Below are 144,179 nucleotides of genomic sequence, written 5' to 3'. Positions count from 1 at the left end.
GTAATGTCTCATCCACTGTGGCAAGTAACGTCCTCAATGCCAGACCCACATCCTGGAACAAGCACACAAAAAAATATTATATATATATAAATATTATTTTTTTTAGAACAGGACAAAATTATAGGTAATATAAAGAAAATATGACCATTAATTCACATGGAAATACATTTAAGCTTATAAAAACATGTGAAAGGCTCCTGTGAAGACATAAAAAAATACAATGAAATAATATCTAACATGTACGTAAGCCAAGAGGACCAACAAGGAGAATTCAATTACTAAATCCCCACAATTCAAAGCAACATCTAGTGAGGTTAAAAGGCCAGATCTGCAGAGTCTGGTTAACAGATGATTCACAAATGATTCATCTGGAAGCAGGAGTATCAGAATTCAGTTGTCTGAAGAGCTGAACAACGTCAGTAAATTAAAACATGGTTTGAGAGTAGCCAAGGAAAGACAACATAAAACTGTATTAACAGAACTGCTTTGATCTTTGTAAAACTTTCAAGTTTTAAACCCAAGAGGCACAGTGACGATTCAGTGGAACCTGCTAAGGAGAATACACTTTAAATGCTTCTGTTACCTTGACCATGGGAACATATTCCTCAGGAGGAGCTGGCTGAATCTTGCTTGACATCTCGATCACAGCTTTGACCAATCCTGTCACGTTCTCGTACACCTTGTCGTTAGAGCGGTCCAGATTGGCGGTGGGGGGTGGGCTTATCTCTTGGGGCTGCAGCTTGAGCCATGAGAGAAAAGAAACATCAGTGACAGGGTTAGTGAATGAAGAACTAAAGAGCTGCGTGGGGTGACTGATGGTGAGATCAACAATACACAGAAAAACAAGCTGAGATAATGCAGATGAAATGATGAGCTTCCTGAGGTTTATTACCAGAGCTGCTGGTACAAATCCTGCATGATTACAGAGATGTAAATCGTGCACTGTCTAACCTAACTTTTACATATTTGAAATAGGTGGAGAGGAAAAGCCACAGCTGCAGAGCACTGTGGCCTTAAAAATAACAAACTATATCACAGAAGTAAATGAGTAGATTAATGAGCAGGTAATTGAAGGGATGAATGACTGAGTGAATGAATATGTACGTAGGTTATGTGGATCTACGACTTTGACTTTAAATAACTAAATAGTCTGTCTAGACACAGACGTTATTAAAGTAATTCTCCATTCTGGCCACTAGATGGTAGTGTCACACAATTTAATTATGAAAATCCAAAAACTGACAAGGCAGGGGTCGCATCTTAAGACAGATTCATCATAAATTGATTGGGTTAAATATTGTTAATATAAGAAAACAAGCAAAACCATTTGGATATGGATGTTAGTTCGGAGAGGAAAAAGACAATAGAAACAAGAAACCTGGCTACACAACAACTGAAGGAATGACATACATTTGTTTTATATATTATCAGAATTTGATTTGTTGGACTGATGGACCGAATGAGTCGATGTGTGATCAACTAGGAGACAAGACGCACAGTAAACACACACAGACAGTGTGCTGCTTACCCGCCAGGGCTACGGTCAACATTAAGGCAGAGTGCAGGAGGAAGAGGAGGAAGAGGAGGGAGAGGGAGGGGAGAGAGAGGGAGCAGTCAAGGGAAAAGAAGATAAAGGAAAATATTAATGCTAAGCATAAAAAACATGCAATGTGTGCCTCTGTGTGAAAATGTTGCATTATTTCTTTATATCTGTGTGGTTTTATCATGTCTGCGTATAGTTGTGTGCAAGTATTTTTGCTTTGACTTTGAGTCCTAAAAGTCATATATGCTTCATTTTTGATTTAGTGTATCTATATGTTTCCATATCTTTTTGTCACTATCTACACATGTGCATGCGTGTGTGTGTGTGTGTGTGTGTGTGTGTGTGTGTACCTTGACTCCATCGTTGTAACTGTCTCCAGTATTTAGACAGGCCAGACTGCCCACTTGGCTCTGAGCCCCAGGTCGAGGGGGTTTCTTTGGGGGAGCCGCATGCTCTGCAGGAAACAACATATAGAAGGTGAAAATAATGTTTCCTCGCAGCTTCATTGTCTCATACACGTTCTGGACAGATTGGAGTACGATCCCACAGCAGCTCTCACTTTACAGTCTGTACTCTTAGTGGTAGTTCACATCATAAAATCAACATCAGTCTAGGGCTGTAACTACAGATTATTTTCATTATCGTTTTTTCTTTCTTTTCTTTTTTTTTTGATTAATCGGTTCTCAATCTTCAAATGTCTTGTTTTGTCTGACCAACAGTTCAAAAAAAGGAATAAATTAATAAATAAAGAGAATATTTTACATTTTTCGCTTGATTTATCTATAATCAATGATCAAAACTTAGGGAAAAAATTGGTTTTGAGTACAGGGAAAAATGTAGTTCCTCATACAAAGAAGGAAATTATCCTGCAGAGTCTCCCCACTGTAAAACTATTTACAGCTGAATGTTTTTCTATTCCCTCTGCACTAGCTGCCTGCAGGGCAGATATATTAACACAACATATTGAGTCCATATAAACAGTGGTTGATTTGCTCACTTGCAGGCCAACAGGCTGCCGAGTTCACAATCTGATCTGTCGTATTGTGGCAACAGACTGTAAACTCTGCAGACAAGACACTGACACACTATCTGCTGTGCATCAGACAGAAAGGCTGGAGATACAGAGTCTGTAAACAGAGTGAATAAGAGCTGGACACACACATGTAAGGCTACATGTGTGAATTATGTATGTTAGGAGATTAAGACAGAAAGAGAGGAAAGAACAAAACAATAGCAGTTGTTTACTTATAGAAGGTTAGATGCATGGCTATTACCTGCTTTGCCAACGGGCTGGTATATGTGCTGGTTTCCTGTCTGCACAAACAAACACAACAACAAAACACTGGGTTAGTGGCAGCACAGTCACACAGTCACAAACATAATCAGAAGCTTGAAAGGAAATGAGGACCTCACAGGCAAAAACCAACGGCTGGCTCTGAAAAATGTAGGGAATCCAATTTCATTTTTATGTCACATAAAACCAATCCTCAATTTGTTCTTGTTCAAGTTCCAGTTGAGGAGCCGTTTCTGTTTTCAGTGGTGTGCAGTGGAGCGCTGTGTTGCAACACATGAAGAGTGTTTCCTTTGTTGTGCAAACCTTTTAAAACCAGAAAAAAAATCCCACAGCATGTTTTTATGATTTGATGGTTGTGGCTCTATAGGGGCACCAGGCATGTTACATATTGACTTTGTTGCATTATTACAGCATCTTTGTTGTTTTCTCTGTGTGAGAAAACAGTACAGAGGGCTTCGAAAGCCCTGGTGCCATCAGAGTGTCATGGTCTGACAACCACCAACACCCAAAAATACTCTACTACAGCATTACACACACACACACACACACACACACACACACACACACACACGGGAGATTTTCCCACCACAAACCACAGCCATTCAAAGGGAGGAGGACAAGCAGCGAGATGAATTACAGAGACAGAAATATCTGTCTTGCCCATGGCAACTTCAGACCGCTACAACAACCTCTGCTGGCATCAGGGCCGTAACAGACATCAACATACAACTCAGAGTTCGGCTCCTCAGACTCTGGCTACACAGAAGTTCAGATCAACAACATCATTCAGAGTCGGAACGAAGATTAATCACTCAAAAGCTTCAAGAAAAACACGAAGACTTCAGCTTCAAGTCCACACAAAAAATATTACAAGAGGGGAAATGTGATGAAATTACCTTTCAATACAACCTGTGTAAAAAGATGATCTCAGCACCAGTAGGTTTGAAATGAAAAAGTCCATCTGTCAATGTTCAAATCATTTCAGTCACCTCACAGTGCTGATTTACAAAATGATGCGGTTAGCCCTCTGAAGTGATCAGAAATCCACATTCATGTGAATATGGCTGCATCTGATGATTTTATTATTATTATTTGGCATTTTGCTAAAAAAATTACTTAATCAAAAATCAAAATAGTTGCTTCTTCCAACTGACTTTTAAATGATCATTCAATCAATTATTTCAGCTCTACACATGACATATTGACTTTTAGGGCAAATCATCATCAAACTTTAAGGCTGCCTGTTGAAAAAAACATGTTGAAAAGCCAAAGCCCTTGACTTTCTATGAGACCAGATCCACCATATTTTCCTCTCTCTCTCTCTCTGTGTGTGTGTGTGTGTGTGTGTTTGTGTGTGTGTGTGTGTGTGTGTGTGATTCCTGGTGCAGAGTTTCTGTGGGCAGCACTGGGACAGACAGATGAGTAAAAACATGGCTACTTTGTCTTCTATAAATAAGCGGTGATGTTGTGGGAATCCACTGACCCCTCATTGATGACCCCACCCCCAACAGGTCACTTCCTGTCCCTGGATCAATCCCCTCAGCTCTATTCAAAACAAACACATACTTCAGCCAACTGCAGTGAGTCCAACCAGAACGTGGACTTCCGTCAACATTTGTCTTTATCAGACATCCTCCTCGCTTAAAAACACAAACAGCCAAGAAAAACAACTTCCCTCTATTTCTAAGATGTGTATGTTGAGGTAGGGGACATGGGATGAATGTCATGATTTTGACAGTGAAAACAGCTTGTGGGTGAAACACAGTTCATTCAGAAAAGAAAAAAGAAAAAAAGAAAACACCCTCCAGGTCATATTAACTCCCTGTCGCCAAAAAAAACTTTCTTACTCAACCTGTGTAGCATGAATAACACCAACTAACTAGAAAGTAACTTACCGGTGGTTGAAGTCCACCTTCTTCTCTGTCCAGACTCCCTCTAGAACTTCGAGTGTCTGGTTTCTAAACACATGCAAATAAAAAAAATAAAAAAAAATCACAAATCTCCACATAGCAACAGTGTGTAAGTTCAGGGCTGCTTTCATTGCAAATTGCTATCAATAAACAAAACAAAAGTTCTATATTTACAGTTTTTGAAAATGACTGTGACTGTTCAATGAATTAAGTCACATTGCTTTTCTGTATATAACTATACAAGCAGTACTGGATTTTGATTCCCGGGATTTCTCTGAGGCAAATACGCCTTAATGGCATGCTGTTAGATCAGTATCTCATGCTGTTGTCAGACTGATGCATTATATGGTGCGAACTCAGTCACTTTACTGATTCATTAAAAATCTTTAACCATCAGGCTATTTTAAGGATACATGACAATAAGTAACCCTGTCATCATCAACATCATGAGTTTACACAGTGATCTGAATGAGGTGAAAGTGAGCAGACTCTCCAATTCTCCAAATCAAAGTTTAATCTGAAGTCTTAATGATTAAGTGAATGAGGAAATGAATGAGTGGGTCGCAGCAGTGAAGTTAAAAAAAGTCTTAAAATATGCATCCAAACACACTTCCCCTGCATGAAACCTCCAATAAAAACAAGAACACACTGTACAAAGCTGCAGGATCCAAATGTCCAGGAATTTCACTCAACACACAAACATTTTCCAGCTTAAGAACAACTTTTCAGATTGACACTTAGCCCCCCAAAAATAAAACTACACACACACACACATACACACACACACACACACACACACACAATCCATCCTCGCCTACCAGTTTTCCAAGACAGGACTTGAAGACCAGCATTGCCACTGAATTCATCAAAGTTGCCTGATGAATGGTTTGTGTCCTGGTTGTTTCAGGTGTTGTGTCTGTGTTGTTATCTTCTGATCTTATTATATCTCTCTGTAGCGTTGTTTGCCTGTGTATATCTGAGTGTTTTCGTCCGTGTGCTAGCCTGCACCCTCGTCTGTGTCAGCAGTTTCATCAAGACAAGAATTCAGATTCAACTGCGGCTTCCTGCCTCCAGCGCACTTATATCTGACGCACGGAGAAAGGGACGGAGAGGAGAAAAGGGGGGGAGGAGGGATAGAGCATGTGTCAGTGTGTGAGCTCGTCTACCCTTCTTTCCCAAAACCTTCCTTTCTCCTCCCTTTCTCTCGCCCCTCCCTGAAGTGACAGTGTTACAAAAACCAGCCAGCCTATAACACACACTTTACACACACACACACACACACACACATATATGTATATGCCTCCCAAGCTTTTCAGTAATCTTGTCTGTTGTCAGTTAGTGGTTGTGGGTCAAAGACAGACTGTTGACTGGGCTGTCAGATTCTGTAAACCTATCATTAGCCTGGAATTCACACAGGCCACACCTGCCTACAAACTTTCTCTCACACACACACACACACACACACACACACACACACACACACACACACACACACACACACACACACACACACACACAATAAAATTCTTGAGCAAAAACCCCAGACATCCTTCAATCAGTGTTCACGGAAATATGCATCCTACAAGAAACGTTTCCTCCCTTTTGGCCCCATCATCCATGTCGAGGGTCCCTCCATCAAAACATTTCACATTTTTCACGCTTTATCTAAGACACAGCAACAAACTCTGCATTCATTGATCTCTATGTGAGTTTGAGAAGAAGCTGTAGTTGCTAGCAGGTTGTGATAACGAACATTGAGAAACTAACAACCAGGTTCCACTGCTAACATAAACAGGGGAGATGGTAATTAATATTCTGAATTGAAAGTAGGTGATCGTCGGTCAGTGATTATAGAGTATGGCACACTTTTCTTCAGCACAACATGGTCTATGGTAGTGTGAATGGAAATATATGCAGGTACTGGAAGTGTAGAAAAGTCACAGAGGATTGTCAGTTGTCAGTGTTGTAACTAACAGCACAACCAACTGTTGAGTTGTTGAGGCTCTAGTAGGAACTTAATGCCCTAATTTATGAGGAATTTAAATGTGGTAATGTAGCGAGAAACTATGTGAGCTTATGAGGATTAGATACTGTGCATAACAGTACTTAAGTGTAGGTGCCTGAGGCAATTGATCAAATGAAGAAAAAAAAAAAACCAAAAGCTAATTTCAACTTTAATGGATATAGTAGTAACATTTTCCATCCCATGGTAAGCCTCCAAATATTGTGGTTCTTAAGTGATCCCAGAAAATCCTCCTTTTACTTTCACTTATCCTAGAAAATCAGCAGCACCACTATGTCAGTGGCGCTTAGAAAAGGGTGAAGATTCAATGTCTTGCTCAAGGACAATGCAGCAGGTTTAAACACACGTTCAAAACTTTTAGTTAACCAATTATATTATCACTGCGACTGCAGCTGAGAACTTTCACTACTATAGGTACAAATGTAATTTTTATCAGGACTGAAGTATCATTTTATTTGGAAATTTAAGTGATCACAGCTTTCAGTCTTATTTTAGCTTTTATATCTAATTGAATTGACATCAAAAGGACAATTAAAGGACCCTAATGAACATATGAATATGTTTGTCTTTGATAAGGAGTTTCAGAGAGTCCATTAACACATATACAAAAACACAACAACATGCATCTTGGAACTTAAAAAAAAAAAACCCTCAACAACACAACCAACAAGTCAATGATGGCAACTAAGCAAGAAAGCTGTGCATTGCAGGTAACGACATCACACTGTACCATGCACAACAACACGCCAGCAGAGACTCGAGAGTCTTATGATGTAGCTGTTTCTCTATGAACCTCCCTGCAGTGACACTTTCCCGGTTGTGCAGATATATATTTGTAGTTAATGTAGCTCTTACATTTGAAGTTAAATGTTCTCTCACATTCTTAGTATTGTGTACGTATTAACTGTGTGTGTATGTATTTTCCACTGTGTGTGCCGTGTGTGTTACCAGCAGCCTTTCCTCCTGTTCCAGCCACCTCTGATCCTCCTCCATCTGCTGTTGTTGTATCATCAGCTGTTCCTCCATTAACAGGCACTGCTGGCCTACACACTGCTGCATGTCTACTGCCCTGTCCTACACACACACACACACAAACACACAAACAAACATGCAACAAAAGACAAGGCGTAGCAACAGACATGCACACCACCACAGGGACACACACACAAAGTCACAGATGACGAGAGACATGCACATACACACAAACATAAACACAAACACAGGACATGGAGACAGGCAGACACATACACCAGACTGATGAGAGGCTGAACTGAGGTGATAGACACACACACACACTAAAAATAATGGGTGTCAATGGGCCACTGATTTGTACTATTTTAATATTTGGATAATTAATTAAATTTGTTTGAGTTATGCAAGTGTTCAATCACAATACCTCCTCGCAGAATGATCAGTCTCTTTTACAGAAAGTAAAAAGGATCTTAATATTTAACCACTCAGAGCTGGACTTGCAGATTAAAGTCTTGAAAATTAAAAACATAACAACATACATATAAAACATATATAAAAAGAGAGCTTTTTGAAAAGCTATTCACTATTTTGATCAGCTGTCAACATGACATGAGTATGAACGGCTGTGAGTTAGACTGGGTAAGGATCAGCTTGCTATGTGTTTTACTTGACAATCCTGTCATGACATATTTGTGTGTATGCGTGTGTGTGTGTGTGTGTGTGTGTGTGTGTGTGTGTGTGTGTGTGTGTGTGTGTGTGTGTGTGTGTGTGTATGCGTGTGTGTGTGTGTGTGTGTACGGGTATGAAATTGGTCTCCTACCTCCATCGCAGAGCCCCATAGTGCCATGTCCTGTCCATGAGGCTGGGGAAGGTGCTGCATGTGCGAGTGTGTGTGGACGTGGTGGCGGGGGTGTGTGTGGGCGTGGTGTGTGTCCAGCATTGCTGCCTGTGGGGGGTACAGGGCGCTGGGCACAGAGGGGAGGGTGTGAGGGCCGGGGTACCCTGCCATCTGACACAGGGAGGGAGGACAGAGACAAATGTTAGTCTTTCATCAGTCATCTTTGAGTTCTTCTAGTCTTGATTACTCTGAACACTTTGTATGAAATTATATCACAATTTAAATTCTGCCATTATATACAAAATGCTACAGGAGCAGAAGAGTCTACATACCTGGTAGTGTCCCGGATGCTGGGGACTGGGGTAAAATCCATCACTTGAGCGAGGACTGGGATAGCCTGGTCTACTCGGCTATAGACAGAGACAGAAAGAAAAGAGAAAAGAGAGAGAGAGAGAGAGAGAGAAAGAAGGAGAGAAGGATAGACAGATGGATGAAGCAAAAGAGAGGGAGAGATTGAGGAATAGAAAGACAGAGAGGGAAAAACAAAAGATTAAATATTGTTCATTTTTTTCTCCAAACTGAACGTTAGAAGACGAGACACCGGGTCATTCAGACAATCAACACACAAACCTCCGGGAGCTGTTTGTGTGGCTGGGTTAGCTGTCAATCAAAAAAGGGACCACCCACTGGGCTGCAAGTCCAGCAAGCTGTTAGTTGAACTGGCATGAACTACTGTCCCTGTGTTACAAACATCAACATCCATGGATGACCGGTATACACTATGTTAAATTCCTGGACTAGCGATCACTGGGAAATCTGGTTAGATGTGATGCAGGTGTGTAAACAGTGTGTTATGGTTGCATGTTCACCAAAGACCCCTATTTCAAGAACAAATTCTTTTCTAATTTGGATGAATGGATGTACTGTTGCTGATGAGGCTGAATGACAGAAGTGTAAAATATTTCTAAACAGCATAAGAAATGGGATTTTTCCAACTGTGAGGCATTTGTAATGCAAGCTGCTGCTGCTGCTGCTGAATGCTGTTGGCCAAAGAACAGGGTTTAGTAGACTGATACTGGAGTATATATATATCCTATTCTTTTCTATTCCTTTGGTTAGCACTTGTAGCTAAAAACAGAAGTCCTTGGTGAACCCACAGCCTTGTTTCCTCTGTTGGTTTCTGGTGAATTTTTGAGATGAAGTCGTTAAAAGCTGATGAACAGTTTCCCCTCTAAGAATGACTGGAGACATTTTTCTGAATGATTTGAAGTCTAACACAGAGCTGGTGTCTAGCACAATATTACTGTAACTTCTACCTTCCACAGTCTCTCATAGTAGCTTTCTCTGGACCACACCTCCGACAGCAAGACAGACACAAAGACACACAGGGAGGGTGGGAGACAGACAGCAAAGAAAGACAGGAAAGGTTGACAGGGAGGGAGACAAGGAAAGGAAAAAAAGTAGGAAGGGAAGGACAAAGAGAAGCAGACAAAACAAAGAAACTGAAGACGAGACAAAAGGGAGCTTCAAACTTTCAGACACAGAGTCATACCAACAGACAGAAACATACAGCATGTTTGTGGACATGCACACTCATGGAAGGACACAAGTTTCCTACTCAAGAAGAAAATTATATCTTTAAAGTCTCAATCTGCCCCAGATTCACAGCCCTGTCTCAGTCAGTCCATGTGAAGGGAGGTTTCCCTGGGAATACCCAGTTTAAAAATAGAAAGATAAACACAGGGACAACAGACAGAAAGACTGGAGGTTAATCAGACAGGACTGTCACACCAGTAGAAAACAGAAATCTGTCTGTCTCTATCTGGAGACGTGTGGATGAATATCTGAATGTAAGGATTAACGACCAAAATCGTAGAACTGCAGTGCCAGGAGATTCAGGTCCAGCTCGTCACTTACAGGAAAAACAAGTAACAGCAGCAGAAGTTTACACCTGCAGATGTGCCAATGCACACCATCTACTGGCAAGGACAATAAGCTGATACAGTGTTGGGACTTGTGGTACCCTGTTTGCTACAAACCAGTTCCCTGTCTGATAGAAATGTATGGCTTTGTGTGTGTTAACCAGAAATCCTCAAGCCACAGCTATGAGGGCAGAACACACCACTGTATTTTAAATGTGTCACTACCTTCAGCATTTCAACTGACTGCATAAATTAAAAATGCAGCGATTTCAGGGCAGCCAACACAGTGATTGAGATTCTTTTCTAAAATGAACCTGCTGCTGTGAGGCACTTACCCTCACATTCCCTATATGTTACCAGCATGTATCATAACTCCATGAAACATTTTAGGAATGTTGTGTAGCACAGTGTAATTAAGATTTTTTTTTTTCGCTTCATGTATCACTTTGAGGCACAATTCATCGACTCCCACACAGACACATCTATCACCATAATAAGGGTCACAGTGCTGTGCAAACATACAGCAACATGGTTCTGTAACAGCGACGTCTCAGTGATAACAGGAATGGATCTTGGCTGTTGCAGGGATTTAACTTGTGACCTGTCCTCCTGCTGCCTTATACAACTAAACTGTATTTTTGCTTTCAATCACTCATCTCTGATTGTAACAGTATTTCTTGCTTTTCTTTTTCTTATTTACTCTTGAGCTAGGGTGCTGTTACAGCTCCGAGAGAAGGCTGAACGTTCACCCTAAAACGGAGTCACCTACAAAAACAAGCTCATGTGTGGCACCACTGGCCAGCACCCAACAGCTAGGTCAAGGTGACAGAGAGCTTGCTCTGTATAAACAGGCTTAAGTAGAGAGAGACCTTTTAGCTAGGTCTTCATGTATTTATAGCAACTGTCTCAAACACAGGCTTAACACTTATGAGCTTCAGTTGTATATGCAGTAAATCCATGTGGCAGAATGCAGATCCATAGCATTATAGTGAATTGTATTGTATGTTTCAGTAGTTGAAAGTTTCCTCTTGGACACATATGAGACCTGCAGCTGGAGAGAGGAAAAGTTGCTGCGTTACAGCATTAGTTCTGGACTTTAGGTTCCACCTAGTGTAAAAAATGGTTTGAACATGCTTACTGAGCTCATTCCTCGTCATTTAAATTCCAGTGAAATTTAAAAGCTGACCACAAGATTTTTTTTTGTGAATTCTGCGACTGTTTGCTTTTTCTGGCTTATCCATGAAATACTGTATCTAAGCTCCATGTTTGTGAGGCGAGTCGGACACTTAGTCCAGTGGAATTAGGATTTTACACAGGCATCCGGAGCAGGCTTGAAATAGGGCGCAATAATCCGAGGACACGTCAACACAATGCCTGACACAGACAAACACAAACGTATGTAACTACATTCAATCATGACGGAGGACATTTAAACAGCGTGTCCCTCAGGTCCTAAAGCATGCTACCAGTCTAGGCACAAACATGCTGATTGCACTGTCACTGGCATCAAAATCACTGCACTCGGTTATAATCGATGATTCAAAGTTTAGAGTGAGTTTAGTCATAGATGATGACTATGAAAGCCATAAATCAAAAAATGTTGCAACATTTTTTTTGACAGTGGACTTCTTTTCCGTTTCCTTGTGTTCAGCCAAAACAAATTTGACTAATGTGTTCTTATTTCAGTATGTTTTTCTTTTTCAAGCAGCTAATTAAACCAAACTGTACTTATTTTTAACTTTGGCTGTCATGTGGTGGATAGAGAGAGAAAAGAAACCTGGGAATGAACCAGTGTCCTGAACCCAGTAACCGGCCAACTGTTAAATAAGCACCAATGTCAAAGAAAATCAAATGTTTAAGGTCCTGAAAACATATACATATCACAATGAAACAGATAATACCTAAGGATGTGTTTTTCCAATCTTTATCTTTGATTCTTGCTTATTTAGTTATGAATATTTAATATTATACAGAAAGATTTAGATGTGAAACCAAGTTATCAGGGGCTGTAAGAAAAGATCTCTGCGAGTGATGTTTCTGTCAAATTCTGCCAAATTACTGGATGGCATTTTTTATCTTAGCACCACGAGTGGCCAAATGCAGACAACATGTGGACAGAATTAAAATATTCAAAGTGGAAATCTTCTTATTTCAAAAGACAAAACTCAGCTTTGGTGATTTCAATCACAATCATATAAGAAATGTATCTACCTCCAGGAGCCTTAATAGATCAAATTTCGATATGATGTTTTTTTGTACCTGGACCTGCAAATCTTTGAATCAGGATTATTTTTAAATCCCTCTGGACATTTATCAAAGGCTCCACAACCAAGACTGTTGCAACCTTCTTTGATACAGACAAACAGGTTTGTTTTAATGATTAAAAACAGCTTTAGAGCAGTGTAGCAGTACACCACCTGCCTTCAAGGGTCTGGACATGGGTCTTTGAGAGCAGGGGATGGGAAATGGCGTGTGAGTAGTTACAGGGAAGCTTGGTATTTGACTGGGTGGATGAGGGTTACTGGAGGGCAGAGTATAGGGAGTGAGAGGAGTAGGACAGACCAGCGGGGGCCTCCCACATGACTGCACCGCACGGTGTTGGGTCTGGGGGTCAGGGTCAGGTTGGAGTGGGGTACTGGGATTAGTTTGGCAGCCAGGATGAAAGCTGGGCAACAGTGGGATTTTAAGATTAGAATTTGACTCCTGCTGGATGTTTTGGAGGGTGAGGGGACAAACGTTTGACATCCTGCTGGGCAGAGAGTTAAGGTTAGGACTGGATTGGGAAAGGAGAGGAGAGCGGTGCCTGGGGCGGCAGTGGGAGTCGTTTGACGTTGGCTGCGATGAACAGAGCAGGCGGCTGTTAGTAGGGGAATTTATCTTGTGGGGGCAGCTGCCACTGGACGTGCTGTCTGAATCTGTGTGAGGTGGAGAACAGAGGTTAGTTTGAAACTGTAGGGACTCGGGATTCAACCTAGTGTGGTGTGGAGAGAATGAACGATTGTAGTAAGTGGCGTTTTGAAGAGGAAGTGATTGAGGCTGAGCATTGGGAGAAAAGGAAAAGCGATGGGGAAATTGCAGAGGTGATGAGCAGAGTGGAGGAGTGGGTAGGTGAGAGGAGGTGCAGGGAGATGAAGGATGAGGGTTTCCGAGGCAAAGGGAAAGCTGGGAGGCAAAGTGCTGGTTTTCATGGCAATGGTGGTGAGAAGAAGGAGTGGAAAGGCAATCTTGACTGAAGGTGGTCTGCAGGGAGGGACGACGGCTGGGCTGCAAACAGAAAGACAAAGGTAGAGGGGGGACAAATGGAAATAAAAAAGGTATCATAGAAGACACAGACATGTAGTGGACAGGTGAGAAAGACGGGGATGAGATGGAGTACAGACCAAAATATGCACGACTGTAACCAAAGCCACACAGAGATTGAGCCTCGAAAGAGCAATGTGCAATGAGCAATGTTTCTGAACCGTCAGCAAAGCTTTCAATTCCCTTAACAACATTTTTTTTTTTGACATTTTTGTTGTCAAATTAAACAAATGCAACATTCATTTACATTGGAAACCAAGTTTAATTTCAAGCATGGGCAACTACATTACTGAAGTTATAAAAGAAAAAAAACAAACCATCTCAATCTCATTAACTACTGTTGAAGACATATGGCTTTAACTGTGACCAAAAGAAGCAGGTAACAGATGCTAACAGCAGGGGCATCGGGGCAGTGAGTGAGGGTGAAGCAGCCAGCAGCTGGGGCAACAAGCTGTGAGCTGTGGGATGGTACTAGTGGAGGAGGGGGTGGGGTGGAGTTTATGGTCTTACAAAGAGAACAATCTAAGAACTAATGTCATATTTGTAAAAGGTAATTATTCAAGAAATCAACCTTGTTCACACATTTGAAGGGAGCTAGTTAGAAAAATACATCTTGTTCCAGTTTTGGATAATTTTCCACAGCATGTGCTGAGAGTTTGTGGTCAGGGGCTTGAATATGCATATTACAAAAAGCATCAATATATATCGTTCGTTCGAATCTACTGAACTGAAATACTAACCTCAACCCGCCCACCTCAGGGTGATTATACGGTGACATACAGTATAAGACAAAAAAATGCCTGCACAGCGGCTTTTCACAAACAAACAATAATACATTTATAATATCTAAAAGCTGCCAAATGTGTGAAAATGTGACATAAAAGTCACATGATCAGTGGTATTATGACCAAAACATTCACTTTCCTGTCACATTTAATTCACCTGAAGAGTCTCTTCTTTTTTGTGTGAGGGAATTTTTCCCATGCTATGGGACTTAGCTACACCCATCTGACACTCCTCCATGAAAAGCCTGGATTCAAGAGCTCAAACCCTTTTAGATTTGTTTTTCTTAACTTGATTATCATTGCGAGAAAAAACCCCTCTTGACAACTGACCTCAGCAAGATCCTGCAGAATTAGCTGAGCGTCTAAATATTTATGGTGGCCACTTATAATCATGTGTAATGCAGCAAAGTCAACAAAAAAATATATCAGCAACTCCACATGAAACCAAATTAGATAGGCTGGGACTATGTGTGGTTACCGCACTCAGACACAAACAGACTCGGAGACACAGACCCATTTGATGTATGTCTTACCTTTGGCGGGGCTTCATCAGACCCTCCTGAGTCCCAAGAAACAGTGACCTGCCTCCTCATCTCCATCCTGCTCCTCTCCTTCTGCTGGAGCTTCTCCTCCTCTAAGATAGTGCTGGAAACAAGGAAAAAGACCATGTAACACAAAAATGCTGCTTGTGTCTTTGTTTGTTTCTGCTGAACTATCACCTCTTAAAATCCAGCGGAAGAGGCAAAAAGAAAGCTTATAGGTGATAAATAGATAGGGCTGTCTCTGTTGCAATCTCTAGAAGAAATAAAAAAAACAAAAAAAACCCAAAACACATTAATCACTTATAACAGGTGCCGCTAATATCCATTTCTAAACGTGAAGAACGTCAGAGGAGACTACAAGATAATGCCACTTCCATCTTGCCCACCATTTTCTGTCAGGTCTCATCTTGACAGGTACTTCATGAAATATTCAGACACAACAACCACATGACCTGGAAAATATGAGGTACCAACACTTCCTCAACAGAGACTGGTTTTTAAGAAGCAAACTGTCAGCTTACGTGTTTTTCTACCTCTCGCTGTAAAGATGAAAACTCCCAGACAAGCCCATAAGCACACACACATCGTTCTATGTGTCAAAGTGTCACTACCACACAAACTCGTGCATACAGAGTGCTCCTCACACACTGTTTGTACAGAGCGTCAAAACACAAACTACTAGAGTCAGAAGAAAAACAAATTCCATTTGGTTATGAAATGTCTTATTGCTCAGTCTCTTACTACCACTACAGTTCATCCCTGAACGCTCGTAACTCCCAACACTGCTCCGTGTGCCAATACTGACAGCTACACTAATAAAAACTATTTGGCGTCAGATGCTTGAATAACTCAATTTTGATTCTCGCCATCTACTCAACGTCAGTGCTGGAATGGTCAGCTGTTATGTTGCAACGTATAATTTAATTTCAATATTTACGTCTTAAAAAGAGTTTGTAAATGTTTCAACTTTTACCCTTCATTGTGTAGTCACAGTAACTACTGATACCATCTCTTTGCTGTGCCAGACAAAACTGAAACTAGAACTAAATCAGTAAATCTTTGAGTAACGTCGCTTAAGAAATGAACAAATGAACAAACTGAATCACTTGGAAACTCAGTAATGTCCCACGCCCCAAACCAAGCTTTTTATAAAGGACTAATGTAGCCAAAGATACCACACTGAATTTACCCCTAAAATTACTTACACTGACCCGTTCCTGGGAAAACTGCTGCTAAACCAAACGCAGATTCCCAGAGAGAGGAGCTGCTGCTGAAGAGCTGATGGTCCCACAAAAGTGAATGGTTCAACAATCCAACACACGCGCACACACACACACACACACACACACACACACACACACACACACACACAAACACACTCTTTCTGCCCTCCTTCCCTCAACAAGGGTATGAGAGCTATTTCTAGTAACATCATTACCCTCCTGTTCTGTTGTCTCCTGCTGTGTGTGTGTCTGTGTGTGTCTGTGTGTGTATGTGTGTGTATCCTTGCACCTGTCTAAATCCGTCTACTGACAGGTTTAGTCACACACATTTGTACAAGAATCATCACTAAAATATTTAACAAGCAAAGCATTTACTAACAGATCCATCAATGAATCTGCAAACCCCGCCTCACAGTTTAACAGTAAATGACGTCATATATCCGTACGATGATAACTGATGATAACTTCAGCACCTGGCAACATCAACACTAACTGTCTCCTCCCCCACCTACACAACGCCACCACCTGGAATAACAAGGCCTGGTTTATTTACTCAGGCTGGGCCGACTGCACAATCTTGGACTTTTCAGCAACGCCCTGCCTCATTTTCACGTAGCTCTCACCTGTTAGCTGCCCAGTAATGACTGCTACTGATGACCACTGAGCAGCACACTGAGCTGTAAACAGCTGCTAATAAAGAACATAAAGACGACGTGCAACAATGTTAACATGAGATGTTATACTCCGAAGACAACGGCTCAGCTGATTGGACTGAGGGTAATCAATAGTCCGTTCCCTGATTTCATCATGGGGGACAACAAAAAAGAAAAATCGTTTTAATTCATTCATTTTAATTATTCATTAGCTGATGTAAATTTAATTATGAATAATTGCATGCATGTCATATAGCAGTCTCTACAATGTGTTTAAATGATGGAACTGAAATACAGACTTCACATTTTATGTTTAAATCAGGCTGAAACTAATGGCAGCAAGCATCCACCCTACTGAAGTGCTCTTGAGCAAGACAATAAAATCCTTTTGTTCTTGTTAAAGGATAAATGTGTTACTATGCCACTGCTGCAGCAAGGACACTTTTTACAAACCAGTACGGACATGAGGGATAACTACAGAAACCATTTCAATGTACATATGTGTATGTGAATGTTATTTTAAGACAGACTTGATAAAATAATAACCCATCCTTTAAGTAGGACATGCGAAAAGACACATTTCTTCTTGAGGATCAGAAGAAGAGAGGCAAACAATCAGCTATGAATTATGTTTAAGAGACATACAAAATGGCTGCTCAAAAACAGCTTTTGACTTAACCCACAGATACTACAGCATCCACTGAAGGCAGCACACTTGTACACATAAACACAGGCTGATAACACTACATTTAGAAAAGCGTAATGAGACAGAAGAGCCCATACTTTACCTATCGAAAAGGCCTATCCGACAGCACTGGAGTATTTCAAGTGAAGCCCTTTTAGGAGAATATCGTAGCCTCTAAAGTGATGATGGGCCAGCAGCACTCAGCACTGATACGCTACTGAAGGTCAACATGAATAACTCCAAAGGATCCCAGCAACACGCAGCAGATAAAAACCTACTGTTCCCTGCAGCTGAACAAAACCCCACTAGACCTCACTAGCTACAGTGCATCACCACACATAGACTTCACTATTAGGATAATAAGGCCTGAAAATTAGGAGCCTTGATCCGCTAGCTTTGACCATGGGAGCACCGAGCTACAGTGGTGCTTGCTTGCCTTTTTCCTTGCTTCTTTCATTCTCTCTCTATTCATTTTCTCTCTCTCTCTCTCTCTCTCTCTCTCTCTCTCTCTCTCTCTCTCTCTGTTGGAAAGCTGTAGCTCCTGGCAGCTGCCCACTGTGTAAACACACACACACACACACATACACACACACACACATTGGTCTGCAGTCTAGGAAAACTGTAGTAGTAGCTGAGAGCTGCATATTTGGCAGGAGAGACCTATAATTGATATTATGATATAAAAGCCAGCCAGACTGAAAGTAAACCAAACTGCATAACCTTATATGGCATGAGTTTCTCCTATTAATAGTCAGTGACCACAGTGAACATGGTCAATATTGACTTGGTTTCCAGGACACTGGATGAGGCACATTAAGGGTCCTCACTATTTCTTCATGCCAAGGCATCATAGTCAATTAGAGTAAATGTTCTTAATTTTGTCAGCTTAGCACCCAAATGCAGATCACATGTACTTTTCCACACTGGGTTTTCAGCCCATTAAAACATACAACCGCAAACATACTGTACATGTGTCAAGTGAGCGGGACCTCCGTGATGTTCAAGGCCTGTAACTCATTCGGAACCAAAAAAAGAAAGTGAGCTCAGGAGGACACAATGAAAAGGTGAAAGAGTTCAGGAGGAGAGGATGAAAAAAAAGAGAGCAGAAAAGGTAGAGTTTGGAAAGACTGTAAGAGGAGTAGAATTAGGGGGTGAGAGAGGAAAGCTGACATGGAGAAAAATTGGAAGAGGAATCATGGAGGAATTTAAGGTGTGAGTCATGCTGGTTTTAAGCAAACTCATAAAACCACAGGAGTTAAATATGCACTCTTATTTTCCTGTTTCTGTGTATGTTAGACAGAGAGAGAGGGAGAGGGAGAGAGAGAGAGAGGGAGAGAGAGAGAGAGAGAGAGAGAGAGAGAGAGAGAGAACAACACAGAGTGAGAATGTGCATGTTGAAGGAAACAATGATGGCATCTTGCTGTGCTCCTGAAACTTGCGTTGCTTTACTTAGGTCTATGAGTACAAAAATGTGTTTCAAGCTGCAACATTACCAATGTGAGGTACAACGTAAAAAAAGACACAAGTTACACACATTATACCAAGTTTTTTTCTTTTGAGGTAAATGCACAAACTAAAAATAAACATCGGCTCAGAATTAAATCAAACCTACTTGCATGTACATGTTACACAGAGGAAGGTGTTAGTATTTAAGGGGGAGATATCTTCAGAATAATATGTTGCTAAGATGGAGTAGTGATTCATTTTTGATCAGTGCTGTAAAAGCATCCTTGTTCTGGAGAATCTGGCCACAGGGCCATTTTGTTTAAATTCATATAGGGCGATCCTTCCTTGGTCCAATGGTACCACCACTACTAGTATGATCTATCTTTCCATGAGAGGCGATGCTGAAACATAACTTCCCAAAACCTACAGGTCCGTTCATGTCTGAGTGATTAAGAATTGTTATGTCACAGTGTCTGGGAAAAGCTCTACTCATACGGTACCGCTCCTGTATACCGGAAAATGTCAGTGAGCCTTGATGTAAAAGAAATAGTGTGAACTCTTGTTCAACCCTGTCTTCAGGCTTTTTAAAATATTATTTAATCTACTTAAGTTTTGCTGGTTAGCAGGGTTTAAGTGAATACTATCTCTCTGTCCCAACAGGAATCCTGATACTGTTACACAAAGCAGAAGAAAAGATCTTATCAGGCATGAACATATCTTAAAGAGCTTAACTTAACTTGTTGGTCTACCTGCATTTGTGCAAGTGTGTTGGGGAAAATTATGATCTGAGTGCTGGTTATGTCACTTTGGCTGTTGGCATCCTGTGATTAACATTAATTATAATCACATAGTGTAACCTTACACTGGCAGACATAAACCATAAAACATGTCAGGTTCTTTCTTTACTTGCTTTTCCTCTGCTGCCACCTGACTGATGCCTGACACCACACCCCACTGTTCTTGGAATTAAAATGAGAAGATTTTGTGTAGTTTTTTCTCGGTCTTGTGAGCACAACTCTTTGTCTCTTTGATTAAACTTTTCATAAACGGTTAACTGTCTTGCCCAGTTAGTAATATGACATTACATGACTAATGAATAGGTTCTCCCCTTCCTGTTCAAAGGGAAATATCACAATGACGCATTACTCTACTAAGCAAGTTTTCAAATTACTAGCAGTGTTGTCTAGCTCTGCCTTATCTGATCACAACATGCCCAGGATATTGTCTCTTGGTAGATAAGGTCTCCCTACTTGGAAATCTGTCTCCAGGCAAAGCTGGTAACAAAGAAGTGATGTATCATTTAACAAGGAGGCAAGGCATGACCAAGATGTCTAATCTATCTCTGTCATCACTGCATCTCTGTTACTATGCCAACTGTAATGTCCTCAGCCAAAACAGGAGGTAAAATGCAGTCTGTTAAGTATTTAAAGTTTTGATAGGCTCCGTATTCCTGCACATTAGATTTTAGTAAAATCAATACTTAGGTTAAGAAGTGTTAACTCTCTGGTTTAATTTGAGAGACAAAAACGGTGTTTGTTTTACAAACTGTATTTCCCAAGAGGAAATAGTCCTACACTGTTCACCAAATATGGCAGTCAACATCATCGATAACCCTTATAGCAGAAACTCTTAGTCATTATTTCGTTGTTCCAGGCTGCTGGAGTAAAGCCAAAACAATGAAAAAGATATTACTGTCCAAATATTTATGGACCATACTGTATACAACACTGCTGCAGAGAGGGTATGGGCACAATTTCATACTTGACATACAGTAACTGTTGTCATAGTCACAAGTCTACAGCATGTTTGGGATATGAACATTAGGATATATATATTGTTAGCCACAGAATTGTTTTGGAGTGACATTAATAAAATGTCCAGAGCAGGTATACTCTCACCATACAGGAAATTATTTCACCACTGCCTCCATGTCTCTTACTAAAAATGAAACATTCATGTAGTATTTTAAACTAGATTAAATCTGAGCAGACAAGAAGCAATGAAATGATCCACTCTGCCATCTCAATGAAAATAAGAATACATGACCTTAGCTGAAATAAAAAAAAAAAAAAAAAATCACTGTCCCTTTTCTTATCCAGCTGTATTTGACAGTCTATGGAAATTTAATCTGCTGCTCTGACCATCCATCTTTAATGGGTCACTCTGGTCTGATGTTAAACCAGCTGTCAAAGACAAAGGCAGTATGTTTCTTAATTTTAAAGGTATAATATCTGCTGTAGCTCTTTTTCGGCTCTATTTATCATGTCACATTGATACAGACAGACAGTGACACCTGCTGTTGGGAAGGTGTAACAAAACTGTTCACCTGCAAAACATCATTTAGTGTGGAATAGTCCTTTATCTAAACTACTAACCTGAAAACAGCAAGAAAAACACGGAGAGAGATTCAAAGTGATCCAAATCTCACGTCTACACCTATAAAAGACAGACTGAGAAAAATTTGACGGATCAAACTACATAATGCATTTTGTGTTAATTTAATTTGTGCATTGGAGCTATAGCCGACTATGAAGAACAAAAAATGTCTTGGCTCAAATGGACACAACCACATCAAGAGATCTCAACCCTGGAAACATAAATTGTACTTCTTCAGCTGAGTTAAAGCATATATAAGATTATTATCTGACCTTCTCTGTCCCAGGAATCATTCAAATGTTCAAAAGACAAGACAAAGACACACACACATACTAGAACCACATGATTTAGTACCTCAGTTGTGTTTTGAGTTCATTGAATCGCGGCCTCTTGCTGGGATCATAAGACCAACACTTTGTCATCAAGCTGTAGAGAGTAGGAGGGCACTGAGGGGGCATCGCCAGCCGCTCGCCGTTCTCTATCCTCCCAATGACGTCGTTGTTCTTCACACCCTGGAAAGGCTTGATGCCGAACATAAGGATCTCCCACATACAGACGCCTATGGAAAGACAGAAAAACAGCATAAACTCTGTCACTATGCGACAACCACCTATTGGCTTTTACCATGCTGCAAAAACAAGAGACTGAGAGGTAAAAGAGAAACAGGCTTGAAGTAAAAACCTATTTCTACAGCATGAAACATCAGGACACAACTTACACAGAAATGAAAGAAGGAAGAAAACAACATGGACTTAAACTCACCAAACATCCAGACATCACTGGCTGTGGTAAATCGTCTGAAGTTGATGGATTCTGGAGCCATCCATTTAATAGGTAGTTTACCTTTCGATGCTGAAACACAGGGATCAGGAGAACTGAGTTACACGGATCAGTTCAGCTCATACGAGCTCATGAGAACAATAGTGCCTCTTTTTCCACATGTTGTGATAGAAAAACTTAAGATGAGGTGGGGGAGTGGGTTTTATTACCAACTTGTGTGCATGGAGGTATGACTGTTACCTTTGTAATAAGAGCTATCCTCCATGTATCGCGACAGACCAAAGTCCCCCAGTTTCACACAGTCGACTGTCGACACCAACACGTTCCGCGCTGCAATGTCCCTAAAGACGACAAAACCAGAGTAAGAAATCTTACACACTATGACATTTATTCTTTTAATCTACTTGACTGGACATTTGTCACATGAGGTAATAATTCATATTTCTCATGTAACCACCAAAAAAAAAAAAGCATGATAAGATGGTTAATATTCCTAATTCAGCCAGATCAGTTCGCATTTTTATGAGACTTGGCCTTCATATACTAGAAGTTTGTGAAAATATTTTCCTGTATCAGGACATGCCTTCGATTTTACCAACACCTGGCTCTGACTATCTGCCATTAAATAAAATACTTTCACATCCAACTGCCCGTTGTTATTGCAAACAATGACAGAGGAAACAGGAATAATTATTTTATTAATTAATTTTATTTTATCATTTCATTAAGCAACCACTCTGTGAAAGATCTATATAATGTTATGGTGCTCTGGCCAGTTAGCAACACACACCTCAAAAAAACCTCAAACTAATACTTGTTAATGGAACATTAATTTTAAAATGTAAGAATATTCTTGTATACTGTGGTTTCAGGATACCCTCCTTCATACCTGTGTACAAAGCGTTTGCTCTCCAGATAGGCCAGTGCTGTGCTGAGCTGGTAGGAGTATAGGATGAGAGTGGCCAGGTCTAGACTGTACTTCCTCACCTGGAGAAACGACCGTAACTATGGAGAACAGGGAGAAAACACAGACAGAGGGATGTTAGAGGAAGCAGGCAACAGCCATTAAAAACACACAAAGAGACAGAGAGAGAGAAAGCAGGAGAAGCAGAAGTAGTAAATGGAGATTTAAAATGAGTGAGATGGAGAGAAACAGAGGGAGAAACTATGATAGAGTGGAAGGAGAGAGAGGTACACAGTGTGAAAACTAGAGACCGTCTTGTTTTGGCATCACACCAGCTGTGACGGCCGTTCCGACCGATGAGTACTCTGTAGTTTTTCTTACATTATTACATGAGCACTCAATACTCATGGGTCGGACCACACATCTAGGAACTTGGCCTTCATTTTGATCTCAGCTACACACCTGTAAAGTTTGATGACTGCATCTTGCATGGTTGTGATGCTGTCGTGTTGACAAAATCTGTCCACAGACAGACATATGAACACCTGCCACAGTTCTCAGAACTGTTCCCGCTATAGTAGGTGTCCCCAGGAAAACATGTTCACATGATGACACACACACACACACACACACACACACACACACACACACACACACACACACACACACACACCCTAACAGCCCTGCTGTTACAGCTGGTAATAATAATAGCCACAGTTCCATGAAACAAGCTGTGCCATGGTTAGAAAGAACAGGAACTATCTAAGGAGAAATTAGTGGAGATATTATCCTTCTTATTTAACTTGAGCAGTGTACTGCCTGCTGCTGCCCACAGTGGCTTCACAGAGAGTATTCAAACTCCTTCACTTTTTGCACACTTTGTGTTGTGAATTTAATTGTAAATGGATAAAATTGCCATTTTAGCCCATCAGTCTACACTCAGTATTCTATAATGACAAAGTGAAAACGTGTTTTAGAAACTTTTGAAAATTAATTAAATAATCAAAACCCTTAATTCAGTGCTTTGTAGAAGCCCCTTTGGCAGCAGTTGGCAGCTTTGAGTCTTCTTGGGTAAGTCTCTACCAGCTTTGCATGCCTGGATTTGGGCAGTTTATCCCATTCTTCCATAAGCCTGTATGATTGAGTTCAAGTAGATGGTGCAGACCCAGAAGTCACTCTGAAGGAAAGCATTAGTGACTCTAATTTGATTTGGACAGCCTCCTGTCCAGTGTAGGTCAATGAGCAGCACAGTGACATGTGCCTGATCGAAGACCAGACGGGCTGCTGCATTCTGCACCATCTGTAAGGGTTTCACTGTAGTCCTGGTGAGAGATAACCATGGCATGGACAGAGAACTTGGTTGTGGTAAGAGGTGAAGAGGTGATTTTAATATTCTGGAGACATCTCAAGGATAACTTAAGCAGACAGGATGCACCTTACCACAGTTTGGAGCAAAAGGCAAAAACTTCTAAAAGCATGTTTTCATTTTGTCAATATAGGTTATTGGCGTTGATTGATGGGCAAACATGGCAATTTACAACACAATAAAGTGTGGTTTTGAGTATTCTCTGAAGCCACTGTTCATATGAGAAGTGCTGCACTCAGTTGAGATTTGCCTTAAAAATAAATGTGCTTATTAAGAAAACTAATGTCACCAAACAATGCAAACAGAAATAGAACATGATTATTTATAAATATGTTTTCTCAAACCAATTTAAATGTAATTTATTACTTAATACGGAACTCTATGAAAATGTTCAATTTTTATTGAAAAATCCCAATTCAGATTTTCCCCTGGATTTTTGAAACCAAAAATGAGCCAGAGACATTTACATAATTTTAAAATCACACAGTTAAAGTGTATATGGTATTTTTATAATTTGATTTACATACAGATGTCTGAATTAATAATATTTAAAATCCAGTTTTTACCCCATAAAAAACTATTGAATAAAAAAAATAACAGTACACCCTTATACAAATCATATCAGTCTCCTACCTCTCCGAGTGTGCAGAGCTCCATGATGATCCAGACTGGATTTTCTGTGATAACTCCCATCAGCTTCACAATGTGAGGATGGTCAAACTGACGCATGGTCACTGCAGGGAAAGAAGAGGGGAGCAAGATCAGTCCACAAACAGCTTGTGGGTTTTTTCTTTATTATAGGGGCCATTCTTCTGCAAACTGATGAGAATGAGTAATTATTGTCAGGTGGCGTGACAAATGCACACACACACCACACACACACACACACACACACACACACACACACACACAAGGAACTCACAAGCTTCTTGGAGAAACTTTTCCCTGACGCTGTCTGATGTTGAGTTCTTACAAGTCTTCACTGCCACAGACAGAGCTGGGTTCTCCTGCAAGAAACATAAACACCACCACTATTGCAATAGAAGCATCTACATTCAGCATATTCACTGTCTAATAAAGTAATTTATATTCAAGGTAACCAACAAATTTACGTACAGCTTTCTATATAGGCTTATTAAAATATACTTTAGCATATGGTTGATTTCACCTATTGAAATTAAATTATCAGAGTTTTAAGTTTACCATGGTTATTGAATGGAAAGTCCATCGCATCATTTATTCTGAGACAACTATGCTGTATACGTGCAGTTATAGTTCATGTTTGGTTTACTCTTTTTGGTGAGTGTGACAGAGAATAAAGACAAAAGGGGTCAGTAGCAGTTTTTGCCTTTACACAGCAACGATCTCCTGATGTTGATGTTCTCCCCTTTAAACATGGAAGTGTTCAGTTTTCCTCACATACAATATCAGACCCTGTCGCACACTTGCCAAAGAGGGCCAGTGGTGGTAAGTAAGAAAAATAGTTTTACAGTGTGCGAGTGTGAGAAAAAGAGAATGAGAGGCTACGTACCGGGCTGATGTAGACTCCTTGGTGGACGTCGCCAAACTGACCCTCACCTATGCAGCGTCCCAGCTCAATGCGATCCCGCTGAATCTCATAGTCCCGGGCTAGATACATAATAAACACGGACATGAATGCACACAGATACAGACGCACAAATGAGGACAAACAGAGCAGACCTTCAGATCAAACACACATCAATGCCCACACATACACTTTTTAGTCAAGCCTTACATTTACCAAGCTTGTCAGAGTGCTTCACAAGTTTTAAAACAAGTTTTCCAGAAAATGTATTTGATTGTGACACAGTTACTGTTTTTAAGGAGATGCACCTTTGGAAACATTTCAGATCTGAGCACACAGTGTAGCAAAAACTTAATTTCAAGTGTGCAACATTTTGTGTTGCCATCTTTTCTAGAGACAACAAATAATTTATCCTAAATTTCTGGATGAATAAAGTTGAATCCACCTTCCTTCTCTGACAAGCTTGGAGTCATAGCAACAAGCATAGCTCAATGTCAACAGCATGCAACAACAGCATCAGCAAACCACAGCCAGACATGCCATGTAACACAGACAGACAACAGCCAGTAATACTCAATGTATAACATGAATTTCTATGTTAATTCAAATCTAATATGGATAAAGTCAGGTTTGTTGTATAATAGTGAAACATAACCGGCAGGGATTCAAAGCTCACAGGCTGATAAAAGACCGGTTTAACAATATCTTGGTCCAAAAGGAATTTGTACGTGTTACTATGGCGAGTCAAATTTTCATTTGTACTTTCGCCATTTTTTATATTTAGAACAGGAATTTAAAACAGGAATAAAAAGGTCTGTGAAATGTTGGCTGTTGAGAGGCTGGTGGTTTGCTCTGCCCGAAAAGTATGACACTGTTGACCTGACTTTGTCCATGTAATCAGCACATGGATATAACATACATGAAGCTATACATGTCAGTTTACATTTGACAAATCTCACACTTCTCTTTTGTGATGATCACTGTAGTAAAATGTCCGGTACATGTGCGAGTTTTAGAGACAATGATGTCAGGCAACGAGATGCCTGGGGCTAAATGTGGAAATGGGCTACAGCAGACAGTAACAAAAATGTACAGTAGGCCATAATTAATGACTTTGTGCTGTGCCTCTAAATGTCGCTCATGTAACCTGTTATTTAAAAACTCAAGCGTTATAGTTAAACAATGGAGTGGGACTACGCTGTTTGTAAGTGGTTTACGTTTAAAATGATACAGTGTATATATATATATATATATATATATATATGTGTGTCTATTTAAACCGTTTGGTCTCACTGCACTTCCTCTTCTAAGCCAAAGTTATACATAGGAACATGCACTGAGTCAATGTGCCTGGTTAAATGTTATCTAAAAAAATGTTTTTGAATTCTTGCCATGTTCTTATTACCCTGAGCAGTAACTGGGTTTCAACGGCTGTAGGTTGCTTGTGTCATTATAGATTTTTTTTTTTTTGAAAAATGTATCTGGAAACAGTTTGTACCACCTTGTTTTTCCCCTTAAACATTTAATATACACAACAAGATCGATGTCCAACAACTGGAACTCAGTTCTGAAGTTACCACCAGTTTAGCCGAAAACTGACAGCACATCAAACATCAACAGAGGGGGGTCAAATCAACAGGGTACAGAAATAAATTCCGAATTTTTATTTTACAGTCGCAGGCAAAAGTAAAAAGAAAAGGATCACAACAACCACCAAATCAAAGAGCCATCACAATACAACCAAACTAATGGTACGTTCCAATCTTTACCTTGATCTAGTCCATAGTATTCTGGGAAAATGGGTTAGTGATAGGAGACAGAAATAACTAGCTGTGAGTACAGAGAGCCAAACTTTATTGGTTATGAAATATTGTTACTTTAAAAATTGCCATGATTGTGGTTGTGACTGTGATGTAGTGATGCTAAGTTAGGGGTGCTGTTTGCCAGTTTAGATAAAGTGTCCCTGAACATATAAAATAACTCTATATACTCTAACTCTATAATATTTAAAGCCTTTTGGTCTGTTTGGTCTGAAGACGGTTAATTTTTGTTGTGTAGAGCAAACGAAGCAACAAAGACACACACACACACACACCACTGGTGGCCACTTGCTAGTGTAAACAGTTCATAAAAGGAGTGTTTTAAAATGCAAACACAACTTCAACACTAAATTCACCCATCTTATTGCTTGGCAACCGGCTAGTTCACCAAACCAAAACAGACACTCAGGAAAACTGCTCAGACTAGACATGAGTAGATGAATGTGACCTTTGCTGTCTTAAGTACCGTCTGTCAGTGTATTGATCTGACTGGATCATTTCTTACCAAATCATTTACACATCTGTCATGTTTAACAGACTAGTAAATAGCATGTAATAATTTTTGTTTTTGCTCATTTACAGCGTGAACTGTCTGTCTGCTGTTAGCACTCACTTGTTCTCTCTGTATGTGTTTGTGTGTTTATGCCTGTGACTCCACAGGAATAAAGCGAAAGCTATAATTTATGAATGGTCAAAAAGCAAAACCATGTTGGAATTTGGTTGCATGGACCAACATGTGCTTATGATACCCAGGTAGCATTGTGGGGCAGTTTAAATGGGTGTAGTTCTTTTTTTTTTCTTTCAATATCCCAACAGCCCCGCTATGTTATTCACCTTTACTTTGTCCCAGCTGTATTTACCATCCTTGGTGAAGGTGATATCACCCATCTTCACTGCCTCTAAATGTTGCCTATGGGGCATCATTCACTTAGCGTTATTGTCCAAAACCTGGTGAACAGGCAATACTCAGCAGCAACAGCAGCACAGCAGGCCCTCAGATTTACTCAAATCTCCTTTTTAAAGGTGATAATGCAGAGTGAAGTTTATCAGAAACAGCTGAAAGATATTCTAAGGCCAGAGAAGGCTCTGCACTGATGCCTAAAAACAACACAACAACACACTGTCGAACTGAACACTCATGATATAGCAGTGATGCGTGGGACGAGGAGTCTTTTGAAAACTGGTCACTGTAACGTATACATTGTGGCAAGATGACGTGTCAATGCAGCCTTACGAACGAATCTTGTGACAACTCACAAAGACAAATATAGCTTGCTGGCCTAATAATACACAAATAGTAGTATGTGGTTAACGTGGCTTCCCCATTTCTATATTATTGCAACATGTGACCACGGAAAATGTAGATTCATTCAAACATCAGCCATCCTGTTATCCACCCATCTAAAAAGAGTTCAATTCAAAGCTGAAGTCTGAGAGGATTTATAATAACACCTGATATATCATTAAATCCACCCGCACAGTGGAGAGTGGTGAAATGTTAAGAAACTGTCCTTTCCTTGCTCTGCAATTCAATAATGTTGATCTGGATTTCTGTGTTCCACCTGTGCAGTTCAATTAAATAATATAATGGTGTCGAGCATGGTACTTGGTAAGTGAATGATATTTTCACTTCGTATCTAAAAACAGGAGGTGAAACATTTTCACATGCAGCAATAAATGCTCCATTTGACTTTGTGAACGAGTGAACTTCTTCAGCTTTAAATTGATGTCAGAAGGAAAACAGTGATAAAATGTTTTTGCAAAGGGGAACCGGGTTTCTCATGTGACTTTAATGTAGTGTAACAAGATCATCTATTGTCTGGTTTTGAGACAGAATTAAAAAAGCCCCACACAAAAATATTGAAGATAAAATCAAGACAAATTTGATCAGTCAAATACTTTCAAGTAGTGGAATTGACTTGTAATACAGAACATGTGTCCTCACACTGATCTAAACCCAACTTAACTTCAAGTGCCAAAATAGAGACACATGGATCATGTCTCCTTCAATCCTCGCTCTATCAACCAGCCAGCCTTCACACCTAAACACACACTAACAAATTGTCACACACGCACACAGTATGCTATACGATCACAAACTAAGGACTGAACACCTGTCACTTTGTTTCTCCACTTGTCACATAAGCAGCCTACAATGTTTGTGTGCATGTGTGTGCCAACTTACTTGAAGGCATTGTGTAGGTGTCCTCCTCATCTATGATCTCAGCATAGTCGTCAGTTTCTGCAGAGCCAGAGCGAGGTGAGGAGGGAAGAAAAGTTACAAAGAAACATTAAGTCTCGGTTTGTGACACAAAAAAAGAGGCTAATCTAAAACTCCACTTTGACATGACAAGCAGAGACCCCTGGGCAGCGTTCACATTACGACATGGAGGCTATCTTCCTTGACGCCATAAAAAGCAAATGTTCTGTTATCAATACAAAAAGATTTGTATTACCAAGCTTTATATCTGCAATGATATCCCTTGTCTCTACATCCACCACCACAAGCATCGCAACTCATTAAGTTCAGTGAACACAACGTCACAGTCAAAAAAAAAGAAGAAGTGAAAGTGCCAACAGTAACAGAAACACATCCTCAGACAGAAGTACCTTTCCAAAAGACTGTCACCATACCTGACTCCAAACACATGCACAACAATTAAAATGTTAATGTACCACTGAACAGCTTCACACAGGCAATGAGACAGCACAGCAGAATAGAGAGGGAAAGAGAGAGAGAGAGACACAGACGCAAGGAAAGGGGAGGGATGGAAAGTTCATTCTTTCCACAGAAACAAGTTGAAGCAAAACAGGTTGAGTCATGGATAAGGCAGAAACGGACACAGGAAGATACAAGGGGAGATACTTTACACACATACAGTACACTAAATGTGGACACAGAGCAGGAATTCCATTGTGTTACTCATTTAGGAGGGTTAATAGAAAGAATGTTGTTTACCATCGCCACTAGTGTGACCTGCAGAAGCCACATGCAGCAAGAGGGAGAAATGGGAGAGATGCATTAGTTTTACTGTAATAAGCCAGAAAAATAAAGCCAAAGATATTATCTAATGACTTCAAGGTCATTTTCATTTAATTCTGTGTAACTGTGAGTTTGTCAGAGGTCAGCAGACAGTCAGGGCAGAGGCAGTGTGACAGTGACTAAAGCTCTCCGTGGGGACATCTGGCGAGACAAGGACTCTTCACTGGACACACAGATGAGGCTTTATATGGGAAACAGGGTATGCACACATATCTATGAACCCTTTATCTAACTCTTAGCAGTTACTGTCATTCATGACATTTAGCGCAGCAGACAGAGAGGCAAACTGACAGGGGATAAAGAGACCAACAGGCAAGGAGACAGCCAGACAGGGGTTCATACCTGAGACACAAACAGCTCTGGTCCGTACTCCGTCCATCCGTTTTTCCATCCGCTTCTCATGATTTGAAACTCTGCACCAGATATGAGAAAATGATTTTTGTGATTTGGTTCACATCTAAGCCAATGTATTCTGAATGAGCTGCCAGTTGCAGCTATGAAGATATGCGTGGAACCAGAGTAATGAAGGATCCTCCCACATCCTGTTATGTGTGCTGCCTTTTTTGTTTTTAATATAATGAACATAATATTCACTATACGGGCAACTGTATAAACTTGTATCATAAAAGCTACCAAGCTGCAGGTTGGCAGCTTTTAGCTTCAAGATTCCCATTCAATAACAAAACAAATTCTGAAGTGTAAAACAAATCGAGTGAAGGCACTCAATAAAAAACACAAAAGATAACAAACAAGGTTGCCCTGGATAAAGGGAGGAACTGGATGAAGTTTTCTTATGCATCACTAGAACTTTGACTGCACCCCTTTAACCCAGTCACCCCAATTTTGGTGCACCAGCCCGAAAATAATGTACCCCAAATAAAAAGATCACTGTTCTTCATGATCATAACCCTGGTCTTCTGTAAGAGGTAAGCTTTACAACCAAAAAGTCAGAATGAGTATAAGACAAGCTCAACCGATGTCACAGAGGCACAAACATGAGAGAGATTTAAGTCCTTTTTACTGCGCCTATTTTTGGCATAAAAAGGCAATATTAGGTAGTAGTAGTAGTACATTATGTGTGGAAAACTTCAAAGCCATGGCAACAAGAATGAACCAATTCTGTGTCAACATCTGCTGCAGTGATATAGGTCCTGTCTATGCAAAGTAAAATGCTTTGCATAGACAGAATCAGGAGACTTAGAGCTTTCAGAAATGTATAATTTGTCAAGGTTGTGTGAACATCAACTCCAGTACAAACCAAAACACACATTAAGTAGTGCTGCAAAGGCCAAAGTGTCCCATGGGTGGGACAGTGTATTTTAAAATGTTTTAATCTCTGACAGGAAAATGACACCTTGTTTTTACTTGATAGAGGGCACAGTTAGTGTAAAAAGACTCAGCTGACTTACTTGGGTATAGAAGGCAGAGCTCTGTCCCCCTCTGCAAAGACAGAATGAACACGAGTTACAGAATAGGACAGACTGGCTTCATGTTCGAGCAACAACATCACTGTAACCATTTCTATACTGCCATAGTTATTTTTAGAAAAGGCTAACCAAACACCGACAGGTGATTCAAAGTGACAAGTATAAAGCCTCACCAATCACAATCAGACTTGACTACTGTTTGAAAGATGGCTGACTGCAATTTCAGCCCTGTGTACCATTTATAGTATAAGGTAAAACATGTTGGGAATTGTTTTCTTTGCTTCAAGTTTACATTAAAATTAGACAAAAAAAATACATACACACATATACCCAATAAAACAACTAAATTGTACCAGTAAAGTAAAGCAAGAGATCCTATCATATCAAGATTAATTTGGGCACATAGGAGCATAAAATACATCTATGAATGGATCCATGTTCTACCTTTGTGGACTCTGACGATGAAGGAGTGAGTAGCCGAGGAGACGAGCCGACAGTATCCGTCAATCAAGTCAGCCATGTTTTCTGCTGTAGTCAGCGATGCCGTAGTGACTGTGAGAGGCTACACACACACACAGACACACACACAGACACACACACACAGACACACACACACAGACACACACACACAGACACACACACAGACACACACACACACACACACACACACACACACACACACACAGACACACACACACACGGATTAGTGTAAGAGTGGGACAGAGAGTTGCTTCACAGTGACACAATGAGAGCTTTATTAGTGATAATGTCTTCTACCAGTGCACATACACACACACTTTTACACACACAAAAACCCACACAGATACTATAGCACTGATGCACACATGCTTTTCCACGAGTGCTAAGCCTGCTGCGAACACACACCTCCTCTTGACAGACACACTCATGCTGGCACTCAAGTGCAAATGGCAACACACGCCTTCACCCTCCCATGTACCGCTCCCCTCTTTCCCTACATGTCTTCATGTTGTTCCTTCAGTTTCTGTGGTTCTACCAATACAATGTTTACCAAGCAGAGGCTACATCATATTTGTTACACACTGTTGTTTCAAAACTGGATTAAAAGCAGACAGTGCTGCAAATATGATGGGTCTGACACCATTACAATCCAACAAAAATACAATATACACATAGTTTTGGCTCATTGTCATTTTGAAATACACGTGTTTTGGATTATATTGTGTTGTAGCTTAAAATGCCTCAACTCCATGTGAATCAATGGTTTAACAGTTCTTTGCCTTTTGTGATTTAATTCAAATACAACTGAATGTATTACTCTAAACTTAATATCAAAAGTCCTGGCAATGAGTAATGTTTCACAAAGAACCACCCTAGAATGAAAATGGGTTTGTGTTTTTACCTCTGGAGCTCCTGCTACGTTGAGCTGCAGCATGCCTTTCCTGTCCTTCTCTTCCAAAGCAGAGTACTGGATGGACTGAACTTGGTTAAAGTTAGCTAAGTGCGTAGGCTGCAGGGACAAAGACAGATACACAGAAATATCAAAAATCACATGTAACACATTGTTGTCAATGTTGGTGCCGTTCATTCAGCTCAGTGGAAATGATCTGTTCAAAAAAAAAACTATAGATAATTCATGCTACAATGCAGAGGGTTGAGGTGTTTTTTTTTTCAAATTTAATCAGTTAGTCACATGTTTCCATTTTTAGATAAAACAATGCCAACCACAGTAATCAAAGTCTTTTAACACTACAAAGATAATATCATCAAGAGTGAATTTGAATGTGTTTATAAAGGCCATACATGACACGACAAGCTCTGACTCATTTTCACTCAAAGATGAATTTATTAAATGAATCACTGACATTTTGACAGTCTGTCTTAATTAAGGTGGAATGTAATAACTCAATTTAAGCACTGGAGTTATGGTAATGCAGCTGTTTTCTGTATTTTGAGTGGTCACCATAGCGAGCACCTCCTTAGTGCAGCTGTGCGGTTTTCATAAAGTCACTTGGTGATCACACATCTGGCTTTTAGCCCATAGTGTTTGTTTTGTTTCTAAAACTACCAGAAAAACTGGCATTTCAAGACCCCTCTCCACTTGAACAGCTGAGGAGACCAGAGAAAACCTGTGTGTCAAAGAGGCCAGATGAACCAGCAGAGGGCAGTATGGGTGGTTGCCACTGTGCCCTTGCAGTGATCTTTAATAAAAGCACACAGTATACAGTAGGGAAAGGATTCAGCATTTTTTTTTTTTTTTTGAAAGAAAGCAAATTTTGAAATGGTTACATATTTACAGACTGAGAAAAGATAGATCTTCCACGATGAGTTTCTGTACCACTCTTACACTAATCTGTGTGTGTGTGTGTGTGTGTGTGTGTGTGTGGGTGTGTGGGGGTGTGGGTGTGTGTGCATATTCACCGTCGAGCCCTTATCTGTGAGGTAGCTGATTCCTTCCTCTGGTCCGATAGCTAACTCTACTGATATTACCCAACTAGACTGGAGAGAGAGAGGGAGGGAGAGACAGTGGAAGAAACACAGCATTAAAGTAGATGTCATATTTCATCATATCATCTGCTTTATTAACTGAACACAGTGCTGGCAAAAATGTAATATTGATAGTATAATATATACATCTAAATATTCTCATCTATTTTCTATTTTCTATCTATTGCATCAAATGTCCTCTAGGACAGAGGGTTGTTTGCACACAGCAGATGACAGTGATAATACATTGCTGTAGAGAATAGTATAATACAAACAATACAGTGACACTTGAGCATGAATGTGGAACAAATGCAAAAACTGCATTTGCAAACCTCTCCTTGTATCGTTGTGTCAAGCCGTTTAAATTAAAAATGAAACTCCACTCTGCATCTTTTCTACCCTGTGCATGCTAAACTGGCTCTAACCTCCCACCCTCAAGACTTTGAATATATTTTACAGTACTGAAATTGCATGAATGAGCTTCTTTCTATTCATCTTTACATACTACATTATCTCTATGAATTAAGTGTCGCCCTACCCCTAAAGCACATTTGAAGCACTCCTTGTCGAAGCGGTAGATGGGGGAGAGTATCTCAAAGAACTTGTGGATGCTCTGCTCATCGTTGAGGTTAGCAAACTGCTTAAAGGTCTGCTGGATCTGCTTACGAAGAGTCTTTGCCTGACAGAGAGTGGGGAGAAGGAAGAAAGCATTAAGTCTTTCTGGAAGAAGGTTGGTTCAGAGCCAAAAGATGCACAACAGACAACTGACAGGGTGAGTGACAACAGGAGGTTTAACTTAATTCCAGACAATCAGATAATCAGACATTCAGCCAGAGATCCATTCAGTCATCAAGTTGGTCTTCCTGCCAGTCGCTCAGTCAAATAGCTATTGGCTCATCTAGCCGACTAAGCAGGACTAGGATTCCCAGAGAAATTTCTGCCACTGTCACTTCTTTTATCAGGCAACTTAAACCGTAAAATGGAAGGCCCTGACCAGATAGAGAGATAAAAAGCACTGACCCTGTTTCTTCATTAAAAGTGGTTTAACCTCACCTTGAGAGAGTCCAGCAGGCTTTTGGGGAAGAACCTTCTCAAACCAACATCTTTCCTAAAAAGACAGACAGCATCACAACATTTATGTTTGAGTAGCTGAAGTTTACTTTCACACAATTTGTTAAAAATACATTAAATTTAAATTAGAAGTAATAAGATTTACAGTGTGGACCAAATTATATCAATCTTACTCTAGTAGTTCGTAGTTGGATTTCTTATCCAGGGCGTTGCCTGGCATCTCTCTGAAGAACCTCCTGAATAATTCACAGAGAGAAGGAGATGTACGTTGTACAAACAGGATTAAACGATAATAAGATTCATTTTTGTCATTATTGTGGCATCGGAACAAATGTGTGTGTGTGTGTGTGTGTGTGTGTGTGTGTGTGTGTGTGTTTTTCTTACCTAATTTCCAAACAGCCCAGTTTCAAAGCAACATCTTGATCCACCTGATCAGCTATATGTTGCATGTAATCACTCTTTACCTGGAGAAACACATTGTAGAAGCCCAACATTTTATAACAATACTGTACAGATAAAATTTACTGAAACTTAAATGCATTAAATGTAAAATGTGTTGTCTTGTGTAGTGTTCCCATGTAAGAGCGGAGTGAAGGATATCAGTTAGGTATCTGTCTCAAGGTATGCCTGCCTTGATAGACGTAAAAGTGATGGAGGAAGTGACAGAGCAGATGATATACAGAAGAGACAGGTTCAAGAAAATAATACATATCATGATAAACAAAATGTTTTTGTTTTTTTTATTCAGTGGTGTTTCTCAAGGAGGAACATTTTCTATCTCCTCTTTTCCTCATGTTGTCTCACCTGGTGATAGAGGTAGTTGAGAGAGGGTTTGTCTTCAGAGAAATGGCTGAGGTAACCTTTAGGAAGGTACCGCATCCGCAACTCATACCTGAGAATGACAGAGACAATTTGGATGAATAACCACACAGTACTCTCTTACACGCACACACACATCTACACATACACAAGCACGCATAATGAAATAACCTGCAGTATCCAAATTCAATGCCCATCTGAGGCATAAAAACAGAAGGAGTGTGCTTACTCATACATACAGCTGACGCATACACAGACCTCAGTGCATATTAAAGCCCACACTCTGGCACAGTTTGAGGTGTAGAAGAAATGAAAGACACAACAGTCTCAGCTGTCAAAAACCCATCTTTTTTTTTTTTTTTTGTTAAAAACCTAGGATGTGTTGGTCTGAACAACCTGGGGCATTATTTATGCAAGTGACCAGTGTTGTTTACTGAACAACAAATTGGCATTCATTTCAACACTTTCCTTCAGGTTGGATACAGCTTTCTCAAAAATGTCAAATTGATTTGTGCCTCTAACTGGCCAATATGCAAACGACTTAGCTTGGTCGGAAAACTGACATGGTTAAACAAGTTGATACACACAATATCCTGCCGACTCTTACGCAGAACTGTGGCATTTCACAGTGTCGGTGGAGCACAGTAAATGTTGAAGAAAATGTTTGTAGTGGTCCTACCGATCTAATGGCATTTACAGTAATAGTTCCTGATCAGATAAGTCACACACCTAATTCAGACATAATGTATAAATATATTGTATATCATCAAAAGGATGTTATTTTTGTGCGATGACACAGCTGCAGCAAACACAGATGTGCCTTATTGAGCAAAATGTCTCTTGCGCCATCGTCACAGAGAGGTTAAAGTATGTGTCAGCGACAAAAGAGGATCCATGGATCTGGCACATTCTGTGTCTTGCTCAAAGTCACTTCAGTGGGATGGCTGGCTGCCAACACAGGGGCTTAAAGTTGAAAGATTCCCTTTCTACTCACTATGTTACTGTCTGGTGGCACATTGAGACGTGGTTTCATATTTTGCTGACAGTGAACTAACTGAACGTGATAACCTTGTAATGCCATAAAGCATAATGAGATTCCTGCTGTTACACTTGCCAGTTAGCTGTGTCACAGGAAGTATCCAGATGGGCCATCATTGTTTATAGTCGCATATTATTTTATGACTGACATATTGCAGTGACTACAGCTGAGAGAAATGGGTCAGGAGAGTAGTGCGCTGAGCTGCTGTGATGCTACAGGCCTGTAGTTAGATAACAAAGGAAATCAAGGTTGAGGACACAATGAATAAAACATCCCCGTTCTATAATGAATGAACCAAAAAGAGTGTGAGAAGAGAGAAAATGATGCATGTTTGAGAGAAAAGAGAGAGCTGGATAAGAAGAAAAAGAAGACACAGATGCGAGAGATAAGAGAAAAAGGGATGGGGAGAAAGATGAAAGCGAAAAGGAGTGACTGCGAGTGCACGAGACAGAATGAGAAAGCACGCGAGGGAGTGAGAGAGGAGTGAGATAGAGTCAGTCCATCCCCTGGGCTACTGCTGCTGTTCTAACAATAGCTTGGCAGAGGCAGAAGCTCCTGTGGGCTTGCAGCTCCACCGCCCTCCGAGGCAGAGCTGCAACAACTGGCAGAGCTGCTCTGCTGCATGTTAGTGGTGTGAACAACTGGTTCATTTTGAATTCATTTCAATTTTAATGACTTTGGGTGTAACACATTAAATGCAGGACAATGGACTGAATTGTAAGAAGAGCTGTTAACAATATCAACTAGGTATGGCTAAGTGCCGGCACAGTTTGACTGTATATTGAAAACGGACAGAGATGCTTTCAAATCACGAGCAGCACAAAGAACCAATGAATATTCTTTCCTACAGAAAAGCAGATTAGGCAACTGCATCAAATAAATGTCTTGAGTAAGGCTGAACAATCATAATTTAAAGAACTGCTCACTGGATGCAGGCTCATGTGCTTGTGCAATGACGTCACCTTGACCAGATGAATTTAGGTAAATGCCATAAACCCTTAAATCATTTTTGCTATTAACTCCTCGTATTTTCCAGATATGGATGAAACATATCATATAAGGACTTTTAAATCTCAAGAAAATCAAGACAGGGGCCACGGTAAAAGGGGGGAACTCAATATTAAATACTTGCTTGTAATGTGTTTTACTGCTTGTATACAGTGTGTTTCAGGTCTTGGACTTTGCTTTATTGAACGTATAAAATGATTTCATTGGGACCATATGTTATGTAGCTGTAACTTGTAAGATGGGCTTAGTAAAATACTGTTGGTTGGCAGGTTTGTAGCTTAAACAAGTGTAGCTTCTGTACAGTGGAATAGGCCATTTGTAAAGATGACATGTTCATTGTAATGATCTGCTTTGTGTCCTCCTCTGAGGAGGAAGGAACCCTCCTGATAACCTAGAAGTATGAACCCACAGCTACCTAATATCATAATCAACCACAAGTGGGACTGCAACATCCAGACCTGCTCACTGATTTGAGCACGCTGTCTATGCACACACATAAACACTCCTCGTGAGACAAGGGAAGAAATAGGGCGTGGGAGCAGACAGCGAGTGTAAAACACTGAATGCAGTTCTACCTCCACTCCTCCTGGGGGTGCTGTTTCTCATATTTCTCTCTGACGTGAGACACACCCAAATCAGGGTGTAACCAATGGAGAGCATCAGAGTGCAGATGGGTGAGACGGAGGCCCAGAGATGACACACAGCGCAGTTTATGGATCTCTGCTATCTTCTGGATAACACCCTGTTAAATCAACGGTAAATAAAAGAGAAAGTGAGAGGCAAGGACATAATGAAGATAAAGGCATAGAAAAGTAAGGAATGTTTGTGTGTCTTACCCTGACATCTGTAGCATCTCCATGCCTGATATTACTAGCCCAGGTACATGGTTCACTATTTGTCTCAAAGTAATGGAAGATCTTGAGAACTCGGTCCATGGAGCCTGGGGGCCGCTCAAGGCCTCCAGCAGAGCTGCCGGTACCAACACCAGGACCACCAGGCATCCCGGACCGGGATTTAACCCCACAACCACCCGCTGCGGAGTGATTAAGGTTGGGCTCCAAGTAGGAAGACGACGCCATGCCTGACTCAAATGCTCCTGCTGGGGCTAACTTGCCGTCATATTCTGAAAAAGAGAGCGGGATAAACAGAAGACAGGTCAAAACGTGAATCCTTGGTTTACTCGTATTTTGCGAGAGGAGCCTTACACAGAAAAGATGGGGGGACAGACATGTTTAAAAAAAAAAAAAAAGGTGATTAAGGTTTGTAAAAAAACTTTCGTCTGACTACTGAAACACCCACTCAAACACCAGCCTGTCAATCATGCTGCACTTTACATATTTTTCATGACACAAAACAGGTTACATTAATAATTGTAAAGATGTAAAAGAGAACTCATGCACAACAAATCCAGGTGGAAAAGAGATAATAAGACTGTGACAACACAGCAACACTCAGACAACAAATAACTGTCATACGAGAGCGGGGAAACATGCACACTTGCATATACTGCATGATAATGACTGAGCTTGTGTGTGAGCATGAGGAGGGGTCAGTCAGTCATTCAGTCGGTAAATAAGTCAATATAAACCAGCAAAATACTGATGCAAGGTCTTTTTAGATGGACTTAATGGATTCACAGTGCAACATAAATCAGGTGAGTTTCAATAAATAAATCCTCAAACAGTGGTAAACACTGAGGTCAGACTGGCAGGCCAACTGCTTTATCACCCAGGAAGTCAGCGTGGTCAAGCAATAGGTTTAACAGCAAGCCACTCACACAGACTCCAGTCACCCAGCCTGATCATTCAGTCCTACCTGCAGTGCAGAGGCCAACAGGTACAAGCCATACTTTAGTCTTTCTGAAGCACATTTACCCCTCCCTGCCTGTGCGGCTGCTCGGCTGCAATCTGGTGGTTCCTAAAATCTGGCAAGACACACTAAGGTCTGCTGTGGGAAGACTGCTAAATTGTTCTGGACACACTGAAGTTGACTGGGAGTGGCTCTGGCTCATGTTACAGAAGCCTTTCCAAATAAGGATGCCCTGATCTGACTTTTTCTCTCTTGATACAGATTCCAATTTCTCAACTCTCTGTTTCTCAAATCTAAAATAATTTTTATGTCACATTTACATGAGAAAGGCATTGCTGTGGTGCTGTGACAAATGTAACCGATTTCATAGTGACACTGACAAATATACAGTATTTAATGTTAATCTGTAAAGTCTGGCCGATACCCAGCTGGTCAATATCTGCCCTGATACCGATCAGGCAGATTGGAGGATCTCTAAAAATGCTGCAGAACTTAAAAAAATGCAAACCAGAACTAAGAAAATCACAGGCAAAAACCATCTTGCGACAAATTCTTCCCCTTTTCTTTGCCTCCTTTTCACCTATTTATGCTTTTTTTCAAAGTTGTTTATCTACAGCTCACTTCTGCTGTAGTTTCATCTTCATACATCTTTTCCTTGTGCAAGACACACACTCTGCAGCTTCCTGTGTCACACTGTGACTTCCTGGATATCCCAGCAGGCTTTGTTGAGTCATCATCACCTCAGTGACTGGTTTCAGCTGACTGTGAATTCTGGCTGTTTATGTGGTGACAAAAGTAAAATGAATCTGAGAATAATTTAATGGCTCATTTCCAGTATGGTGGATGTTATCTACAACAAATAACTTTCCAAAATACCTGTCCTATAAACCATGACCTATAAAATTGTGATCTGCATCATCGTCTACCAGGTTATTCAACACTCTAAGATCTCTTTATTTTTACTGGATGATTTATTGTATCCACCAAATATAGAGACAATAAACACGACTGACAGTTACTGTCACCCCAGGTTGTTTCAATACTTTACTGCAGCAAGCAAAAAAAAAATCATCTTTTTTTAACATCACATCACTACATTCAGCATTTTTCTGTATTATGCTCAGGTCACGGCCAGAACACTTCATACTGAGGAAAAAAAGGAAGAAAGAAACAGGCAGAAACATGGAGACTGATCCAGGGAAAGTTGGCTCAGCATTTTTAACAGCTTGACCTACAGTTGCCTCTTCAAAGACAGCAAGTAAAATACATGCCATGTGCGTGTGTGTGCGCGTGTTTGTGTGTATGTGTGTGTGCGCACAAGGACTGCAACAGAAGTGTAAAGCAGGACATTATGCATCTAATAACTTGACTCAGCATTCTCCTGTAAGAATTTGCTATATCAGTACTGTGTGTGTATAAAACTATGGGTATGTGCATAAGTCCGATACACATTATTACATCCACAGACGCCCGCAGAGACATTGTGCTAGTTTTCTCATTTAGTCTTTACTGTCATGCTTGTTTCCTCATCACATCCATATTATCACACTTTTCTTACTGTTATTAACCTTTTTGTTACTATTGTTTCATTGTTTTATGAATCAGTCGCATGTTATTGTTTTTCTCCGTAATCTCCAATTGAGATGCATGTATACTTTGCAGAATACGTAGAATTAACTAATGATTTGTTTTTATCTTTTGTGTGAAAGTGAGCTCATACTGAAGATTTGATGATTAGAAGTTAGTGTGTAATGGTCACAGGCACGGCCATAGACCCAACAGACCCTCATTCAAGGCTTTAATACAACAGACTAGTGCAGATCAAATTACAAATGTCCCTCTTAGAGAATTACTATCATCATCCAATTAAAATGATACTACAGTACTTTGGCTATGACATTACTGGATTATAAGGTGGCTTGTCACAATCCCTAAATAGTGTGCTGCTACTATAAGTCCATTAACAATACCACTACATCATCTTACTTTCACAATAACGACTGACTCTCTATCTGATGAAACCTATCACCATAATGAACACCTTAAAAATTGAAACAGAACGAATGAGCCTGGCTGTGTGTATTTGCTGGGAGTGCTTCAAGTTCCAAGGCTTTCTGACCTTCATCTTGCATTACAATGTGCATTTCTTTTAGGTTTTGAACAATCTTAGTGAAGATCAGTGCTGCATTTAAAGGGAAGGAGGTTTGAACTATGAATGACTTCAGTACTGTTGTTTGCACTGTCTTTGCTGTAAAAGCGCAATAATCTATTGGATAACATTGTTCCTAAAATGCCCAAGCTTCTGGCCCAATATGAGTTTTTTATTTCTAATGACTATGCTAAAAAAAACATACATGGATTCATTTTCTGATTAATCTAGTATCTTAATACAATATGGTGCACAGCAGATTAGTTTATTTGGATGAAGTATTCCAATAATAATCACTTATATATAACATTATGCCCAAAACTATCTACATCTGATCTCAAAAACCCAAACCCTGACCATTTTGTGTTGTTGTTTCAGCATCACATCCTACTGCCCTTGGTGCTTCTACTGCCAGGTTTTGTGTTTGGTGGATATTTTGTTGTTTCTTGTAGAAAGTGTAACTGAAAAACATCAACCACACATACTAAAAATTATGTTGCCTAAAAAACTAACTCACTGCAATTCTTTTAAGGAGTACACCAGTGTTTGCTGTACAATTTGGGGTTAATGATAAAGTCATCAAAATATGTTCTGTGGAAAACCCTGTCCAGAATGTACACATGTTGTGATACAATTGCCCCGGTTGTTTTAACAGCGCTAGCTCCAGCTTTCATGCCTCCTCTCAGAGGGGCACGTTAAAAAATGTATTGGGGACATTACTTTGACTGCAACTCATTTTTAAAATAGAAGCAGTTTCGCCAGAGGAGCTACCACAGTCACAAACCACAGGCAGCCATCTGCTACTGCTCACTCACTCAGTAATCAGATTAGATATTAAGCACTCAAATATTGTAACACAACACTGCATACACTGACACAAAACACACTAGTGCAGCAAAATCACAAACACATAACTTTAACCTAAATACTACATACAGCTTAATGAAATCCTATTAGAGAAGGCGGCATACCTACAGTACATTTAAGTGCACTCATACAGCTACTTTATGCTGTAAATACTGTTATACCACACATACCTAGGGCATGCAGTAAAAGCGTGTTTAGCTGTTCCTCAGTAGCATTTTTCAAGAGTTTGTGTTTGTGTACATATGGCCCAAAATCACAAAAGCTGCCAACTAGTATGCTATGGAATCTATATTATGTAACTGTAGGTTAGATTAATATCTTATTGGACGTACGTTGTTTTGCTTAATTGTATCTGACATTGACTGGAAAGTCTGTTGGGTTTGGCTAAAAACATTAAAAAAAGCATAAAGGACATAAAGCTATATTCCTAAACACAACTTCTTGAGCAGATCAAAGATTTCAGGCAGTTTTTTAGTTCTTTGATAACATCCAGCAGGGAAAGCTCCCACACCTGGGTCTGTGAAGTTGGCTGCTAAACAGCACTGCATTCTTCTGCATTATGCCACATTATATTCCTTATCCTTTACCCAACTGTATGCATTGCAAAATCACATTTAGGGCACTATAATATATGAATCTAAAGGCACATTAATTACTGTTTTAAATATAGGTCCACTACACAACACCAGACAAATGAAACCATTTCTCATTGCACCAATTTCTACTCGACATAACTGCAGTAAATCCCCACTTTCATGCCCTCAGCCTCACAAGGAGAGGAATCAAATCAACTAGGCCATGCAGGCAGCCAGGAGGAGAGCAGGCGGCTGCCAGGCCCACCACCCCCTCTCTCTCAGTGGGGCTCCACTGACTGACACTCAGCTTGTTAAACCACAGAAGGCTGGAGTTGAGCTCTGTCCCGTAGCAGTAGCAGAAGGACGGTTTATCTCCTCGTCTAACTGGTATCTGGGTTACTGGGGTTAGCACAATCCTGGGGGAGCCTAGGCCTCTCTGTGTTTTTCACCATCTCTTTCTCTTGTTCCTCACTTTTTTTTTTTATCCCTCCCTTCACATCTTTCTTTCCAAAGCCTGCATCTTGTCCCCTCTTTCTCTCTCTCACATCCCAAATCTCCTACTTTCTCTCCTTTCTGCATCTCTCTCTTCATCTACAACTCTTTCCTTCTCCCCCTCTTAATCTCCTCCTGTCGCTCATCTCACATGCTCACAGACCTTTTAGTTCCTGCCTTCACATCTCCATTTGATCCTTCTGTCCTATTGAACCACCTCTCTTCCTTCCTCCCTCTCATCTTTCTCTCGTCCTCAAACAATTTCCTCTGCCCTCCCCCTCTCCCACACTACTCCTCTCTCTGACTCTCTCTCTCTTCTGTCTTCTGTGCCAAGGATGCGCATTATCTATACCAGGGGACTCAGAAGAAAAGGCTTGAAGTCTAAACACTGGTTGTATATCTAGACACATATGTGATACACTATGTGACTGCACAATGCTGGTCCTAATGCCACTTCCATATAAATACAAAGCAATGAACAAGTAAGTGTGTGTGTGTGTGTGTGTGTGTGTGTGTGTGTGTGTGTGTGTGTGTGTGTGTGTGTGTGTGTGTGTGTGTGTGATCTGAGCTGTTCCAGTGACATCAAAGCTTCCAGGATGACTTATAGCCACCACCTCCCAACACACTCTTATTCTCCAACTTACATAGAGCTCAGTATAACTGTAACCCTGGCAAATGAACTGATAAGAATTCAGTTCAGTTGGCTTTTTCAGATAAAAGCTTAAGGCTTAAAGGCTTCAGTATGGTTTCTTCCCCACACTGCTCTTTGACATCAAATCAAGAGTTGTATACATGGTGTCCCATGGGTAGACAAGTTACGCACTCACAGTTTTAATAACCTAGTAGGTTCTCAAAGACGGTTGAATAGTCAGTTATGAACATTATTAGTCGTGACTGTAACTGGACCATGTCTCTCATAAGTAATGACAGACAGGACAGAAACAAGGAGTTTTGTAGTGCATTCTGAGTCATGATTAAAACCTCTGCCAAACCCCAGAGTCTGATTCAGACTTCATGAAGCAGAAAATATAACTCAGGTAAACTAAGTAAGGAACCAACTGACAAAAACTGTAGCTGTAGCAGTGAAAGAAGATGTTTCCAGACATAATGGGACATGGTAAACAAACAAGAGAAATCATGACAGTAAACAACAACATATTCATCCACACCTTTGTCTATTTTCTAATGCTGAACTTTGCATTCAGTTTGTATGTGGCATGTTTGTATTGATGTCCTGGTTAGTACATACTTGGTAGGGGGTGCTGTGCGTAGATGCAAGCCCCCTTGCTCCAGCAGAGAGGGATGCAGCCGCTGCTCTCCATTTGTTCTGTAGGGTGGGCAATCCCAGGTCTGGCCACAGGGCCCAGACAAAACTGCTGGGCCCCAAAAACAGCATAGAGCCAAGGACTAAGACTGGCTCCTGATCTGGTTTGTTGCAACTATGGAAAATTGCTTGTATGTAAATTTCAATAAGTTGGGGATGAGCAAGAAAAGATATCCAAAAACTTAGAAAGTGGGACTTGCTGTGCTGGTACCTGGGATGTCATTGGTCTCAGGGATGACAATATCCATTGTGCAACGTTTAGCCACAAGACAGCCACAGGAAATGCAACAGAAAAAAAAAATCAATCAAAGCCAGTGTCCCAAGGCTGTAAGTGACTCCAGTAAAGCAGAGAGCCCACCAAGAGGAAACACAAGATGTCAAATATCCTTTGTACTGTAAAATGTGGTGACACAGCAAGTAACCGCACAGGAGGTTGAGAGAATACCAGTCCGTGACTATCTATGCTCTAGCAGCCGCTCCACTCGACATCTATCATCAGGGTCCAAGTCCAGCTGATAGTGATGCTCCAAATGTTTTCACCTTTAAATAACACTGAGATAAAAGGTCTGACTCAGCTCCTCACAATGGTCCAGCCTGTAGAAATGATACAAATCAAACTTGAGCTGAAGGTTAGGCCTTCTTTTGCTCTTTGCATATACAAAAAAAAAAACCTGCACATACAGAATCTGGTGCAGGAATCCAAACAGCTGATCACAAGACTGCGCCTCGCTCCTCTACATCTTGCTGAAACATCATATTACTTTGTGACTTGTGGATGTGGCTTGGGATCCAGGTTTTAGTAATCAATCTGTCCCAATTTATCTCATGACCTTTATCCCAGCAAAATATCTTTCCTTTACCATTGTGCAATGTGACAGATGATGATCCCTGTAAGGCAGGTCCTTTTTTTTTTTTTTTTTTGCTGCTTCACTTCTGGGAGACTGAGCCCTTGTGGGTGGCGAGGATTCAGTTGCTCAAGGACACTTCAGCGGAGTGTAAGCTTCACAAAACAGACATTCAAGCCTGTAGTTGAGGGATGATTTCTCTACCCATTAGGCCATCCCGCGGTCCAATAAATCCACACAAAATATCAAATTCAGGTCTTCTGCGTGGAGCTGCTGATCCAATTAATCAATCCTTGAAGTGAAATTCAAAGAAGGCAGCTTCTTGCAGTCATAAATCTCAAGTCGCAGGTTACAAAATAACACTGACAGCCCTTGCTGCCAAAGTAAGACTCCATGTAATTACATCAGAGAACTATTTTCCAAGAAAGGTCATTTGCTCTGTAAATCCACAATGTTGTCCAAAGGAGATGGCAAGACGGATGAGAAAAAGAAGAGACTAGCATCACTGAGGAAAGAGATGAAAATGTAGGGCAAAGAGGGGCGTAGAGAAATGGAGCATAGTGAGCGGGAGGTAGAGGTAGATGAGAGTGACCGACGCAGGAGGGAAAAAGGAGAGGAAAGACAGGGAAAGAAGGATGTAGAGGGGAGAAAAAGGAGACAGGGAGAGATATAGGGACAGAATTGAAAAGAAATTGTGAATTAGAAAGGGAAAAGAGAAGATATAAAGGGAGCGGGATGAAGAGAGAAAGTGGAGAAACCCCAGGGAGAAGTGGAGCCTCACATCCTCCAAAGCTTTCCCACAATGCTCTGAGTCTGCAGGAGTTAACCAGGTCAGAGCAGGTGTCTGATGTCAGAGAGAGACATAAAGTGACAGAGACCTGAAGGGTGAGATTGAGAAAAAAAAGGCAAGAACACAAAAAAGCTCTGATGCAAAGAAGTCAGGCAGGATGGGAAAAAGATTATGAAGAGAAAATGATGTTGCAGTGTCTTGAAAAAAGAAAAAAAAAAAATTGATGCGGTAAATCCGTTTTGAAGTCAGTCAGCTGTGTGTTGTTCAGTCTGAAAGCTTTCTTCTCCAGCAGCGGAAGAGCAGCTAGAACATAATTTCCAACCTTAAACACACACACACTGCTGCACACACACACACACACACACATACACACACACACATATATATACAGTACATCCAGTGCAATCGTTGAGCAGTCGAAATGAGTGCACCAAAGAGACTGTAGAGTGAGAAAGTATGTACGTAAGCCAGAGAGTGAGTGTGTGTGCGGGTAAGTAGGTAGGCATGTATATATGTGTGTGTGTGTGTGAGAGAGAGAAACTGTGTGTGAGTGTCAGCAAAGGTAGGAATGAGTGCGCAAGATACTCAAAGTAGGTGTGTGCATGTGTGAGCCAAGTGTGTCTCCTCCAGTGTGTTTCTGGTATAAGCTGTTGTGACAACACTGCAAAAAAAAAAAAAGACCTGCTCCGTTCACTAACAGGCAGAACAAGGGAGGGAGGGGTTGTTGGTATTGGTGTGTGTGTGTGTGTGTGTGTGTGTGTGTGTGTGTGTGAGCAGGATAGCGAAGGAGAGAGAGCAGGAGGAGAAAGAAAGAGGGATAGAAATATTGTAATTGAGACTTGATGCAGTGGAAAGAAGGCGAACTGATTGGACAGTGCTTATAAATATGCTAATAGGACGATGCTTTTGAATCAGCACTCCAACTTTAATAAACAGGCACTCCTATGAAAACACAAACACACACATACACACAAACCCAACACAAGGTTTAACCAGGATCAGAGCTTAGCCACTCAAAACATAAATTCCACTCTTTGACCCCTTACAACACTTTCCCCTCTGTATTTCTATTCATCATCCCTCCCCCTTGTCTGTCTCCCTCCGCGGGCCATGGAAGATCTCTGCTGCCCTCTGTCCCCACTCTCTGTTCTCTCTCTTCTCCTCTCCACACATATTTCACCTGCTACTGCAGGATGCCAGTTCTTCATTGGCAGTAAAGCACTCTGCCTTTCAATCCGTCTGAAGTGCCAGAGCACAAGATGGTCGTGAACACTTTACAGCTAGGCTGGCGGCTGCGAAAACACTAACAACTATCATATTGTGATTACTTTGTGATAGAAACGGATGTAGGTCATGTAGATATACATTCTAGATTTCACTTCAAACAGTAAGTCCTGCAAATCAAACAACAAACTGTGTCTACTAAAACGAAAACCCTTTTCTGATCTGATGCTCAGGACGACATTGTTGTTCTGTACCTTCCAAAACTTTAACAAATCACTGAGGACTTTCATTGTCATGGTTTCACAATAATAAGGCAAGGCAAGGCAAATTTATTTGTATAGCACATTATCATACGCAGAGGTCATTCAATGTGCTTGTAACACAGTAACCGCAAGGTTAAGGTTAGGGAATGAATGTGGTCATGCTTAAAAGAAATCCACTTTGACTGTCACTGAAACGAACGGCGGACTCCTGTGTTAATGTCCAATATTTTGTTGATCCGTTCACCCACCCAGTCCTCATCACTATGCAAACTTTGTCACACTATTCTAACATCAGCCGACTTTCTCCTTTGTTCCTGTCATAATTGCTACAGTCGCTTATGGGCTCTGACACTTGAACAGAAACATACAGTATGTTGTTTCAGGGCACTTGCTGAAATGACTGATGCTGTTGTTTTTCATAGGACAAAGGTCCCAAAAAAACACATGTTTATTGAAATGCTAGAATGTGTAATATAAACACAATAAACAATGATCAATTAAAATCTGCCATAAATTGCGCTAAACTAATAAGAGCCAATACTATGCAGGTGTCAGGACGGAGCAATATAAATTATCAACATATAAAGGCAAAATAATTACAGCCTTTTGCTTTTTGAAAATTGAAGAAATTTATACTGTAATTTTGTCTTTTTCGAATTAGTTATATAACCTTTGTTTTCGCTGATTCACTAGATTTTAATCCACGTGTCGCTTTGTTTCTTTAGCCCAGTTTCAAGCCATGACTCCAGATGTCTTCTTTTGTGTTTTGAGCCTTATCACCATTTAAAATTGTTGCATGTCATAAATTCTGTCCTAACAGAGTTACAGAGGCTGGATGTTATGTTCAGTATGCTCTCCACTAAAAACGAACTTGTGATCCTTATCAGCAGCAGTAAGAATGAGTTTTCCCAGGGCTGTTAAAGACCACAGATGCTCCGTTTGACCACTTTGTGCACTGGGTGCGATGTTGATGCTACTTTACAACAAAGTTAGAGAACATCGTCTCTCATAAAGTTTCAGTTAACCTCCGTCTTAACCTCAACTTTGGCAACACATTCCCCAAACTTCAGGGTAAGATGTGTAAATTGTGTTTCAGTCCCCAGGAATGACAAGTTCCCAGCTCCAAATATGCAACATTCTGCTCAAAGACACAGGATCAACAGTTACCTAGCAACAGCCACAGAGAGAGACTGGAGCCATAAAATTGCCATAAATTGTCTTAAATATACCTCAGAAATTATTCAGCTCTACCTCCATCCATACCATAATACACTAACACCAGTCCTCTTCAAGTCTGAGTCAAGACGATGAACAAGGAACATCATGTTTTGTGAGGAATAAAATTACTGTGAAAAATCAAACTGAATGAATTCTGTCATTTTAATTGAAGTGGCTGAAAATTACATCATGTACAAAATTCTTCCCCAAAAAACAGCTACATTTGTAATTCAGGTTTGATATGCGAATTCATACACTCTGCAGAAACAAACTTACAGGTATGTGTTGTTGCCAAGTGGCAAACTCCAGGGCTGAAAAAAGAAGCCAACACTAAGCGCCAAAAACTGCAGTTCCTTGAATGGCCACTTGAGACTGGCCATTCGAAGAAACACCCAACTTTACAACAGAGATAAACATGTTTACAGCCCTGGTCTCTGTAGCTAATTTTACCCTTCATGACAACTGTACAGGGAGTGAATTTTTATATGAATCACTTGTTTTAATTTTATTAAGGCCTCAAGTTATACATAATTGAGAGTGTGTCGCTTTGAGTGACAGGTGGGTGAGTGTGTGCTCGCCACAAACCAGCACGCACGAAGACTCCGCTCCACGCACGCTCCACCTCTTTGTGTTTTTGGGATTAGCAGGGAGTTAGGCGGAGTCAGACGCTGTCCAAGTGAGGTGTAGCAGCCCACTCTGAGCTTCAAAACTGCTCATCAGAAATTACTACAAATTACTTACATAATTAACAAATTATCAAAATTACCCTCACTTCATTTTGTGTTTACTCAATAACTAATTATTTTAACGTTACAACTAACAGACACATCAAAGAGAACTTTAATCACTTGGAAACTGTCCAAACCAAATGATTGAAATGCTTTACTCTCCTACTTTATCTGACTGACACGAGTCAATGTCTCATCACACTAAGCACATCCACTGGTTTATGTGTCCATCAGCACTGGCCATCCAGTGACTGTGCAGGAGCTCTAATGAATCAGGAGGCTCTGGTATGAGCTAAATCAGCTGGAGCGGGGCGAGAATCATGACCTGGCTTAGCTATGAGTGATGCCAAGGAGGCTACATCCATGTTTATATACAGTGTATGGTTTTAATTGTGGAAGTTAAACATTTTTACTTTTAGAATAGTAAAATGTTCAATTTCTACCAAGAGCTGACAGGAAGTTCAACAACACTTGCCTGAATTAAAAAAAAACAAACAAACAAACAACAAAACATTAAAATTTGTACTCACCAGCGTAGTATGATATTCTGGAAATATCTGAAAAAAGAAGAAAAAAAGAAGATTTTACTTAAATAAATGAATGTATATAACGCCTGTTACACTGAAATATTCACAATCACAGTATCTTTGTGTCATGGATTAAGTCATGGCATCAATGAGAGCCACTGTATTACAGAGACACTGTAGTAGCTGAGTAACTAAGATTGTTCTCAGGCCAAAAGTATAAAAATGTGGTGTTTCTTCCTGACCCACAACAAACGCAACAAATTCAACACATTTCGCAATGAAGTGTTCATAAAACTGATAGACTTTCAAACACTTCCAAAGATAACCTGTATGTGCACAGGATGTATGGTAAAGACCTATCATTTACCTATATACTCCACTTAGGTCCCATTTCATGAGCATCACCTTATATCTCCACAACACAACAAAAAGGGAGTGCGAAGACGGAAAAGAAGGGATTGAAAGAAAAAAAGAATCCAATAAAGAGGCGAAGAAGGAAACAACGGTAGAAACAGACAGGTGGAGTTTGAGCAGAGCTTAGAGGCGAGAATCAAATCATAGGATCATTGAGAAATGTAGCTTTCGACAGGAGGGACACCGCCATTAGTTATAAATTACTTACATAATTAACCAATTATCAAAATTACCCTCACTTCATTTTTTGTTTACTCAATGACTAATTATCTTAACGTTACAACTAACAGACACATCAAAGAGAACTTTAATCACTCGGAGAGTCCACCTGTCCAAACCAAATGATTGCAATGCTTTACTCTCCTGCTTTATCTGACTGACACGAGTCAATGTCTCATCACGCTAAGCACATCCACTGGTTTACGTGTCCGTCAACACTGACCATCCAGTGACTGTGCAGGAGCTCTAATGAATCAGGAGGCTCTGGTATGAGCTAAATTCCAGTCAGCCGTAGCGGGGCGAGAATCATGACTTGGCAGAATATATCTGCCCTGTCACGCTGTAATAACTTCACCCACTGGCCTCTTTCAACCCAACTCAAATCTGTCTCATAACCCTCAGTCACCTTCTGCTCACAGCTCCTACATCACATCGCTCCACCTACTCTGTGCTACGTTCTCACGTAGAAATGGCACCAAAATGAGCAATATGATGAAATGTCCAACACTCTGAAGCTACGCTGACATCTGTTACTAGGCAACAGACACGAAGCAGGACTGTGATGCTAAGTAGGATGCCAAGGCTTTGTCTTATGATGTATGGAAAAGAAAAACTCTGTCCCAATTCCAGGCAACCTATAACTACTGTACATTCTGTGCTATATACCAATATCCAAAGTGTGAAGGAAATTAATAAGACAGATGTTTTTGGATTCACTGATTTTTTTGAAACTGTAGATGTGTCCTGATTCCATATCATTTTTCTTATCCTAAATAGGTTTTGAGTTTGTAATGTATACTCAAAACAGGCAGTGCATAGTCTAAAGAACACTTGAAATAAAAGAGGTGCTCATTCAAATTAAAACAAACTTAGGTTGATTTTGTGAAATCCCAAGAAAACAAAAAATAAGCATTACATATTAGGTAAAGCAAGGCTCACTTTTCCAGCACTAACCCACAACAAGCTTGGTCAGAATAAACATGCAGAGAATTAGGACACAATCTAAGACAGCTCTATATCAATAAACTGTGTGGGTTATTGAGTTGTAACATCTTGGTTATGACTTAGACTCAAACAGTTTACTTGGTTTGATTCGCTGCTGCTCACTGTGTGTTCTGCCATTTCACATAATTTCCTCTAATCACATAATCCAATTTGTTCCTGGCAGAGTTGTGTCCAAAATGTTGGCTACAAGGACGATGCTATTAACAAAAGCAACACAACACCAATCCTGGCATTTTTCTCTCTCTCCTTCACTCTGCCTCTAATATTCACCAGTGACAAATGTAACATTTAAGGCGTCGATACACTGAGCAATGTTGAGCCAGGACTGGCAGTACATCGGGTAAAGAAGGCTCCGGCACGTATTGAAATGTTTCTTGGTGTTAAAAATATACCTATGAATAGAATGCTGAAGTACTATTGCCCTAGAAAATCGACAACACATTTCCCTACACATCTGCGTTTAGTTTATACAGCTAGTGTATATTGAAATGTTTCAAACACCAGAAGTATGACAACATGCAAATCACCACACAGACATATCTTGTTAGAGAGACTTGTGTTTCTGGTTCCAAACAATCCTCTTGGCAGAGACATTTTCTCAGCGTAACCAGAAATGACCTAGCCTAAAACCCCAACTTTAATCTTTCACATCCACAAATAATGAGCTAGAAACTGTTATTAAAACAGTACCGAAACATCTGTCACTGGAACTGCTTAAAACATTTTCACTTGCATAAACACTCCTCAGAGCTTCTCCCTCCTACTCTATCACATTTTCCCCCCTCACGCTCTCAGCCTTTTTCTTTCTCTCTCCCACTCAGAGTAGAAGACTATTGCCTCTGGCTGTAAACCATAGAGGCTACGGTACAGCTGACACCACGCTAAGGGCATTGCACAACTCCATTCTCATCAAGAAAACAACAACAGCCTTTTGCAGTGCCTCTGCACTGATCAGCCTATCAGAATAGGGTATAACAGAATGGAGTGGTGCAGAACTGAGTGCAGCATCAGAGAGTAGAATAAAGTCACCACAGTAGCAGGGACAGCTTTAATGAGGTAGCTGTCATTACAAGTAGCAGCCATAAAAACATTATTGTAGTACTGGGAGTACTGCAGCAACTGGGAAATAAGGCAGAGGCCTCTCTGATTTACACCAGTACCCTTTTTCACATCTGTATTTCTTTATGTGTGGCAGAAGTGCTGTTTGTGCTGACGTCACTAAAACATTTTCATGTTGTCTGTTGTCACACCTGTGTTAATAACCTTCACGGGCCAGTACACAACTACAGTACACAACCCAAAAGGAGGCAACCCTGTAGGTTCATTTGTTTGTGTGCACTCCACCAAATGAAGCTGCACGCTCAATTTGTTAAACAGTGCGCCACTACGACACGTTCCAGTGCACCGGAATCAATTCAGAGAGACAGTAACAGCAGACAGAACATATACTTTATGAAGTTTGTAACATCCCTCACATATGTTCATCACCAGCCATGCAGCACATTAGGTAAATAAAAAAAACTTGAGATTTATTCAGACAGAAATTCAAAGCACGTTTTCCAAAGGCTATGTTTTCTCATTTTTCTCATTTATATTAATTACACTTCAATGTTTTCACATTGCTCTTTGCAAATACAAGAAAGAGAGATTAACAGAGATTCTTTAGATACTAAACTTAACAAACCCAGACATTTGATCAACTTGGGACTAGCCATCAGATCCCAACCCCGACACTTTCCCTATTTCCAGTCATCCTAAGGCTAGTTTGTTTAAGTAAATGATGACAGGTGTACTTATTTGTGAAGTGGACAAAACGAGTTGTGTGACAGACCAACACAATGGGTCATTTATCAGTGATCCGATTCATTTGAAGCGTAAATGTTATTGGCTGTAAATAAAGCCAACAGTTTTACAGGGCAGAGCTGCAGCACTCCCTCCTTTTCTCTGAATTCACAGATTTATAGATTCATTTTTTTTTTTTTTAAATCCCCTTTTTTTGTTTTTTTTTTTTTTTTTTTTTTTTTTACACAAACAAGCCATTTTACAAGCCGTTTTATGGCTCTACCTCGGTGTGCAGCACACTGCACCAAAGTTGTTCAGACATTCACAAATACATTGTTCCAAACCAGCGCGTCTCTGGGGTCCCACAGAAGCGTCACATCAGGAAGTGAGAATAAAAGATTTTGCTCTTTTTTCACACCTTCGCTTTATGTTTTTATACATATTCCTCTCAACCTGTTTACTTACAGAAACATGTCTACTGTCTGATATAAAAAAACACTTAACAGCATGAAACGAGAAAATATTCAAACAACTGCGATATAACATCAGCCAGAACTCTTGAGCTATTGATTAATATATCTGTTCCTACTTTTAAAACACTTGAAGTACTTGATTTTTAAACAACCTCATATGTGGAATCATCAGTACTGTAACTACATATTGAATAACTACTTCACTCCTCTGGCTGCTGTTGTGATCTCCACTTTCAGGTTTATTTCTGCAGAAACTAAAAAAGTAAAATGAAAGGTGGAGAAAGGTGTTTATTCCTTACTGGACTCCTAAAACATTATGATATGAGGTGGTTAGGTTCAGATAATATTGATATTCATCCCTTAATGCCTGTTTTTAATCAGGAGACAATAAAAATGGTCCTGAAATGCCCTGTTTGACTTCCTATTACCACATATCCCAATGTGATGAACATCAGCTAGTAAACCTGGCATATGATTTTGCATACTCAGACAGATGTTGCACTATAGCAGAAGCAGGTGTTCTAATTAATGTGACACTGATTTTTCTGTTTCCATATTTCCCAGCCTGAAAGTGATGTCAGATACAGGGTAATGTCAAACATGTCACAAACTCTCGCTCAGTGTAACCTAACCTATTGCTTTGACAATACATCTAGAAATATATGTAAACATACAGAGCAAAGCTATATTTTGATAAGCTGTAATACGAGTCATTTCACAATCAAAGTACCTGGCAATGAGTGCTGACCACATGGAATAAGTTAAACAAAACAGCGAGCTATGGATGCAAATAGGGGAAGACTGATGATGACACAACATGAGCACATGTTTCCAGTCATACTTTCACTGGTCCTTCCCGACAGCCTGCTGCTGTATTGTCCCACAAAACAAGATGACAACCACTGCGCCAACAAACCCACTGTGACAGTGCTCTCCAAGTTTTGGACTGTGGGGACTGAAGAGATGTAAATATGTTCAAGATCAAATGTATCTGTTTTCTACGATTTGTAATTTGACAACTTCTTCCTGGGAAATTTCATGGATGGAAGAATCAGCTAAAGAACAAATCTAGCTGTATAATGCAACTTCAGGATTCAGAACTGTGTCCAACAATCTTTCTATTTGTGATACTTGCCAGTAGGTGTAAAGAATATGACACAACCCATCAGGCATCTTAGCTATAGCTCTTAGTGCAATAACAGAAGACATAGCCCAAGGCACAGGATGGGTGTTGAAGTTTGAACTGTCCTGGAATTCAATACAGCACAAATAAAGTAACCACAATTGAAGCAAGACACAAAACTTAACTGAGATCACAAGGCAGAGTTTTACATCCTTTACAGATTAAAGGGGTGTGTGTGTGTTATTTTTATATAGTACTACTACTGCAGACACACAATGCTTTTATCTTCCATGGGGCTGTAGCTCTACATAGACAAAGGTGTGAGTTTGCTAAAAGGATAACTAAAGCTATAACAAGCTCTACACAAGAAAAACTGTTCCCTACTTTCCTTTTAACATTATACTTCCACTGAAGTATCATTTTACAGACATTTGCTCCACATATTCTGCTGTCAGTTGCACACCTACGTTTAGCCTCGTGGACAAGTAAAGTGACATTTGATCGCAGTGGCCTGTGGTTGTTTAGCTGCATTTATACAGAAATCTGATGTTTAACTCTTTGTGGTATAGGTCTGACCAGACAATGCTGTCCAAAAGAGTCTAGAAGATCAGCTTTCATGCGGTTTCCCTGTGCAGCAAAACAAGATCAGATGTGAGTTAAACATTTAGAGCCTTTTTGTCTGTGCGAATGCAGCTTTAGAGGCACAGGATGAGTTTGAAGCATGACTGATCAGGGCACAAAGAATCATGTACCATGACTATAAGGGTGATAAATTCAGTGCTCTTCTTACATACAAACTGTATGAATTGTGACATTTTTTGTTCTTTGTTGTGACAGTGTGACAACACTTTCTGGGAACTATAGTCTCAGTGGTAGAGATGTCACAGTAAGATGAGCAATGACAGTAGCAGTCGAGCCACGGTAATATGTAGCCATAGCCATGGTTGTTATATACCATCTTTAAGTTTGTGGGAGTTTAAAATTGTACACCAACCATTATGAAATAACTAAAATGACAGGTGAACAAGGCAACAAAATTACCTCCATATAGACAGGACAGCACACATGTTTTGTGGAGGAAAGCATAGCTACTAAGATCCAAAAACATTCAGGGCAACAGATGCAAACGAACACCTCATTTGTGCCTGTTTATTCATTTGTCAAATCTGCTGTCAAAAGCAGCCGACCAGGTTTATCAAAGGAACACAGAGCAGACTGACACCGTATCACAGCCTTCTGCGTCTTTGTTTGTGCTCCACACTCTACCTGTCTGTGAGGTTTTCACATGCAACTGCTTGCACAGCGGTGAGCACCACAAATTCCTTTCCAGCCCTCAGCCTGCCAGAGTTACTCTACCTGCCTATAGCACAGAGGACCCATACACCAGTCCAATCCCAGCCAAACACATTCCTTGAGCCATCAGTGTGACTACACACGTACGTACCTCCATTGGTGCAGCCCAGGAAATCCCAGAACTGCATGTTGGCAGTTGGCACACAGAGGACTGAAGCTCTGCTAAATCACAGAAGCCCGTGTATGTTCCTCTCTCTCCACTTCCTAGTTGTACTGTATGCTGTCACTTATAGGAGAGGGAAAACACCCGCCCACTGATTGTTTCGGACTGACACACCTGGGGGCTGAGTTTCATTTCCAAACAGCTTTTTCCTTCTCCTAAGTCTTCGTTTCTCATTGCCTCCCCACTACTTCTTTCTTTGCTTCCCATCTTATCCACTGCTCTGTCTCCAATCTTTATCTGCTCCTGACTGAAAACAGAGAGGTGTAACCATCGATCCATCCTCAGTGCTGCTTTCCCCATCCCTGCCTCTTCAGATTAGTGGAAGTAACGGGAGAGGAGGCAAAACAGACAGAGGGAGGACAGAAACAAGGCCACTGCAAAGTGCAAGCCCTCTTATTAATCATTTTGTATGAATATTAAGTGTATAAAAATTATTTCAATTTGCAAATACAATTTAAGTGAGAAAGATTCTGCACATGGGCACAATAATGAGAAGTGAAATAAAAGGACATGTTAAAAGACAGGTGGCCAACAATACCAATATGCATGAGTCAGGTTTTCATGTACCTGACACAGACATGTATACAAATCTGGGAAAAAGCCACGAATTGCAGGACTGACTGGACGAGCTATCTAGCAAACATTAACTAGTCTTTCAATAATATCGACACAGAAAAGAGGCTGTGTTCATCCAATGGAAGGGAAGTGACTTAATGAAAATGCCAGGAAGTGAAATCTCTTGATAATTCAATTACAAGAAAATATTTTGTATCTCTTTTTAAGGAATTGGTTGAAACACATCATCCATCATTGGTAAAAAATAAATGAATTTTGAGTTTATGTAGTGAAAAGAAAGCTGATCCCAGCCTTGCCTGGCTTGTATTGTTCTCAGCTAGTTGTCATTCAATATCAAAAAAATATTTCTTTTCCAAAAATATCTGAGGACAACTCTGTGGGGTCCTGACCATATAGTTTTGGCAGTTTGATTACATGTACAGGGATGCAATCAGGAGCAACAGCCACGTAAAGGCAGGAAACAAGATGGGGAAAAGGCAGGAAAACACGAATCTGTAGGAGACATGACTGGGCAGCTTTGACTCCCAAATCCCAAAAAACCCTAAAGAAAAACTGTCAAATCACATCCACGGAGCAGCTCGACACAGGCTGCGCACGATGTTTAGTTCTGTACATTTTACCATTACACCTAAATTTTAATTTAATCCCACCAAGCATGCTAAAAAAATGATTTGTGGTCCTAAATCCAGACCTGCTTAAAAATTAATACCTTTCAATCGGCCTACCACGGCGGTAAGTGTAGAGTATTGTGGTTGACAAGGCAGCAAGCAACCCAAAAACACTTGAGACGCTCAGGTTCAGTAAGAACTGCCCCTTTTTGTCTCAAACCCGTTGCTTGCAGCGATGAATCTCAGTCTGAGCAACTCGTTGTTCAACAAAACACAGATGTTTTGCCACAGCGCTGTCGCTCTGCATGACAGAAATCCTCCTTGGCTTGGACCTTTGCACCTACCGGAGAATCAGAGAGGGGTGGTTTCGGCCACTGCACCACTGTCTGTCTGTTAGGAATACAAATGACTTCGCGGAGTCAAAATGATCAGTATTTCATATCTTCCAGTCCTCGATATTTCAGCATAAATCCTGATACCAGCTCCTAAAACACACCCCCGCCTATTGCATTGGCGTTAACCCCATTGTCTGTGTGTGTGTGTGTGTGTGTGTGTGTGTGTGTGTGTGTGTGTGTGTGTGTGTGTGTGTGTGTGTGTGTGTGTGTGTGTGTGTGTGTGTGCATGTACATGTATGTGTATGTGTGTTACCCCCTTTAATGCTAAGCTAGCTCAGCTAACAGTGGGCTATTCCCACTCAGTCCGCCTCCAAGAGAAGATCAATACTCACCCGCTTCAGCCCTGGAGCCCGACCGCACCTACTCTCCGTAACCGAGCACCTTTACCGGCCAGTATGTTTGAATTTTACACATACACACGCTGATATCAGAGCCGGCTTGGTGGCTGTATCTCTCCGGTATGAGTCTCTCTCTCTCTCTGTCTGTTTTTGTCCACAACAGCGCCGTGCCCGGTTGTTGGCGTCCACTGACGTTAGCTGGTAGCACTGCTGCTGCTGCTGCTGCTGCTGCTGCTGGAGCCTGAGCTTTTCCAACATGGCTGCAGCTGGCAGGGCTAACTGACAGGAGGAGAGGGGCCCTACGTGTCCAATACTAGTACAAGGGTCCCCACATGTTTTTGTTTTTTTTATGAAAGACCCGCATTTCATAATAGCCTCCACATGATGTGATGAAGGGCAAAGCTATCCAATCTCAGTTTTACCCAAACTCATGACCTTACACCTCACAGTATGTGATCAGATTGTGTTCAGGGGCTTTGTAGTGGTTCATCAGGGAATGATGCTCTTCTGGAAATATAAATATTGCCCGGGTTACGTAACATGAGAAAATGTAATTGTCAGAACACCTGCCTCCGCCTACAGTACCATTTCTTTTTGTTTTAATCTCTCATATTTATCCAATTCCTGATTTAATGTTTTAGCACGATTGAGGATACACAACTGAAAGACCCTGTAGCATTATAGATTACTGAATGAATATTTTTATATTACATTGTAACGTATATTATACACTATTTTATTTGAGTATCAAGGTTCAAGGTTACTTTTATTGCTCTACAAAGTAATGGAAATGACATTGCACACATCCCAATCAAACCATCACTGATTACAGAGCATAAGAAATACCCATAGCATTAACTGTAAACAAAAAAAAGAGCTGTAAAAGAACCATTTAAACAACAGGATAACAAAGTAGAACTAAAATGAAACATACTAATTTCATACACCAGCGGGGTGCCATTGCTAACATGGATTTACATGACACTATTTGAATTACATCCAGGGGTAGGAGAAAATATATGAAAAGTACTACACCTATGTGACCATATAACATAGTATATCAAATATAAACATAACATATTAAATATAAAACACTTTCAAAGATTTATGGTAAGCCCTCAACAAAAACTGGGATGAGTCAAGCTTTGTGTAAACACATACTGAAGTATACATTTATTTGATTTTATTTTCCAGGAGGTGTGTGTACACGCTGGGAGGGGTTGTCAGAGCAGCATTCTTTCACAATACAGTCTACACAGTGTGAAAGTAGACCTGTCATTGCCACTGTCAGATTATCACATTGTCTGTAATAATGGCTGTTTGCCTCATTGGTGATGGAGTTGAATAAAAAGTTGTGTAAACTGAGTTGCAGATAGTGATCAAAAGTGCCACGCTGGAGGTAAGGAGATAAAAGTAGTGGGGGGCACTAACATCAATGAACAAAACAGTCATTATCTCACTGTGCGACACTCTGCTGGGGAAAGCTGAAATTAAATTGCTCTCCATTTTGTCCATCCCACTTTGGGCGAGTAATCACTGTGCTGGCAGAGCAGTCATCAAATCGACCTTACAATACTTCTACCAGTACAGATGGAAATTTGCAGGATTTAGTGGAATTTTATAGTGGAGCCCAATGTAGCGAAGCAGAGTGTAATAATAGGAAACAGAAGATACATGTAAGAAACCACGGTCGTGCTAGAGCTGGTGTCTCATGTTTAAATGAAATCTTAAGAGATTTCTGCCATGTATTATTCATCATAGTATCATAATGTAAGCTAAACAAAAGAGGCTTTGAAATAAAGATGCACCCCCAGCGCACACACACACACACACACACACACAAATAAAATTATTGTGACTTTGATGCTGACTGCCATTATGCTGTCTTGAATCTGTGTGTCTCCACTATCTCACAGTCACAGCTCAAAACAATCCATCTACTGACAGCCTACACACACAGTCCTGCCTACACACACAGTACATTCATGCATGCAGCTAATATCCATACGCACACATATGCATGCAGACACACTCTCAATTCAAAGATAATTTTTATTCACACAGAAGAGTGATGCAAATTATGGTGCGAGGGAGGGTAACACTTAAGTGGATTAAAACACATGACATCATAGTTACATCGTATCCGCTGGGCCACCAGTGTACCCCACATTTACACATTTGGCACTCAGACAGCTTGGCAGCTGTTGGGAAAAAACATATTATTTTATTGTCAAATTATTCTGTTCTGTATAATTAAACAGGATGGGAGAGACAGGGAAGCTTGAGCCAGTTGCAAACCACAGGCCTGCAGTGTACTGTAGTAGAGAGCTTGATGTTGTGTATCACTCATATTTCTCCAACTGGTGAGGAGCAGTGGCTTTAGTGTTTATTTGCCAAAAACTCAAATATCTTGGTTTACACTTGATCTCTTATTTTGACATGTGTGCCATATAATTCTTGAAATGAAATGAAATGAAAAATAATTAAATGCAGGATGAATGAATAGAAAAGAATGGTATATGAGTGCATGTCAGGGATGGAAACAAACTATTATACAATGCACTTTAATCCACCCTTGTGGGAAAGGACGAGGCTAACTATGACCCATAAGTGATATTAAAAAGATCCATAATGCTGGGATGGATGAGTGGTATTAAAAAACTAGCAGATGCTGGACAGAAGTTGCATTTCAGTTTGATTTGAATGTGCAATCAGTTAGGATTGATTACAACATGCATAGACTGACCCAGTAGAGGCAGACTTGATGATATTCACAGAAGAGAACAGAGGAGGGTATAGAGCTCCATCTAGTGGCTAAATCAAAGCAGTACGGTCTATCTATCTATCTATCTATCTATCTATCTATCTATCTATCTATCTATCTATCTATCTATCTATCTAAATCACAATCACTTTGCAAAATTGCTTATTGATCACCAATTTTGAAGATGTAATACCGCCTTATGTGTTTGAAACCCCACAGAATCACAGTGGTGTTGATGTTATATATAAACCTGGTGATTTCTTTGGCCTCAGTAAAATCAGTTCATTCCAGAGAGGTGAGATAGTTCTGTTTTTCATCCCTGGTGTGAATAAATGAAAACTGCAAGCTGCTTGTTTACAGTAAAATGTTTAATCACTGATTGAAAGCACTTACATAGCACTTACATGAAGTCATCTGTTTTAAGGATTGAGTTGAACGTTTGCTTATACACAGAACACCCAAAGCAAGTCCAATTTAAAACACATTGTGAACTAAAATGTACTGTATGTTCATAACACATTCCTGATATCAATAATACACAGCTGTGACAGTTGCATAAAATCAATACACATTCCTACAGTTATGAATATCCAGTTTTCCCACTTGGAAATATTGTCTCTTTACATAATGATTATACATGAATGAACCATTGAATTTTAGATTAATACATGACACCTTAAGGACTCAATTTCGAAAGAATACAATTCAGTTTCCACATATAGTGTTTTATCATTATGATTAACAGAGAATGAGGAAGTCAGCAGATCAGTGTCAAAGGGAAGAAAAGAAGAAGAAAAAAGTAAAGTAGACAAAGACAAATATATAAACGGGGAGAGAAAGAAAACACAGCAAAGACGAATACAGTTAAAGACATAGAGGAACAGTCAAGTGCAGGATAAAGCAAGGAAGAGGCTGAGTTGGTAAGGAAACGATACTTAAATTGATGATGGATAGGTACAGATACAGTGGGATGGAGAGAGAGAAAAGAGGGCTGCAAGAAAGTCATATGGAGGTATGTCCTGTGACCTTTCAGCTAGAGTTAGTGCAATTGAAAGGGCATTACCAAATGAAGAGGGATAGATAAGGGAAAGCAAAGGAAGCTTGTAGGATAAAGCTGGGTAGAGACAATGAGGTATAATTTGAATTAAGTGCATGGGATTTAGGGCAGGATGCACTCTAGTATGCCACTTCAGTGGACTTTGAGATGCTGTGTTCCACATTACTGTTGGAAATGCTATCCATGGAGACGTCAGTGTGCGAGCGCCCACGCTTCTCCTCGGTGGCATGTGAGTGTGTCCGGCCACGGTGCAGCTCGTTGGTGTGTGCGCGGCTCCGAGAGCCATCGAAGGATGAGATGCTGGAGCTGGAGGTTGTCCGTGAGCGAAGTCTGGTCATACTGGCACTGGACACTGGAGATAAGAGGAGAGACAGGTGAGAACTATTCTGCATCTACATATTCTGTAACCTTCACTGATCTTCAGAGACTATTCTTCCTGCAGAGACTACCTGCAGAATGTCAGATTAAAATAGTTTAAGGGTGAGTTATCGTTACTTACAGTATCCCATGCCCTGGATGAAATACTTGAGGGCTTCAGTCACTTTGCCTGGCTGTGAAAAGAAAGATGGAAAGTGTTAAATACATTTTCAACCGGGGGGGGGGGGGGGGGGGGGCAACAACAATGTTGTCAGCAGAATTGCAGAATTGCAGAATTGCCAATAAAATGTCACAGCCTACCTGATCCACCTGAGGAAGTCCTCCACAATCCGCCATCTAGAAAGGCAAAGCACAGTTCACTACAGTATAAGTTCATTCCGGGTGCACGTGTGCATGTGTGTTTTTAATTCAGTCAGTTGTCCGGTTACCTTGAGCAGTGTGGTCTTGGTGGGGTTGAGTTTAGAGTTGCAGTCAACCACAGCCTCCACAACAGGAGAATTATCTCCTACGACCAGCAGAGTGGTGCACCTGTGATACAGCAGATAGACAGGTGTTATAGGCAGAAACTTGCTGGCTCTTGCTGACAAATTGGTCCTGACTGAGTAAGTCCTGGTAGGTTAATTTCAGGCTTCTTCATTACAAACTGGTCACATTTTAAACTGGTTGTATGTTTTATGTATGTATATGTGTGTGTGTGTGTTACTAACTTGAGTGTCCTGACATTGATGTTTCCTCCAGGAACAGGCCTCTCCACCTCCAGAGCATTGCGGCTGTTGTAGGAGCGGAAGAACTGGATCACGTTGGACTGGTTCATGGTTGTTGTGATGTGGTGACGGTATGTAGCAATGAGGTCGTGGTTGTTCTGGATCTCATCCTGAAAAATCAGTTGGAAAGTAAGACACAGATATTCTGTGTTTGATATGTAACACTCACTGGATATTTGACAAAGTTTTTCAATGTATGTTTCAACATTTGTTGTCATGGTAACTGAAGCCAGTCATTACAGAGGATACCTCACCTTTCCAAACAGGTGTGAGATGACTGTGTCTGGAAGAGTGTGGGTCCACTCAGTGATCTATAAAACACACAAAACACACACACACAATGACATTAGTGAGAGGACTAACAAACTCGCTACTCTTCCTGTTGTCGAGACAAATACAGGTATCACTTAACACCTCTATAGCAGCTGAAGTATCACAATCAATTTAATATCAATCAATACGGATGGTTGCATAGATTAAAAATAATATTTGAAATAGATGCTGAGGATGGATAATCAACACACACATGCCACATATTGTTTACCTTGTTTGCAACACTATCCATTATTCCTTCAGAGTTGGGGTTGATGTTGATCAGAAGTAATCCGTCCACCATATCTGGATGATTCAGCTACACACACATATTGACACACTGAAGTTAACTCATTTATTTTTTTGCATACAATTATGAGAGTGCTTACAACATATTATCATGTTACTCATGGACTGACAGATCACCGTCTTGATTTCCACAGTCTTAGATTTTGATCAGTTTCTACCATGGATACAATCAGTCTATAGTCTTTAGTCCTCAGTCTTTGAGTCTCTAACAATAGCCATGCTATCCATAAAAAATCTCTTGGTAGGAAACATATCTAGAGACTTTTTATAGATAACATGGCTGTTAGTAGTTATCAGTGCCTTTTGATATAAGTGTTACCCCATGTGTGGGACTTATGAGACATATATAATTGTATCTGTGTAGCCTTTCATATTCATATGTGATCAGTAACACTGGCATAGATCTGATTTACGTATGACTGTGTATACAGGGAGGATTCACAACCAAATTAAGATCTGTACTGAGAAGAGTAAAGATTCAACTTTACATTTTGCACACTAGGAGACGGGGTGTGTCACTTTCTCAAGTTCAAATGGAATTTAGAGAAGAGATTTGAACTCACAGCAAATTGCGCCAGGATGTAGGCTCCTGCTCCAACTCCCAGTCCAATCACACTACGCAACCTGCAAAACACATAGCCAGAAGGTCAAAGGGCTAATCAGTCAAATGTCAGGGTTTAATTTAGAGGAGAGCCCAAACAAAAGTGTTTGGTAAATATCAGATAAACTTTGAGAGACTTTAAGGATTTCAGGTCCATCTTACCCAAAGTGTTTGAGGACAGCAGGCAGTGTTTCAGACAGCTGGTCCATGGAAGGGTAGGTATACCTGAGAGGTCAAAATAATTAAATAAAGTAAATTACAGCATTACAACGAGAGTACGGCTAAAAGGAGACAAAGGATTGAGGACAGTTCTCTTACGCAGTCGGGAGAGTTTTGGCTCCCTCATGTTGTCCTGGTGCTTCAACGTGACAAATAGTTAAATTTCTGAGGATTTCCTGCATGTCCACATGGTTGAACAGAGTCTCAAAACAGGTCTTGTCTACAAGAAGAGAAAACAAAAACAACATCATTGAACTATTAACACAGAGAATTAGATTTTGTTTGCAGTGACAAAAATGGAAAGTCACAAGAAGTAAGATGCACAAATACCACAGCGAATCTATTTTGATTTTGCTGATATACACACATCGGTGCCATAAGGGGTTTCACTGCTACTTTGGTAAGTTTTGGAAAATTATAGCCATATTGCGTCATATCTGTGTGCACACACTGTCACTAAGCATTATTGTGGGGTTAAGAGATGAGACTTACGGTTCAGTCCAACGTCATGAAAGGTCAGGATGACGGGGCGGTTTGCCTTTGGAGTCCCAGTCATGACGCAGTGGACGTTCCCAAACAGAGTCTCCACATGCTCCTCCTAAAACAAAAGCACAGATGCAGTCGCACATTCAGATTATCCACACATGCTACTGGTTTGTGTCGGCCATTGGCCCATCGTGTTTCTGTCCTTTAGATATAAATTTACACGTTGCTGAATAACACAAATTTGTAATATATCGAAGAGGACATTTGGTTTTTGGTATCACACAAAACCAATGATGTCATTTCGCTGTATCAGTGTATTACTGTATTAACACTAACTACCTTTTCTTAAGTATAAATGAAATGATGTACGAGTATAAATTGTTAATTTTTCAGATTATTTTAAATGCAAGAAACTGCTAGACAGGAGTTTGGGGGTACTGTGTTTCTCACTGAACAGTTGAAATGATTTTTTAAAGACAATTCTATGTCATATGTTTACTCTGAACTGATACCAGATCCCGATGTTAACAATATTAGATCCAACTGACTGACTAGTGCTCCCTATAGCCAGACAAAACCCCTTGAGTTACCCAGGTAATCATCAAGTAGGTATCCGAGCTGTAACAGTGAATCCAGCCTCAAGGTTAACTTAAGCTCTCAGTGATACTCACAGTGATTTGGGGCTCGAAGACGGAGTCACACTCGTTCTCCTCCAGGACCATGGCTGCTGATTCAGAGTAGACCGCAAAAGAAACAAGGGAGACGTGCAGGAGATGCAGAGCAGACGTCCGCTGTGTCGGGTGGATCTTTGATCCTTAACTTCCTTTTGATTCTTGAAGCAAATCAACTTTTCTTCTAGTTTGTATTTCCTGACATGCCAGTCCTGCAGTAAGAGACGACTTGCTGTAAAGTATGTGTGTGACTGACTATATGTTTGAGCTGGTTTTTATACCCTCTGACACTGATCTGTCTCTAAGCCCTAACTCCAAACTGGCTCACACATGGCCAACTGGCCTCTTCCTGTTTTAATCTGACCTCAGGCTGCTGCTTTCCCACAGAGACATCACTGGATTTCTACAGGGAATTAACCAGGATGAGTTTTCATGCACCTTAATACATTTTGAGAAAAATAACCAGATGTAATGACTCCAGCAATACTAGAGCTGTGATTAGGAAATGTGTATGTCTGCATTTATTAAACTTCTTTTAATATATTCTTGTGTCTTATGGATAAAAAACTGAAATGTATGGAAAGCAAACAAACTATTGTCATGTTGGAAAATAAATCTTATTAAATGTGTCCTGTAATAAGCTTGATAACTGGGAACTTAAGTAAAATTCATGAGTAAAGCTTGTTATGTTTTGCTGCAAGACATCAGGGGAATCAAAAACACCTTTAGCCATACCATGAGCAGGTCAGCTGTCTAATCTCAGCGAGCCATCTGTTCCTGTAGGAAAACATTCTGCTCCCTACAGTTCAGTGACCTTGACCCTCCTGATAACAAAGTATATTAACTTAATCTGGATAGCTTCCTTGAACTCTGTATGTCATCTAGTTCTCACACGGCACTACAGTTAAATGAACTCACGTGACTCATAAGTTTAGTCAACTCTGAAAAACCATAAACAAAACAAACAAATGTTGAAAACAGGTAAGTCAATGTTGACGGTGAAAAAGCCACGGTGACCTCTTTTCTATGAGTCAATGCAAGAGTTCGTCTGGGTACCACACTGTTTATTCACATCTTATTTCAGTTTTTTGAAGTAATGCTGGTAGACGTTAGAACGTTCTGCCCAACACTAGTCTTTGAAATGAAACAGATGTGATCCTTCTATGGAAATAAAAACGGATTAAAGGCGATGGTTGATTCATAGACAAACTCACCAGTTTATGTATTATATTTTTATAAAATTGGTAGAAATGAAGGTTGTGCGAATATGAGAAGCTCTTGCATGTGAATATATCACATTGATTGAACTGTCTGTCCAACACATAGACTGTTACACTTCCTCATTCGTCCTCATCAACATGTACAATAACAAACAAACAACATTCAGCATTTAAAAGACTCAGTCCTTTTACTGAAATTACTTTCAAACATTTTGGGGAGTTTCAGGTTAAACTTTCAGGGAAATCTAGTAATCACTTCACTGGACACTGTAGGTCGATTCTTGAAAAGAACAAAAACAACAAAGTGGCTTAGAGGGGCTATGGACCAGATGTTTCTTTTGCACTCTAATAGCTTTACGTAGAAGTCATACCCTTGTGTCAGCTTTAATATCTAAAGTCCTGACCAACAGCTGTTGTTTGAACAGGGTTTTTGAGTGTGAGAGGAAAGCCAGAATTCAGGATGTTATCATTTAGTTTCTGATTATTTTTGTTTAATTTGTTAAATCAGTTGACGTGTATTAAATTTGGTGCTTTTAAAAGTGGTAGACAGAAATTTTTACATCTACTAACTGCATTACAGTGGAGGTAATTTAATTGCACTTAAATGAAATGGTCTTTCCCCTCCACCACTGATTCCTTCACATTATGAGTAGCCGCCACTATCAGCTTGACACTGCAAATATGACAGTTATCATCGCTGACATACAGGATACTCCCTAGATCGATACATTAAAATGTGAATTAGGGGTCTAGACAGTAGCAGGTTAACTGCACAGCAGACAGTAACAGCTGCCTGAACGGAAACACAGCAGACTGCGCTGTGATCACCTTCTTTAAGATGTAATGCCACCACTGCCTCGATGAGAGCTCTGTGTGTGCAGCAGGTTTAATCCATTTAGTGGTGGCTGAAGCGCAGAGGACAGCAGATGGCTCTTACTCAGTCTCACGTCAGTCTGAAGTCATTTTTATCATACTAACCCTGACTAAGCTCTGCCCTGCTAGCCTATTTCACCATTGACTACTGTCCCACATTGTGCTGTGATTAGAAGCCAGTCAGGTGATCACTGTTTGATAAATGTGCCACTTTCTGCACAAAGACATTTTACAAAACTACATTACACTAAGTACTAAATAGCAATCTATGTTTTTTCTTGCTTCTATTTTGTGCTACAAATTATTATTATTGTTGTTGATGTTGTTGTTGTTGTTGTTGTTTTTATGTTTTGAGTTTCTGAATTTGTGAGTTTTTGACTATATATATTACAGTGTTAGTTCATCAGTTCATACTAAACACCGTGATACATAGACCTATACCTTTTGAATAGTATACTGCTCTGAAGTCACCCTTCATTAGGTGGGAAGCATCTAAGGCATATGTTGAGGGACAAATAACGAGGTGCTCTAATTAAGAAACCACAGTAAAGTGATAAAAAATGAAGAGGGGATTATAACACTTGAAAATGATGGTCATGTGAGCATGTGTATGAATCGTTTGTATGGTGTTCACATATGTTGAAAAACTATTTTCTTGGAAGTGAGGTCAGCTGTTTTCACTGCAGACATGTTGACACGTCACAGCAGGAAAGGCACAGGGGTTACTCTGTTTCAAGTGTCCCAGAGAGTGAGCTGGCAAGCACATTACCTAGATCCTGAAACTGAAGCAACTAAATGGAATCCAGCCATCATTAATTTTATTGTTTATGCCTGTGATTTTCCCACTGGCACGTATCCAAATGTCTCCTGTGAAAAAGATGTGTTGTACATGTCTTTAATTTGCACTAATTTCCTGATTCCACCAAAAATGTAAGTAGTAAACCTACGTTTTGTGTAACAAGTTTTGCCACTCAGGAGACTTACATGTCAGATGTCACCTGAACTCTTCTACTGTATCATATATTACACTACCAATTACTGTAAAAAAAAAAAAAGATATGTGCAAAGCGCATTTAACATTTGTGATAACAATTCAATCTAGTGGCCTGATTGAACTGAAAGTAAAGTTTTATAAACCTTGCAGTCATAAATTAGACATTTGAAGCTGCACTTAATCTGAAAGGTTAAAACACCTGTCAAAATATGTCTTTATTTCCTGTTGCTTAACGAGTAAATAGTTCATTTGGTTTGGAGAGGACATGTTGCCTTGCACGCACTGCACCCTTGTGTCATTTCCCAGTGGAGTCCACTAGATGGAGTTTTATGTCGACTTTCTGGATGCAGCTTGTCAACAGGCAACTTGACTGTCAGGATTTCATCACACTGCTTTGTTTGTCACCTAATGAACCCTTGTTTGACATTAATTTTGTTTAGTATTATATTTTTGCAACTAACTAAACTAGACTCTTTGCTAAATGTGTAACTTGAGCTTCAATCTCATAAGTTATTGCAAGACATTTCACATTCGTCAATATTCATACTTCGACACTGTTGAGATGAGCTAGAGACGGATAGACCTATTATTTAGATACATTTATTTGTGTGCTTTCACATATATAGCTTGAATTTTACATATAATTTGGCATGAAATATATCAAAATATTTACGGAAATCACTTGGAGTTTCTTTGTTTTGAGTTTTTTGTTATGAAATCCCATGTGGGTGTGGCTGATCCAAAACAGAAGGGATGGACGGTGAGATGGAAAGTGAGTTTGAAAGGCAGAGGACTCAGCATATGGTGAAGGGATCATTGAGTTACAAGTATTGATAATGTAACCTCTTATATAAGCACCTGCACATCTGTTATGAACATTCTGTGTTGTGGGTTTCTTCTGTAACAACAGCTTTCATGAGGGCATCTAACCCTGACTTTGTTTATTCTTCTTTTTGCTGCAATTCCTTCACTTCAGGGCACCAAGCTTACACATTCGTACACCCATGTATCATAGCTGATATAATAAAGCTATACTGTCATGCTCGCTCCTGGTTGTCATGGTAACTCTTCAGTCTGCAGGTGAAAGTCCTGCTGTCCGACTCTCAGCTTTCAAAACATTCTAATTATACACACAGCAGCTGCTGCCGCTTGCCACATGCTTGACTGTGTGTGTGTGTGTGTGTGTGTGTGCATGTGTGTGTGTGTGTGTGTGTGTGTGTGTGTGTGTGTGTGTGTGTGTGTGTGTGTGTGTGTGTTTGTGTGTGTGTATTTTCGTTGTTTGTGGGGTGTTTGTCAGTAGGTACGTTTAGGATTTTCTTCTGAGCCTCATTCTGTGTACGTGCATGTATGTGAGTTTTCCTGTAAGCATGTTTTTGAGGGTGTGTGCATGTTTATGTGCAAAAACACACAGGCCCTTTCCATGACTCCTTTTACAGTATGATTAGGTGTGAGGGTATGTGGTGATTTAGTTTAGGTCTAGGCTCAAGGAGGGAAGAAATAGAGAAGACAATTTTATCATAAACACTGTTCTGCTGCAGAGTTCAGACTTAAAAGTTTGATTGATTTAGACAGTTTTCTAATGTATGGGTCAAATCCAGGCCAACCAAAGAGAAACATATTTTTCTCTGTTTTATTTGAAATATTTTTATCTGCCCTAAAAGGTAAAACTATCCAGTTATTCACAAGTGAAGAAAAAAAAAGAAAAATATCAAACATTCTTTTTAATGTATTTAATTTCCTTATAATCTTTGTGATCATTTATTTATCTGAGTAACATAGTCACACTTGAAAATATTAGCACGGTTCAAAACGGGAAGCGCCTGAAAGGTCACCTGATGGACCACAGAGCTTGCTGCTGCTTCTCCTCCATCCAGTCCTGCCCAATGAAAAGCTTAGTTTTCCAGCATAGTGATGCACCTGTTGCTACATCACGTCCTCTAAACATCGGTATAAAACCAAAATCTGCCTTTGTGTGCTATTTAGCCACTGTTAACACTTATGGGTCATGTGTGAAACACTGAATGTCAGATTACTTGCCTGTTGTGAGTGACTATGTTTCCTTTTCATATCCAGTTTCTTCCTAGTTGCTCAGGGAATTACATAGTATTTCACACAGCTGCATGAGTGGTGTGCCTGAGGGACAGAATTACAAACTCCACCAGGGGAGGGGATGCATTGCATAATTGTGTACTTATCAACATGGTAAATGAGTGTAAATGTTAAACTCGCCTGGATTCCCACTTTAGTCATTCATCAGGAACGAATGACACAGAACTAAACAGGGTGGGTGGATTCATGACAGATTAACTTCATTTCTGAATTGTTAAACATGGGCTATTAACCAGCCGAAATAATCAGTATTATTATAATCAGTTTTATGGCTGAAGTAATTGTTGTTGTACAAGTAGCAGCTGTAGTTATCAATAACACTGTTAGATAAAATGGCTGAGTTATATATGTTATGTATATTCTGGTTATATCACAGTAGGTCAGCCAATTCTTTTTTTTACCCGTGGCTAAGTTTGTATTAATCAGACACAAATACAACTGGGCGAGACAAGAAGGCACTGATCCAGATTAGCGCTCCGCTCTAGAGGTGATAGGAGGTTTAAATAGCACCAATCATTGCATAATGCCAAGAATAGCTTACAGAGAAGAAGTTCTAGTTCTACCACACTTAGTCAAGCTTATAAGGAATAATTAACTAAGAAACACACAAAACTTACAAAACAATGGGACAGCACACCCGGTTTTAAGTCCTCCAGCAAACTTTAGCAGCAGCATCTGTCACTTCTTTCAGTTTTGATGTCATAAAAATTATATTTGTTTGTAATAGAATGACTTAAATGTTAGCATGCTATCTCATGAGTTCTCATTCTTGACAGTGGAAACATGAATTATTCCACTTTTATCAGCCAGAACACATGTAGCACATTATGTTATCTTTCAAACTGAAAAAACTCACTCCCACTGACACATACATATGCACACACAATCCCAAGATATGAAATGAAGGATACGTTTGGCTTGACTCAAGATCAAGTGACGTAAAGTGCAATGGTCATATTATTTATCTGTGCTATCACTGATGCTATGATTGAAGAGTTGCTGCACTGATATGAGAAAACAAGGCAATAAATTATCTCTGTTCATAGCTGCTACTTTAATCCAACTTTGGCAGGCAACCCTGAGCATAATGATTCATAATGACCATGATCATCACCATCAGCAATGTCTGGTTTATAAAAATAAGGCCTGAGCGCTTCCTTGACATTTCCTTGTGGCTGTGGCGAAAGGACTCAGTGCTGAAGTCTTTGCAGGTCAGCCCATTGCTTTCATGAATCTGGGAATGAGGCCACAGCCAGCGCCCAAAGTGTCCTTTAGGCTCCTCAAAAAGCACAAGACTGCCAGCTGAGGGTTGACCTACAGGGTGTCAGCTCACATTTCCAGAAACCATTGCAGCAACCATGTTTAGGCCAGTGCACTGCCATTTGTAGCATCAAAACAGATGGTCACACTGGACGTGACTGGTACTCAGGAGGATCAGATAGAGGAAGCCTTGAGAGGAAGAGTATGAGGATCTGGGAAACAATGAGGACGAATAGAGATGGTGATGATGTCTCAGGTGTATATAGGTGTATATTTTTATTGGAAACACAAAAAAAACAGTTAAAAGTGTTGGGAGCAAGAGTTGTTGCTCAGCGTCACATTCTGATTACAAATCATCCAAACGTTTCTGTCTCTCTTGACCTTCGCCAGAAATATTAAAAACATTTACAACCATGACCTTAAATACATAATGCTCCACTCATCTTGTGTGTGGAATATAATATGAGAGACAGAGACCACACAAGTCACTGTCAGTGTCTGAAAGACACTCCCAAGGGAGAATAATTGTCCCATACCTGGGCACACAAGATGGGCGCAGCATTATCTATTTAAGATCATGGTTGTGAGAACCGTTTGAATACTTCTGTTGAAGGTCTAGAAGACTGAAATGATCAGTGTGATGTATATTCATTTTTTTAAGACTGAAAAGACACTCTCTAATGCACCTGCATCTAATACATTTGGATGTGTGAATTTTTTCATCAAGAAATCTGCTTTAGAAGTTGTAAAATGTGTTAACTGTACAGTTAGCCATGTCACCTCTATGTTTAGATATTGTTTGAAGGCAAAGATGAGTCATCTCTTTTTCCATCTTCTTCTTTCTGAAGGTCTTTATCTAACTGTCACTTTGTGTTTGGAGCCTGCTAATCACCACTTGTGGATATATCTACGCTTGTTATCAGAATAAAAAAGGTGACAGGTCAGCGTAATGAAAATCAGTGGTATAACACCGGGCTATGATACCAGAGCCAAAACTTTGCCGCCATAATAAATGGAACAAATACAGCTCCAGCCCTGACAACACATATACACACAGAAAACTGCTTTAGCGATAAGCACCAGGCATGATCATGAACAGTGATTTTAATGTCATGAATTGTTCAAATAGTGTTGTAGCTAATTTTAGCATGTAAGATGTGTTTTTTTAAAGCTCTGTGCGTGCATGAGCAGTCATGTTAACCTCTGCTCAAAGTGATTGATAGCCAGGTGAGGCCCCAGCTTTGCTCTGTGCTTGTGACTGCCTTGTGACTGTCTGGACTCCATACCATAACCTTTTAAACAAACTAGACACAGAACACTTAAACACGAACCCTAAAAAACAAAAACCCTAAGTTGCATGGATTTATTGAAAGGTTTTCTCAGTAGCAGTTGGTTTAGAGAATGAGTCCTGTCATTTTCACCCTTTTTATTTTATTTTTGGATGAACACATCGACTGATGCCCAGCAGATTTACACACTTCTTTGGCAGCAGAAAAACAAACAACCTGGTGCTATTGTCAGTTAAGGAGAAAGTTAATTCCATGGCTCAAACGTTTGACTTGTCCAATCTGTCTGGTAGCTCAAAGGACTGTCTATTTTTAGTCATTACAGGGAGGGGAAGGGGGGAGGGAGGGAGGGAGGGAGGGAGGGAAAACAAGAGAAGGTCCAGACAGTCGTGTCATAGCTGGTAATGTTCATGAGAATTTAACAAGTTCTTTTACTTACATTTCTCAGATTTGAGGAGAACATTAATTAAAACACTGACTGCACTTATTTTGTGAAGTGTATTACATGTGCAACCACGGACTTCCTTGACTGAATCTTGTAATCATCTGCCTATAGGAAAGGGTGAGGAGAGTGGAGGAGGAGGGAACAGCACCTCTTCTTTACCCACCAAGTGCCTGATGGAAGAAGGGAGGGAGGAAGAAAGAGAGTGGATGAAGAGGAGGAAGATGAGGAAGGGGAGGAGGAGGAAGAGGACGGGGGGGGGGGGGGGGGGGGGCTCTTCTCCTCTCCCTCTAAGAGCATTAACTGTGGAGTGTTCTGGTGGTGACAGGGCTGTCAGGGTCAGATGGCTGCTCAGCCTGATTAGACCAGCTCACAGCAGATCCTCAGCCCAGCACACCGCACTGCTACAGCAAGGTAGAGCTAAAGACTTGCACATACTGTACGCTGCAGTGAGAGGCAGGGAGGGACAAGGCTGAGGTGGATAGTTCAGTGTGACAGTGGGGCAGAGCCACAGGTTGTTGCAGAGAGACTTTCTGCTTCGCAACCAGATATTTCAGTTTCTAGCAGCAGGAAAAGACTTGAGAGCAGGTGGACTTTATTGTGGCAAAGAGGCAGAAGAACTGATGATTCGTCTGCGTTTGGAGATGACATTGAAGAGCTGAGTGGTAAGGACACACATTCAGTATTGCATTTGTTTTGTTATTGTTACTGTACAAATAAATATCATAATAAAATAGTATTTGGCAAAGGTTCCTGATGCTGACTCACAGCCAGTGAGGCGCCCTGCCACAACAGGTTTTGCAACTTTTAAGGACATGAACTTGAGTGACAGATAAGAAATGTAGCTGCAGTTCCAGAGAATATCCATAGAAAAAAATTCCACAGCAGTTTCAGTAGAGATAGTACATTTCAAGCTAATTACAAAACTTCACTGCAACAGGCAGAGAGCAGGAGGACAGGGGTGCAGCAGCAATGGAGACTTTTGTCTCCACAAAAATCTGATGTGTCACGGAATCAGCTGCTCGTATAGATACAGCTATAAATACAGCTGCAGGTATTCAGTGTCTACAGGGGTTTACTATAACAGGCAGTCAGCTGGTTGTATGTCAGCACTCAGACTGTTGTAGGCTTGCTGCTGCTGCTTCTGCAGGACTTTGGTGGAACTGCCAGTCAGTGGTTTGTGGATTTCCCTGTTCAGCAGCCAAGCTGTCCAGTGAGGTAAGAGGGAATGCCATATAGGTTTTCAGAACTATTTCACATTTAGGCATTTAGCATATGTTCTTTTTCCAGAGTGGCTTGTGATTGGAGCTGTTACACAAAACCTCCTATATAGGTGTTAACTGGAAAGCAGCAGAGGTGAATGCACTGTTACCGGATTGAAACTATTTGAGGCTACCACTAACCTGCCGTGTCTTTACACTAACCTACAAGCTTACTGTGTTTCATTCAGCCGTACATTGCAGGTACTGTAGAAATGTCTGGCAACTTAACACAGCTCTAAAATAATATTGAGATCCATTTTTAACTTCTTTGGGTCCTGACCCAGCCTGTGACAGGGAAACAGCCAGGCAGCCAGACAACCAACTGGGGACGCACCTGTTTTTACAAACCAAACTGCGCTCTAAGGTAACAGGGAAGATTGGCTTTATAGTATAACTAGCCTTATGTTTTACCATCTAGCCCTTCTGTATGTTGCTTTTATATTATGTAACTCTGCTTTATGTGTCAGCTAAATGCCTAAAGTGACTGCAGTACTTTATTTGATTCATGTTTAGGAGCTTTAGAAGTATTTTGTACCTGGTCTGTTGCTCAGTTTGAATTCTCTGCTTTGTCTTGTCTGTGACAGTGACAGTGCCTCCGGTCATTTTGCTTTGTTTAATGCAAATTACTTTTTATCCTGTGTGTCTCACTTTTAATTTTGTTGTGCTTGTGTCCCATGAGACTTTAAAAACAGAAATGAAAAATGTTGTTCTCACATTTTGAATCGACTGGATGGAAAGTAATTGACCTCTGTCCTGATTAGTGGTAACACAGGATAAATTCCTAATTATAGATAGTCAACAACCTGGAATAGACTACACTCTTCTGGAAGAGTGAGTGAGTAAGTCGTGATTATGAAATGTGTGTGTGTGTGTGTGTGTGTGTGTGTGTGTGTGTGTGTGTGTGTACTGTGTGACCACAGATTACCAGATTACCTCTGGGCTTTCCCTGGTTGTTTGTCTGAAGGTTTGGACATGTGAGTAGGTGGAGGGTTACATCTTTGAGCATCTTCCACCTCTACTCGCTGTCCTCAACCAATATTTAATCTCAGATCACTCTATTAATAAACAGGAAAATAAACTAGAATCACACTGGCCATTTGCAGAGATAGTGTCTCAGCCAATGAATAAAATAATTGACCTTTGTTGAAGTGTCTCCTCAATTACAACTGGTAATTTCTTGCAGGATATTGCATTTCTCAGTTATTATAAGTTGCTGTAATGTCTTGTTTTGAATTCTGAAAAATGTTGCCAGCCTATCAAGAAAAGCATATAACATCATTGATTAACTTTTGAGGAAATTACATTGTAATTTCCCTGCAGTGCCCATCCCTCATCATTTCACTGCTTTTTATGTAATGAATGGAGTGGATGTGAATTTTCTACAAATACTCTGAACCAATGGGGCATGCAGTTGGGGTTCAGGTGGCTTAAAAGGCAAAATAATGCAAAATAAGGTCCTTCCGCCACACAAACACAGTCCACCTAGACTAGGTGAAATAGACGTTTCCTTTTTAGATTTTGTTCTCATTTTTCCCCTCAGACCAAATTTAATTTTGTTGAGATTGTGCAGGCTTATCTAATACAATTTTCCATACTTTTTGAGTCCCATCATATATTAGATTTTCTAGCTCATGGTACATCTGTCATCTGTTGCCCAGCTTTCTTGTCCATTCCATGCAAACACTTTCGTACATGTCTGTTCAAGCTGTTTGAATAAGTGAATAATAACTGAATAAGTCTGGTCAGATAAAGCAGTTCCTTGCAAATATCACTGGTCTGGAATAAGCCTTGGGCTTGTGAATCAATTTTAAATGATTACCAGGACCAAACCATTTCCAAAAATATTTGCAAACTTTAATTTGTACCCACAGTCTTTTGTTGTTTTAGGCCATCTTGTCTAACAACCATCTTTGCTAACATCATATAAATTCCATACACCTTTATAAATTAAAACATTTTCAATAAAAAGAGTGGAGCTGCTGTTCCATCCATCACATCCCATATATGCAATGGGTGTGTCTATTGTTCATGGTGTCAGGAGGCCGTTTAGCTCGTCTGCTTAACAATTTCCCCAGGAGAGCTGATATAACTTTATATAGCAGCATCAATAAAGACATTTAAAATCTGTAAATGTGCATATGTTCATGTGTGTGTTTGTGTGTTTATTTATGTACATTAGGTGATTAGATGGCCTCCGGTTCGCCTTTACACAACTAGTAATGGGTGTAATTTTTTATATTTGGCAACATAATATGGTTCAACTTAGCTGATGCGGTTTCTGGACCACTGGAACAAAAGCTGAATCTCTGAGATCTTATTAGTAACCATTTTCATTACTCTGGAAGCTGAATGTATGACCAGTTTATTTTTCTGTATGTTGATTACTTTAGAAACACTGGTTGATGGAGTTTGTGCGACGGAGTGGTGACTACTGCCACGCCCAACACATTTAGACCCATGAAGCTGCACTATGCCATCCTGGGACCCTGAACCCTGAAAGACCGTAGGCCATTGCCCTCTGAACCAGCCAGCTCATGGGGTAACAAGTGGAGTCTCGCACACCAGAAGCTAACTGGAGAGAGAGAAGGAAAGAGAGAGCTATTGAGAAAGACAAAGAGAGAAAGAGGGGAGGACTGGACAATCAGAGAGATCAAAACAAAGAGAAGGACACAAAGAGAACTGACACACTGTAGCCTCTTGGACTATAGGATACAGTCAATTGATGGCGTAAAAGAGTCACGACAACAGGACCTCAGAATTGGGAAAATAACTTAAACGGCTATAAACAGGAGTTTCCGCGGCAGACAGGAAGTCCAGATTCACCTGGAGACCTGAAGACAAAGCAGCTAACTGCTACAGCTGGAGTTAAAGGTGAGAGGTAACTGGTCACCAGATCTTGACTAAATATAGTGATGCACCAACACTTTTTAACTCCTGTATTTTACTGACTTGTTCAGGCACTCCACACATGGCTTGTTACAGGATAGTTCTGTATTTTTTTAGGTTCAGAATACACTTCATGTGAACTTTAAAAGACACCACAATTCATGTCTTTTCAGAGGTGAAATTTTCTTCTTTGAAATCTGAAAATAAACCTTTGACAAAGCACATTCCCTTCTCACATCAAAACAAGATGAAACATTAGTATTTGTATACACCCTGCCCTGTGTGAATAATGGTGGGGAGAGGTGTGAACAGATCCTCTATTCTTGGGAAATTTAAGTTTCTGCTAAACTTCTGTACTACACTATACTGTGATATGAATAAGCTGCCATCACTGGCCATCCACTGTCCTAGTCTATCCACATTTAGTTTGTTGCTTTCCCCTATGGCGTGGTTACACATGAGGAGTCTGATATCACCAAAATAGTTCTTATCAGTGCTAAAATAATAGCTGTGTACGCGTTGGGGAATGTGAGGCATGCCTGAATTAAGATAATTGAAATTAAAATGCCATCCTAAAATACACTCACATCCCTGTGATCTTAATGAAAATGTGAGCAAGAGCAATGCAGATCAAGAGACACTGAAGAACTTCTCAAATGACAGCTGTGATTTTGTCATGTTTGTTTTTGTTTTACATCCAGTATACTAATACAAGTGTAATATCAGTGCGTTTTAATTATAAAATGCACCCTTATCAGTAAAAGTTCACAGCTCCATTCAGAACAATCCAACATCAGTAACAGATTTTGTTTACTCTTGAGGGTTCTGATGTTCTCGTGTTTTCAGTTATTCTGCCTACGTAGACATTGTTAAAGTCGGGTGGAGCTTTGTGGGGAAATAACGTGTTAACCAACCTCAGCGTACCAATAAGAATGACAAAGAAGCGCAACAGAGTCATTAAAGGAAGATGTCAGTCAAGCACAGTCTGTGCACAGTTGTCCTGAGAAAATGTGTAATCAAGCAAATAAGTGAGAACAGCTGCGGGGGTGATCCATGGGTGTGGTGGGGATTTAACTTCAATATTGCATTTCTTTCTGACCAATATTATCCCACCACCAGCTTCTAACTTGTTTATCTATTTGCTAATTAATTATTGTGAGTTCTATGATGTTTTGAATAATGAGCTGTACTTTTTTGGGGAACACACTTACTTGTTTTCTTGCTGAGATTTAGATGAGTAGATCAATACCACTCTCATGTCTAGTGAATATGAAGCTGGAGTCAGCAGCCAGTTGGTGTAGCATAAAGCTAAGCTAGCTTAGTTAGTTAGCTTAGCATAAAACACTCATATCACTCACATCTGATTATCATGTTGCATTTTGTTTCTCTAATTCGTACAAAAACCAAAATGTGAAAATGACAACTTGTGGTTTTACAGGTCACTTCTAGTTTTTTTTTTTTTTAGCAAAGTTAAAATAAGCTAAGGTAATTACCTGATAATTTAGTGTTTTCCCCCCAAAATGTTGAACTATTCGACTGTATAAAGGTGTAGTCAAATTTTGAAAAGTGCCCTGGTAGAGTCAAGCTTGCGATATTCGGGCAGGTTCTGCTAAGAAGGAATTAAAGATCACAAACCTGTAAAATTACATGTGATCTCACTATAACGTGTAAAACACCCTTAATGTTTGAGGTAACTTATGTAATGACATTTTGTTACATGTAGTTATGGCTTTTCAAGACCATTTGGGAATTTTTGTCATGTGTGTAATAACTTCTGTGTAAGCAATGTCCGGTTGACTTTAGAACATGCTTTAAATATAGCTTATATGTTTGAAATTGTGTTAATTGGAAGTTATATATAAGTATAGGCCTATACATTTCTCCTTGACATTGGGCTCATTACTAACAACTACCTACTAACACATAAAGGTCAGAAGTCATCCTGGGAGGTCAAAGGTCCCACTGATCACCATGAATCGTCCAGCTCCAGTGGAACTGTGCCACAAGAACATGAGATTCCTTATCACTCACAACCCCACAGACAGCACACTCAGCTCCTTCACAGAGGTAAGGAAACATGTGCGTTACTGCCATCAGCACACTGCAGAGCTTCATAAAGATAAGATACACATACAACACAAACTGTATGCATTTTGTCCCTTCCAGGACCTGAAGCGGTATGGTGCCACCACTGTGGTTCGAGTCTGTGACATCACTTATGACAAAACACCGCTTGAGAAAGACGGCATTACTGTGGTGGTAAGGATGTAACACACAAACACACCATTTACTCTCTAAATCAGTCATCCTGTTACAAAATACAGTATAGGTACATAGAGTGTGAGAAGAAGTAAATGTTCTGCTTCTCTTTCAGGATTGGCCCTTTGATGATGGAGCCCCACCCCCGAGTAAGCTTGTTGATGATTGGTTGAGTCTGCTGAAGAAGAAGTTTCAGGAGGATCCAGGATGCTGCGTGGCTGTTCACTGTGTGGCTGGACTGGGACGGTAAGATACACATTAAAAAATATATGCACACACCTCCACACACATACACACACACACACACACACACACGGTATCATATTGCAATCGAAACCAAAAACACAGACTGCAAGTTACTAACCACATACAAGAACAGCAGCAGTAACCTGATCATTCAATTCCTCTTTTAAGATGCAGACAAAGTGGTGTTATTTTTGAGACATCAGACTAAACAGAAATAGACATGACTGTGTGTGTGTTTTTGGGGTTATGCCTGCATACAGGGCTCCTGTGCTGGTCGCTCTGGCTCTGATAGAGAGTGGGATGAAGTATGAAGACGCAATTCAACTCATCAGGCAGTGAGTACATTTCTATACCATATCCTGTAAATTCATCCTCATTCAGTTATAACAACATATCATTGAGTAAGAGCATTTGTTCTTATGAGTATATGTATTAAAGTGGTTTAGCATAGAGCATTTTATAATACACCACCATGTGATGATTGTACACACCTAGAACAGCTGAAACACTACATGAATGTTTTTTTTTCGTATTTCAGTATAGTACCAGCAAAAAGTCTATGTAACATTTTAGGAAAGCTTAACATCATTAAAGAATATAGGATAGCACAAACACAATTTATACACATGTATGACTATTTTATGGTGGGAATGTATAATTCTTCTCAGTTTCATCCTCCTTTCCTTTGCCTCTTCTCTCTGTCATTCTTCTCATACTCATGAATACCATGAACAACCCTGAAGTCACAAACTGTTGACTTACATTAAAATTTAAAAAGCAGTAGGGAGCATTGCTGATAGTTAACCAGCTGTCAGGTTACTGCTTAAGCACAGAAACTGAAAATTTCTTTCTTTGGTCTTCTGGTGACATTATCAAAATTTACAACAAACACAGGAGGAGCTGTAGAGACAAAGAAGGATTTTTAAAATTTTAAACTGGATTGTACAATAAGAGATTGGATATACAGACGCTATTGGCAGTCTGTGTTTACAGAGACACTGAAAGCAGAGATTTAAAAGGTAACACTATTGACTTCCACCATTTAATGTTTGTGTGCTTGTATCTTTTAGGAAGCGCCGTGGAGCCATCAACAGCAAACAGCTAACTTACCTGGAGAAATATCGATCCAAGCAGAGACTCCGCTTCAAAGACTCTCACACACACAAGAACAAGTGTTGCACCATGTGAAAACACACACACACATGCACGCACGCACCCATGCATGCACACACACACACACACACACACATGCACACAGACCCCTCAACTAATGCTCTCAGGAATCCAACCATACAAGCCTTGTTTCATCCGCATCATTAACCATGTGTACCCATGTATTCTTACAGCAATTTAATCAGAATCCATCTTTGTTCTCTTGTTTGTAATGATTTCTCATCTTTTAAAGTTTACTTTATTGGCATCTTTGTTTCATTATATAGTTTACAGTGAGGAAAGGTGGGAAAGACAGATGAGGGCTAGAAATCACATAAAAGTTATATTTTGTAGCTAACTGTTGAGGCATATCTGCTTTATTAGACAGTTCTGGAAAAGACACAGTTGGGTCAGGGATAATGTGCCGAGGCTTTTGTATCACATTCAAAACACCAACAGATTTGATGTGGAACTGATTTATGATACATACCTGATGTTATTGGCCTTCAAAACCTCAAATCATCCCTGATATTTTGTGAAAATACCATTGAATGTTTATTATTTTGTACAGATGTTCAATATGTTTAAAGATAACCATAACTGGGGTATATAATCACATGCAGTGTTTCTGTAAGTGTTTCTTTGAGATTGTTTTTGGTTTAAACAATTATGGCAGACTAAAAAAAAATCATCTTAGCACCTCAGTGTTTTTTCTGTCAATTAACGTCAATACTCCTGGTAGACCCACTTCCTGGTGGTGTTCTCAGTGTAACTGGAGATATAAGGGCTCATTTTCATCCCAGCATTACAATCAGTATGAAAATCATATTTTGTAATGCTACAGTATATTTGATTTTGGTGAACATAAAGCCTTGATTTGGTTTTGTCACATTCACTGTTTTAATATTACATTATACACTGGGCTCATATAATGTGTTTACATATCTGTGTGTGCATTATGTTATGCTCTGTTTACTGACACCCACAGATGGAAACTTATTTGTTAGCAGCAGCTGATTTCAAGCAAGGTTAAACATAGCACTTATATGTTATATAAATAGGAAAATGTTGATAAATCTATTGTAATCCTACAGACATTCAAAAATGTAATCTAGATGTAAATAATATTAAACGAGGGATCTCTAATTATCACCTTCTTCTATAAGGCAAGGTGAGTCACCCCTCCCATTTCAGTGACTACAAAAATGCATAAAGAACATTAAACCATTGCTTATTACAAATATTTTTATATATCATGTGGTCAGGGAGCAGCTGATGACAATGACTAGTCAAGCTCTCAGTTTTAATCCCAGGCAAATTTTGGCCTGATACCTATGTGGATAAATTGAGATATTGGTTTAATCCATCGTCACATCTTTTAGACTTTCATTTTCTTTTGAGGTGGAGTTTACTTATTCATTTGTATTGTTCCTGAATGATACATGTAAACAACTGCTTCTGACATTTCTTTCATTTTTCATTCAGAATTGATTCATGTTTTTTTGATGATGACAAAGCATGCACTTTTCATGTATTAGTAGGTTGCTTACGATATTCACCTTATCATCTGCGTTATGAAAAACATCTTCAACCTGAAGAACAATTTGTGAGGAAGAAATGAGAGCAGAGGGCATAATTTGAATTAGGAAAGGGGGTCATACCATCTTTACCTGAAAGCTCAGTTTTAAACAAATTGGCTGCTTGTTCATTTGATGTGTGTGTGTGTGTGTGTGTGTGTGTGTTTGTTTGAATATGTGTGTGTGTGCTTGGTAGCCTTTAGGTGTTGTTGCTCATTGGGGCTGGCCTGAGCTGACACTTTTTTTTTAATGTAAAAAAACGAATGCTGTAAATGTCTGTAAGTCTGTAAATTCTTGCATTGTTTAATAAAGGTTTTGTCATTGTCCCTGTATGTTCATAATTGTTCATCAGTTCCTCCGTCAGTTCATCAACATTTGTATGGTCCCCTGTTTTGTGGCCTTATTAAGTTAAATTTTTCTGGAAATTATTTTTGTCACAACTAATGGATTTATACACGTATGTAAAGCCAGTCTATAAACTTTATGCTAAACCATTTACTGTGGCATTATAACAAACCACAGAGCAGTGGGTGGGCCTTGGCATTTGATTAGCATTCTAATATGACTATAAAAAGAATACTGCATACTTTAAAATCATAAATTAACAAATATTAATGTATTTGCCTTGGTAATAAAACTTTCCTTAAATTTCTGTATCTCATTATTTTTACATAATTGTTTGTTTCTTCATCAAATCAAGGTTTGAGTATGAGCATACAAGTTTTTGATGGTGGTACCAACTGGCTTGCTCTGTTAGAAACCTTGTAGAAAGGAGGACTGAGGCCTTAAAGGATAATTAAATGACATATTAGCAGCAGTAAGTTCTAAAACATTTTTGTCACAGTCAAAATCAAGCTGTCTTACATTTGTCTGTACAAGAACATTTTAAAGACACTGAACATAAATGAAGGCAAATGTTAATATAAATTATTCTCTTTGTAACCTGCAACTTAAAACTGTGTCTTGCCCATTTGATACCTTTATTTTTGGGCAGCACTTTTCCAAATAAGTCATTGACCATATAATTCTCTAAGTAATGATTTTCTAGTCAAATAAATGTTTATATAGAAAAAGTCAGACATTTCTCAGCCATGTTGTAGCTGTTGTCCCGTTAACAGCAATTTTCCCCCAGTTATTTTCCCATTATCCTTACTGTATCTTGTAACCTATATTTTGATATGACCTGTATTTGTTGCACTACATAACCACCATAAATGTAACATTAGAGCAGGAATTACTCTGTGAGGTTCCCACAATTTGTCGTAAAAGTTTACGGTGTTGAGGCCTCTTGACACAACGTTCAACAAATTAAAATATTGGTGAAAGAATTCCTGGGCTAAACTGTGTTGAATGCTGCAGTTCCCTTTCCAGCCACAATACAGTCCTCCCGCCACAGAGGGCGCCGTCCTCTACACTGCCACCACGTCCTGTGGTGTCGGTGTTCCGCTGGTTGGGAGGACTTGTGTCGCAGATTCGACAGAAATTTCCTCATACGTAATGTGAAATTAGGCTCTAAATCCAGATTCAGAGATTATATTTGGTCATATAATGGCTCAAGTCCATTGATAAATTAGCGTTATTTTGCTGTTTAAGCGCGGGAGGAATGGATGGACGAAAAGCAGGTAAGAATTTGAGCTAGCTTCAACTCGAATATGTTTGTCGGGTCTTCATTTTAGCTTGGGTCAAAAATAAACAAACACGTCTATATTTAAGACGTGTCCCTGCGCAGATTTGTAGTCTTGTATTTTATGTTCACATTGTAGACATTATTAACAGACTGTCTCTTGTTTAGTAAAGGTACAAGCGGTATTTAGAGTTAGGTCTGACACTGGACAGCTGTTTGTAGGCTGTACTGATGTGTCCGTTGACTAACGTAGGTCCTAAGTGTCAGTGTTGGACTGCGACCGTTAGATGAGATGAGACAGCCTCAGAGTGTGTGGGCAGAGAGAGAGGAGAGATCATCAGCCTCACTTAAAGACAAAATACATCATCAGACACTTAAAGCTTGCTCATGTTTCCATGGCTTCGTTTTTCCGTTACTGTGATGGGCAGTTCCACAAGAAAGAGTTTTAGGAAATGAAACATTTTAACTCACAACAAGATAATTGGATGGACTAAAGAGCTGCTTAATTGAGGCTGAGCTCACTGTTACAGCTGTTGTCTCATACAGTAGGACAATTTGTACAAGTCTCTCCTGGAAAAAAAATACATTTGATATTAGCGCTGCAACGATTAATCGATCATTGAATCAACAGAAAAATAATTTACAAGTATTTTGATAATAGATTACTTGTCAAAGTAGATTTTTGATGCAAAAATGGCAACTGTTCAAATCGTATGAAAATAAATTGGTTAACCTCTTCCCTCCCATTCCCTTTATTCCCCCCATTTACATGTTTTTGTTACATATACAATATGAAAATCAAGTTTACAAAGAAGAAAGAGACGAAATCACTGCCATTTCCACACATACACAAATACAGACTTACCCTGAACTATTTAAGTAAAAAACTATAACAGGAAAAATATAATACTTTAGCAGAATTTTCATTGTCTCCCTTGTTTGTGGGGTAATTTTATTTTTCTTTGAGGTATATACTGTTTTAATGCTTATTACTGTACTACTGTTGTTATTTAGTCATCTATTTGGCCCCTTAGAGTCTGTCATGTCAAAAAAAGACCACTTTCCTTGCAGGGTGTTGCACAGGAATAGAGAATAGAATTCATGAATATAAATATGAGGTAACTTGATACATTGGGCCCAAATATAACAGTCTGCTTCACTGCTATGAGGCAGGCAAATTATGCTAATCTCTCTCATTTTTCTCATTCTCTAATTTAATTCTAAATTTAAAATGACTCTGTTTCCTCTCTGGCCCTCTGAAACTGATACCTTCCTTCTCCTTGTCTTTCTAGCTGGTTCTGTGTTCATGTGCCGGCTGTGCAACCTCTTCTCTCCCAGTCGCTCTCAGCTGCTGGCCCATTGTTCCCAGCAGCACCCCCAGCAGGAACCTCCTGATGACATCATCATTGCGCTGCAGCCCCTGGTAGCAGAGCCTGTGGAGACGCTGGCAGGTCAGATTAGTGTATCATTGCCAGGACTACTAGTACAGGAATATGTAAAAAAAAGTATTCTGTGTCATAATCATTATTACTACATTCACTAATTTGAGGATGGATTGGACTTTGACTTGATTGCAGTCGATAAACATTAGTGTAGGACTTAAGCCGTATGAAATTAATTGTCCAAAGTTATTACAAGTGAATTAAATGCAAACCAAATACAAATGTGAAAAGTATACACTATACTATACTGTTCATAGTAATGAAACTTTTTTTCATTGTCCTCCGGAGATGACAATGGAGTTCAGTGACACAAGGCAGAAGCTAAAGTAGACTGGGTCTTGGCTACAGAAGGTTTGGTCTTGTAGGGAGATTTCTTATCAAAAAACAAAAAGATGGGGAAAGTGTTCTGCTGTTTTGTTGGCCCACAGAGAACCCAGTGAAGCGAAAGCGAGGACGACCAAAAGGCTCTACGAAGAAAACACGCACTGATTTGACAGAGTGCAAGGCTGACTCCACCCATTCTCCAGATGATAATTTTCAAAGACATGAAGAAGGGAATAAGAAGGAAGGAGACAAACAATGTAGCTCAACAGAAGGTAGTACTGTTGCCACTTTTATGTATCCCATAATCCTTTCTTTTTCATACAGAAGACAAGAACAAGCACTTGCAATATGCCTTGTTAGAGTTTATGGCCAATTTTTTAAAGTTTAAAGGCTATACTATTACAGCAGCATTGTGTGTCCAAGGCTAACTTCCTTATGGACAGTGTTATTTTTTTCTGAGTAAACATGTTTTTGTCATTATGCTAATCAAACTGTTTCCTGCACTCTATATTTCGACTCTTTTTTTGTGTCCTTCCGCTAGGCGAAAGGCACGATGGGATTTCGGGACTTGACTGTAGAAACTGCCATCGCTCGTTCAGAAACAGACGACAGATCCTCAAACACATCTGTTTGAGAGAGGAGGAAGAGGAGGAGGACGAAGAGGAGAATGGTGAGGAGTGAAACATAAGTTTGGATGATGTGAGGGAGAATTTTAGGACTTATTCTTACTACAATTATAGATTCTTAAATACATCTGTGTTATGTACAGGTGTTGGGGAAAAAGTACAGAAAATATTGTTCATATACATTTTTGTACTTGGCTATTCAGGCGATAGTGATTAAATAACCATCATTTTCAGGGAGCATCCATGTTGGAGCAGGAGTTGAGGGCTCTGGGAGTTTGGACCCCGCGAAAGCTGATCCAAAACAGATGCACCAAAACCAAGTGAGGTCAGGACTTCTGAGAGAAAAAGGTAAATTTAACATCAGGATTGTTTCTTCAAATGAATTGATACTTCTGTCTGAAAACATAGGAGGTGATGGATCTGTCCTGTGATGGGTATTTACTGTATATCATAAGAAGACGTTCAGGTTTAGTTTTATAGTCTTATAATCTTGTTCTTTGCTTGTAGATGTGAGCAGCTTTAGACCCCTAAGAAGCAACCGAAGCCGCATCTCCAAAGAGGGAGGCCCAGCAACAGGAAGCAAAAAATCAGTCATCAGTGTTGTTCTGAAGGAAGATGAAACACTTCCAGGTGAGTCTTTTTTGTACTAGTTTTTACATTTTGGCTAACATATGACTCCACTGCTGTAGGCAGTATGTCTTATGAATAATGTTACCTTTATTTCAACAGGTGTTTCTAAAATGGTTCCAGTTGAGGATGGTTTAGCAGAACCAGAGTCTAAAGCCATCAAAACTCAACCTCAGGTAAACCCAGGAACACACAGAAACATTCACCCAAATTACAAAAAGATCTATTTTTCCACTTACCTCTAGTCATACGTAATTGACCAGATAGCCTTAGTTTTATTTTCCCAAAGTTTTGACATATCGCTCTCTTAAGATTTTTGGCCCACCACCCTAAGTGTTTATTTACTTTTTATTGTCATTCAACAGTCTGCAGTCTTTCGCAGTCAGTCACAAGACCTTGCAAATGAAGCCACCATCTGTGAAGATAACCCTAAAACTGACCAGGAGCTGAGGTAATTTAATGGAAAATATCCATCTCTCATATAATTATTTGATTGTAATACATAATTGATGGTCCAAATAACAAATTGTCAGCAAGTTTGATGAAAATCTGACAATAAAGCATTAAATCTCATTGTCTATGATACAAACTAAACAAACAGTGAAACGAACTTGAGAGCTGACTAATCAGTTGCATGCATAAATACTGTTTTACAGCAGTTTTAATTTCTTCGTGAAGTAGTTTAACCATCAATGTTATCTGCTGTCAGCAGTCTGATCCCTTTGTTTTCAACTCCTAGTTCTAATCCAGCCTCCACAACAACAACAACAACAACAACAACAACAGCAGCAGCAGCAGCAGCAGCAGCCACCAGCAGAGGCTTCCAGGAATATTCTATCAAGCAAGATGCTACCAAGTACTGTATGAATGTTTTTTATTGAATGTATTAATGATGGTTTTATTTTATAGTAGTTTGGAGGTCAAGTATAACTTCAAGCTCCTGTGTAAACTACAAACTTAAATACTGATGTGAATAAATCAGGTTCTAATTTAACAAATTTTCATTTAACAATTTTCTAAAAGAAAATAAATGTTTTCCTACTTTTTATGAGGTAACGTTTGTTTTCTTATTGGCATGTTGTTGTCTGTGCAGCCTAGCTGAAGACAAAGTAACAATAACACTGGTCAACTGGTAAATGTAATATTCTTGCTCTCTGTCTCCCAGTTTACCTCAGAGCCAGCTGAAGATCTTCGCCTGCGAGTTCTGTAATAAGATCTTTAAGTTCAGACACTCACTGATCGCCCACCTCAGGACACACACCCAGGAGAAACCGTTCCAGTGCCCACACTGTGACTACGCATCAGCCATCAAAGGTACATCCAAGCTCACTGGCACACAAGCAAAGAAAAATGCCAGCAAAATAATTAATGAATCTGTAAAAACTTACTTACCTCTTTACTTACTTATTTTCTTACTCTTCAAAGCCAACCTGAATGTTCACCTGAGGAAACACACGGGAGAGAAGTTCAGCTGTCAGCACTGTCCTTTCAACTGCCTCAGCCCCGGACACCTGAAGGTGTTCCTTTATTACTGTTTTTATTATTATTATTATTATTATTATTGTTGTTGTTAACTCCTTTTAGTTCTAGGTTGCTATGCAGTATATTATCACTTATCTTCATACTGCAACACAGCAGTATCTCACTGTGACGTGTCAGTTGGATTTCTAATGCTCTTGAGCATGAAGCTGCAGCCTTTCTGGTTTCAGCTGTAATTCTGTGTTTTTGGCAATGCAGGTCCACATAGAGCGGGTCCATTTGAAGGTGAAGCAGCACTGCAGCTTCTGTGACAAGAAGTACTCAGATGTGAAGAACTTACTGAAACACATAGAGAAACGGCATAACCTGAAAGACCCTGCTGTCTACCAGAGCTACCAGCAACTGAGGTGTGACCTGTAGTGTCTAAAAATTAAATTCACCTGTATCTGTTTAACCAACTGAGCAACCGGCCTTTCTCATTTGTTTATCTTTTCTAGGTTAAAGACTCGTCAGGGCCTCAGACAGCTCCTGTACCACTGTCCCACCTGCAACCGACGCTTCAAGAATCAGCTCGAACGGGAGCGCCACCTGTTGGTCCACGGGCCTCAGCGTCCCTTTGCCTGCCTGCTCTGTGACCATGCCGCAACCAAGATGGACGCCCTCACCGCTCATGTCAGGAAACACCTCTTCCTGTACATGTGCTGTGTGTGTGACGGGAAGTTCGTCAGCTCTCAGAGACTGAAGAGTCATTTGAAAGAGTCTCACCCTGAGCTGGACCAGGAGCAGGCCTTCACCGACTGTATCAATAACAGCTACTATCTGATACAGCCTGGAGGAGGCGTGTGGGGGGATGATGAGAGGGACACAGAGAGAGGGAAGAAGGAAGAGCACAGGATAGAGCAGGAGGGTGAAGATGACAGGATGACAGAGGAGGGTGGAAGAAATGGTGTCGGAAGGGAGGAGTGGCAAGATGGGGAAGTGGAACAGCTGGAAGTACCAGTGAGGGAAGAGAGGGAGCAAGAGAGGGAAGAAGCTCAAGCTCAGGGTGAAAATGCGGAAGAAGTACAGGTGACAGACAGAGAGACAGGAAAAGAGGAAGAAGTCAAAAATGGAGGCGCAGAGCAAGGTTCCCAAGAAGTGATTTCCATAGAAACCACAACTCCCACTGACACACAGGACGAATCAACAGCTGGGGAGCAGTCACAGGCCAGCACAGTGGACTCATGCAACCCTGCAGCTGAACATATAGTCAGACACGAACACAACACACAGACTTTTCTATCACCGGAGAGCATTCACAGCCCTTTCCCTGAGAACAGGTCCCAAGAAAACACACCTTCAGCCAAAAACACTCATACAACTTCATCATCAGGAAATGCAAATTTACCTGATCCGGGCGTAAACATACCTTCATCATCAGCACCTTCAGGGGAAGAGGGCCAAACTCCACATTCAGAGAAGGTAAATCAATTGCAGGTATTGTCGGCTGTTTCTGTCTGTCCTGCAGATCTTTTTTTTTTTTAGAACAGTAATGGGGCTGCAACCACGAGTAAAATATCAGAAAACAGTTTTGAATGTCCATCACACTTTCCTAGAGCTCAAGGCAATGTCATGAAGTAACTCGTTCTGTCTAACAGTCTAAAACCCAAAGATATGTAATTTAATATATATAAAGATATGTCATTAAATATAATGATTATACAAGAAAAAGCAGCAAATTTTCACTTTTGAGCTACACTCTAAAAAAAGAGAATGTTTGGGATTTTTTATTTGAAATAACTCAACAACTAATTGATCATCAAACTAAATTTTCAACTAATCAATATGAAACACTAGCAGACAGATATATCAGAATTATTGATGATCCTTACAGTAAGTAACGTCCTTCTGTATATACTGTATAGAAAGGGTGATGATGAGGCAATAATTATGTAAGAATTATGCCTCAGTGATTTGTTAATATTTATTAATGTCATCAGTTAGTAAATATAAATAACAATATTACACCAATATTACTAAACACAGTAGAAATTGCTTATTGATAACTCCACATATAGCCTCAGCTATTTTACACTGTTGCTTTCTTGATCCTATTAGATTAGTAATGCTGTACTTGATGATTTGATTTGATTAGACTACATTTCACTTATTCATTCATGTGTCTGAATTAAGTAACTCATCTTAGAAGAACTCATCTTACTTTCAATCATCCACTGACTGCTCTTTGTTTTCTGCTGGCAGGAGTCGGAGGTTTTCCATCAGAGCGCGTTTCAGCAGGTGTTTTCATCTCTTCAGAAGACTCAGCTTAATATAGAGACTTACCAACGGCTCAGGAAAATTTACGGAGACCTTGAATGCCAATACTGTGGTGAGATAATGAAATTCCCTTCAGTAGCCTGGTTTTGTTCTGTTCTGTTTTAATTTCACTTTGTACTACATCTTATTATTTATTACTTAGCCTTTCCCCTATCTGGCTTGGGTGTTAAACAGTGTCTGCTGCTTCTAATCATGTTTTTTTTCCTGCTGCACAGGTAAACTGTTCTGGTACAAAGTCCACTATAACGTCCATGTACGCACACACACCAAGGAGCACTCACATTACTGTACAAAGTGTAGCTACTCGTCCATCACCAAAAGCTCTTTAAAGCGGCACCAGATCCAGAAGCACAGTGGCTTGCTGCTGCCTTGTTCTAATCCCGATTGTAAATACACCACACCTGACAAATACAAACTACAAGCCCATCTGAGGACGCACCAAGAACAGGTAACCAGCCTGAGGAGATTCTAATTATTCAGAGAAGTATTAGAGATTTTTTTTTTTTGATACACTGCTAGTATAATTGCAAGTTAATTGGTTTTCAAGAGGTGGTATGTTTGTTATTTGAAGTTTATTAACTCCCTTGGCCTGCCGTCCACCTCTGCTACCATGGTTACAGTATATAATCCCATCCCGACTACCTCAGAGAACCAATAGTCCTTTGACTTTGACCATGACCTGGAAGAACACTCCAAATGTGGTTATGTGTCAGTTTAGATTTACACGTTTGATCAACATTTTAATTTATTTGCAATAAAATGCAATGTATGTGAGCATTAATCAAAGCAAATTTGTTTTACCTATTAATTCAGTGAAGGATGCAAAATTAACTCTTGAAGTCTTTGTCTTTCTTTTGGTTTACAGGGGAAGAGTGTGGCCTGTCCAGTCTGCCAGCACAGCTATCCAGAGCACAGACTAAAACACCACATCAAAACATCCCACCCAGGTAAATAACACACAAATACATCTATACACATGGACAGACAGACACACAATGACCTGTTCATGCCTCTTAGTATCTTCTCCTGAAACAATTTCAAGACTGTCCTTTAAATCAGTGTCAGTATTCACATGTGTCTACTCTCCACTGTCGGCCAAATCCAGACTCCAGGGTGGAACCTTTCACAGAGCCAGTAAAACTGACAGCTTGGCTATTTTTACTTTCTCTGTTGTTAGAATATCACTGCAGTGTGTCATCTTCTAGTTTTATTATATTGCAACTCATTGTAATGATAGAGTATACTATTTGTTGCCTGTTTATTACAACTTGGAATACCCCCTGTTATTTATGGAACAATAGCTTGATATGGTTTGATCTGTGGAAACATTCTCTTGGCTTTGAATCACAGATATCACAAGAGACTGACCTAAATAGCTTGTTGCATAGTCAGGTTCAGTTGTTAACAATCAGATGCTTTTAAGGTCACAAGTGATTTTACAATATTGTGATTTCATTTTGTGTGCGTGTGTGCGTGTGTGCGTGTGTGTGTGTGTGCGTGTGTGTGTGTGTGTGTGTGTGTGTGTGTGTGTGTGTGTGTGTGTGTGTGTGTGTGTGTGCACGTGTGTGTTTGTGTACATGTATGTATGTGTCGGACAGATACATTGCCTGTGCAGGGAAAAGGACTGATGGTGCAGCGTGCAGAGAAGTGCCCTTACTGTGACTCCTACTTCCTAAAGAACAGCAGTGACTTTCAGCAGCACATCTGGGCCCACCAAGGTGTGATATCCCTCTACCTTTAACACAGACAAACCCACAGTCTGGAGAAACACATCTGGGCCCATAATTGTCCATACGCAGCGTTTCACTGTTTGATTACTGTGTGAGTTGAGCTTCCATCTACTCTTCCTCCTGGCTGCCCTCCAGGAGGACGGGCTAGACTGAAAACACACTGCAGACGTTGCAGGAGGAAATTGGCCTGTGGGTCAATTTGTGAAATGATGAGAACACACACAAACCAAATTGTCGTCTTGTGTGCTGCTGGCATTATCTCAAAGATAAAGAATGAGAGGTGGAGCAGTGAAGTTAGACAAAAGTTACAAGACATGCTGTTTTTCAGTTAAGGGCTGTTTTAGACAAGTGCAATGTGTATTAGTCTCTACAAAACACATGTAACTTTTGTTCCACCATATGTTTTCTTCTGTGACTGATAACCCACTGTGCAGCTGATGGTTGGTTGCTGAAATTGATTAATACAAAAACCATGGCTACATCCTTCTCTCCTCACTCCCTGCTTTAACACTTGCTTACCTCGATGAGCTGTTTACCTTGAGTTACATCTGTCACGAAGCTGTGGAACCTGGCAGACACAAGTCCAGAGCAGGTGTTGAGGAAGGGCTCAGTGAATGCAACCAATTTACTGCAGTGCATATGCTGTTTTTTAGCTAGTTTATTTGTCTTTAATTTTTGCTTTTTCCTGCCAATGTTCTTGCCACTTTCACATCCCTGCTGTCCTATATTCTTATTGTCTTATCTTTGCTGGGCTGCTGCTAATCTGTTTGTAAACCTGTCTCCATGTGTGTAGGTCTGAAGCCATACCTCTGTAGTGTGTGTGACTACGCGGGCCGCAGTAGGAGTAACCTGAAGACTCATATGAACCGACACAACACAGAGAAACGTCATCTCTGTGATCTGTGTGGTAAAAAGTTCAAATCTAAAGTGACACTGAAAAGCCACAGACTGAGCCACACCGATGAAGGTACACACACTCTGCTCTGTCACTGATGATGATGATCTTTTTTTGAAATGCCATTGTTGTCACTCTGTTTTATAATGTTTGTGTTCTGTATGCCGCAAGTATTCTGTTACTCCGCTAGCTTAGCAGAAATTTGAGAAAGTGTAAAGTGATGATAAAAATTAAGGGCAATAATTCTGTTTGTTCAGGGAAGCGGTTTCAATGTTCGGAGTGCGACTTTACCTCGGTCTCTAAACCTTCCCTGCTCAGACACATGGAGCAACATGCTGAATTTAAGGTCAGAGTACACACACAGCCACACACACGCTTTATAGCCTCAGCATATAGAAATAACGTTGTACAAATTTATATCTCTTGTAAAATGAATAAAATGACCTAAAAAAAACTCATTCATCTTGTTTGTTAAACAAACACATTAATTTAATGATTCATTTTTTAATTTTTTTAATATGTAACATATTTTTGTAATATGCTACCAATGTGATCCAACAATAGTATTTTATTTATATAGTTTATCTATGATCGATTGAATCTCACTCACTGTGTTCTTTGTTCTGGATATTAAAGATTGGTCAACCATTGGCTATTGTATTGCCACTTTCTCAACCAAAATTAAACAACAGTGCAAATGGGTCATAAAGCTAACCTAAGTTCCTCCCTGGTCATTTTTTTTGACAAAATAGTTAATGAGTTGTTCAGAAAAATCAATGAATGTTTCAGAGTCAGTTGTGTTCTACTGATATTTCATTTGAATTTACTTATATGTGTTTTCGTCTATCCCTGTAGCCATTTCGTTGTGCCTACTGCCACTACTCCTGTAACATCGCTGGTCCCCTGAAGCGTCACTACAACTTGAAACACCCAAATCAGAAATATGAGAATGCCGGACCTGGGCAACCTAACCCTGATGCTCTGAAACAGCAAGGTCTGGTCTTTACTTTCTCACTGCTATTTCCAGAACCTTATGTTCTTTAAAGTAATATCTAAAGTCTTAACAAAACAGAAAGGGTCTAAAGCTTTTGTGTGTACCTGTGTTTAGGTGGAATGAAGTGTCCTGAATGTGAATTTGTTTATGGCACCAAGTGGGAGCTGAACCGCCACCTGAAGAGCAAACACAGCCTGAAAGTGGTGGAAGGCACCTGGGAGGTAAACAGTATAAACACACATTCTAGATACAAAGAAAAAGGGCACTGAGTTATTTTTCCTTATCACTGAAAATGATATTTCTTTTTTTTTTTATTTTAAAACTGCTGTCAAAATATGAGAAGCAAGAACAGCTTGCTAACTTGACCTAACTTGACCATGTTATCATACATTAGTACCAGTTTCACATTTACACACAGTTACCAGTTTTCAGGATCATACAATATCTGCCATATGTATAAATATCCAGGCAGGTGAGACAGTAGAGGCCCAGTATGTTTCTGTGGAGGATGAAGAGCAGCTGACAGAAGCACCTGTAGCAGCCCTGCACGACAACGGTAACAACAGCATGTAGCAGATAAGTGACTCAGCCAAACCCTGCAAACACCAGGCACCTTTTTAAAGATGATTTCTGCTCAGATAATCGAGGAAGGGCTGTTCATTGCTATTCCTATTTATGCTTGTTATTAATGTGCTTTAGTTTATGTCCTATATAACACATTGTCTTCTGTGTTCAGTTAATATCCAGCAGATCACTGAGTTCAGTTCAGAGACTCACGACGCTGTCACCTCCATGGTCGCCATGGCTCCAGGCACTGTTACTGTGGTACAACAGGTAAAAATCATCACATAGCTCACTCAGGAAACAATGAGTGTTTACAACAAAATGTTGATGTTGAGTTGTTGCCGAAGTTGCAGGTGGCCGACGAGCAGGAGATCGGTAACTGCAGCAACCAGCTGATGGTGGTGAATGCAGAGGGGAGTCTAACTGGTGACCAGGTCATGGTGGTGGAGGATGCACACGGCCTGGAGGCTCTGACAGTCCTTACTCAGGGAGAGAACACTCACCACTATATTGTCTACGTTCAGGAACACACTGTAGAAATCAACTAATGATGCTTGTATTTTAACATATGATTATTGATCCATCAGTGCTGAGTATATCAATGATTATTAGATCAGTTTACAACATAAAATGTACCAATAAGCAATAAAATCAGGATTTACTGAATGTTTCTTAGTCATCATTAGAATTTTCTTCATCAGTTTTATTTTTCAGTCACTTGGTAATTATGAAAACAAAAAGTGCAATACTTTGTTTTGTGATTATGTGACATATTTTGTACTTACAATACAGTACAGTATATTTAAATAAAATCCGTGTGCTGCAGTGTTTTATGCTCTGGAGTGAATTCAATTCTCCAAAATGTTGATTAAGGTCGATTTCAGATGTTGCTCAAAATTTCTTGAACCTCAAACATTTTTTACGAACATTATTGTGACACACTTTTAACCCTAGTAGTCTAGAGCAGAAGAAAGTGCTGAACATAAAATGAAAGAGGAAAAGCCAGCTTTTGGAGAAGCAGCACCTTGCATTATGATTTCAACATAGCTGTTTTTAGTGTTTTATGGTTTAGAAATAGGCACCATATTGTGCTATATGGCACACTAAAGTGTAAAGACTTGAATACACAAATCTGAGATCTATTAATTTATGGAACAATATGTATGAATAGTGTTTACACATACACTGTCATAAGTCTGAAAAAGAGATCATATAACCCTTGCCATCATGCAGAATATTAAAAACAGTATACTGACACATTATGGAAAATGATCTGTTAATACTTTTTTTCCGGTAATACAGAGAGAACGAAATGAGATGAGTGCAAAGATTTTGAAGTTTGTACCATCATGTCGACAGGTTTGTCTGGTGTTTCAGTCTCAGTCCAGTAGGTGGCGGTGGCGCGCTTAGTGTCCTGATGCCGGCTGCCGATACATAATGTAGAAGAAGAAGAACTGGTGGGAAATTTGACAGTGCGGGAAAGACTGTTGTCCATAATACAGTAAATATATGACTCCAAACAAACGTTAACCGTGAAGTTAACAACGTGAAGTTAACACGAGTTTACACGAGATGGACCGGTATGTGTTGGTTATTTCCTGTTGTCAAACTGACGACGACGTGGCGGAGGACGATACATGTGAGTTTGAAACAAGTTATAGATGAGTGCGTATGTTAGCCAAGTTTAGTTTAGTTAGCTAGTGGCTCAGACAGTGTGTGGATAAGTTACACTAACTCTAGGTTAACGAACTTGGGTTTGACTAGAGCAGTGCTAAATATCTAAGGCACACTGGCAACCTTTCTTCAGATCCGTTTGGTTCAGGAGAGAGTTGAGTCTCATACTTTTGGCTTGTAAACATTTCAGTTAACCAGTCAAAACCTTTTTACAGTAAAAATTTATTTAAAAGTTGGCAACTGAAGAGGATTCAAACTAACAAAAAACCCTTAAATGCATTTAAAGTTTTTTTTCTGAGATTACATTGTCTAAATGATTAACTATTTATATGTTTTTAGTCTGAAATAAACCGGTAGTCTGGCTAGCATGAAGCCTGGCAGCTCAGTTGTTGTTGTTGTTCACAGGTCTGGAGCCAGTGAAGCGCATATATGACAGACTGGTGGACATTTCAACCCAGGAGTCAGTAGGGATCTCTGTGTTTCCAGGTACAGTAACCGTGTTCATTTTTTCCCTGCCTGACTTCAATGCAGAAACCCTCCTTAACGTTTTTCCTCTGCGTTTTTCTTTTTTTTTTTTTTAGCTTGTTCTCTAAATGGCAGCCCATCAGCCCAGAGGTGGTACTTTGCTGTTCAGGCTTGCCAGGGAGTATCACAAGTAAGACATAAAGGAGAGAACCAAGACCATATTTCCAAACAGTAATTTAGATTTCAAGGAGTTGCGCATTAGCACCTATCTGTGTGCTTTTTTCCCCAATTTGTGAGGCGGTAAAAGTCTTTGCCCAGAAGACTTCTGTGTAGAATAAGGACTGAGAAAATATGTTGCCTCAGTACTCAGTAAGCTAGCTTTTGTAGTGAACTCCTGGCCCTAATCATATGTAAAGCATCTATTATAAAAACTAAGTGATATCATGTAGTTTTTGTCACAGCAAAATCTTTCTTAGGCAGAGGCTTAACTTCATTAGCTTTAGTATAATATATAAAAGACATCATTAAGTCTATGTTCAACCTAAATTGCACAGCTGCAACACAAGCACCTTGTTATTATAATGTATTATAATGTTCAGTGCTGCTGATCTTTCCTACACTGTATCAAGTTTTCTGACAGTAACTCATTGAACTACTGCTTTTGTGGTGGTGGATAGTGTCCTCAGTAATTCTGAAATACTTTAAACAAATGATCATAGCATATTGTATCTGTTCTTTCATCTTAGTTACTAAATTGTCAGAACAGCAACAAATCAACTGATAATATGAAAATTATTTTTATAGAAGCTGCCACAGCCACGATACAGCAGCAAGATTACAAAATATACAATATATAAAACACCTGTATACCTATATAAACACACCTGTACGTTACGTAAGTGAATATAATAGTTTAACGAATTCAATGCAGGTCAGCTAAACTGATTTTGTTTTCCAGTCCACTCCAGTTATTAGGTGATATTAACACAAAAGGTTACTTTCTAAAGATTTTAATCCTTTGTGCAGTTGTGCACACCTTGTGTAATGAGCAGATAAAAAAAATCAAAAAGGAAAACTGAATTATTTATTACATTTATTAGTCCTGAATGTATATCCATTGTTTTGTAGTTTTGCAGCTCGGACTGGGAAGAGTTGGGCACAGGCCATCAGAAACCTGACAGTGAGGAGGCGAAACCTACTGCTGTGGAGTCATGTCTCAGTTCTCTGAGTAATCAGGAGGCACTGGATCAAAAGGCTGACCAGCCAACACTGACAGAGTGAGCGACAGATGTTTTCTGTTCTTTATGTAAAGAAATAGGCTTGTTTTTTCTGCTTTGTGTTGAAGGATTGTGCCAAACACATAAATGTGGGTAGTCATAAAACTGATGTTATCTGAATTTGTTATAGCATACTGATATTATCTCAACATATTAAATTATTAGAAAGATCTACATTTTATATAAAGACCATTTCCTAATGTGTAGGTCAAAAGTAGATGGAAACTTGTGTGAAGATCTTAAGAATTAAAGTCCTGGTGTTCGGGCCATTTTGGCCAGTGGGCCCCCCAAGTCTTTCTGATGTGGTCTGAATGACTCTATTGAACAGGTTGTTGGAGGAGGCTGCAGAAGGACTGCATCTACTGTCAGACAAGCTACCACCCCCAGGTACAGTGGACCTTTGAGTTACTGTATGCTATCATTTTGTATCTGTTTTTTGTACTGATGTTAACTGTGTTTTTTTTCATCAATTGTGTTGAATCCAGAATACTTCCACACATTTCTTCATGATTTTGCTTGTTATGGTTATCTTTACAGCATGGCTCGCCAATTTTCTTCACTTTGCCTGAGAACAACAATCATATAGTTTCCTGATGGGACAACGCAGCAAGAAGTTAGATTACTCCATAAAACAATGTGTCCAGTTGGTATTTTGTCTTAGCCAAAAGCTGCCAATAGTGTGGAATTAAATCCTCTTTACTGAAGCCAAACTCCTCAGCTGTGTGACAAGGATCCGGGCCAATTTCAAGCGAATATATTTTGAAAAACTGCCTGCCGCAGCCCTGTGGAAAAGGTGTCCTATTGTACTTCGTACATATGCACTCCCCTCTGGGAGAGATAGGAGAGATACTTCAAGTCTGCCTCCTGAAGTGATAATTCACTCCTTAAAGAGTACTGCTTAGCATGCACCACCTCCACAGGAGTTCAGGAACAGTCACCCTTCACTGTTAGCTGCCCTGAGGAGCTGGAGTCACTGCTGGCTTCTAAATTTTCATCCACAGGTTTTGATATTTAGAGGTGCAAACAGAGAAGATGGTGTCAGTGGAGCGACTAGCTTAGGTCACTGTCCCCTCATGAAATCCTGTAGAGACATGTATGTGAGAAAAAAAGAAGAAAGACAGAAAGAAAGAAAGCGTCCAATGAATTCCACTTTGGTTTGCCCTATTTTTCCCTCTCAGGTAAAGCCCTGCTGGATGTGATGGTGTTGGGCTCTGCTGAGCAATCCCCTCCTATTAAAGACCTGCTGCCTCTGCTGGGAGCCCTCAAACACATGTCCTGCTGGCATGGTGCAAAGATAAATGTAGTCACACAGCACACGACTGGGTGAGGAGACAGAAAAATACACATGCAATACATTTAGAAACTAAATGAACATATACCCATATACACAAACAGCAGGTAGTTCACTGTGGTCCTGGCACACATGATTGTGTGATGAGAAGTTTCCAAAGGAGGCTCAAAATGCAGGAAAAGGAGCAGTATTGTGTGAATTTGCGGGTATGATTATTTCTGAAATGCTCCCAGTTCACCACTAGGGGGAGATAGACGAGTAAATATATACATGTGTTGACTTACAGTAATGGATGAATAGTCTGAGAAACATTTCCACAGAAGCACTCATTTTAGTTAATGGCAGAGTAGCTGCATTAAATTCTCAGCAATATTGCTACTTTACTTCCATAGATGGGTGAATTAATATGGATCAGGACTTTTATCCTTAATTTACAGGAATCAGCAATAAAACTTCCAATGCAGGTCATTGAGTGATCCTTTTTTTTTTTTTTTTTTCTTGTTTCTTGCCCAGGTGGCAGAAAGCAGCATCCTACCTGAGTGCTGGTCTGGTGGAGCCTGGCGACCTGGATAGCTGTATCGACTACAGAGAACTATGGAGGGGCGGCCTGGTTATCAGAGAAAGGAAGGTAAGGGTCTCTGCAAATGGAGTGAGCATGACAAGGAAACATTGGGGATACAGTACTTTTTGCATAAATTATTTTGTATTTTTCATTTTAGTGTAGAAAAATGGAGAAAGAAGTGGAGAAAACAAGGAAACTCACTTGAACCTATACAGTATAAACCATGAGAAAAGCCCAGTCGTATTAGTTTTTGTTAAAACACAATGTAATGGTTACAAACACAGCAAAGAGGGTGTTGGTGACACAGGTCATTTGGGGGCCAAAAAGGCTGGCTTATTACAGAAAGGAAGACCAAGAATTTTCCAGAAAATTGAGTGTCTGTGTATGTGTACAGTGTATGCATGACTCAGTGCTATGATGAAACTGTCAGTTACAAGAAGGTTAAGTTTTGAAAAATGTGTATGTGGGCGACAGCTGTTAAGATCTATCTGTAATCTTTGTGTATACCTCTATGAATCTATATACAGTAGCTTCAATGCATGTGTTTGTTTCAAAGGCTTTGAAGTACTGTAGGAGTGATTGATCTTTTAAAAGCTGCAGAGAAATGAGTTAGTGAGGTCGTGGCTGTTGACAGAAAGGACTTCCTTTGTCTTATCCTCTCTCTCTTTGTGTGAATTTGTGCGTCCTGGACAAGTACTGTAGATGGCATGAGAAAAAGGCGTGGCCTTTTAAACTCACCAGCTTTCTTGCCCTGGGCTTTTTATTATGAACAGTGTTCTCTGTGAGATGGGGCACACATCTAGCTGGGCTCAGTGAGAAAAGGCAGAGAAAACTGTGGTTTCCTTAAAAGCCTCCTATACCAGGGGTAATTGTGATTCAGAGACCTGATTCATGCCACCGTATGTGTTCCTCTATCTTTTTCATGTGAAATTACTCATGCACTGCACACAAGGCCACAGGCAAAATTTTCATGTATTTTCTTTTAAATTGAGTGACTTTTTGAGTCAGTGGGGGATAGGTTTTTCTCTACCGCTGAATGAATCTAGAGGAATCACTGGATGTCACTGAGGGGTCATGGGAAATCGCTCTGCCTTGCTGGTATTGCCCTGGCAGAGGCTACCCGGTCCTGCCAGGCCCTGCTCTGACTCGACCTCGCTCCCTGAGGAGTCGGCTGCAATTAGTGATTGGTCCAGGCTTGGGCAAAGGACAAATGTTAGAGAACGCCTCTGGGCAGTTTCTGTCTGCATTTAAAGGACAGTGCTGGTCTTATTGACATGCAGGTACAGTGCTGTTCTTGACCTTTGTTGGAGTTTAAAGAATAAAAAGTACATTTAGATGAAAGTATGGCTAGAGCTAGTAGACACCTGTGTCCACATACTGTTGTGTATATTCTGTCTGGAGCGCTTACTTTCAGTTAAGGGAAATCCTAATGCTGTAGCATACAATGATCTGGTGGGCAATACTGCTCTTTCAACTTAGTGCACCAGTTTAGGGTAGAGACAATCAAACAATCGCATATGGGCTTAATACCAGATGTCCACACATTTCTGGTTATATATTGTCCTTTTCTTTCCCGCTTTTGTGCCTCTAGCTGCAATTTAGTGTCAAAGTGAATAGGCCGAGGTGAGTTGACAGCATTTTTTTTGTTGCTACTCTGGAGATTACTTCATGCCCACTTGTACTTCTTTCTCATTACGGGAGAGCTCTGGCAGGTGCAGCAGTTTTCTGTCTCTGGACAGAATTGGCCAATTGTGTGCTATTCTTCCACAGTCCTCTAGAGAGAATCAGCAATCTGTTTCACAGTGGAGTTTCCTTTTATGTCTCATACTGTTGGTGTGCTTTAATCTGGAGATTTTCAGTTGGCATTTTAAGACCATTTTAAACATTGATCAGCTTGCATCTAAAAAATATACAGTTACATCGTTATATTGAATATATATTTTGAAATTTTCACCTCTCCACATTGATAAATTGAAGCAGCATTCCCAGTCAAGTGAATATACCTGGAGGGTTGTTTCTTTGATACAGACCTTTCGATATTTTGTTGTGGAAATGAAGACCATGAAGCCAATAAAACATGCATTTCTATAGCAAAGGCCACACATGGCCACAATTTCTCTTCAAGTTAATTTGAACATTTCTGATGTTGTGTCCATCACAATGATATCCAGATTCTTTGGCAGCCATTATACATATCACAGAAATGCCTAAAATATGTTGGATGTAATTTAGTAACAGTATCCCATTAAATAGTTTGTCCACCAGAGAGCATTGACAAGATTATTTTAAATTTAAACACATTTAAGTGATTTTTTATAAAAAATATTAAATAAAATAAATATAGATTGATATATCCTTTTTTAGATATCGCTATCAGGCTCAAAAATCCAGTACTGCTGAGACACTGATACGAACTCAAAACTCATTTGGAAAAAGTTTTCCCCAGTCACCTTTCCTCTGTCTGCTTAATTCGGGGTATGCTGAGACAAGCATGCAGCTTCTCCTTCACTGTAGTGACCTTTGTTAAGTTGCTGCCTTCAGAAGTGAGTGGGCTCCAGCAGTCAGTCAGTCAATAAAGGCTTCACAGTTGGAGAGCGGTGGAACAAAGGAGAATTCCGACAGGAATAAAAGCATGTCTGAGAGCAGCCACCACCACTTTACAGCCATGTAATACAGTAGCATAACAACTAATTTGTGTGTATGTGCATGTTTATCACTAACTGCACAGCCATATGATAAAAGCAAACCATAATTATTTTTGAGTTCATTTGAAAACTCCTCTTAAGGAGGTCAAACAGTTTGTGTACGTCTGTGATATGTAGCACAGGCACTGATTTCAAAGTAGTACTGACTAACAGAGATTGTGTGTCATGGTAAGATCAATTAACTGTTATGTGACCTTCTCTGTTCTGTGTGTGTGTGTGTGTGTGTGTGTGTGTGTGTTTGCTTGCTTCAGTATGTGTCAGAGCTCCGTTTCGATGGCTTTTCTCTGCGCTCTCCAGTGCATCACATATCAGGGTCCAGTCTCCTGCAGGCTTCCTACACCACTACAGACCACAAACTACAGTCTGAGGTGAGTCCTGAGCGCTTCACTACTTGTCACATCTTTAAACTTCCTGTTGTTGAATGGAGCAACTGAAAACTGTAGTCTGATGATGAAACTGAGTTGCCGTTTTGTTTCACTTTATTCATTCAGCATCACACTGGGTTCAGTGTGTGCTCTGTTTTGGAGGTGGGATATTTTGTTTTGCTTTGTCCAATCATTACCGAGTTTCCTTCCTGCCCACATCATTTTCATTCCACGTGGAGGATGCTGTAGCTTAAAGAAGATGACTGTAAGGTGCACTGTGGAATTTGTGACTATTAGTAGCGTCAGTGCCAGTTTTGCTTCTATCGTGCACATGGCTGCCATGATGCACATCCTGCAACTAGTTTCAAACGGTTCCACTGATCAATAGTTGCTGGATGTAACATGCAAAGAAATGTGCCAGCAATGTGCCAACAAAAGTAGGGAAGATGAAGATGCTAACAAGTAAACTTGGGTGTAATCAACACACAATTTAAAGTATTTTAAAAATTGTTTTTTGAGGACTGAAATGTATTCAACATGTTTGGTAGACCTCAAAAATACACACAAGGCATTTTTGTGAAATAAAAACATAATTTTTAAGCCTCACACTGGCGACAGCGAGGGCCGGAGGTATTACGTTTACAGGTTGTCCATCAGTCCATCCCATCTCGTTAATGTGATATCTCAAATATGGCACAAGCATTCAGTTGGACTCAAGGATGAACTGATTAGATTTTGTTGGTTAAAGATCAAGGTCAGACACATTTTCAGCCATAACTCAAGAATTCACACAGCAATTAAGACTAAATTTCACACACATGGTTAATATTTTATATCAATCTGGATAAACAGTGAAGTATCCTTAAACTAGTTTGAGTGGCGAAGGCATACACCTGCAAAGCAGTAATTCTAGTTTTTGTTTGTTTACAATACAACTCATCACAGGCTTTATCATTCTCATTCACAATTATTGCTGTTTTTGTTGCTATATTTTGTCATTTTCCGTTCTCTTGCAGTACTACTGTCACCCCTTGAATCATTGGCTTTGCAGATATTGCAAGTAGCCATAGAACATATTGGTGTATCAACCTGTGAAATACCTCCAAACTGCTGACCCTTTGTTTTTAGCTGTCCTTCTGGGTGGTGCATGATGTAGTACGTGCAGGCAGTTGTAAACATAGAATAACAATAGAATCGATTGGCCCTATTGTCAGCAATACCTGATCCAGTTATTTGAGTCAGTATCAGATCAATGTCTGATATCAGAAGTGGATTAGTGCATTCTTACTAAATAGCTAGCTACAATATGTAGGTAGAAGATGTCCCCATTCTCTATCCCGCTTACAAAGCTCTTGATTGGTTGAATGTTTCTCCAGGTGGGGATAAAAGCTGTCAGTAGGCCTTTGAATCACTGAGCTAATCGTTGATGTGAGCAGCAATTCAGAGGTCTGGAACCAGGCTTTGTCAAAGCTGCATCTCATTTAACTTGTCCAAATGCCTCAGGCAGCAAATTTTTTGTTTTTATTGCCACACAATTGCATGGTTGTTTTAAAGGTCCAATTGTTTGTTTCATTATTTCTTGTTTCTTCTTCTCTGACAAGGACAGTAGCAAGCACAGTCTCCTGCCAGAGTGCTGTAGGGCCTGCACATGATCCAAACATTGTCAGTGAAGAAATCTTGTTCAGAGAAATGTAATTTGTTTGAATTTGTTAATTTCTGCAGCTTGAAAGAAAACTATGGTGAAATAATGTGACTAGTGTGTAGTAGGAGTAAATGTAGCAAACGTGATTCATTTTAAAACTAAAACGTATTAGTGTGGACGTAGCCTGAGGCTCAGTGTTCGTGCTTGTGACATTCATATCTCCAGCTTCACTTTGAGTGAACGCTCACTAACATTACTTGGAAGGGGTGAAGGCATGTGACTGGACACAACGTACTATTTTTTTAAGGGTACAGTTCATGAACACTTGCATCGGGGGAAAGCTTTAACTGACATGAGCCAGATAATTGATAATATATATTTGATAATGTTTCAGTTAATTTCCCAGCCCTACTGTGTAGTCATATTCCTACAAACCTTAGGGAAGGTTTGATTGACGGGATGAGTAGATAATGACTGAATTTTCATTTAGGGTAGAAGTGTACCTTTAACCCTTAGTTCAACCCACATCTTACCTCCTAGCTAAAGAGTTGAATGAGCTGCACACACTTCATCTTCTAATGATATCTGGTTGGCTAGAAGGAGATGAGTTGAAAAGGGTCAGTTCTTGGTTGCCCTTTAATCGCATAGAGGAAACTGTGACAGAAGGACCATCAGTCAGATTAATCAAATCAATTTTATCTGCCAATGGGAGTTGACCCCTAGTTCTTCTGTTGGCCTTGTAGCCAGAAAACGGTATTAGAATATAGATTTAACAGATCATCAAGGAAGGCTAATGCCCAATGTTTCAACAGGGGGAAATTTGTAGTCATACATTACTTCCATGGGGTTTACACTCATCTTTTGTACATCATGTTTCACCAAATTTTATGTACTTTATAGGGCTATCCTTACCTTCATTTAGCACAAATGTTTCAGCCAAGATCCATTTGTCTTTATTCAATTATCTTTTCCTCCTTTTTTTGATAGAGTGGTTCACAGGTATTTGTGTTAAAGCTGATATGAGTCACTCATTGGTACTGAGAAACTAGAGTGAGCTGTCAGCTCGCTGTGATATCGCCATCCACGTAGTGTGCAGCCTCAGTTGATGTCCATGTATCTAGTATTGATAGTGAGTGACTCATATGACCTTATGTCAGAACTACTTCTTTAAGCTCTTACTCATCAAAACAGGAGGACATTGACAGACATTGTGCTTGCAATACATATATTTTTGCTTTTAAATTTCAGTTCTCTTGAATTTAATTAAACCCAGCGATAACTGAACTCTACTAAAAGTGTGTAATAGCTTTTTTATTAATCAGTTAATCATTTGCTCTATTAAATGTCAGAAAAAAAAGCTTCCCAGAGTCCATGTTGATGTCTTCATGTTTCACTTGTTTTGTCCGACCAACACTCCAACAGCCAAAGATAATCAGTTTGCAATGAAATGAAACAGAGAAAATCTTCAAATCCTCACAATAGGGGAGCTGGAACTCCGGAAGTTTGTGGCATGGCTCTAGGGATGCCAGTGGCGTCTCTTAACTAACTTAACTTTCATCTAGTTTGAAAAATTTTAATTCCTCCACTGTTTTGGTTTTTTGACCAAAGATTTTGCAAACCTAATGGCATCCCCGTTAACCTGATGTGTACTTTGAGTTTGGGGTGCTATAATGAGTGTGTGTACCTTTGTGTGGAGAAGATGTACTCTGGTTGTATGTTTGTATGGTGGTGCACTTTGTAAAAGCTGTATTTGTACAGAGAATGTAGTCTGTGAGACAAGGTCTTTTATAACAGTTGGTATATTTCTGTAATGAGTTTTCTTATGTAGATTAATATTCATAACAATGAAACCACACAGGAGCTCTGCCCAAGAAGTAATGGCCAGATATGACGCACACACACACACACACACACACACACACACACACACACACACACACACACACACACACACACACACACACACACACACACACACACACACACACACACACAGCCTTTATTAGCATGAATTAGATTAGTTTTAAAGACACTTGGTTGAAAGGATGCAGTTGTACACATTAAAGAAATACTGAAAAGAATCATTAGCTCCTCAGGCAAGAGTAGTGATACCTTTGTGTTGTTTTTATCTTAACCATTGTCTGCTTTGTGAGTTTTTGTCTGGCATCAGTTAGTGAGTGTTTGTGTTGTCGTGTGTGCTCATTATTCAGTTAACACAGCAGATTTCCATAGTTAAGGTGTGTGTACTCATTAATGTGTCCATGGAGAGTGAGACGGTGTTTATGTGTGTGTTGTGTGATCTAATCAGATCCCTGCACAGAGAAGCAGATGGTGATGATTGTCTTGGCACACAATAAAAAAAAAAAAAAAAAACTCTGAGGACAACAAAACTATCACAACTCCGCACTGCTGGGATAACTGGCTCTGTAACGGACTCATACACATACACAATCTAAACTATGCTCAGACAAAAACTATTAGGCCTCCTCACTGTCAGGAGGGACTGCTGTGATAATTACACACGCACACACACAGGCTCAGTGGCCAGAGAGGCCACACTGTGCTGTGTGACCACCAAACAAGAGGTGTTTGTTCACTGTGAGATTTAGGAAATTTACTGCACATTAGGAACAACCTGCAGGAAAGTATGAAGTATAGGAATGCTTGTATCACATACTTGTAATATGGTTGTCTATTATTATTATTATTATTATTATTATTATTATTATTATTATTATTATTATTATTATTATTAGATAATATATAATGATATTAAATATTAGTATATTCAATTTAATATTGCGATATATTATATAGTAGCTTGTTTTGAGAAATTCAATTAAAGCCTCATTTACACTGGACAAAAAACCTGCTAACACCCACTAACATCTGGCTTTTGTCTTCAGTGTGAAATGGTAAAATCAGCCATTCAGTCGCAGGTCAAATGACTCTGCAGCAGACATGGGTATTTATTGGTTCCAGCTCCAATGTAAATATGACATCTGGGTGAACATGTTAATTTCCACGCTGTGACACAGACCTGTCACCTGCCTAGCACGGTGCTATTAAACCAGAATCACTGTGGCTACACCTTTTGCTGTGCTCTGTAACTGCATGTGATGACATTACTCTCTGCAGTTGTGTGTCTGTGTTCTCTCAGTCCGAACAGAAAGGCAAACTTGTCAGGCAGTGTTAAGGAATTAATTAGTTGATTAACTTTTTTTATCCGCGGTTTAAAAAAACTGCTTTTGCGCTAATATTGGTGAATTTGTAGCTAATGCAGTTGATTAAATACTTAATATCAAGGTGTGTCTTCATATTGATCCTATAAGTTAATATTAACATAGTACAGTTCTGTTTGTTGAGCTTCAGCACCGCCCACAATGATGCAAACACTTCAAACGCCACTCTTTGTTTAAGAGTTTAAATGTAAACTGTACATCTATTCCACACGTTTCAAAGCATATATGGCAGTAATTCATCTGAATCATGTCACAGGTGCCCTTTTTGTTCTTCTAAGTTTATTCTGTAATGAATGTTCTCTCACAGATTAAATGGCTCTACAACTTCTTCCATTGGTGACATTAAGTCTCTTGGAGTGTCCCTTTTTAATAACGCCTTAACTGTTTGTCAAGGGAGGGGAAGAGTTTCACCTTACTCTTTCTTTTGGGATTTAAACAGTTTTCTCACCAAATCTTCTTTACAACTTTCACACTTCTTCCACTCCTGAGCATTTTAACATGCATTCAAAGTTATCCATCAGTTGGTAACTGCTAGAATTTATTTATTTTTTGGTCAGCAACAATTACAATTACTTGTTGCTGCCTAATGTGTTATACCCTTACCTCTGGACATGGAAGTAGTACAGAATATAAGATTTATGTTGTTGTTGAAAATACCGTCAGTGTAGCTCTATGAAGGCTTCTGTGCTCAACTATGTACAGGGGAAAGCACACATGAGACTAGATTACAACAATCTATGTAAAAGAAATGAGTGAGAATAATAGGTAATGCCCCTGCCAAGAAAAAAAAGCACCACTGCAATCTGTATGAAGTCACTTTTACAGTAATTGCATATTGAGTCATGTTTAAACATGCAAAAACATTTAAACCACAGGCATATGCAATTTTAAACCATTACAACGGATCATTTCAAGTGGTTGTAAGTAATGAGGACAATTAAATATTGGAGGTTTTAATGATCTGTTTGGCTCATCTCTTCAGGCCACTGCATTAGTCAGACTCTTCACTGGGTTGGACAAGGGAGTAATAAACTTTCCCATCTTGCCAGCGAAAGTAGGAATTCAACCAGTATTCATTAAAATCTTCATCTGCTCTTAATCTGTAGGACTCTCTCAGAAATAGGTCGGCACTTCATTTTTGTTCCAGTTCAATAAATTATGAGATTGAAATTTCAGGCTTTGCTCTGTATTCCTGTAAATGTCTGTATATGCAAATGACCTGTTTTTCCATGTGGCAAATGATTTATATATTATTGATTTTCTTATAACATAACAAGATCATTAGATAAGTAGGACAGACTGTTGAATGTAGGCCTTTTTTAATGTGAGTTAGGCTTTAGTGTGTTAAGGACCTAATGCTGATGCGTTCGTGACAAAACAAAAGATGTGTTGAGGTTTTTAGTAATACCGAAACAATTAGTGAATTAATTGATTAGTGGGTCAGCCAAAAGTTAATCAACATGTATTGTAAGTCATTTATCAGTTCTGGTTCTGCCTTCTCCAATGTGAAGATTTGTTGCTTTTCTTAGTTTTTTTTTAATGATTAATATTGTTGTAAATTGATTATCTTTGTGTTTTACACTGTTGGGCAGACAAAACACAGCATCTGAAAACCTCACCTTTGGCTGTTGATACTTGATCTGACATTTTATCAACCAATTAGAGAAAATAATTGATGGATTAATTGATAATGTAAATAACTGTCTTCTTTTCTGTGTTTGTTTCTTTCCTTATTTCATTCTCTCCGCACCCACCTTCTCTCTGTCTGTCTTGAGTTTGCAGGTCTTCCATTACTACACACCAGTTTTGGACTTGGTTCAGCTGGTTAATCTATTAGACCTGCCCAGCTTTCTGATGTCCAGCACCCACTTTGAACTGTATCCTCGTTTCGAAGTGTGTGTGTGTGTGTGTGTGTGTGTGTGTGTGTGTGTGTGTGCGTGTGTGTGTGCGTATGTGCGCACTTAAAATGTCACATGCAAACTATTTGATAGGTATCATAATAAAACTGAATGTTAATATATATTATGCATATTGATATTCTAAAAATTGCAGCTTTTTATTGCAAATGTTCCCAATTAATTTTCCTGTCAAAATGTGGTTGGTAGCTTCTGTTCCCTAATACTGTACTATTCCTTAACGACTAACAAACAGAGGTCTGTGTGGGAAGTCAGCTAAAGCTAAACTCCTATTGGACCAGCTGAGGTCACTGCGTGGAGAGGTATATGCCCATGAGCTGTACTCTTATATGTACAAAAGTCTGCTGTAGAAAGTTGTAATTTCGAGTGAGGCAAAGAAGTACATTTTTAAAGGTTTTTCCTTGACAAGGAGAATCTGTTTTCTTTTGTCTCCAGGCAAACGTATATCAGACATAGAAGATAGATACAAGATTCATCTTGTGTGTGATTCATGGGACTGGGGGACTGTGTGTTTAGGTTTATTGACTGTGTTTCTATCTCCAGGTTGGAGCATTGTTCAGCCTGTCATGTATAGTCACCCCCATCGCTCAGCCCACAGCCAGCCAACTCAGCTCCCAGCGCTGGAGGGAGTCTATAGCCAGGAGACCAAAGTCCTTACCTGGTAAAACATTTCTTTTTAAGCCCTTTTCATTACCTCATTAAATGGATGACTGGCAGCAAAAGAGAGGAGCTATATCGTCTTCTGTAGGGATATAGATTGGTAACTAGGACTACACTTATATTCATTATAATAAAACCTTCTATTGGAAGTAGATTTGGAAATGGGACTGAATTAATTTGGAAAACTGCTGGAAGGATCAGGAGAAAAATATAAAAGAAGGTATAATTAATATGCCATACATGGGGAAATTGGATTGCTGCAGCAAGTAGAAAAAAAACAAAACCACAAGAAAAAACGACAGCAGGGATAAGTTCTATAATAATGCACTTGACCAGCAATTTATAGAGTAGAAATGTATGCAGAATAAGATAAAAACTATTCAAAGGGAGCAGCAGACTATTATACAACAAAATTAGTTATATAACAGTATTTTTCTGCTGTCGAGTAACTCCTGATGTAACCTCTGTCCCCCCTGCCTCACACAGTAGCGCCTGACGTAGAGGTGAAAGGTGAAAGCGCTCACTACTTCCTGCTGGTCCAGGGCTCAGACGATGTTGGGTGTGGAGCCTGCAGGGTCAGGATGTTGCACTCAGACAGTCAAATTAATGGAGCAGCTGCTATGGCAACCGTCACCAGGTTGCTGAAAGAGAAGTCTCTGTCATCATCAGGTATATTATGTTGTCATGTTCATAGAGATGCGTGTGTGTGTGTGTGTTTCTGTGTGTGTGTCTGTGTGTTTCTGTGTGTGTCACTGTGGATGTTTTGGTGTCACTTTAATCTGTTACCTGTTGATTTGCAGCACCTTGACCTAAGAGTCTTTTTGAGAAAGTGAGCAAGAGCTTGACAAAAACCTTTATCTAACTTCCTTTTGTCCTAATGTTGTGCTGCAGGGGTTTTCAAAGGCTAACACTGCCTAAAGTCAAGACACCTTTGCCTAAATCTTTGCTTATATTTAACAGTATGCCACATTAGCTGTAAGCAGTTCCTCTTTGCAATGTACGCATGGATGTAACAGGCAACTATCACTGCATTACTTTGATTTTACTACTTTACTGAAGACAACTCATTCTCAAGCGAGTTTCTGAGTGTCTTTTTTTTCTATGATCTCTAAGTGGATTTATTGAACTTTTATAAGCAATAGACATCAGAGATAATGGTATCCTTGGAAAGTGTAAGTGAATTTAATATGTGTCAGGTCTGTGTGATCAGATTTGAGAACTCAGTGGAGTACAAATGTTTACACTAAGGGTTTTATTTACCTTAAGCTCTGTGTCGTAGTCTTTCCGTGTTGGTGAGCAGGCCAAATCAACAGTCCACACGACAATAACTAACTTCCTTATGTTTTTAGAACACCAGCATGCACATGTCTCTTCCACCTCACACAGTATCTTTGACTCATGTTTCTCCGTCTACGCCTGACAGTTTGAAAACCTCTGTTGTACTGTAATCAAATTTAGAGAGCACTAGTATTTTGTCAGCATTTGGAGGCCTTGGAACACGTAGCAGTAATTTGTTCTTTGCCACAAGAAAAGCCCTTCAAACATCCTGTTCTCTTAAAGCTGCTGCTCAGCTTGATTGGAGTAGAAGCCCTTCTGGCTTCACTGACAGAGGTTGAGGAGCTGTCCTTGTTCATCAGGCTAGCCTGTGTTACAAAAAGTGATAGTCTTCAATGCTATTGGCTATTTCTGACTTAAGAGATTTTCTTCATTTGTGCTGCATGTCTCTTTTTTACTACCTCTTCCTCCTTCTTCACTTCTTCTTCTCCCTCCTCTCAGCACTGGAAAGTTGTGACTGTTCTGTTAACGCTTTTCTCATCTTTGTCACTAAAATAAGACCAATCAATTAAAGACGCGAAGGAGTGAGAAAGGGTATTGATAGGAGGAGGAGGAATACAGGGAATGTATAGATGGTTGGGTGGTGGACTGGATAGATGATTGAACAAAAAGGATATGATATGGACTGTCCTGTTTGTAGGGGACAAGATGGATGAATGGACATTTGTGGAAATGGAAATCTCACGCTGTTGGTTGTTTTGTTCCCTAAACTTAAAGCGTCTTTTGTGATGAAAATCCTTTAATGTTCTTTGGCTTTATATGATATTCAAGAGACCTATTGTGGGGTTTCCTCCTGAGACTCCCTGCTGTTAACATTTCATGCAACCTTCAGGAGACATTTTTGAAATATTTTTAAATGCAGAGCAGGACTATAAAAGGTGCCCTAACTGCGGCAATGTCACGGCAGAGTTTTCAGTCAAAATAAAAGTCTTAAAATGCACCCTCGAAGGTTGTTGCACCTGAACAAAAGTATATCAATACACCTCTGTAAAATGTAATTCATCAACCATCTATTTACATATTGGAGCAATAATCATAGGTGTGTATCTTTTTGTTATTGTTTACTAATCTAGTTGTTCTTAGCCTCCTTACTTTAAAATGAAGCATAGTCTACTCGAAACCCTAATCACATGTTGCATATGTCAGAGTTGTGAGTGATTCCACCAGTGTGATTTTGTGTCTAATTGATGGTGTTATGTATCCAAGTATCTAAGTATGAATACTGTGTTAGTATATAGGAAATTTAAGAAGGCAGTAGAATATCAATTTTTGTCAGCCATGTGAAACCAATAACAATTTCAAAGATTCAACTTCAAGCTTGTTATGCCAGTACTTTCCCTAGTGTAAGGGATTTGCCTTTGGGATCATCCTCAAACCACAATATTGCAAATTTCGCTGTTAGAGGGTAATCCAGTAATGTATTGGTCTTCCATAAAGTTCAGGGATTTACGTGAAACAGATTGGTCAATTTCAAAGCTGCAGAGGCTGAGAAATCCAGACTGTCAGTCACAGGGTTTTTCCCAGGTTTTCATAGGGCTTAGGTGCTGTCTGGGTTCCGGGGTATGTGGTGGTTGAGGGATTTGAAATCATTCAAAGGATATTTAAGTTAAGTTTTTTTTTCACATTGTTTTTCAAATATTTGAAGTAAACTGACTAAGGGGTGGAGTGCCCATAAACCTCTCTGTTGCCCCTGATCCAACTAGAATAAAATCAAAATGTTCAGCGAGTCCCATTCCAAACAATGCACAATTGAGGTTTGCAAATTATCTCATCATTCTGTTTTTTCCCTTTTACTAAGTGTCTCTCTTCGATCAGCAGGAGCTGTAGGCGACATCTTCCGCCCTCTGCCCTGTCTCCAAGGAGACAGCCTGCTGAAGAGAGAGAGGAAGGTGACCCAGGTTCAGACTCTGGTACTCAAAGAATATCTCAGTAAGTACAACATTTAAAGAGCTCCTGAAATGGAAAATGAATCCCAGAATATATAGTAGTTCTGAGGAAGAAAGGTATAGAGCTGAGCATTATGTAGACAATAATGCAAATGATTGCAAACTGTCTAGCCAGACAGATTTCATCACAAATTCATATCACAATATATCACTATTAATATAGATATATTTAGAGCTACTGTTGTGCTTTAACTAATTGCTTGTATGTTAAAGTATCATAATAACCGCAGACAAGCCCTCAACACAGCACCTTAAGCTCATTAAAATATGTCAGTCAAAATATTCCCCCAAGCAGGAGAGGGAAACAACCCCCTGACAGCACAGTAGAGGAGATAACTGATTTGGAAGTTTTATGGGAACAGAATTATCACAAAACAGATTTATTTTATTTTTCTCACCTAACTAATGTCTGTGGTGTAGCTTCATCAGGGGTAATAAAGGTAATAAAAGGGTAATAAAACTCATTTGATAATGTTACTTGGCCTGAAAGGGATGCTTGCTCAAACTCTTTGTCGATCTCCAAAAAAACTGGAAACTATTTAGATACTTGATTCATCCTTCCAGTAATTTTGCAAAAATGCCAAATATTTACATGTTAAAAATTTGAATGAACACTTGACTGTTGGTTGGACAAAACAAGAAAATTAAATGTCATTTTGACATACGATATTTTATTAATTGATTGAAAAAATAATTGGCAGATGAATCAACAATGAAAACAATCCATAGTTGCAGCCCTAAACTTTACAATTGAAAAAATATTTTCTATAAAACTAGCAAAGCAAGACAATGTGCTAATCCACTTGTGCTACTCACTATATGTGTTTGTTTTATTCAGTTACCAACAGGTAGAAAAAAATTATTTGACAGGAGTCTTCAGTGTTGCTTGTTTAATATAAATAGAGTTGAGATCAGCAGTCTTTAGGATACATTATATCCCGAGACAAAGAGATGGAGGGAAGAGATACTTGAAACTTCTTGATCTGTCATCAGTGTAAACTCACGCCTCTTTCCATCCCTCAGCACAGGCTGGTGCATAGAAAGACTGTTGAAATATCATTATTTCACAGACCCACATAATGTCTACTTGGCAAGCAAAGATAGTGGAACACCAGTGCAGTGGATCCCGATTAAAGGAAGTGGAGTGAAATTCTTCAGACTTGAGGAAAAGTGTTAGGACTATTCTTTGAAAAGGCCGTGAGCAGAATGAAGAGGCCTGACAGACCACAGGCCTTAATGAAATTCATCGCAATATATTCTGACTTGGCATTAAATTGGAAAAAGGCATGTCCTTATAAGTTGCAAAACTTAGAAGCACTGAAGTTTTCTGATTGTGTGTGTGTGTGTGTGTGTTGTGTGTGTGGTGTGTGTGTGTGTGTGTGGTGTGTGTGTGTGTGTGGTGTGTGTGTGTGTGTGTGTGTGTGTGTGGTGTGTGTTGTGTGTTGTGTTGTGTGTGTGTGTGTGTGTGTGTGAGAGTGAGTGAGTGTGTGAGAGAGAGAGAGATAGAGAGAGAAAGAGCACCATCATGGGTGTCTTCATCTCATAGACTGTAACCAGTCTGTGTCTCTGCTGCATAAGTATAAAAGCTGATGCATGTGTGAACCAAGGACTTCAGTTAAAAGTTTTCTCTTTTTCCATTTCTGTGGGCATCAAACTCAACTTTCATTTTGTCCATTATACCCACGTCACTGTGCAGATTCTGTTGATATGCAAGAAATACTCAAGATCTTCAGTATTTTACTACTAAACTAACCTTAGATATGATGAACTTGAAATAAAAAGTTTCTTTTTTGAGTTTACATATACATTTATGCTGGTGGTAACAAAGTTTAACATTTGATGAAGCTCTTTTACATAAAACTGTTTGGCCAAATTGTTGCTTTATAGAGAGAAACTATAAAAATTTCCACATATCATTTCAACAGCTCACCTTCGCCCTTTATGATGTCATAACAGCCCTGTGCATTTCTTTTATGTGAGACTACCAAATTGTAATTACCCAGTGCAGCTTTAAATTAAAACTAAAACTAATTAAAGGAATACACTTCTGTTTTGGAAGACAATCAATCATAAGCTCACTTTTTATGTAACATTAACACTGATGCCAAAATCTTCCACCAGCTGTAAGTTTGCCAGTGAGCCATAAGCTCAATCTAAAATGTCGCTAAAATGAAAACCAGCCTCTGCTTGTGTTTCAGGACAGAAAGAAGAAGCATCAGCCTCAACCTCAATACCAGTCAACGACTTGAAGGTCATTCTGAGTTTGGCCAGGGAGCAATATCTGAAGATGATTGACTCCACTCTGCCCTCTGCTGACACCTGTCTGACACACGAGCAGGAGACTGCCAGGACCTCAGGTATGGAAGAAGAAAGAGACAAAAAAAAACAAGCCAACTGTATTTTCACATCTGCTCGAAGCCACACTAGATGCAAACAGTGGAAAATTTGTCAGTAGGCTGGTCAATCTTTGTCACATAAACGCAATGAAAAACCTAAATCACATAGACATCTTTTCCTGCATAATAAGATATATGGAAAATATCGCCGTTGTTAGAATTACAGCTAGGATGCTGACATGAATGTTTGTTTGTTTTTTTTCTGACTCGGCTGCTTGTAATTACAGTCTGACTGATGATTTGAATGTAGCAAAAGCTGATGGTTTTGTTGTAAACCAGGAGGTTCAAGAACAAAATGAGACAGAAAGACCTGGTCACCTGCTTCAATCTGTGCACATAGATAAAGCTCATTGTACTCATATTATGGGTGTTGCAGATATGAATTAGCCCTATATTATTAATCTAAAGATGTACTCGGAGTGAACGCTATGAAGAAATCTTACAACACTGTGTGCAAAAATCTAAACATGACATCACCAACTCATGTTAGTTCACACATTTACCTCAACAATATTCTTGACTTGCCCATGAATTTATACACAGCAGTACATCAGTATTCACTACATGCACATTCATAGGATGACAGTTTTAGGAAACAATGCCAGCTAATAATGCGCAAATAAATTGTTAGCAATAAAACAGGTCCCAGGCCTGCAGCTAGAGCTACATGTGCACAGTGAGGGCGGTGCTGATTTTCAAAGTATAGCTGCGGGGCTAATAGACCTGCAGTTTTCATGTCATAAATGCTGTGACATTGTTTGCCAATTATTTTTGGAGTCTCAGCACAATGTTGTCCATCGTAATGTTTATTGTGTAATTATCTATGCTACTAGATTCAGGCATTGTCTCAGCGAGTGTAATAGTCTTAGAATAGATCAGTGTCTTTACCGGCAAAACTGCCATTTGTCCACATCATGGACTGTGTGTGCATCCTCCTGATATCATGTTCTGTGCCAGTTATATGTATCAGCTGTCCAGAACCTCAAAGGATATACTTGAAGTTTGAAAGGGTTGAGGCAGCAAGCTTCAAAAGCAGAAGTAATGATAGCTCTAAAGGTGTACACATGTACACATTCACACCCTCTGGTCCAGAGACGTCATATACAGCAATAAATAGCTTCTACAATCCATAAAGAATGTCATGCAGTTGTGTGTCTGTATCGCCCAAAGGTGTGAATGACTTTGTGTGAGCTGTCAAACTGCCGGAGAACTTCAGTCTCCCCATATAATATACTTTGGTCCTCAGGCCATTACGGTACAGAGAACATCCTCGTCTCGGCAGGGAACCTGTTATGTACACATTTATCACATTTCCGTCCTTCTTGAGATAACATACAATCTTCCTGCCCAAACATAGGAAAGGTGCAGAGTTGCTGATATGCTGATAGTTGAGATGCTGAGATTTAATCTATTCAAGGTCTCGTCTGCCAAGAGTTCAGTGTGTTGACCTGGCTCAAGTGAAAACTGGAATAACTCTTGCAGTCCATCACGCAGTACGTCGTGCCTACATTATTGGGCATTATGATAGATTGGGCACTGTAGGTTTGTTTATAAATGCCTGTACCACACTCCACTGTTGCTGTTAGAAAATGCTCAAAATGGGCAGGGTAGTCTCTCCACTGTTCTAAAATGTACAAAGTCTTACTGATTTTTCCCTGCAGTGCTGAACTTCATTTCCCTTAAGGTGTTGTGATAAGGTGTGTTTAAAATAATTTATAACTCCCTCCTCTTCTCTTTCATCACATCAACTACTGTGAGCTCCAGCTTATGGTTCAAGCAGCACCAACCCACATAAAAGCATCAGAGGCTGAACAATTAATAATTACTTGGTATTTTAGACATGTTAATGTGAGACAACTAAAGCCAACAGAACTTGACAACTTGAAGGCTCATTTAGTATTAAACCCATTGGGTGCGCAGTGTACTTTTAGTTTATAAAATTTATAAAATGAAGCACCCTGTGACTGCACTTTTAATGGAGATCAGCTAATTAAGGCTTTGAAGGAGAGGGAGTCAATAAGTCAGTTTTCTAAACTACTAATCATATTTTCAATCACTGCATTGCCGTCATACAAAAATGTTTCATGGCGCTAGAATCGCTCTTAACACACATTCTTGTTAAGGAGATTTTCCACTTTAAGTACTGTAAACAGGCCTTATCTAATTCTGCAAGTGTGAGCTTTGTTGTTTTGTCATTGTAGGTTTTCAGACCATTTTCCAACAGCCATCTGACTGGCCTGAGAGGAGTGTCCTCCACAACATAGAGAACCTGCAGAGGAGACGACAGAAGAGGAAGTAAGTGGAATTTACTATGGGTTAGGGCTGTGTGACATGGCCAAAATCTCATATCCTGATACAAGTCTCTTCATATCCAGATAACAATACATATTATAATATAGTACATTTTATGTAAAATCAAATGTAAATATACTGTGTAAATTGGGGGCATACCTTTGCAGATGTAAATTGCAATGGCAGCCATTATCTCCTTCCATCTTTGTGTTTCTATACCTTACGGCTTTTTGTACACAACATCTGACTCTGGGGTTTGTTTCTTTGTTTGTGTCTTTACTTTTGTGGCTCTCATCCCTTGACTGTTTTTATCCTATCTGACACGATTCTTGCATAGGTGGTGAAAGGTGGCGTTTGGTTTTGTTGCCTTCATGCAAATTTCCTGCCTGCATCTGTGCCGTGTGGAAGAATGCAAAGCATCGTCAAAATGATGAAATACAGTGTGATTTGCGACAAAACGATATAAAGGATAGAGCATAGAATGAAACAATAGACATTTTTCAATCATCACACAATCTGTATAATATCGCACAGCCCTACTCAGGATAGTGCTTTTGTTTGGCCAATGCTGCGCCAAGTAGAGTCTTAATTCTTATTGTACGGTATCTAATCACTATATTTTTTGTGTCTTAGATTTGGATTGTTAGGACCAGGCTCTAGTGACAGCCTGCTTGGTCCTAAAGACGGTCAAAAGGGCTCCTCTGCTCTACTAGACGCCAAAGAGCTTCTGAAACACTTCACATCTGATGGTTTGCCCACTGCAGAGCTACAACCACTGACTATCAATAGAGGGTAGGTTCAGTCTTCCTCTCTCACTCCATGCTGAGTAGCACCTTCACATCAGATTAAAGTTTATCAGATGGCTGGATTAACTGAATTAAATTTCATATATCTAGGCTTTCACTAAGACAGACATAACCAGACAAACATAACGACAGAGGCAGTCACACACACAAGCAGACAGGATCACAGCCAGACAAGGCTGCAACAGAAACAGAGTAGCAGATAGTTTTATAAACAACGATGGACATGAATGAATTGACTCAGTGCAGAAAGATGTTCACTACATTTTCACATGAACATACACATACTGCAGTCAGGTAAACAGTATAACAGTGTGGGTTTATTTCTAAGATAGTTTGGAATGACATAATTTTAACTAGTCCATAATGAGGATTTGACTATGATCATTAGCCTTTAACAGTTTCTTAAAAAATCTGGAGCAGAACAGTCATCCAGTAGAGCTAATAATTCTGTCACCAAATTGTTTGTTTTGATTAGTACACTATGTTTCTGTAGTTTAATGAAGAGAATATTAAATTGAGAAAACATTTTCTTTGACAAACTATTTATTCATTTTTTTCTCCCCTTTTCTTCCTCTATTCCCACTTCTACTCATCTGTCCTTGTGCTCTCTCTTTCTGTTCAGTAATAATGTGTTTCAGATGTCACCAGACCTCTCTCCTCGGAGAGTCAGCCAGATGCCCTTCAACAAGGCCTCAGCCTCGCATTACCACGGCATAGAGTAAGTTTCTACAAAGCGTACAGCAACTATTCAGAAGTTCAGCCTCTCACTAGAAGCCACATCAGTCTCCATTATTTCTGAATGTGTTATTATTATTTTTATTGTTACAATTTTTAATTTATTTTATTTGTTCATTTAGTTTCTGCCTGGATAATCAACGGTCCTTGGATCGGGACCAGGCTTTTGTACGGCTCCAGTCCCGTCTGATTCGGCACGAGACCCAAACCACCTGCTCCAAAGAGCCGTGTGCCCTCCCCTTTGCCCTCAGTCCCGCCCCCTCCCCTGCTGTGATGTCAGAACCAGGAAGCGTGCCTGACGGAGAGACTCTGCAGAATGCTGATGTAGCTCGACTTAAGCGCAGGTCCTGGGACACGGACATAATTGGAGGTTATCCTCGCAAGAGGTATGATGATGGTGTATGTTCTTGTGTTTGTTTTGTCCGTTCTTTAAGTCCAGATGTCTAACATGACTTGTGATTAATAAGAAAAGAAGACTTTCACTTGAAAAAAAAATCTTCAAAACACTTTCTCCTGGTTAGAAGCAAGATGTGGATTGATTGATTGATTGATTGATTGATGGATGATGTCTTTGTGTTATCATCTGTTTGTCTGAATGATCCAGGCTGGTGAAGTCAGAGAGCAGCGACTCCCTCTGTTCTCAGAGCAGTGGCAGCAGTGGGACACATCCTGCCATTAGGTCTCTTAGACAGCAGCCGAGCAGATCCCAGTCCACATCTGCCTCCATTAGCTCTTCTTCCTCTTTAGCCACAAGACGGACATCCTCAGGTAAAAAAAAAAACATATTCATGGAAAGGGACTATAATTTCCTCTTTCTTCTACATTTTCTGTCCCATACTGTAACAAATCATGCCATCATGCATGGTTTTAATGTTAGGACTATTTAAGAAATAATGAAAACTATATATATTTTATGTAACTTAATTCATGTTTATGGAAAGGGGACATGATGGTGAGCTAAGTAGACAGTCAATAGTTAGGTAACAAATCATCTGGAGAATTGAAAGCATGATTTATCCCTTTAATCCCTCTCTCAACTCTTCTCTCACACAGATATGTTAAGTAATATAAACTAGTGGTACATGTTTCTGGTTAATCTAATAATTTATTTTTGAAGGTTTAATTTTCTCTCTGAAATATGATTATAACATCAAAAAGCTACCAATGAAATGATCCAGTTATTGCACTGGCTTGGCTCACTGAGACACTTGGAGCAATTGTTAATGTTATTAATAACACCTGTGCTTTTCCTACTGCGACAAGTCAAAATGTCTGCTGTGAAAAACAACTGCCAGTTTTACTGCATGACCCTGAAATTTATGAGGCTGGAAACAGTTGAAGATTTGTTAAGACTTAAAGGCCCCACACACTCGCACAGTTGTTTTCTATTCTGGCTGATTAGACTTTGGCTCAAGTTGGTGTTGGGCAGAGCTAGGCTGGGATTTACATGAGGTCACCAAACACCATGCACCAATTAAAATGATAAAGGTGACAGGTGCAGCAAAGCTAACGAGAAAGTCAGGGAGACAGTCAGTCCTGAGAGCCGGTCTAATTAGGTAAATTAAGTGAAAACACCTGTGTGGTCTTTAACAAATTAGTGGAACCTGACTATAGAGACCCTTTACTCTAAATCTGGCACCACATTGTTTTATTTGTGAATTTGCTTTAATCATATTTGTTAATATAATTGCTTTCTTTGGTTGCCATGATTGTAATGCCCCATTGTTAATTTTCCTGACATTAATCTGCAGGTTTGGTGACTATTCCCTCTGCTGACAAACCTAAACCTCAACAGCAGAAGACACATCATGTGCAAACAGAGGACAAACCTACCAAAGAGTCACGCTCCCAGAAACACAACAGGGTGAGTGTGTGTGTGTGTGTGTGTGTCTTACTTTCAGAAGATCATGTTCTTTTTCAACCTCAATGTAATTATCAAACACACAGTGATTATATGTTAGGATGTGTGTCCATGAAAAACATGGATGGGTTTTTGTAAACATATCCATGTTTTTTAAGAATAACTCAGAATAATTGTAACCATGGAAACAAGTTCTCATCATAGCATGCCAAACTCACATGTTTGTGCATTTCAAGTACATTACCATTCACACAGGGGTTTACAGGAAGAATTAAAAGCCCTTATTGTGGACCTCTAAGAAATAGAGGTGCAAGGGTTTTTGGTTTATATATTTCACTTCATATGATGTATTACTACACACACATTGTACCGTATTAGTACAGGGTTTTGTCACGTTTATATAAATTTCTTCACAGAGCATTGAAATTTCAGTGTAGAGACAAATGAGTTTTACACCTTGTTAGCTAAGTTTCCTTTAAGGATTATGGTTTATTACAACCTTTGTTTTATTTTCAAATTTCTGGCCATTAGTTCTCACGTTATGGTCTTGTTCTATCTCCTTCTCCTAACAGTACATCTCAGCACACATAAATTAACTGAACTGCAGAAGGTCAACTAGCTGGGGTCACCATCTCCACAGTATCTAGAACCAAACAGACAAGGAGCCTGGTTTGTTTGCCTGCTGTGGGCACTTTACCTCTGTTTGACAGGCTGAAGTTGCTCCCTTGTGGCTAGGGCAAAATAAAACTGCTAATGAAGGCAGGAGTGCTGTGTTCAAGGTGCCCTCTGAAAGCAACAGTAGTTACTAGTACTAGTTACTAGTTAGTAAATAACTTTTGATGGAAATTCAAATTTGTTTGCATCTACTATCACAGTATATTATATGACTAGTTATATGTTTGGAAGTTTTAGTGATGGTTCTTCTCTCAACCAGGATCTTAGTGATTATTTTGGCAAGTACAATGTCATAATAACTGGAGGCTGGAGTTACAAAAATAAGCTCAAGTTGTACTAAGCATCGTTTTCCTGTATTTTCACGTTTAACAACAAATTAAAAAAGACATTCTTTAACTTTTTCTCCTAAAATCTGAAAACAACTGAATGTGTTATTCCCCTACTTACCCCACACTGACACACACACACACACACACACACACACACACACACACACACACACACACACACACACACAGTCTTTCTGTGACAGATGAGAATTTTTCGAAGAGCTCCACCAAAGATAAATGTTTTGCATGGGATCACTGTGAGTGTGTGGGTTGCATCATAATGTTGTGGCAGAAGCACATTAACAACTAGACTATTACCATATCACCTGCTGCCTGCCTCCACAGTCACACACGCACACTCTTTCCTGTCTCATTTTTCACGCGTACAGTGGATGCACACAGAAACACATACATGGACACATGCACGAGTACACACACACACACACACACACACCCCGCCATGCTGTTTCACGTTGTCCCTTGTACAGCTCACAATCTGCATCCCGACCTTGACTTGTTCTGATTTCTGATTACTATGCAAACAGGCTTATCATCCAAACCCAAGTATGAGAAAGAACAGTTGGCCCTATTCAGAAATAATGATAGCAGTTTATTCAGGACAGAGATTAAAAGCTGCCTTTCTACTCCTCGTGAGACTGAATGGCACCAGTGATTCCTCACAATAATTTATAGTGTTTCCTCAGAACAGTCGCTGTGACAAGATTAAAGGCGGATCTATTTATTTCAGGAATGTGTTTTCCCTGTCGACGCTACCAGTGAAATATTTGTATGTTTGTACCTGCAAGCTCACTGTGAATATAAAGGTTCTATGCAAGGACGTCCCCCGAAAGTCGAGACATTTTGACATCCTTTCCTTTTTCAAAAAGGAGCCATGCTAAAATTAGTTTCTCTGATTTAGCATTAGGTGGTTTGGGAATAAACAGAACTAGATTTAATGTTTTCGCAATTGCGCTAATACAAAAGTGTGTGTGTGTGTGTGTGTGTCTTTTGTGTCCTCAGATGTTGCAGGAGGTGGTAGTTAAAGCACTCAAACACCATGGGATCACTGCTGAGCATGAGTGCTTTGAGGCCTGCAGCAAAAGACTGTTTGATATCTCGAAATTCTATCTCAAGGTTAGTCTTTTTACTGCCCACACACAGTCAGCACTGTGGTTTTTATTTGACACTTTCTTTGTTTGTATGCTGCAGTTTGGAACATTAGTTATGTTTGGTTATCGATCTTCACAACAAATTAACTCAATAATAAGAAATTTGTAGAAACAATTTCTCCAATACCCACATTTTCATCTGATTTGTTTTGTGCATCCTTCTGAATCCCAATAAGATGTTTTTTTATTTGATAGAATATAAAAATATAAACTCTGCCCTAATTGACTGCAGTGGAGAGAGAAGCACTCAGATGTTTTATGTACAGTCAGTAAAAGTAGCAATGATTCAATGAAAAAGTTGACTTTTACAAGTAAAAGGATTTCCTTCAAATTTTAGTTAAAAGTACATCAGTCTTATCAGCACAATGTACTTAAAATATCCAAAATAATAGGCCCAGTTATCAGAGTGTTATTCTACATATTGTATAATTATATTATTACTGATGCATTAGCATGAATTTTGATGTTATAGCTATTCAAAATGGAGCTATTTCAGTTTTGAGTGTTTGATTTAATGTGGTTATTTTCTTTATTTAGATTTCTTGTAACAATAGCTGTCAGTCAAATGTAGTGGGATAAAAATTACAATTGCTCCCTCTGAATTGTAGTGAAGTAGACATGTAAAGTAGCAGAAAATGAAAATATGTACAAATTGTACTAAAGTACAGTACTTGAGTAAATGTACTTTCCACCGCTGGTTGCCAGTAATGCATAATTTGACTGACTGACTATAGCCTCATACATATTGTACACTTGTCCTCTCTCCAGTGAAAATGAGTTCATTTTTGACCAAAAATGTTTGATGTGAAGCTCGTGTGACTGTATCTCACTGTTTCAATATGAGTGATTTTCTGTGTTTGATCCCAGGATCTTAGGACATCTCGGGGCCTGCATGATGAGATGAAGAAGGCAGCTAGCAGCAACGTTAAACAGGTAATGCCACCAAACAACAGGGCTTCTCCACTTGATTTAGGTGTCCTTAAAGTGAACTTTGTAAAGTCACATATTTAAAATCATATTTTCTATCATTGAAGGTCATTGACTGGGTGCTGGAGAAGACCTCAGAGAAGTGAAGATGATCTTAAAGAATAAGTGGAAACACTTCTGACAGTTTTTGTCCAAAACTGTGCTAGGTCACTAGATTTATGTTCTGAATTCTGCAGTTGTGTTGTGCTCATCCACCATGATCTACTCCCACTGCTCTAGAGCCTTGAAACAAAAAAAACTGAGACAAGGCGACATAGTACACTCTGCTCTGACTGCAGTCACTGAGAGGCCACAAGGGCTTCGATGTTGGCTTCAGGTTGCAGTTTTCTTTTCTTTGTAGCTGTTTTCAAACATGATTTTAAATCCTCTCTCACTTGTTCATTTTGTTTCTACATATAATAATAATTTTATGGCTTTTTGAATGTGCATATTTTATCTTTGTATTTCATATTTTAGTCTTTGAAACACAATAAAGTGTTCTTGAATCTTATTGTGTGCCCATTATAGCTTCCTGATTACAACCTGAGCCAGTGGGAAAGCAAGCAAGCGTGTGTGTGTGTGTGTGTGTGTGTGTGCGTGCGTGCGTGCGTGCGCGCGCGCATGTATGCATGCATATGTGTGTGTGTGAGTCTTTAGAGAAAACATTCATGAATGTGTGTTGTCTCTAAGAAATATGTATTACATTATTAGCACTGACAGCTAACAGCCCAGTGTGGATGGTAGCTGTTATTCAGACAGTGAAAACAAAGCAACGAGCAGTGCAGCACATTATGCAGCGCTGATTATCACTGACAGTCAGATTTGTCCTGTTTGTGCTCGTTTCTCTTCGGCACAGACTGATTTCATGCCCACGGTGAGATACAGCACTCACAGCCAGTTGTTTTCTACTGGCACCACGTCAGCTTCTCTCCAAGAGAATGCCAAGTTACCATAGATGATCAGCTTTTTGTGGAGCTGGATAGCTGGTTGACTGTTCCATGAACAAGAATAACTTGTGTTTTAATATTTAATTTGAATTATAATGTACAGGCCTGTAATTTAATTTAATTTTAATGTCTTTGTTTTGCTGGCAAGACCTGTGCAATTTGGTAATAATTACTGAGAGAGTAGGATTTTCCTGAACAGAATTTCCCCATTCAACTCAAGTAAATATTAACTTATTAGGGGAAGCTTTATTCTCCATATTTATTGAATTGTATGCTTGCCTGTAGACAAATTTTAGATTTTTGTGTGTTCAGTTGACCTGCTGTTCACTGATTAAAAAAATGGTTATTCTGCAACTAATTTGAAATAAATAATTGCAAGTGTACCAACTAAACCTAGAAGTTGGTATCAAATTATATTGAATTTTACTTCTATTTTTACTTCTTATGAAATTACTTTTACTTACTTTTATAATTAATTTACAACTGAAAATCAACTTAGTTTTATATGATTGTCAGTAAAGGTCTACTGAGTTGCAGGTGATTCTCACAGTACTGTGAAAACCAATCTGTATTTAGTGTCATGCTTAGCACTACCAAATGTAACTACACAGAAAAATGGAGGTAAATGACATTTACCACAGATTTCTGGTCAGCTGATAGTTGTGAATCAACACTAGACTTTCCAAATGTAGTGTGTCTGTATTTCTCATTGCAGGGATACTCAGAAACCAGCATAACCTGACACTTTTAGTGTGCATGTTCTTGTGGGAATCGACCGAGCTTGCATCCATCAGTGTGTGGGAGCAGCACTGAGCGTTAGGGTGAGATAATGAAAACGTATTATCTGCATGTGTTGGTTGTATCGCAGTGGAGCAACAGAAGAGATAATACAGTTGCACGGCAGCTCACAGAAGCCCGGCCACAGAAAATGACCACAAAAGGAAAACACTGTGACTGTGCAGAGGAGGAGACACCACATGGTGCCACTTATCACTAGTCCTTGGTATAATAACATAAGTGTGAGGGTATCTCAACTTTGTGCACATTTTTTTCAGCAATATCTTTATTAACATTTTTTGAATTGCTTCCAAAACCAAATGAACAAGATCTCATCCAACAGAGACATTATTGTGCGATATGAAAACTAGTCATTCCCTTACATGTCAGACATTCAGGAGATGGCAAAGAAGCATAAAACTAAATGAATCAATTAATTGATTAAAAAAATACTAAAATAATAACTGAAATTAAAATAATGAAACAAATTAGTTTCTCTACTTTTCACAAGGGTTCCCCTGTTATTTGTATCATTGCTTTGCTCAAGGTCACAGTTCACGTGGAACAGAACAATCAAATTTAAAAGGAACAGAAAACCTCTTACAATGAAACCTTGTCTGCCACGTTCATCACATTTCTTACATCCACATTCTCTATATATTGTATAGAAATAAAAATCTTTTGATTGTTTACCTTTAATAATGTAAGAAATCTTTTCCAGAGGTGAAGTTATGGGCAGTTCTTTAATCCAATTAATGAATTTTGGTTTATTAGTCTCCTTCCAAGAGAGTGAAGTAACTCTTTTTGCAAGCAGTAAACAAAGATCCAAGGTAGCAATGAGGTGTTTATGAGTGTGTGTAAATCTAAAATGAAAAACTTTGGACCAAGTGTTAAGTGTATACCCAATATATTCTCCAGAGCTTGTTTAATCTCCCTCCAACTTCAGCGCATTCCCAAACGCACTCCTGTCCACACCTGAAACACAAGTCTGGGAGAACACTGCTATTACTTGTTTAGCTTTTCTGGTTTCACATCAGCCAGTTATATTGCAGCAGTTTGAGCTGAGTATCAACAGTTTTTGTTTGTGCTTAACTTTCTACACATTTATGACAATGTAAGATATGTCTCATTTTCAAAGGAAGACAAAAACACAAAACTGGAGCTGAAGAATTTCTGGGGAACAACAAATCCTCAACCAAAAATCTGCAGAGATAGCTTCTTTTTATCTTATCGGCTTTAATCTCTGGACCCTAAATGATTTACAGACGTGTTCTGTGGGCCCATTAAATGAAGACGGCAAAGATTAAATGAGCTGGCCATCTGTTGTCGCTGCTCCTTGTATATAAAATAAATGTTATTAATGGCCAGGGGAGGTTCTTGTTCCAGGGACTTGAGATCTGTCTTTTTACTGGTAGAGAGATGAGAAGGACAAGGGATGATGAAAGAAAAGAAGAAAGGTGTATAATGTGAAAAACAGGCAACACGTATTGGCAGCAGATTTATACAGCTAAGGAGGGAAGAGAGGTGAGAGATCAAAATAAAGTCTTCTATCTTATCTCTGAACTGTTTCATTATAAAAACTCAAGGTGTTGACTGTTTCAGCCCAGTTACCACTCAGTCACTTATTTGCCAAGGAAATGATTCAATCTTTGTGTGAGTGTATGGAGAACAGCAGGTATAAAAGGCAAATTCAGTGTGTAAGTGTAGTTCCTAAGATCAGTACGGGTGCACTAAAGAGCTCATTCATACAGAATGCACCACCTTGTTGTAAACCCGTTTGTCGCCAAAGTAGTTTCCTGATAATGTAACTCAATTACTATGCATCGTCTCAACCATGAAATCAGCAATAAAAGCTTTACTTCCCTTGCAATTGTCCTTTTTATTAGAATATAAAAAATGTCCCGTGATGAATGTCTTTCCTTTTCCAATGACATCAAATAATGATGGTAATTTCAACATAACACTTAATAACACTTGCAATAGTACACAAAAACAAAACATTTTCCAAATCCTAAATGCCAAATGATCGCTGGCAAATCATTTTCCTAGCAAGATCTTGTTTTATCTGCATTTATATGTAGTTTTAAGGGCTGTAGCCAGGATTTAAAGCTGCTATAACCAATATTTTACAAATATAACGTATCAAATGAGTGTGTTAATGTGAAATGGATCACTTGTTGTAATGAACCTACACAGAATAATCACGTGAATTTACACCTCCCCTCTGCTTTATGGATTGAAGCTCATTGTTTAGCTGTCCGACCCCGACCCCCATCTTTACCGTCTTGATTCACTCTCACTGCTCTGATACTGTCGTGTTCAGCTGTAGCAGGCAGCTGCTTTCAGTGAAAAAGCTCTAAAAAAAACTCCACTGTATACAAGTTGCTCATCACCAAACGGCAGAGAGACACACTTAGGAATTAGCTGGTGAACATCATGAAGCATTTAACAGTTTAAGAGCCAAAAGTTTCCTTCAGCAGTTGGTGGAGAATGGGGCGGAGACCAAAGGCAGAGCTAGAACAGATAGTTAGATGGGCCAAAAACAGCTGAAACAGAGTCAATGTTGGACTTCAGTGTGCCAGGTGGCCAGCAACAACTCCAAATGAAAGCTATCCTTTCTCTGTTACTGCTGGATTTGTATCTCTTGTTTCTGAATGTTTATGAAGTGAGGTCATGGAGTGAGCACATTTTGCACTGCAATTGCAATTTTCATTTTGCACTGCTCCTAAAATTCACTTCACATTCAGTCTGAGCAAAACAACTATGACAATTTCACAATTTGATGAGGAATTTTTAAAAGAAAAATTTCACAGCTTTTCATTTTCTGTATTTATATCTGATATGAATGCTGTTTCAAAGTCTTCTCCACACCATCACTCAGGTAATCATGGTAGATTAGTATGAATGTTGTCATATTGGTTCTGCTGTTAATGTGTTTTTCACTCCATAAGTGCAGTGGCTGCCTGGAACTTGGGGAAGACGTAGGCTATATATAATGTATAATTATGTATAATTTCAGTTACATTGAATAAAATGCTAGCCTGCATTGTGACACTCAGTACTCAGATTGAATAGACAGGCACTGACACCTCCTACATTATAATCAGACAGACCTGCTATAGTCTTTAAGTGGGCATTTTGACATTTGACCTCATGTATGAAAAACACTTTTAGCCTGATGGATACTCAATGCCTGTACTGGAACAGTAATGAGCAGGAAGTTAAGAGAAGCTGAAGTCCCAAGGGAAACAGACTGACACGCACCACTGCATTTGTACATTTTATAGAACAGTAATTAGTACTGAACAGACTATAGGAAGCCACAGTGTGCATATGTGTGTGTTTAATTTTGTGTCAGCATTGGTGTGGCTGATTTTGTACAAGCGCACCGGTGTGTGACAGTGCTCATCTTGGTGAAAAAAACAGTATCAACAAACATTTTATGAGACTTTATGAAAACGAGGCGCCATCAAGTTAAATTACAATCATGATTTCCATCCAGCCTGAACAGCCAAACACCGTCTGTGGCAGAACTTCATTCTGGACCAGCCTCACTGTGAGCACACAACATGCCAACTTCTGACACACACCTGAAAAGTATATACTTTTCCTTATTTTTGTTTTTATAAGCTTTATTTATTTATTTATTTTTACATAAAGGAATAGTTTGACATTTTGGTAAATTAATTTGCTTCAGATATTAAATGAGAAGCTTGATACCACTCATTTTGTTTGTTAGATATGGGGTTAGCTTAGCATAGCATAAAGAGTGAAAGCTTAGGCTCTGTCTGAGGGTAATAACGTATTTATTAGCATGCGTAAATCTCACTAATTAGAACGCCATATTTCACTTGTTTAAAAAAGACAAAGTGTAAAAATGTTTTGAGCTAGCTTTTCCCAGTCTTTGTGCTAAGCTAAGCTAGGTGTCTCCTAGCTATAATGTTAGTGTAAGAGTTAACTGAGAAATTCATATTGATGAGGAGTTAAATTTTTGTATTGCCATACCTTAATTAGTAGTTGGTTGATAGTCTATTTCATTTAATAGGCATGTAAAATGATCTGCTGTATCAAAAGCCACACTGAGATTGAGGAAGAGAAACAAGGAGATGGAATCTGAATCCATAGTAAGCAGAGGATCATTTAACGCTTCAGAAAGTGCAGTTACAGTGGAGTGACAGGCCCTGAAGGCAGACTGAAAAGGTTCACAAAGATTACTGTTAGATATGTGGGTTGAAAGCTGCTGACACTTAACTCTTTCTAGTGCTTTTGAAAAGAATGGAAGGTTAGACACTGGTCGATAATTATCAAGAGACCCTGGATCAAGGTGTTGTTTCTTAAGTCACATTTAAAGTAGTTTTAAAGCTCGTAGGGACCGTGCCAGTTGTAAATAATAGATTAATAATATTTAGTGTTGTATCTTCGAAAATTTGGCAGAGATCTTTGCAAAGTTTAGCTGGGAGAGGGATGAAGAGACAGGTAGTAGGTTTTAAAGCCAACACCAGCTGGTTCAATGTTGGTTCCACAAAAGAAGTCGGATATTAGAAAACTAATTTTGTATTTTACTGCAAAAAAAGTGTCTAATGTCTAATCTAAAAGGGCGAGGAGTTAAGGCTCAAAGTGTCAAAATGAAACCTAGGATTGTGTAAAGAAATATGCTTCTCTAGCATCAGACAGAGCCCGCTTATAATTCAGAACACACAGATCACAGTCATGCCATTAGGGGCAGAAGACTTGAGTCGAGGAGACTAGGCAGAGCTGTGTTTAAGTAAATGGTGCAATTTTCACCAGGGCTTATCGCTGCAGTGGAAGGAGCCAGGACTACCAGTAATTGCTCACCGAGAGCAGTTAAAGTTGATGGAACAATGTGTTGAGTGGTAAATAAATTTGCACCAATGTTATGAGAACAAGCTAGTGTCATTCTGATGTGATAAGGAAATTATCTGATATAATGGATGTGGTGGGGGAGACAGTCAGATCAGAAACCACTGTCCTGCATGATAGAATCAGGTTGAGAGTGTTACCACTGCAGCGAAGGTTCACACACTGGGAAAAACCAAAAGTGTCAATAAGTGCCAGCAAGACTTTACACAGATAATCAGAGGTCTTATTCTAGTGAATATTGAAGTCACCATTAGAATCTCAGAGTGATTAACAAGCCCTGCGAAAAATTCTCCAAACATTGTAAGAGCCAGGTGGTCTGTAGAGTATCACATGATGGACTGGTCAGAGTCTTTTGCCCTGGACAAAGTGATCTATATTCAATGGAGATGGTTTTAATACAAGAGCCTCAAAGGAGTTCAATGTCATATCAAGTTTGGACCTCAAATTAAAATAGACTATAGATTAATGCAATACTCCCACCTTGTTTTTTTAGCCAGAGCTAGTCGCAAACTTTCTCTGTCTGCCATTTAGTGATGAGCAGGAACGTAAACGTAGGTTTATCAGAGCTTTTTACTGAAAATAGTGACCTGGTTGGAAACTGAACTCATCAAAGCAGTAAACATTACAAACCAAAGCAATGAGCTAAATGATGCTAAAACTCTGTAGAGCTGCAGGAACTGCAGAGTTGGTGATAACGCTCTGTGGATATGTCACTGCAAACAAAACTGCTCACATTACACATAGTATTTTGATCTATTCTTAATATAATATATATATATATAGTATTGATAAGTGCAGCTTTAAAGAATATAATTGATATATCTTCTTTTTTTTAATAATCAGTCTACTTTCTTTGGGGGGTTTCTCCACATTAAGTTCTGTTAATGAGCTTTAATATGCCTCAAAGCTCCTTTTGAAGCATATTACTGCACTGCATCCTGTCATTGTCACCATAAGAGTTCAATGATTTGCTTTGTAATCTTGTTTTCTCTTTTCTCCTGCATGTTTTTGTGTTCCCCCTCTCCTTCCCTCGTAAGTAACAGACTATAACCCTGATAATGAAAGAGTAAAATAGAGCAGAATAAATCTCTTCGGACTACTTGACATGTGACAATACCCTGGATTTTACATGAACCCTGTGCATGGTTCTGGTCCCTGTTTGCCAGTTGGTATCCTGTAACAAGCACAGAGGTCCTTTTGAAATCCTGCTCCGCTGATCAAATAATTTTGTAATGACACAATGTTCCTGTGGTGTTTAAACTACACAGAGTGATCACCGCCTCAACTCCCATTGGTACTATTTTCATGACAGCAGGCCATACCTATGGGATCCGTTCACATGTGGAAGAAAGCAAAGCACATGCACACATTTAGTACACGTTTATCCGTCCGTGTGCTTCTGTGCACAGGTTCACGGGACTGATGATAATACAAAGAACAGTCACACAGTATGTGTGTGTGTGTGAGAGAGAGAAAGCGAGAGATGGGGGTGCATTCAGGGGTGTAGAGACTTGGCAGTTGCATCCTGAAACATTAATTTGTCTCTCTCTCTCTCTCTCTCTCTCTCTCTCTCTCACGCACACACACACACACACACACACACATACACACACTCTTCCTCACCTCACATCTCTGTTATCATCAGGTTCCCAGAGACTGGTACTTTGTATTTCATATGTGAGGGAGAGAAAAACAGGGGAAAGACACTGTGTTACTCCCTCACTGCCAAAGACAATGAAAGGGTAGGTTGTGTACAGGCATTGAGAGAACATAGTTTCATGATTTGTGGCTTCATATGTGTATAGGTTTCGTGTGGGCGGTTGTTGTTGAGAGTACCAAAGCCTGAAGTACAACCCTTGTTAAGTGGGAGGGTCACAGCAGCGACATCACCTCACAAACATGCCTCCGTCTGTCTTCTGATGTTGTAAGACTGTGTATCCTCCAGTGTGTGTTTGTGTAAAGTGTGTGTTTGTTGCTGAAAAGTTTACTCCTCATTCTCTTCTTGTCTATTAACAGATAATAACTGGGACAGAGTTAGGAGATGACCCATTTCTTTCTCTTGAATAAAATTCCAAATAGCTTACACTATAAGATATATTGCATCAATTAATATTAACAACACAACTGTAAGATACATAAAAGTGTTTTCATTATGTAATCTTGGATACACTGAATGATTTGTTCTTAATCATGACAAAGTGTACATGAAGCTGCAGCCAGTATTATTTTAGTTAGTTTAGTAAGTTATTTCATTAAATGTTAGAGGTAGTCCACCCAGGACACCGTCATCACTGACCCATTAAATCAGTTGCTGCTGCGGGTAATGTGTCTCAGAACTTTTAAAAAACATAATTTTGATGGTGCATGAGTTGATATAGATCCACTTAGCACACCAACAAATCTGATAGCACTGTAGTTAATGGTTTGTTTAACTCTGCACTACTTGGGCACCATAAAAACAAACGAGAAGGAAAAGGTGCATCTGCAACTAAACCATAGCAAAACACTGAAAATGCTCTCAAATTTGTCTATAAATGCTGAAAGAGACAGTCTGTATATAGAAGAAATGGAAAATCACTACATTTTAACATGTAGTCACAATTGCACTCCCTCTCTCATTTATGTCAATTTCAGTTGGATTTGGACTTTTCTCTCTCTCAAATTAAATCGAAGGCAACTGGACTTGTATTTGTCTGTGGAAGACGTTTCGCCTCTTATCCAAGCGGCTTCATCAGTTCATCATGTATTGGTCTCTCTAGTCCGCACTAGTCTGACCAAGGTAAGTATGAGCATCAGACTTGCAAAGAAAATGACCTACTATGGCCTAATATACAAAGGCATAGAAACTGTTAAAACATCTGTTCTTTTTTACTAAGCTCTAGATACCCAGAGGTAAGTAAACAAGTATTAACAACATTAAGTAAAGTGTCCTGGAAATTTTAATTTCATAGCTCAGAGATTATTTCTCTCACTCACTCTGTTATACTTTCATTTTTTCTTTAGAAGGTGCAGATGTTTTACCAAACAAAGGTAAGTCGATGCTTAATGGCAACATTAACAAATGTCTCCTGTCAGTCTTAATATTATTTGTTATATCATTTAGTAGTGTCACTGATATTTCTTAATACTCTTATCATTGGATTGAAGGATGGAGCACCTCTGCATCCAGCAGAAGCAACTGTTCTCCAGGCTTCAGGAGGATACACACTGCATCAACAGCCACACAAGAAGCGACAAGTGGAAGAAGACAGACAGGACCAGACGAGAAGGATGGATGACCACAGGACAAACTGGAGAGGGGTGGTTGCCTATTTTTCACTCAGCAATGTAAGTAATCCCCTCACTAAGACAACAAAAGTACCTCTAGTTACAGAAAGTGATGACAAGCTAAAGTTAACATTACATACTGTATGTGGATTACATTTATTATGGGAACCTTCTTGAATATTATTCCATTGTTTATAATATAATTCCATTATTATCAGCCACATTAAAAAAATAGCTACCTGCAAAGCAAGGGTTGAATTACTGTATCCAAAATGATTCATTACTTGTTTGACTATTTGACAGGGCAGGACTTGTTCTGTGTCTTCAGCTCTCCTGGAGCAGCTGAGAGTGGACGTGGACCAACCAATCATCCCAGGAAGAGCCAGCACTGCAGCAGAGCACTGAACCACTCTCAGCAGCCTTCCAGGCACCAAACCCAGTCTGAAGACCTCCACCCCAGCACCACCCTCTTCAGTTAGCCGTCAAGACGAGGAGGAGCGTCCCAAACCAACCTGCACAGAGGAGGTTGTCACTATGTGCTTCCTCTGTGCTGGTGGGTTTGGGAAGCTCCTCACACACACACAGGAAGCTTTCACCACCTCAAGACAGTCAAGAAAGAGACGCACAGTTCAGACTGAACGAGAAAACTATGAATTCTGAAAGATTTAAAGTATTTAAGTTTGTACATCCACAGTATGTTACTGTGGATGTATGTATAGTGTTTATGTCCTGAATAGTTTAATACTTATTGTCTTATGTACATAAATTATTTATAAGATAAACGCTAATAATTCTTAATATTTTAAAAACAATATTAGAATGTCTCTTGTGTAATTCAGGAATCTGACACAGTATGACACCTTATGTACTTGTGAAATAAATATTGTAAAAGTTATAATTTAATTTGTTTTGATTTTCATTCGACTTGAAGGCTTTACTGCGACAAGCACAACTTGTACCGTTTGATTATGGATACTTGGTAAATATTAGTATTGGTATTATAGTTACAAGTATACACAACACATAATATTACATACAATAAATATGTAACAAATAATGTGAAAATAATGAAGACTTCATCCATATCATCCACATACATTGTTAAATTGTTAATAGCCACTATTTTATGCATTTATTTACCTGCACTTTCTTTGTTTGACTGGAACATCTGAAATGATACTGTGTTCTGTGTGACACATGGATCAATCTGATAACACCAGAGATGATGGATTTGTACAACTCTGTACTACTTGGACACTTAAACACAACTTGCAGCACTGATGCAATTTTAATGTCTCTCTTGTTTCAATTTCTCAGCTTGGTCCATTCAGGCAGATGAGAACAAAAATAGATAGGAAAAATCAGATGTGCACCGGAAAACACTAACCACACCATGACACAGGAAGACATAGTTACAACATGTCATGATTACAGTCTATTTAATCTTCCAGTTTGTGTTCAATAGGCCTTATCTATCATAAAACACTGATGTGCACACACTAGGAAACTTGCTACTGTTGTTGCTGAATGGCAAAGTTAGTTTCCTTTTTGTCATATACTTCCACTGTAGCATGTTTTTACATTAGACTATCTAATTAGTCTCAAAGACAAACCACAATCCTGTCTGACTGGACATCTGCTAACATAACTAACTAAGGCAGCTGTGGCTCAGGAAGTAGAGCGGGTCGCCACAAAGCAGAAAGTCGGTGGAGGAGGAGCCAGGGATCCACCCCAGCTCCTCCTCCAGGTGGCATGTTGAAGTGTCCTTGGGCAAGATACTGAACCCCATGTTGCCCCTGATGGCTGTTCCATGAGTGTAGAAGTGTGCATATGAGTGTGTGTGTTAATGGGTGAATGTGGTAAGTATTGTGACATACTTTTAGTGCTCAGTAAGGCTAGAAAAACACTATATAAGTTCAAGTCCATTTAAGCAGATCTATACAGTTTATTTATAATTGTAAAAATACAAAGGAATTCTGCACGTACAGGTGACAACTTGATGTGATAAAACTGTGTTTCAGTTTCCTTTTTTTAACTTGTACTGACAGGCGGTGAGTGTTTAATCATAATGAGCACATAGGGTGCTGTGTCATTTCTGACAGATGGAATGGAAGATCACAGCTACACATCAATATGGAGAAGGGTCAGACAGCTGATATCTGTTGGTCTGCCTACTCACTTCTCCCTGTCTCTGTCTCAGTTTTGGTTTCAATCTCTAATTCAGATTTATTGTGTTGGTATTGGTGTGAGTTTCAGTGTAATGGGTTGTATAAGGTTGGTAATGTAATTAATATCTCAGAATGTACGTAAGAAGGAAAACTGGTTTGAACATTACTATATGGCAGCTCTATTATAACAGACAACATACTTTAAAGATGAAAATAAATATAAATAGAATTAAAAATAAATTCAACCATTATTATCATTATTATTATTATTATTATTATTATCTGTTTAAAATAATTTACTAAAGAGTTAATCCAGGAGTCCAGTCCCTCAGTCCAGTATGTGGCAGTACTTACAACTGAGGCACATGCTGTTTGCTGTGGTGGGCTCTCTAAGAGCGGCCCTTCAGCAATCTAAACTGCTCTCTGATATCATTAAAATATTTGGACAGGGTCAAATATCAGGGTCAGAGGTCTCTCAATATTATTCAAAAATATTCTGCCGGGCTACCAAACATCCAACAGCAAGGACGATCTGAGAGAAAGATTTAAACCTTTCGTTTAATGAGTTAGAATAGAATAGGTAATAGTTGTTTTTTAAACAGACAAACGGAATTTTCTTTAAAGATCCAAACCAAGGCTGTGTTCATAGATATAACAGTACTATATACAGTATATTAAGAATAGAGTGGAAAGCAAGCAGAGAGGAGTCCTTTTATAGTCAAATTACTGACTGTCATACTGAATTCTCCTGGGGAAGAGAATGAAGCCAAATACCATGATCGCCATCATGCAGCCAAGAGTCCAGATGTCCACGGCCTCGGAAAATGGGAGATCACATATAATTTCTGGAACCTTGAATGTGGATGAAATGTATGAGATGAAATGAGAAACATTGTCATATTTCAATGATTAAATAAAAACATAACAAATAATTACAAACTAAATAACAGCAGCAGTACAAAGATTTCACAGCTGATGAGAGGTCTCAGTTTCAGGTATGATCAGTGTTTCTTACCTGTAGTGAAGAGTTTGGTGAACTCTGCCCGGCTTGGCTTGACACGCAGCCAAGCTGAAGTCGATTAGTTTCACCCCGAGTGGCTATCTTACATGATCCACCGTCATGATGTGTATTTTCAGAATTTGCTTTAGGGCATTCAGTGCTGCTGACATCTGCAAGTAAGGATTTTGATAATAAAATGTATCCATAGAAAACTTTTGCTTCTTGTGTTATTTACTGGGTTTATTAATCTTGGGCCCCTGTCTAAAAAATTGACCATGTGTCAAATCTAGTTGTAAGATCAGTCAGTATTTGTGCTTACATGGGGCATATTATTAAACAGCTTATTGGACTACTGGCTTAGCACAACCCAACCCCAAAACCCAATCAACAACCTAATCAGGTTCAATCAACTAAACATAAATTGGCAAATATGTTTTACTCTTTCACAAATTACTAAGATAAATGCAAAACTCAATGTGTTTCATTTCATAGTTCACAGTGTTATTGAAAAATAGATGATCTCTCTGACATCTCACAGTATTTAAATTTAGAACAAGGGAAAACAGGTGCTTTTAATCACTGACTAAATAGCTGTCAATAATGTACATTTCTCTCCTCTTTCTTCCTCTGGTTGTAGGTTAGAGGATTTTATGAGTTTAAAATGTTGCTACATCAAAGAAAACAAGCAAGATCCCCTCATCTAACTCTCTGCCCGGACAGGCTAATTTCCCAAAATGTCTTAAAGGCTATTCCTTTAAAACACATGTCATGTGTTACAGATTACAGTGGAATCAAGTTTGGGCTGAAGAAACAGCATTTGGAATAAAAATGAGAGAATCTGAAGAATTTCATGGTAAAGTGCAAGTTATGATTTACAGCAAATTGTTGAGGAATTAAAGGATTAATTAAAAAAAAAAAAAAAAAAAAAAAACATATTGGGGTTTTCTCTGCTCACCTTGCAACTTTCAGGAATCCTGCAGCTAGTTTGCTAATTTGTTCCAGCATCTGATATTGACTTGTTGTTCATTTTGTGGCAGACCACTGTAAATGATTATTAACCTGAATTATTAACCTGAATTACTAAGCTTTGTGTTTTATCTGTAAGCTACATTATTCGATATATTTGTCAGAAAAAAAGCAATAATAAACAGACTTGGTGCGAACCTCCAGCGCCAAATGCCACACAGATAAAATTGCCAATGAACATAGTAGAGCATTCAGCTGCTAAAGAGCCAGTTCCCTCAAGAGTTGATGGAGAACAAAACAGAGAAGTGAACAACTGTTGAGTGGACAAAATGTTGCTTATGTCTGATGGATGTGTACATACGCAGTTTTCTTGCTAACATGTTCAACTGTATAAGGCGATAATATCAGTTTTGTGTTTACAGCTGACCGCAAGTTGCCAAAGGAAGAAAATAAAATCAGTGACTACTCTTTGAAACATGTATTGATAAGCTACTAAACACTGTGTGTAGCCCCAGTTAAGTGATAGCTACAGGTGCTTAACTAGCTAATAATGTAGCATAGGTCAAGCAGTGTTACTGCAACTAGTGTAAACTGAGTTATGAGATTCATGGGGCATAGCCTACCACACTGAGAGAAAAGTTTAGTGTACCTTGACTGATAACTTTGTGTAAGCCCTCAAGAAACTTGGCCACAATGAGAAAGATGGTTATGGTATTTTAAATGAGTCCGAGTGCACAGTCTGAGGGTTTGTGTATGATGCTTGAGAAGGAGGGTGAGGACCACCTGTGCTGTACACACACACACACACACACACACACACACACACACACACACACACACTATAGAGAGAGCAATGTAACAAGAAGCCACCCATAAACTGAAGCACAGTGCCATAGCCTAGTGTTCAGCTATTTCAGAGAACACAGCACATAAACGTCTTGTGGCAGCTGATAAGTTTTGTAGAAATGAAATGAAATAACATCATGCCAGTGTATAGCATCAATAATAGGGACCAAGTATAGTATAGTTTCAGTTTTGTTTTCTAACTTGGTATTTTGGCTCATTATGTGTTGGGAGGATAAATACTGTGGAGGAAGATCCTACCTGAACCAAAAGAATTGAATAATAACATCTGGAAAATTAACTACCCTTTCCAATATATCATGTCTAATATGTGTTTAGCTCAGCCACTCCTCTTGCTGACCACTTTTCCCCCCTTCTCCTTTTTCATTTTGTTCGCCGTGTTCTCCGTTACCTCCACAATTTTGATTCCAGCACACATGTACACACAGAGGCAGAACCTGTCAGGACCTGCCACAGGAAGGAATGCAACAAGAGACTGAGCCTGGACAAAAGCTGCTCATTCAGAGCCCCTTCACACACACACACACACACACACACACACACACACACACACACACACACACACACACACACACACACACACACACACACACACACACACACACACTCACACACATACACACACAGTTTATGGCTGATTGCTAATTGATCTGGCTCTTTTCCAGCCCCTTGAAATGAAAAGCTGACAGTTTCAGTCAATATGGCCATTTCTCTCTCTCTCTCTCTCTGAGAAATCTGGCTATAACAGAATGTGCATGATCGTATGAGTCTGTGTGTGTGTTAAAATGTCAACAGTAACAGTGTTGGCCTATCTGTGTGTGTTTTCAGGTCTGTAACACAAACTGTCTGTCTCAGGGGGACAGTTGACCTGGAGAGAATTTGTTGGATTTCTCAGTTGCTATCTGTAGATGTTTAGTGTCCCACTGAGAGTCTGACTTGATTCAATAATGGCCTGAACAGGCGGAAAACAGTGATAAAAAACACAAAGAAGTGGGAAAATGTGGGAAAAATCTGCTGGTAAACATGGTCAACTAATTGAATGTCAGAGTTATGACTGTTTGAGGTCTCAACTCCTTTCTCTCACTCATATGAATGTGTCCATCCACCTGTGCATCTGTTTGTGTGTATGTTTGAGAGACGGTAAGGATGCCAGCTCATTACCAAGTAAACTATGTCAAGAGTTACGATTGT

The 144,179-nt window shown here is 39.6% G+C and overlaps 5 protein-coding genes across 11 annotated transcripts in view; 3 read left to right on the top strand and 2 right to left on the bottom strand.

The window, feature by feature from the left end:
- The window catches only part of ptk2 (protein tyrosine kinase 2), a 42,994-nt gene extending 3,095 nt beyond the window's left edge, over positions 1 to 39,899 (bottom strand). Inside the window, exons 1-32 of one of the 3 annotated variants that reach the window (XM_022753455.1) lie at positions 39,810 to 39,899; positions 39,638 to 39,770; positions 39,377 to 39,543; positions 36,740 to 36,827; positions 36,320 to 36,399; positions 36,109 to 36,171; positions 35,918 to 35,972; positions 35,403 to 35,543; positions 34,799 to 34,876; positions 33,780 to 33,887; positions 32,843 to 32,960; positions 32,381 to 32,411; positions 31,314 to 31,384; positions 30,888 to 30,905; positions 30,114 to 30,170; positions 26,094 to 26,191; positions 25,485 to 25,569; positions 25,196 to 25,296; positions 23,182 to 23,297; positions 22,533 to 22,633; positions 22,275 to 22,364; positions 21,867 to 22,071; positions 15,121 to 15,232; positions 8,913 to 8,990; positions 8,563 to 8,751; positions 7,719 to 7,844; positions 4,733 to 4,795; positions 2,818 to 2,857; positions 1,894 to 1,997; positions 1,529 to 1,537; positions 584 to 739; positions 1 to 52 (exon numbers count right to left, since the gene is read on the bottom strand). The exon at positions 1 to 52 is cut by the window's left edge and continues 29 nt beyond it. In XM_022753455.1, the coding sequence (XP_022609176.1) occupies positions 1 to 52; positions 584 to 739; positions 1,529 to 1,537; positions 1,894 to 1,997; positions 2,818 to 2,857; positions 4,733 to 4,795; positions 7,719 to 7,844; positions 8,563 to 8,751; positions 8,913 to 8,990; positions 15,121 to 15,232; positions 21,867 to 22,071; positions 22,275 to 22,364; positions 22,533 to 22,633; positions 23,182 to 23,297; positions 25,196 to 25,296; positions 25,485 to 25,569; positions 26,094 to 26,191; positions 30,114 to 30,170; positions 30,888 to 30,905; positions 31,314 to 31,384; positions 32,381 to 32,411; positions 32,843 to 32,960; positions 33,780 to 33,887; positions 34,799 to 34,876; positions 35,403 to 35,543; positions 35,918 to 35,972; positions 36,109 to 36,171; positions 36,320 to 36,399; positions 36,740 to 36,827; positions 39,377 to 39,543; positions 39,638 to 39,770; positions 39,810 to 39,880 (3,004 nt within the window). In that variant the 5' untranslated portion in view covers positions 39,881 to 39,899. Of the gene's footprint in view, positions 53 to 583; positions 740 to 1,528; positions 1,538 to 1,893; positions 1,998 to 2,817; positions 2,858 to 4,732; positions 4,796 to 7,718; positions 7,845 to 8,562; positions 8,752 to 8,912; positions 8,991 to 15,120; positions 15,233 to 17,793; positions 17,876 to 21,866; positions 22,072 to 22,274; positions 22,365 to 22,532; positions 22,634 to 23,181; positions 23,298 to 25,195; positions 25,297 to 25,484; positions 25,570 to 26,093; positions 26,192 to 30,113; positions 30,171 to 30,887; positions 30,906 to 31,313; positions 31,385 to 32,380; positions 32,412 to 32,842; positions 32,961 to 33,779; positions 33,888 to 34,798; positions 34,877 to 35,402; positions 35,544 to 35,917; positions 35,973 to 36,108; positions 36,172 to 36,319; positions 36,400 to 36,739; positions 36,828 to 39,376; positions 39,544 to 39,637; positions 39,771 to 39,809 lie in introns of those variants that run through there. The other 2 variants (XM_022753456.1, XM_022753454.1) reach the window with 2 other exon arrangements.
- A 23,284-nt stretch (positions 39,900 to 63,183) lies between these two features.
- On the bottom strand, positions 63,184 to 67,856 carry LOC111227663 (protein NDRG1-like). The gene is made up of 12 exons (XM_022753264.1): positions 67,623 to 67,856; positions 66,958 to 67,063; positions 66,565 to 66,685; positions 66,409 to 66,471; positions 66,209 to 66,269; positions 65,569 to 65,655; positions 65,279 to 65,335; positions 64,968 to 65,134; positions 64,689 to 64,788; positions 64,561 to 64,596; positions 64,382 to 64,433; positions 63,184 to 64,234 (listed from the first exon to the last, which is right to left on the bottom strand). The coding sequence occupies exons 1-12, from the start codon at positions 67,671 to 67,673 to the stop codon at positions 64,002 to 64,004; spliced, it is 1,134 nt and encodes a 377-aa protein (XP_022608985.1). The 5' UTR covers positions 67,674 to 67,856; the 3' UTR covers positions 63,184 to 64,001.
- An 8,314-nt stretch (positions 67,857 to 76,170) lies between these two features.
- On the top strand, positions 76,171 to 85,514 carry LOC111227774 (protein tyrosine phosphatase type IVA 3). 4 transcript variants are annotated; one of them, XM_022753478.1, is made up of 8 exons: positions 76,171 to 76,471; positions 77,353 to 77,432; positions 79,459 to 79,939; positions 81,884 to 82,021; positions 82,121 to 82,213; positions 82,329 to 82,459; positions 82,720 to 82,794; positions 83,530 to 85,514. In XM_022753478.1, the coding sequence occupies exons 4-8, from the start codon at positions 81,926 to 81,928 to the stop codon at positions 83,645 to 83,647; spliced, it is 513 nt and encodes a 170-aa protein (XP_022609199.1). In that variant the 5' UTR covers positions 76,171 to 76,471; positions 77,353 to 77,432; positions 79,459 to 79,939; positions 81,884 to 81,925; the 3' UTR covers positions 83,648 to 85,514. The 4 variants fall into 4 exon arrangements, with proteins under 4 accessions (XP_022609199.1, XP_022609197.1, XP_022609200.1 ...); XM_022753476.1 differs by lacking the exon at positions 77,353 to 77,432; XM_022753477.1 differs by lacking the exons at positions 76,171 to 76,471; positions 77,353 to 77,432 and adding an exon at positions 76,923 to 77,024.
- A 1,151-nt stretch (positions 85,515 to 86,665) lies between these two features.
- Positions 86,666 to 98,629, top strand: zfat (zinc finger and AT-hook domain containing). Its single transcript, XM_022753605.1, has 25 exons — positions 86,666 to 86,810; positions 88,105 to 88,263; positions 88,683 to 88,850; positions 89,120 to 89,248; positions 89,439 to 89,552; positions 89,712 to 89,834; positions 89,934 to 90,007; positions 90,197 to 90,282; positions 90,571 to 90,590; positions 90,621 to 90,687; positions 90,997 to 91,145; positions 91,257 to 91,348; positions 91,569 to 91,717; positions 91,808 to 92,771; positions 93,552 to 93,678; positions 93,842 to 94,074; positions 94,492 to 94,573; positions 95,225 to 95,344; positions 96,150 to 96,323; positions 96,509 to 96,597; positions 97,107 to 97,245; positions 97,360 to 97,466; positions 97,714 to 97,801; positions 97,982 to 98,079; positions 98,163 to 98,629. The coding sequence occupies exons 1-25, from the start codon at positions 86,792 to 86,794 to the stop codon at positions 98,355 to 98,357; spliced, it is 3,765 nt and encodes a 1,254-aa protein (XP_022609326.1). The 5' UTR covers positions 86,666 to 86,791; the 3' UTR covers positions 98,358 to 98,629.
- A 723-nt stretch (positions 98,630 to 99,352) lies between these two features.
- On the top strand, positions 99,353 to 128,495 carry mtbp (MDM2 binding protein). 2 transcript variants are annotated; one of them, XM_022753504.1, is made up of 23 exons: positions 99,353 to 99,448; positions 99,889 to 99,969; positions 100,065 to 100,138; positions 101,077 to 101,225; positions 101,554 to 101,612; positions 102,404 to 102,548; positions 103,030 to 103,144; positions 106,035 to 106,151; positions 112,815 to 112,909; positions 113,184 to 113,250; positions 113,492 to 113,609; positions 114,098 to 114,277; positions 116,762 to 116,872; positions 119,088 to 119,246; positions 121,487 to 121,580; positions 122,211 to 122,369; positions 123,006 to 123,101; positions 123,241 to 123,504; positions 123,723 to 123,886; positions 124,870 to 124,982; positions 127,004 to 127,117; positions 128,020 to 128,085; positions 128,187 to 128,495. In XM_022753504.1, the coding sequence occupies exons 1-23, from the start codon at positions 99,382 to 99,384 to the stop codon at positions 128,223 to 128,225; spliced, it is 2,646 nt and encodes an 881-aa protein (XP_022609225.1). In that variant the 5' UTR covers positions 99,353 to 99,381; the 3' UTR covers positions 128,226 to 128,495. The 2 variants fall into 2 exon arrangements, with proteins under 2 accessions (XP_022609225.1, XP_022609224.1); XM_022753503.1 differs by having other exon boundaries at positions 114,095 to 114,277.
- Positions 128,496 to 144,179: the final 15,684 nt, after the last annotated feature.

Source organism: Seriola dumerili, unplaced genomic scaffold (assembly GCF_002260705.1).
Source record: "Seriola dumerili isolate Sdu_G_001 unplaced genomic scaffold, Sdu_1.0 BDQW01000191.1, whole genome shotgun sequence".
NCBI lineage: Eukaryota > Metazoa > Chordata > Actinopteri > Carangiformes > Carangidae > Seriola > Seriola dumerili.
The sequence above is the reverse complement of the archived record's forward strand: the minus strand, read 5'-3'. Positions and strand labels throughout refer to the sequence as shown.

Excerpts from the sequence above, each read along its gene's own strand:
- LOC111227663 (XM_022753264.1), bottom strand. The coding sequence starts at position 67,673 with ATGGTCCTGGAGGAGAACGAGTGTGACTCCGTCTTCGAGCCCCAAATC. Across the intron at positions 67,064-67,622 it reads TCTTCGAGCCCCAAATCACT|GAGGAGCATGTGGAGACTCT; the intron begins GTGAGTATCACT and ends CTTTTGTTTTAG. Across the intron at positions 64,434-64,560 it reads GACTTCCTCAGGTGGATCAG|CCAGGCAAAGTGACTGAAGC; the intron begins GTAGGCTGTGAC and ends TTCTTTTCACAG.
- LOC111227774 (XM_022753479.1), top strand. The coding sequence starts at position 81,926 with ATGAATCGTCCAGCTCCAGTGGAACTGTGCCACAAGAACATGAGATTC. Across the intron at positions 82,460-82,719 it reads TGTGTGGCTGGACTGGGACG|GGCTCCTGTGCTGGTCGCTC; the intron begins GTAAGATACACA and ends GCCTGCATACAG. Across the intron at positions 82,795-83,529 it reads GCAATTCAACTCATCAGGCA|GAAGCGCCGTGGAGCCATCA; the intron begins GTGAGTACATTT and ends TGTATCTTTTAG.
- zfat (XM_022753605.1), top strand. Across the intron at positions 91,349-91,568 it reads TCAGCCCCGGACACCTGAAG|GTCCACATAGAGCGGGTCCA; the intron begins GTGTTCCTTTAT and ends TTGGCAATGCAG. Across the intron at positions 96,324-96,508 it reads ACTGAGCCACACCGATGAAG|GGAAGCGGTTTCAATGTTCG; the intron begins GTACACACACTC and ends CTGTTTGTTCAG.
- mtbp (XM_022753503.1), top strand. The coding sequence starts at position 99,382 with ATGGACCGGTATGTGTTGGTTATTTCCTGTTGTCAAACTGACGACGAC. Across the intron at positions 106,152-112,814 it reads ACCACAAACTACAGTCTGAG|GTCTTCCATTACTACACACC; the intron begins GTGAGTCCTGAG and ends TTGAGTTTGCAG. Across the intron at positions 122,370-123,005 it reads CCACTGACTATCAATAGAGG|TAATAATGTGTTTCAGATGT; the intron begins GTAGGTTCAGTC and ends CTTTCTGTTCAG.